We start from the raw sequence: 144,179 nt of genomic DNA, 5'->3' as shown, positions 1-144,179 counted from the left end.
ATCTCTGAGTATACAACACATCAAACATTGGAGTGGATGGGCTACAGCAGAAGACCACAGACATATACTCAGTGTCCACATTATTCGGTACATATATATTGTGACGCTTTGGAGGGCATTGTCAACGGCCCGTCCCTGCATTTCTAATAACCTGTACTGTTTATTGTTTTTTGTTAAAATGCTTTTGTGGATAATGGTGGGCAGTTTGTTTTTCTATTGTGACATTTTAATTTGGGCTATACAGTTATTTGCTTGTGTATTTGTGGGCCACCCTAACTGTAACTGGGATGTGTGATGGTCACCTCCCCCCCGTCTGTATCAGACTGGTTGGGTTCACTCTCCGGGTCCTGGTACCCAGTCTGTTTTGTGTCTATCACAATAAAATGGTTGTTAGTTAAAGAGCTTCCTCGTCTGTCGTTATGGACCAAGTGCTCACCACGTTGGTGTCAGGAATGGAATGCGAGATTGACGACAAAAAAAAGAGGTTCAATGTCATATAGAGTGTTTTAAGACCCGGGGAATAAGACAAAGGATGAAGCAGTATGCCTCCCCCACACCTACGTGCAGGGGTCATGAAGATGAGACCTGGAGGGAGGACCAGGCAACCAAGCATTGTGTCTTCCCTGGGAGCCCCAAAGGAGTGAGCATACCCAGGCTCCCCATCCCGGGGATCAGAGCAGAACGCATCACCCGCCTCCGTCACAACCTACACCAGAGAACCCAAGACACTATAGCCATGGGAGGATGGGCACTGTGGTAGATGCCTCTGGAGCAACAGAAAAATTAAAGGGCCTTGATGATTTGCACCTCAAGGTCGACCCTGAAGCTACCCAGGTACAACAGTACCAGCTGCCCAGAGCCTTACCTGGCACATCACAATGGGTGGAGCCCCACCAAGTCAGCGGTACACCTTGGCACTGGAAGGAGATTCCCTGTGAACCCTCCACGACCTAATGCCGGCAGAGCAGCGTGACTATAGGGCCCTCATAGTGGTCTTTCGAACAGAGGTCGTTGGTGGAAGCACTGAGGGAAGAACTGTGCAGTGGACGCGCCTTATGGGAGAAAGCCTGGGGGCATTTGCAGCTTATCTCTGCCACTGCTCGTTGTGGCTACCCCCCCAGTCCCCTCCCGTGGCCCAGGAAGAGCTTGCCCTCCACACTTTCATAAAGGCGCCGACGCCGGAGTGCCTTCGGCAGCATGTTCGCCTGACATCACCATCATCACTGGACGAGTCACTGGCAAAGGAGGAGAGGGCAGAAGCAATTCAACGCCCCCCAAAATGTTCCAGCATCGCCCCACACACAGCAAACCCAGGTTTGTGTCTCCGAGGCTGAGGAGGAAACTGATGAGGAGGAGCCCGTGAGACAGGTTCAACCAGCACTGCGTCGGTGGCCACAAAACGATCTCTGCTACCAGTCCGGTGTGGCAAGTCATTTGGCCCAGGACTGCCCCACACCGCCACTACGCCGCAGCTGAGAGCAGCCATCGGAAAATGCCAAGCTGGCAGAGTCCTCCAGCAGAATCCTTCCTTTGTCACCCCTCCGGGTGGGCCATTTGGGTGAAGATCCAGCCTTATATGTGGACTGCATGACGGACGGCATCAGGTTCTGTGCATTGGCGGACACGGAGTCAACAATCAGCATCATCCGTCCCGGTGTTCTTCCAAACACGGACCAGCCATCCCCTCCTGGGTGGACAATGACGGCAGTCCACCTGTCTGTGGTCACCAGCGATGTGAGGGAAGAAGAGGCTGCACATCGCAGTTGGGAGAAACACGGTGGAGCTGACATCTCAGAGTCCTGCATCCTTGGCCTGGGCCTGCTGTCTCACTGGAGGGCCCGTGGGGATGTGCAGGGGGCAACGCTCCACCTTGGTGTTGAAGCTGTGGCTCTCCGGCAGGGCGGCTCCAGGAAGCGGTCCCAGCAACCACCACAGGTTTCACAGCGACCTGGAGCATTGCAGCACACCCGGCAGTGGCCCAACGCAACATGGCGGAACCACGGGCAAGCAATGGCGATGGCCCTTCAGGTGACCACCAGCGACGACCTCCCCACCATGGACCAGCAGCTGGCCTGAGAGAGGGAATGGCTGATTGTGGGACAACAGCTGGAGTGGGCGGAGGTCTCTGCCCTGGACCTAGAGACAAAGGCCCTATACTCGCAGTGGGGAACGCTGGAGGTCCACAACAGGTTGCTGTTCAGGCGGTGGCAGTTGTCCGATGGTGACAGACTCTTGCTGCTGGTGGTCCCCAGGGTCTCCGCGCCACAGTTCTGCGGTCGGAGCACGGTCTGGTGGGAGCCAGCCATCTCAGATTTGCAAAGACGTTGGGCGGGGTGTGCGAGCGCTTCTACTGGCCTGGGTACGGGCAGGACGTGGAGCTGTTTGTGCACTGCTGCGATGCTTGCACGTCCCAGAAGGGACCGGGCCGCCAGTCTCGGGTGCCAATGCAGTAGTACGTGGTGAGGGCTCCAAAAACACAAAATGCTGGCAGAACTCAGCAGGCCAGACAGCATCTATGGGGGGAGGTAGTGGCGACGTTTCGGGCCGAAACCCTTCATCAGGAGTGATGAGGGCTCTAATAGGGGTCTACTGCCCCTCCCGGAAGAAGGGACTATTCCCCAGGCCAGGAGAGGTGCTCAACCACACCTCCGATGTGGTATATCATGTGTGGTTACCTGAGCAGCGAAGGCAGTCGTGCTGCATGGGGACCAGCCAGCACTGTGTCAACCCTTAGCCACCACTAATCCAGCGAGGCTGGAGGAAGGAAGTGACTCTCCGGGTTCCCTGCCTCTTGCCTCACAAGTGTCGATGCCCACGGGAACTGTTGGACTTTGCTATGGACTCTGGAGTTTCCCGGGATGGCTGATCCCTCGGGTGGGGGCAGCATGATGCTCAGGCGGGGGGTGGGGGTGGGCTTTGTTGACAGCCCGCCCCTGCATTTCTAATGACCGGTAATGTTTATCGTTCTTGTGTTAAAATGCTTTTGTGTGATTATGGTGGGAAGTGCCAGTTCATTTTAGCTTGGGTTAAACAGTTATTTGCTTGTGTATTTGTGGTTCACCCTAACTGTAACTGGAGTGAGTGATGGTCACCTCCCCCGTCGGTGTGAGACTGGTTGGGTTCACTCTCCGGGTCATGGTGCCCAGTCTGTTTTGTGTTTATCACAATAAAATGGTTGTTGACCAACATCCGGTGCTGCTGGCAGATCATCAACTCGGTGAAAGACGCTCTTTGGTCAGCCCGAAACTTGATGGTCTACCAGCACACGGAGATGTCCGTGGGGGAATGCTGCCAACTGGCACATTCTCGGCTACAGGAGTACGTGCTGAGGGACACACTCAAACTCAGTGCAGCCACCGCAAGGGCCCGGTGGGGAAGAACCACAGTCTAGATTTCTTCTCCCGTGGGAGTTGAGGGGTAGGGGGTTGGGGGTATACCCCCTGAATATAAATACGAAAGAACAGAGTGCCACGTGGATGGCAAAAAATTTGAATTTTGAAAATGTAAAGACAGTAATGGTACCAACTGTAAAGAATTGAAAGGCATTGAATGGTTATTGTATATAATTTTATTTTTGAATAAAGTATATTTTGTTTAATAAAAAAAAGGTTATTGAGTTAATGAGCTTCCTCTTCTGTAATTATGGACAAAATGCTCGCCACAATATATATCCAGTGCATTCCTATTAATTGGGCCATCAGGTAATCAGACGAGCTGCTTATTTGGGACAGTTCTTAATGAACCAAAATTAAGCAAGAAAATAGCTGTGATTCCTTTCATTTATCTGGGACATGATGCCTCATAATTGGGACAGGACACTGTTGCTGAACAGTTTCTAACTAACATCAGTCATCTGCACTTGTGCAGCCGTTCAACACTACACCATACTTGGAGAGAACAGTTTTTAAATAGCACCAGTTAGGTATGTTTGTGCTCACAAAGTCTATTTTTGTCACTGATAGTTGGTGAGAAATAAGCTGTAAGACAAGTGAATAAATGATAAATGCACTCTTCTCCAAAGAACCAGGAAAAACATTCACACAGGTTCCAGAGCTACAACATATATATATATATTTTTAACCAACCTGAAAGACTCTTATTTTGCCTTGGACTGTATCTCTTTCAACCTGCACTAATGTTATAATGGTTTTGGTGGTTGTGTCGTTTAAGGTATGAAAAATTTACCGAGGTTAATTTAAGCTCATGTAATTTAATTGATCATGTAATCTACTGTGCTGCTGCCATAAAGACCAGATGTTCACAGCATTTATATCCTGAACTTATGTTTGACTTGAATTTCACCTGAGAACTTATATCAGTAAATTCTCTTACAATTTTTTAATACCGCTCATACCATAATGCATTCAGGCTCTCACTGGTCAGTGGCACAGGGCTCGAAACAGTGTTCCTTCTCTACCAGACCTTTGTGGTGGCTGCACTTGAGCTTCAGTGTCTAATAATTTATTTCAAAATATATTTTATTCATAATAATAAGGAAATGAATTACAATCAATATACTTTTTACTTCCATTTACATTCTCTTAAAATCTGTATTTTCTGCTTAAGTAATACATCATAAGGCATTTGAGGGGTGTTGCACTTAACATATGCATTCAGATTCCAGTAGTCGCAGGACCAGAGACTGTGGTCCTTCTCTGGAATGGTTGCACTGAATTTCAGTGGGTATTGTGTAACACACATGCACTGTTCGATGTCATTGCTATTGGGTTCAGACACAGTGAATTCAGAAGAAACATTGCAGAGGTTGTGAAGAACGCGCTAAGATTTCGATTTTCCTCCACATGTTATACATAATTTTAGATGGTTCATGTCATGCACAGAAGAACATCAAAGTACCATTTAGTATGATAAACAATAGGAACACATTATCGAGATGCACTGATGAGGATAACTGATAACAATAGCGGGAGGTCTTGAATGAATTATGAGTTAAGGCACCATGGTAGTTCAGCTGCAAAACAGCTCCAGGGATCCTCTTTAGGTGGTTGAGGAAGTTTGGTATGAGCCCCCATTGAGAGCATCCTGCCTGGCTGCATCACTGCCTGGTATGGGAACTGTACTTCCCTCAACCGCAGGACTCTGCAGAGAGTGGTGCGGACAGCCCAGCGCATCTGTAGATATGAACTTCCCACTACTCAGGATATTTACAGAGCCAGGTGCGTAAAAAGGGCTCGAAGGGTCATTGGGGACCCAAGTCACCCCAACCACAAACTGTTCCAGCTGCTACCATCCGGGAAGCAGTACTGTAGCATAAAAGCCAGGACCAACAGGCTCCAGGATGGCTTCTTCCAGCAGGCCATCAAACTGCTTAATTGATGCTGACATAACTGACATATTGACTGTCCTGTTGTATATACTATTTATTATAAATGACTATAAATTGCACATTGCACATTTAGACAGAGACATAATGTAAAGATGTATGTATCCTCATGCATGTGAAAGATGTAAGTAATAAAGTCAATTGAAATCAATTCCATCCTGACTTGAGAGCTAGCTAGGCAGAATTTGTAGTTATAGAACAATGTAGTACAGACAAGCATTTTGACCCAACTCACCCATGTCAACCAAGATGCCCATCAAAGCTAATCCCAGTTGCCTGGATCTGAATAGTCTTTCCTATCCACACACTTAGCCAATTATTCGATCATTTTCTCTGGCTGTTTATACCAAATGCACACCTTCCTCTGCACGAAGTGATTTCTCCTCGGGTACCTTTCATTTTTTCCTCTCTCATCTTAAACATATGCCCTCTAGTTTTTGATTCCTGTTCCCTGTGAAGACCATACGTTCACCACAAAAATGCCCCTCGTAATTTTGTACACCTTTGTAAAGTCACCCTTTAATTCATACTCTCACATCCTGCCAGCATTCTCATAAATCTTCTTCATACTCTTTTCTGTTTAACAGCATTTTTCCTATAACAGGGTAACCAAAACTATATGTAATATTCCAGTAGTGGCCCTACCAGCGTCTGTACAACTGCAACATAACATCACCATCAGACATCTAATTGGTCTATGAACCCGTGAACACCAACTCACTATTTTGCTTTTTTTTCACTATTTATATATTTGTTAATTTTTTTATTGTAACTTAGAGTATTTTTATGTAATGCACTGTACCGCTGACACAAAGCAACAAATTTCATGACACAAGAGATCTTGCAGTTGCTGGAAATCCAAAGCAACTTACACAACATTCTAGAGAAATTCAGCAAGTCAGGCAGAACATAAGAAATAGGAGCAGGAAAAGGCCATCTGGCCTGTCGATTCAATAAGATCATGGCTGATCTGGCCACGGACTCACCTCTAGCTACCTGCCTTTTCCCTATGTCCCTTACTTCCCCTACTATGCAAAAATCTATCCCACCCTGTCTTAAATATACTTACTGAGGTAGCCTCCACTGTTTCATTGGGCAGAGACTTCCACAGATTCACCACTCTCTGGGAAAAGCAGTTCTTCCTCATCTCCGTCCTAAATCTACTCCACCATATCTTGAGACAGTATCCATGGAAATGAATAAACAGTTGATGTTTCAATCCAAAACTCCTTTCGAGACTGGAACGGAAGGGAAAAGATGCTAGTATGAAAAGGTGGGAACCTAGTAAAGCCGGATGGTGGGAGAAGTAAAGCGCTGGAGAGGAAGGAATCTGATAGAAGAGGAGAGTGGACCATAGGAGAAAGGGAAGAAGGAGGAGACCTTGGGGGAGGCAATAGGCAGGTGAGAGGTCTGAGTAGGGAATAGAAGAAGGGGGGAGAAGGAGGGAATGCTCCTCCACCTTGAGGTTGGCCTTGTATCGGCACAAGCAAAGGCCACGGACCAACATGTCGGAACGGGAACGGGAACTGGAATTAAAATGTTGGGCCTCTGGGAGATACCACTTTTAGAGGATGGAGCAGAGGTGCTCAATGAAGCAGTCCCCCAATTTATGGTGGATCTCACCAATATACGGAGGAGGTTACACTGGGGGTACCGGATACAATAGACTCACAGGTGATGTATTGCCTTTATCTCTACAGTTCTTTCATGCTTATCCCCTCCGCCTCCCCCCTTTATCTTTCCTCGGATTGCTTTTCCACCTGGCGCCTCTAGGCCCTTACCCCCTCCCCTTTCCCTTTCCCCTCTCTTCCCCCCCCCCCCATTCCTGATGAAGGGTCTCAGCCCAAAACATTGGCTACTCTTTTCTCACAGATGCTGCCTGACCTGCTGAGTTCTTCCAGCGTTGTGTATGTATTCTTTGATCCATGGCATCTGCAATTGTATTTTTGTGATGTATTGCCTTACCTGGAAGGACTGTTTGGGCACTGAATGGAGATGAGGGAGGAAGTGAATGGACAGGTGTAGCTTGCTGGGATAAGTTCCAGGAGGGACGAATAGACAAATAAATCACAGAGGAAGCAATCCACATGGAAAGCGGAGAATGGGGGGAAGTTAAAATGATAGGATCCCTTTGGAGGTAGCAGAAGTTGCAGAGAATAATGGTGTGTTAGATGCGGAGGCTCATTGGGTGATAGGTAAAGACAAGAGGAACTCTATCACTATTATGGCAGCAGGAAGATGGAGTGAGAACGGATGTCTGGGAAATGTAGGAGATGCAGGTGAGGGCAGCATCAATGGTGGATGAAGTTCATGACATATGTCAGTGATAATAAACCTGATTCCGATTCCGCTTTAACACCTATACTCAATACCCTTTATTTTACCACCCTGACTGATGTACATCCAAATTCTAGATCCTTTTCATGACTACATGGACTTTTACTGAGTGTTCTGATTTTTATCGCTAATCCCAAAAACATGTTGAGAGATCCATTGGCTTCAGTATTTTACCCCTTTACCCCTTAGCGTAGGTAAGTGATAAAAAAGACCACAAATTTGAAGGGCAATGTGAGAGAATAATGTGCATAGTTAGAGGGGCAGAAGGTGGAGGGGAATGGGATTGATGGGATAGCACTGCTGGAGCTTGCATGGACCCAATGCATTCAGCGGCTTCCTAAAAATAATACCACCTGTAGCCTCATTAATGGATTCAAGAAACACTGTGAAAATTGAGAAACTTATTAATAATGCCCAAGTCCAAAGATTGGAAAATTGATTTGAAATACTCTTGAAACAATCTAAAGATATATAAACTGTTCACTCTAATTCCTGGATCAGAGCAATATATCTATCAGTGATGTCTAAACCAAACTGCTGCGAATGACTGAGATTCACTTGAATACACCAAGCCTGCATTCACTGTCTGCTCATGGGAGGATGGCCAACAGTTCCATGCTAACAATTTCTCCTGCATCTTTCTGCATTTATCAGGATGAACAGCTCATATCTACTGGGATGAGTTTTCAAGTGGTGTGCAGAAGGTTGGCTTTTTTGATTCCATCACTTCCACCTATATTTTGTCAACAGGATCCCACACACTATGACCATCCTGAAATGAGCTTGATTCTGGACACCAGGCCTGACAGATGAAGCCAGGCAAGTGGATAAAGCATCCACAGGTACTAAAAGGAATGTGGAGGAGATCCAATCATCTATCTAGGGGATCGCTCGTCTCCAATACAAGGAGAGCTTCAATCCCAAGAGGATTCAGATCAATGGGCCCATATTGGGGTGAGTAAGAGACTTTGATGTGGGAGTAACCAATGGCAGGGGACAAAATTTGAGAACAGTGTCTGATCCCTAGTCACAGATATGAGTAAGACTAGATCCCAGGCTAGGGCCTTTGTCTGGGAGTTGTTAGTGATTGGAAAGCATGTATTTTGAGAGCTCATAAGAACCATCCCTGCTCCTGCTGCCCCACATGAGCGATTTAGGAGATACCTCCTGTATCTCCGAGGCAGGTCTGGCTTTCCTTGTGTTACTCCTGGGCTGGAACATGAGAATATCCGTTGATAATGCTGGTTATGAGTCTTATGGACATTCTGTAAGTGCCTTTTCTCTCCAATACTCACTTCCTAGCTCAGCTAAACCAAACAGCTGAAAGGCAAGTTAGCATTATTGCGGGATTTCTGAAACTTTTAAGTCTCACCCAACACATCTATGAGAATTAAGTTACAACTTTGCTACAGTTTGGGTCAAGGGCTGCATTTGTTGTAGTTAGAGTACATGATCTTAGACTCTGTAGACTTTAGTGCACAATTCAAATGGACCCTATTTAGTCACATAATTATGTTTTGTCTCATGAGTCCTATCATGAATCTGTCTACCTTCTACTCATTAGCCCAGAACTCTTGGTTCTTCTCAGTCCTCCTTATCTAATCCAGTACCTCCAACAATTCCTTAAATCAATGCATATATTCTATTTGCAATTATGTCTCTATTTGTGCAAGTAAATTTAAACTTAAACACACACACACTATTTCTTCAACAAACTTGCACATTGTAGTTTTCTTAATTTTTAATTTCTCTTACAATTTTTAAGAGTAAATGATTCCTCATTATCCATTTGCTTCATATTGTAGTCTTCTTCCTGCCTTCCATATTTTAACCCCTTCCTGCCCCTTTGATGCTTTACTTCCACCTTCTCCAGATCTCGAGCAAACACAAATTAAATGAAAATGATTTCACCTAACGGGATTATTTTAGTTTTTTTTTTGAGGGCTCCTTTCCTGGAACAGAACCAGACCTTTCATGGCATTGGCGAGATCTTTGAAATGGGATCCGGACTAAATATCCACTTCAGATAATGTATTCTCACCTCCATAGTTACTCCACAGCTCACTCTTGGACTTTTTGTGGGATGTGCTGATCGATGACCTGATAGAGGAGAAAAGAAATGGAAAAGTTCAGATGGAAAAGGGGGGGAAATAATTATTATGGGAAAGGAAATAAATATCGTGCCAAAGAAGTAATTGAAGGAAATCCAGTACTGATATGTATATGTCTAGCAGACTTGCCAATTCTGTGGGTACTAATCAAGCTAACTGTCAGATTTTAGAGAATCAGCCACAAGATGAAACCTTTTCACAGAAAACCAAAACACCTCAACTTTTGGAGCAGGGCAGATGTCACTGGCAATGAGTGCATTTATATTTTTGAAAAAACACAAAGAGGAGAAATAATCTCTCATTGTTCAGTAACAGTACAATGGGGAATCCTATTATATCAAACAAAAGTTCCCCTCAGAGAGCTGTTTCACCACAAAACCTCTGCTATAGTTCAAAGTTTAAAATAAATTTATTATCAAAGTACATAAATGTCACCATATACAACCCTGAGATTCATTTTCTTGTAGGCATACTCAATGAATCAATGGAATAATAAACATAACAGAATCAATGAATGACTGCATCAACTGGAGCATTCAACCAGAGTGCAGAAGACAACAAACTGTGCAAGTACAAAATGAAAGAAAGAATAATAATAAATAAATAAGCAACAAATATCAGGAACATGAGACAAAGGGTCCTTGAAAGAGAGTCCATTGTTTGTGGGAACATTTCAATGATGGGGCAGATGACGTTGAGTGAAGTTCAAGATCTTGATGGTTGAACTGTTTCTAAACCTGGTGGTGTGAGTCTCTTGTACCTTCTTCCTGATGGCAGTAGCGAGAAGCGAGCATGTCCTGGGTGGAGGTGTCCCTAATGAAGGATGTTGATTTTCTGCAACAGGGTTTCATGTGGATGTGCTCGATGGTGGGGAACCTGTGATGGACCAGGCTTTATACCAAGCATTTGCCATGGTTTTTTTGGCAGGTGATTTTTTTTTTAAATATTTATTTCCCTTCATGCAAGCTTTTTAAATGTATGTCATCCATCTGTATGTGTCCTATTGCAAAACAGAATGAATACTGTCGTGGTTGTAAAGGGAATCTCAACAAGTGTGCAGTTTTAATCTAGATGCACTTTTTGGAAAATTTCTTAACACATTCAGCACCCCTTGGCATGCCAGTTCAATAATTCTGCAAGATATATGGTGAAGATATCCTGTGAATTAAAATTACTATCCTGATTTCAGGGGTGTACATGTATTGATTTCTCTGACTTGTTAGATGAAAGGATCATCTTGACTTTGCTTATTATACAATATAGAGGATAGCATTGTTGAATTGGGTTTTAGCAGGCACATTTTAGATGAGATTTTTGAAATAAATTGGGGCACATGCAATAAATAAACCAGAATTCAAATGTACATATAGTATGTCATTATTTTGATTTACCGGTGCTAATAAAGATCAAGAACTGATATACTTTATTGGCAGTTGTTTCTTAATAGTAGAAGTTAACTGGGTTTTCTCAAATATTATTAAAATCAAAAATAAGACTCAAAAACTTCAAGCCTGAAGAGTTTGTTACTGAGTTTGTACCAGAGAGTGGTGAGTGCGTGGAATGGGCTGCCGGCGGCAGTGGTGGAGGCCGAAACAATAGGGTCTTTTAAGAGACTCCTGGATGGATACATGGAGCTTAGAAAAATAGAGAGTTATGGGTAAAGCCTAGGTAGCTCTAAAGTAGGGACATGTTCAGCACAGCTTTGTGGGCCGAAGGGCCTGTATTGTGCTGTATGTTTTCTATGTTTCTATGGAGCGTACTAAGTTTGAAAATATAGGAACCCAGACATTCCATAAAACATATGCTGCTCAGGAAGCACTGGACTGTAATACTTCTGCCGAAAATGAACTACAATCAGAAGTACCATTGCAGTTAGTGAATTCTGACACCAATCGCTGTTCAGTTGATGTTATAACATCATTCCACATTATAGATATAATGTTTGTATGCAGTCCACAAATCAACAGAGTACTTCAAAACAATCTAAATACTTGGGCATGGCATGACTGTGAAAAGCTTCTGTTGAAATATAACAACAGTTCAAACAGTGCCTCATAAGGTTTTTCAAACAGGAAAGATAGCATTTTGTCAAATAATTTCCCAGATCACTTACAAAGCACACATTGAGCTGTTCAGCCAATGTCTACAGGTTGTTGAATGATAGAAGTTTTGTTTTAGTGCAAGAGTATTAATTTTAGGTAACCAGTCTATCAATCACATTAAAGCTTAAGAGTCAGTGTCAGAATCAGGTTTGATGTCACTATCATATGTCGTGAAATTTGTTGTTTTTATATATAGAAATTAAATAAGTATTGCATAAAAGTAGTGAGGAAGTGTTCATGGGTCCAATGTCCAATGGCTGGCAGCCCATTCCACACACTCACCACTCTCTGGTACAAACTCAGTAACAAACTTTTTAGGCTTGAAGTTTTTGAGTCTAATTTTTGGTTTTAATAATATTTGAGAAAATCTGGTTAACTTCTACTATGAAGAAACAACTGTCAATAAAGTATATCAGTTCTTGATCTCTATTAGCACCAGAAAATCAAAATAATGACATACTATATGTACATTTAAATCTGATGGCAGAGGGGAAGGAGCTGTTCCTGAAGTGCCTTCAAGCTCCTGTACCTCCTTCCTCCCTGATGGAAGCAATGAGAAAAGAGCATGTTCTGTGTGAAGAGACTTTCTTTCATTCCACGAAAATCATTTTCCATTTGTCAAGGTGCTAGAATTCAGGTTGTTAAATGCTCATTCGGTAATTTTGCTGTGTGGAAGATGTAAATTGATTATGCTGAAACTGTACAATTATCAGGATATTGGCACTTGTGTAATAGTTGGCACTGGGTGGCTGGAACAGGAGATGCTACAGTGTTGCCTGTTACAGTCACCCAGGGGAGGAGACGTTGGAGGCCGTGTGGGAGAGAACAGAAGCAGTTGGATGAATTGGAATCTGTGCTGGGTTAAGGGCTGGCTCTCCCATTTGTGTTGTAAGGTTAATCATCTGTAACATAGTTTTTCTTTCTCTACTGACGCTGCCTGATTTGCTGGGCATTTCCTGCCCTCTGAAATGCTTTTCTCAGCTCTTACATATCCCTTATGAGTTCCTTCATTCTGGCCACACTCACTAGTGTGCCAGCTTTATCAATAGTTTATCAATAGCAAAGCTAGCCTCACCATATTGGAGATATTCCAATCATCCTGACCAAACCTCCAATACCGTTTCGACAAATTAAAAGCAACTTGCTTTTTCTCCTTGCCAGTCTCGCACCTGAAATATCAACTTTGACCTGTTTTGGGTGTACAGTGTTTTCTGTCAGCATCTGGAGTAGACAGACTTTATTGATCCCAGAGGAAATTGGGTTTCGTTACAGTCGCATCAACCAAGAATAGGTAGAAATATAACAATATAAAAACCATAAATAATTAAATAGTAATAAGTAAATTAAACAATTAAGTAAAGTAAGCAATGGAAGGTGATGATACAAAGTGAGCCAAAGATTCAGACATGATAAAACCCCTTGTCTGCACACATTGCATCCTCCCTTTCAAAGGATCAAAGATAGGAAAGCCATAACCACAAGAGACATTTGAGAAAGGTATAGTACCAAAGGACTGGCAGACTGATAACTTCTAAGAAGAGTTTCAAACATGATCACTCAGTTTAACACTGTTGGCAGATAAAGGAGAGAATATTGAAATAGAAATGGAAAAATTACTCTATTTTCTACTAAGAATTATTATCATAAGAATTATCTTTGAAGGTTTTTAACTAACATTACTGATTTTTAAGAGTTAATAATAGTAATGCAGTAATTTATGACCAAATAGTTGGTATTTGTGCTGTTGTTTGTGAGATAGAAGTGCAGGGTACTGGAGAGAAGTTGTCTGTTCAACTTCAAAATGGTGCCCCATGAAGATCACATCCAAAGGACAGCAAAATCCTAGTACTACTTGCAAAGTCAGCCAGACATCATATTGTTTTATCTTTCCTTCCTTGTTGCAACATAGAAGAGGCAATCTGGCTCATTTGGAGCACTCAAAACTCCAGTCAGAGTCATCCCATCAGTCCCAGTCTTTTCAGTCTTTCCCAGTCCCAATATTCTTTCTCCCCTTTTTTCTGCTTCATATCAATGACTATTTCATCATTTAAAATAACTATGAATAGGTACATGGATTGGAAGGGTATGGAGGACTATGGTCCAGGTGCATTTTGATGAGATTAGGCAGAATAATAGTTCAGCATGGACAAGATGGGCCAAGAGGCCTGTTTCTGTGCTATAGTGTTCTACGAGTCAATGACTCTATCTTCACAAAGGGGCAACTTACAATGGCTAATAATCCTACCAGCATACTGTTGGAAACTGGGAGGAAACATGGGCATCCTTGCAGTCACAGTGAGAACATATAAACTCCATGTGCAGTCAGCACTGGAAGTCAGGAGTGAACTCAGGGTTTTTGTCATATCCCAGTGCTTGCAACCTTGAGGCAGTAGATCTACTGCTAAGCTATAACGTTGACTTGTGCTATAGAGAGGAAAGCATTAATGGACGGATTTAGTCTTGCTTGGGGAAACATCTTGGAAGGGAGGGCACAAGTTTACTTGTGTTAAACTAAAATATGAAAGATCCCTGTGGGGAAAGTGGTGGTGAGATTATTTCACTGAATGGGCTGACAGATGAAAGGATGGCGGAGGCAGAAACTTTTAAAAGGTGGTAGAAGAATTAGATATGAGGCTTTTCAAACTCTTATTGCAACAAGATGCAAGGTGTGTTAAACAACATTGCAAGTGTTTTGTGATTTGCTCCATTAAAAATATCGAGACTAATTTGTGAAGGAATTGCTTAGATATTGAACTTTTAGTCAGATTTGATGCTTTGAATTGGTGACGCATATAGAGATCATATCAGGCAGAAGTTACAAGGGATTATGACATTGGATGGCATTGCTTTAGAAGATTGTTTTCAAAGTTTTGAAGGTTCATTTTTATTATCTAAGTGTGTATCCAGAATACAACTTATAGATTCATCTTTTCCAGATAGCCATAAAATATAGAAAAACCATAGAAGTAGTTGAAAAAAAGTCACAACCCCCCACCTCTTAAAAAGAAAACAAAAGCTTGCAAACCCCAAACCTCCCAACCCCTCCTCATATATACACCAACTCTTATAGTGGTCTGCTTGCATAGATTTCCCTTTAAATAAATATTAATCAAGATTTTTGTCCAGCTTAAATACTCCCAATGACTTGGCCTGCACCGCCTTCAGTGGCAATGAATCGAAATCCCTCCTTGCAGTTTAAAAAAGATTTCCCTTTATTCTGAACCTGTGCCCATGGATTCTAGACTCATCTACTAATGGAAACATTCTCTCCAAATCCACTCTATTCAGGCATTTTATTATCCAGTAGATTTTAATAAGACCTTCCCTCATTCTTTTGAACTCTAATGAGGACACATCAAGAGACATAACATGGCTCCCGTACATTAAGCTTTTGATTGCTGGGATTATTCTTGTGAGTCTTCAGAGCCAACAGATCCATTCTTAAATACAGAACCCAAAATTTCTTGCAATATTTCAAAGCAGACTGACCAACATTGCATAAAATCTTACACATCCAACATGACGTATAAGTTATTCTATTGGGAGCTCTTTATGAAGGTCGTAAGTCATGACCTCTCATTCCAATTTGGACGACAAAGATGCTGTGCTCACTCACGTTAAGTATGAGGAGGAAAAAAAATTCCGGTGTTAGGGTACATTGCAAAGGGATGTACCCAGTCCAATATTCTGACAGTGGAGTATGAATATGTCATGAAAAAATGCTCTTTATGTGCTTCTTACACATTCAAAAGAAACACGTAGGTTCAATTTTAAAGACAAATGTCTAAGAAAAGCATCACAATAGTACGAACTGTGGGATGGATGTTAACAATGGCTTGATGAAACCTGAATATATGCATTCTCCACGGCCATGTGCTTAACTTAGCTGCAAGCTACTTATATCTCCCCAGAGCTGTTGCTTACATCCTCCTCATTAGCATGTTTCTCAGAGATGGCTCAGTTTAGAATCAGGTATCATGGTATCCTTAGTGATTAAACTGGTGATGCTAACATCCTCATAAACCTCTGCTGCACACCATGTATAGTAATACTGGAGTGGGTGCAGAGAAGAACGCTAGACCTGAAAAATTATGGGAGGTTCTTGAGTCAGCTGTCTCTGGAACAAAGTGGACTAAAGGGAGGTTTAACTGAGGTATGTGAAATCATCAGAGACTAAGCAAGGTTATCTGGAAGGGTTTATTTCTTTGAGGAGAGAGGACAATGGTGGGGGGGGGCAAAGATTTAAGTTAATTATTAGGATTAGAGAATTAAGGTGAGATTATTTCACTGAATGAGCTGACATATGAAAGGATGGCGGAGGCAGAAACTCTCAAAAGAATTACCTAGATGAACATTTGAGGAGCCATTATCCACAATGCTATAAACCAAGCACTGGGCGTAGGATTAACGGATAGCCAATAATGAACAACATGTGTTCAGTGGGCAGAACACGCTCCTTCCATCTTTAACTATATAATTCCATAAACACTTTATGGTGTATTGCTGCTTAGGGCATTCCATGAGATGCACATGATTGTGGAAAACAAGTGGGCCATGCCTCCCAGCAATCCCTCAATTTAATCCAAGTGTAATCATAGGACAATTTGCAATGACTAATTATCCTGCCAAGCAGTACATCTTTCAACTGTTGGAGGAAACCAGAGCACCCAGAGGAAACTCACATGGTCACAGGGAGAGCTTACAAACTCCTTACAGGCAGCAGTGGGAATTGAACCCTTTACTACAAAGGGTATACACTTTACTATAAAGTGTTGTACCAACCACTATGCTGGTAAGGTGACACAGCAGTTAGTGCAGCTGCCTCACACCTCCAAGGATCGAGGTTCTATCCTGATTTTGAGGCAGGGTCTGTGTGGAGTTTCCACGATTTTACCATGAATGCATGTGCTTTTTCTGCTGGGTAGTGCTAAGGATGCCCTAGTACATTAATTAGTGATTGTAAATTATCCTTTTGGGGTAAGTTAATAGAAAAGTAATAATATATATGGAGGAAGTGAATAACTTGCAAAGATGCAAGGAAATGAGGACAGGAGTGGGGATGAAATTGATGGGATTGCTCGTCTTGGTGTTAGTATGGGCAGGATTAGCATAATGGCATCATTCAGGATCATATTAGTAACCATGAAGTCCAGTGATCATTGATGGAGTTTGATTGTCATGGAAGACTTAATGGGGACATGGAAGACTGCAGGTGGTGGAATCAGGAGTAATACATAATACACTGGGTGATCTCAGCAGGTCAGGCAGCATCCAGGAAGAGAAATGGACCATCAGTGTTTTGTGTCGAGATGTTTCATCTGGACCGAAGGATCCAGACTCCCAAACGTAAACTGCCCAAGATTTAGTGCAGACTGGATTGAGTTTGTGATCAAACGCCCTGCCCCTTCACAAAGTAAAATAAACTGCTGATACTCACTCCACAGGATTATTAAAGGACAATAGGGTTTAGGGTCCTATTAGGGTTTTGGGAACTGCTGAAACTTGTGAAAGTAACATTAATGTTCAATTGCATCTAACTGACAAGAGGAGACAAAGGCACTGTTATATTTAGATAAATTGTGAGTGTGATTTCTATGACCTCAGTCAGGAATGAAAAGAAGTAACTTTGCGTCGACCCAGAGCATACAATCATCCCTGGCATACCCCAAAATTGCGTTACATTTCCTGGCATAAAATCCAGGAAAGGAGTCATTTCGGGGGAAAACTTCATTTGTCAAAAAACTAACTACAGTACTTTTGTACTTAATATCAATCATAACTGCCAATAAAAGTACCTCACTATACTGAGCAATATTATTAGCTTCATACAAATCAGCACAGAATCCTTCAATATCTTGAAGTCTGACAATAACCAATTGCATAATTATCTGAGTCTCAGTGTATACTTTACTATTCATCTAAATGACAGCCTGTTGTTGCCAAAAGGAGACTCCAACGGAAAAGTTTACTTTGACTGTTGAATGTATTTGATTACCATAGGTTTCACAGAGAATGTTTTTGTTGTTAGTGTTTTGTTAGGAAGACGCTTTTCTATGTGTGCGTGTGTGTTTTTTTTTGGTATGATGATAACTGTGGGACGGAAAGGAGCAAAGATGAGCAACGGATCACCAAGGACAAACAGACAGGTGCTTGTCTTCTCTGGAGACACGCGAGGTCAATTCTTAAGGCTACACTTTAGACAATGTGAATCCTTTGGCTTTTCACACTCAGTCTTTGACCACCCAGCAGCAAAGGGGATACTGAAGGTTTCTTTTAAAAGGTCCGGCCAGCTGAAGGGAATTGGCTTGATATTCCTGACTGCTTGCAGGTTACTTTTTCTTTATTATTTTATCCTCAATAAGATTTAATTGAAGTGCAAATAACGCTTGACTTTTTATCTTCTAATGTTTCTAGCACTGGGTCTGTGTGGAAAGTAATTACTGGATTCCTACCACCATTTCTGGCACGTGTTGTTTCAGATGCAGTGAAAAAAGGATTGATGAAATTAATGACTTTTTTCTCAGCATTTAATTAATTCAAGTTCTTGGCTCTTCCTTTGTATTAATTAAATGTGTCTGGCCTGCATCTCTGTTAGCTGAAAACTGTACAATTAATGTGCTATTTTCCTTTTGAGGATAAATTATTCCCCAAACACCAACTTCCTCAATGAAACGCCTCCATCGTTAATGCGGTTTTTAAGCATGTGACGGAAAATTTTGGTGTAAATCTTAACAGGAACTCATAGAGAGCTGTGGAACAGAAAGAGTTAGTAACCAATAAGTCTGACATAATTTTAAAGTACAACATATATCAAGTTAACATCTGAAACATCAGGATGAGTGGAAATTTCTGGTGCTACATTGACCATTATTAATTGAATCACGTTATTTCAGATGTCTTATTGCATTTCCTCTAGCTGTGATTTTTATAAGTATTCAAGAGAAACAACAAAATATTTTGAGCAAAATTAGTTTTCAAAGTCAACCATTCCCCGTATTGTTCCCTTTTTTGATATGCTTATAAAGTTTTGATATTGAGCTACTCATTTACACTATCATAGTCGGAGTGAATGATAGTGAATGCATTGCTCTGATCTTTCTTCGAGCTCGTATTCCCCATCTCTGTTCTGTGTCTGGCTGATGCATGAGTTGAGGTATGTAAATCTGACACACTACCCAAGGGGGAGAAAATCAAAATCAAATCATAGAGTTGACTTGGCTGATAACTTCTCATGCCAAATGCCTTCTTCCCCAAAGGGTGCAGTCTTTGCAAATTTCTGCTCCTAAGTAACCCAAAATAGAATTAAATTTTGGACCCATACAAGTGTCATTTTCTAATTTATAATAATCTTCATCCATGCCTGATTATGTCTTTAGAATAGGTATAAAATAGTTTCTACTTGATAAACAAGTGGAGTCAGGAATAATTATGTTTGGTCTTAAAGACATGATACAAAAGTGTCACTATAGGTTTTAACATGATCTGTATCACCCCTTCTCAGGTTTTCAGGCAAACTAGAGAGATTGCTGCATGTTCCTTTATTAATCTGGACATTGCTGTTGCTTTAAAAGGCCGATACATGCTGGTTTTACTTTAGGGTGGAAAAGTGCTTTACCAAACCTTAAAGTGTTAATGCTTTCCTAACAAAGAGCTAAACAGGGGCAGAGGTGAAGATGAATGCTGCAAGAGCACATGCAGTTTGGATCATTGTGACCTGAAGTGATTGCAATCTCTGATAGGGCTGCAGTGTCAACAAAAGTAAAGATAGTCTCATCAATGTAAGGGTCTGCCTTGCATACCATGATGTGCTAAGGATAGCTTGGTTACCTAACTTGCAGGATAATATGCTCCTTTACCACATATAAAAGACCACATTCTTATTCATTTATATTAAAAAAACAAATAAATTAATCCCCATTCAGATTTTAGGGCAATATTGAATTGAACACTTATCCCTGCAGACTAATAGTTTAGTTGTATCCATGGAAATGCTTTCAATTGGTAAAGAGTAGAAAATGTCTTCCCATAAGTAAAGCCAATGCAATGAACAGCTAAGAGTGTTGAATAAAATGCCATACAGTAAATGTATTAAGGGAATTAAAGAGAGAAGTATGAGGCCTTGCTCACCACAGCTTGGCAGCTGTGCTGTTATCTGGCCAGAGGAGGGTGCTTGGCAACAAGAGGGCCTAAAAAGCCCTGTTGATGCATGGGAAAGCCATTGGTCGAGCATTGTGACTGCCCTTCTGCTGAGCAAATAGTTCAAACTGTTCATTCCCATCTTCTATTCTCTCCCTGGTACATTGTTTGTGTCCTTGCATTTCATTCCGCGAGGAAGATTGCTCCCTGGGCCTGTGAGCAAACAGTCCAGAAAAGAACCAACTATCTTCCCCCCGTTCCCTGGAGAACTAGCATTTTTATTTCAGCCTCAAGCTGTCAGAGAGCTGAAGAGTTTATGTCAGTATCCTGAATTAATTGCTTTAAGTAGGGACAGACCTCGTTTGTCACCAAATGTCCAACAAAGTCTTTTCCAATATTTTTTTCCGCTGTTCTTTTCTCAGCAATGCACTTACTTTACCTATTACCTCTCAGGCCACTATTGATGGTAATGAGGTCTGATGTATGCATTTATGCCTTGCAATAGCCAATTTTCTTTTGTTTGCAATGTTGTGCTTCCTATCTAGTGCAAATGAAAAGATGGGGGTGGGTTTATTGAGTGGGGTGGGGAGGGAGATGCAGAGAGGGGGGAGGATGGTAGAGGTGGTTCAAAGTTTGCTTCAGTTTAACTGTTTGAAGAAGTTCATAATGAAGACAAAAATCTGAGGAATAGCTGGCACATCAAAAACACGAATGTAAAACTAAAGTGCACTGTGATTCTGGCAAGAAGAGTTCCAACGACTAAACCCGTCTTTGAAATAAAATACAGCACAATATTGCAATTTATGAATGTAATTGTCACATCTCCTCCTATATTTTTTTCAAGGTATAATCACTATACAAACAAAAACTTAATTGGAAAAACAGATTAGAATTAAAATAACATTCCAGAAATATCCTGCTGCAGGTTAACAACATCATGACAGGTTACTTTCAAAATATTGGCATTTAGCTTCTTTTTCTGTGTGTAAGTAGCTTCATCTAAATCCATCTCTTTTAATGTCCTATAATCAAATGCTGAATTATTGGAGACAATTCAAGATAACACCCTTTAACTTGTGGAGTTGCATAAGACACCTTTATTAGTTAGAGCTCGTGTTCAACTGTCTCGCTCTGCGCTTAAAATCAATCTCACCAGCACCATCCACACCACCTCCCCCCCCCCCGCCCCAATCCGGCCTGCAACTCCCTTGACTCAGCAGCTGTTCATCTGGTTCCAGCCTCAGTGTGTGGCTGACCCACATTAAAATGCACCACACAAACAGTGCAGATTTGTTTGCTGTGCTGTTAGCGTAGGGTAAAGATGCCAACCTCACGCTTGCCCATTCTAAACCAGCTGTGATTCAAAGTAATTCAGCTTCATCTTGAGTAAACAGTCCAGATTAAAAACCTACTGGTTTTTCTCCTTCTAACACTGCACATTAACCACCACCCACCCCTTCCTGACATCCGCACCCTAGTGCGTCACCCCTGTGTAACAGAAGAGGGCAGATTAAAGTCACCTGTAAACACGGGACAAAAGTTTGATTGGCACATCAATGCAATCATTACAGATATCCAAAGAGCTTGATTGGGTAACAACTCCCAAATGCAGCCAAGGTAAAAGTGCTCCTGAAACTCCCTATCAGGATGGAGACATTCTATTTATTCTGTGGGTGGGAAGCATAGCCACATTTATTTAGAGATACAGTGCGGTAATAAGCCCTTCCGGCCCAATGCGCCCGCGCTGCCAATTTACACCCACGAGTCCAAATAACCTTGTATCCTGTACGTCTTTGGAATGTGGAAGGAAACCCACGCGGTCATGAGGAGATTGTACAAAATCCTTACGGACAGTGATGAATTGAGCCCGGGTCACTGGTGCTGTAATAGCATTACCTGAACTGCTATGCTACCATGCCAACCACTTCCCTTCCCATGGTCCTTAACTGAAGTTAAAATACCGTCTGTGGATTCCAACTCTTAAGTTATTATCTCCAGTTATTTGTTACTCAAGAATTTTTCAAATTCCTCACCTGACAAGGTATTAACAGAATACCCACAGGTCATGGAGCACTCTGCCAGCTGAGGAACACTATCTTCTGTGGATTTTGGACCAATCCTTGAAAAGGAACTCCTGATTTCAGCCTTCCTCCTCGTTTAGTGTCCACTTGTTGAAACTGACTGGTTGCTAAAGTTAAGGCATTAACTCTTGATCCTCCTGCAAGGGTATGCAGTGGCAATATGGTCTTTCATCTATGAGTACAGAGACCAGAGCAGCACTCTGGAGAATCATATTACTTCTTTATGTTAATCTTCAATGATTCGCTTCAGAAGTGAAGTTGTACATTGCCAGTTGCTGGAAGAGATAACACTGGTTTGAATTCTGATTTAATTAAGCTCAAGATCCTCAAGTATGAGAGATCAAAGTGAGAAATAATCAGCCAAGACCGTATTAATATCTTCAAGAGGACCTCATTTGCTATTGAATGGTATCAGAGCATAGAATTGATCAGTTCAGGGAGATCAGATATACCAATCACAGTCTGCATAGAAAAGCCACCCATTAGCCTAAATTCCAATTTGCTATTGTGTAAGGTTTCCTCTTGATTTTGCATTGTTCACCTGAATAAAGCCAAATCTCCCATATAACCTGGATTATCATACAATAGCGGGAGATAAATGCAGAGCTTTAAAGTGTTGTAAACAACCACCAGATAAGAGAGTCCTGCCTCATTCTGTGCTTCAGTGACATTTCTGAAATTAATTACCTCATGAAGGGGGAAAATGAGGCAACCAAGCGGGTGGCTCCAAGCGACAGAAGTGATTATCCTTAGCTGGAAATATTGATTCTGTCAAACAAATAGTGGTTAATCAGTAACTATTGAGGGGTATCGGTGATGTTGCCAGAGTCAGATTAGCCAGTTTCAATGTAACTCTTGCATGCAGTCTTTTACTGAGCACTGAGCCAAGCAACAGCCATGCTCTCTGATGTCACATTTGCTGCAGCAACACGTAATGCCCATTGCACAGAAAATACATCCAGGACCATTTTTAAGACATGGGAAGATGTTGTTTCAGAAAGGAAGTGGAGAACAGGAACTTGGTCAAAGATGGCAAGTAATGTAACTTAAGTGCCTAGAGCATAAGCAGCAATAACTTCCCGTATTCCTGCTTCTCTTCAGAACATATCTTATGCTATCACCCACATACAAAAAGACTCCCATTTAATCTTAAGAAGCATCCTCTTTGCTCTTTTATCAATCTTTTCAGGTTATTATTAAAGTCCACACATGAATGAAAAATTTTAATTTCACTTGTGTGTAATGAGTTAGAGCAACGTCTTTTCATATCTGGATTTTAGTCTAAGGAATTGGAATCCCTTCAGTCTTTAGTGAAATCCAAATCAAATCTCAAAGTTTTGTTTGTTAATGGTTTTATACATTGGTTTCCCTGACATGGAAGTAAACTGTAAAAAGACAAAGAATGTAAGAACAAAGATAGCAGGAGAATAGGTCAATAACCCCTTGAGCTATTCAATAAAACCATGGCTAATTCAACATTGACTTCAACATCACTTTCCCAGGCTCCCTTAACTCACTCATTGGACTCACCAAGACAGGTGGTGCCTAGGTACGGTCTATCTGGCCACTGGTCTTAGCAAATTTGGTGAATTGGCTTGGTGTTTCCTTTGACTGCCTGAGACTTCAGAATTGGACCAAAATAATAATATAGAAACACCCATAGATGGATGTTTATGGTAATTTTGTTTACTACACACCCTCTCACATTCAGTTCATGGATTCACTTGGGCAGTTCTGCAGGGAATCTGCTGAATATTCCATGTTTAGCATTCAGCAAAACTCACAGGTGATTTATAGCAGCACTTCCGAATTCATGGTGACCTCATTTGTATTACACCTTTTAACACCTCTGAATCTGTAATCTGATCTAGGACTGTAGTAAGTAAATCCATGCTATTTACACTGGGGGATATTCAATAAATTGGCTACAGTGTAAATTCACAACAAATGCTAATATCCAGCTGTAGCATAAACGGTGCTTTGGAGAGCTGTTAAGAGTTGTAAGGAAAATGAGTTTGGACAGTCCCATACACACTCCCACTGGAAATATTTATAGATGAAAATTACTCTCAGCTTTGGCACAATTGGCACTAATTTGGCAGTCTTCATGTGAGCTGGCATAGGGAGCGACTATAGAAATCATTCTTGTAATTAGATAGTCTTGATTTGATTACACTAAAGGCAATAGTCAACGTTCATCAGGATGTCAGCTGATATAGACACATTTGGTTCAATGATGAACGTGTACCAGTATGCTTTTATACTTAAGCAGCAGTTGTTGTTGTGTTCATTCCGGTTTGGACATCCCATCCCACATTTTGTGAATTTAAAGTGAGCTATTCATCTGCGGAGAGCATATACAGTAGTCAGATTTATCCTTCCCCTAGAATAGTGTTCTCAGTGTACTTTTTCATTCAGGATTCACTTGATCGAGGGCATAATACCTGTGTTACTGGATAGATGAAGTGAAATCAATTATTGTACCCCAAATATTTCCACTCTATGAACTGCCAACATAAAGCAGAATTTGTATCCATGAATTTCCAATCCACACAGGTTGGTCATAGATAATAGCTTGTATTTGTAGACATCCTAAGACATGTAAGGTGATATTGTGGCCCAAGATGTACACGAGATAGGGGAGCAACCATTGGCACTATCCCTTCTGAAAATCTGAGGAGAGGATGGGCACGTACACCCACTCACTCACATTAATTTGTACTTGGAATCCCTGCAATAGCAGGCAAACATACAGTCCTGAGCAACCCTCAGATTTGGAGAAATCTACGTTCAGAGAAGTTGTTCTGCTGAGCAACTGCGGGCATGCTATATTAGCACCAGAATATGTGGCTGTCCACAGAACGTCCCTAGTTAACAAAAACTGTGTATTTCACTGACACAAGAAAATCCTAAAGAAGAGGTCTCAGCTCAAAACATCGACTACTTACTTTTTCCAGAGACCCTGCCTGACCTGTTGAGTTGCTCTGGCATATTGTGTGTCATTTGATATTCTGATATACATGTGATAAATAAATATGAATCTGAAAGAATGGAGGAGATTTAGAGTAGTTTGGAACAACGCTTGAAGGCATGGTGGCCAATCGTGAAACAATGATGGCTGATGATGATCCAATCAACAGTATTGGTGTGGTGTGCAAATATAGAGACATGGAGTTGGAAGGGATTGCAGAGAAAAAGATGTGAAAGTATAGTGGTTGAAATCTTAACGTTATATTCTTAGGTTACATTAATGATTAAGGAATAAAGCTAAAATGTTAAATCATGTCTTAACAATGGGAGTGAGATAACTGTCCTCAATTTTATTGACTAAGCTGGAAATTTCAGTGAGCCAAAATATACTCACTCTTTGCTGATGGTACACAGGAAAAATGCCTGTGAGGTCCTCTTCATGGGTTAGCACGTTCCTCATCACTTTGACTGCATTAGGATGCCAGGGGTTGTGCTGGAAGTCAAATTCCAGCCTATCTGATCTTCTGCTCCATAAGTGAACTCAGCCGCAAGTCCGGAATCAGAGATCCATCAAGCTGAACTATGTCACCTCACCAACGTAAGCAGCACAGCCGCTTTCATTAAGACAGGTCATCAACCTGGGAGGAAAAAATAAAAGTAAACAAAACATAGAAACATGGAAAACCTACAGCACAATACAGGCCCTTCGGCCCACAATGCTGTGCCGAACATGTACTTACCTTAGAGATCACCTACGGTCACCCATAGCCATTTATTTTTCTAAGCTCCGTGAACTTATCCAGGAGTCTCTTAAAAGACCTTATCGTATCTGCCTCCACCACTATGGCTGGTAGCCCATTCCATGCACTCACCACTCTCTGTGTAAAAAACTTATCGCTGATGTCTCCTCTGTACCTACTTCCAAGCACTTTAAAACTGTGCCCTCCGTGCTAGCCATTTCAGCCCTGGGAAAAAGCCTCTGACTACCTACACGATCAATGCCTCTCTTCATCTTATACACCTCTATCAGGTCACCTCTCATCCTCCGTTGCTGCACAGGGACAAGGCCGAGTTCACTCAACCTATTCTCATAAGGCATGCTCCCCAATCCAGGCAAAGTCCTTGTAAATCTTCTTTGCACCCTTTCTGTGGTTTCCACATCCTTCCTGTAGAGAGGTGACCAGAACTGAGCACAATGCTCCAAGTGGGGTCTGACCAGGGTCCTATATAGCTGTAATATTGCCTCTCGGCTCCTAAAATTAAACCCATGATTAATGAAGGCCAATGTTCCGTATGCCTCTTAAACACAAAGTCAACCTGAGCAGCAGCTTTGAGTCCCCTATGGACTCGGACCTCAAGATCCCTTTGATCCTCCATCTGGCAAGAATCTTAACATTAATACTATATTCTGCCATTGCATTTGACCTACCAAAATGAACCACTTCACGTTTATCTGGGTTGAACTCTATCTACCACTCCTCAGCCCATTTTTGCATCCTATCGCTGTAAGCTCTGACAGCCCTCCACACTATCCACAACACCCCCAAACTTAGTATCATCATGAAATTTACTAACCATCCTTCCACTTCCTTGTCCAGTTCATTTATAAAAATCACAAAGAGAAGGGGTCCCAGACAGATCCCTGAGGCACTCCACTGGTCACCGACCTCCATGCAGAATATGACCCATCTACAACCACACTTTGTCTTCTGTGGGCAAGCCAATTCTGGATCCATAAAGCAAGGTCCCCTTGGATCCCATGCCTCCTTACTTTCTCAATAAGCCTTGCATGGGGTACCTTATCAAATGCCTTGCTGAAATCCATATGCACTACATCTACTGCTCTTCTTTCATCAATGTGTTTAGTCACATCCTCAAAAAATTCAATCAGGCTCATAAGGCAGGACCTGCCTTTGACAAAACCACGCTGACTATTCCTAATCATATTAGGCCTCTCCAAATGTTCATAAATCCTGCCTCTCAGGATCTTTTCCATCAACTTACCAACCACTGAATTAAGACTCACTTTTCTTGGGCTATCTCTACTCCCTTTCTTGAATAAGGGAACAACATCTGCAACCCTCCAATCGTCCGGAACCTCTCCTGTCCCCATTGATGCAAAGATCATTGCTGGAGTCTCAGCAATCTCCTCCCTCACCTCCCACAGTAGCCTGGGGTACATCTCATCTGGTCCCAGAGATGTATCCAACTTGATGCTTTCCAAAAGCTCCAGCGTATCCTCTTTCCTAATGTTTATATGCTCAAGTTTTTCAATCCACTGTAAGTCATCCCTACAATCACCAAGATCCTTTTCCATAGTGAATACTGAAGCAAAGTATTCATTAAGTATCTTTGCTATCTCCTCCAGTTCCAGACACACTTTCCCACTGTCACACTTGATTGGTCCTATTCTCTCACATCTTATCCTTTTGTTCTTCACATACTTGTAGAATGCCTTGGGGTTTTCCTTAAACCTGCTCACCAAGGCCTTCTCATGGCCCCTTCTGGCTCTCCTAATTTCTTTCTTAAGATCCTTCCTGCTAGTCTTATAATCTTCTGGATCTCTAACATTACCTAGTTTTTGAACCTTTCATAAGCTCTTTCTTCTTGACTAGATTTACAACAGTCTTTGTACACCATGGTTCCTATATCCTACCATCCTTTGCCTTTCTCATTGGACCAATATCCCCTGAACATTTGCCACATCTCTGCCATACATTTCCTTGAGAACATCGGGATGAGGAAGAGGAGGGATGGTTTAGCAAATTTCCTGATGACACTAAGTTTGGGGGTGTTGTGGATAGTGTGGAGGGCTGTCAGAGGTTACAGCAATAGGATGCAAAAATGGGCTGAGGAATGGCAGATGGATTTCAACCCAGATAAGTGTGAAGTGGTTCATTTTGGTAGGTCAAATGCAATGGCAGAATATAGTATTAATGTTAAGATTCTTGGCAGATGGCAGATCAGGGGGATCTTGGGGCCCTGTAGGACACTCAAAGCTGCTGTGCAGGTTGACTTTGTGGTTAAAAGGAATACGGAACATTGGCCTTTGTCAATCGTGGGTTTAATTTTAGGGGCTAAGAGGTAATGTTACAGCTATATAGCTCCCTGGTTGGACCACACTCATCCACTTTGTTCATGCTGCTTCTTGCATTAAAATAGACACATCTCAAACCACTTGTCAGAGCACATCCCTTCTCTATCACCTGCCTATCCTCCCTCTTGCACTGTATCCAAGCTTCCTCTATTTGTGAGCCAACAGCCCCTTCCACTATCTCTTCAATTCAGTTCGCACCAATTCAATTCTAGTTTAAACTGCCTCCAATAGCCTTAGCAAACCTACCTGTCACGATATTGGTCCCCTTCATATTCAAGTACAACCCATCCTTTTTGTACAGATCATGACTGCCCCAAAGGAGGACACAATGATTCAGAAATCTGAATCCCTGTCTCCTGCTCCATTCCCTCAGCCACACATTTATCCTCCACCTCACTCTATTCCTATTCTCACTGTCGTGTGGCACAAGCAGTAATCCCGAGATTACTACCTCGTAGGTCCTGCTTCTCAATTTCCTTCCTAACTCCCTGTAGTCTGTTTTCAGTTTGAGAATTATTTCTATTTTAGTTATTATTTGATATTTTAATCAAATTATTTCCTTCTTTATTTATCTTCAAATATTATTAATCTTTTCAGTATTTAAACCTGTTTCCTTTCTGAAGGAATATCTCCATTTACAAAGAACAGAGAGAAAAAAGCTTTTGATAGTACTGCCATCAAAAAGGTTTCAGGATATTCCAAAGGCACATCTTAGGATCTTCCAGTGATCTTCCATTGACTTTTTCCCTTAGAGAACAAACTTGAAGCTCCATTTGGACTCTAGGACTGCAAAAGCTTAGTGCAGCTACTGGAAGGACAAGGCAAAGCTAGAACAAGCCTAAGGCTACAGCATGAAACTCTTATCTCGCACCAGCTTTCAGGTCTTAGTTATGCTAGTGGTTTTACTGAAATTAGTGGATATGGGAAATTAAATGCCATGATCTATAACTGATGCTCAGGCAAGCCCTTAGACAACTGAACAAAATCAAGTGTTACACAATGGCATTTAAAGTAATCTAAATCTTACCCTGAGTAATAAATAACTATCAAAAGAATAATTTTGTCACTTGATATTAAATGAGAATGTTTTGCTCCTCGGGAATGCAACAGCATTGAATCTTATCCTGGGCTTAAAGTCCTCCCAGGAATGACCTCCACTGCATTTTCATCATTATGCTGTGTATCTCTTATCCTATTAGAAACCTCTGCTAACAGGCACCATGATGAGCATTTCATTGCTCCTGCTTTAAATTCCATAATTACTTGATATTCCCATGGTTGTTTCATTTCAGATGGCAATTTGAATTTTCCACATTTCTCCTTTCTGATAGCCCTACTTTTAAATCTGCCTGAGTACACAAATTAATAATTGCCCGATTTTGAATTTATTAAACTGACAAGTTTTTGAAACCGTTTTGCAGTTTAATATGTAAACGCCATAATATTCACACCCTGGAGAGATACAGTACTGTGGGTTCTTCAATTGGCAAAAACTGATAAATACTGTTTGATAATTCAGTGTCTCGATTTTTTGTGATAAACCATGTGACATAAATATTTATGACCTTACTAGTTGGCTCACAAAGTGAACAAAGGGTCCATATGTATATCTGGCCACATCCTGGCTACCGTGGTAACCAGGCTTCAGCACAATTGGATAATTGCTATCCAGACTTTGGTGCCAAGTTTCCACTTTAGTTCTTTATCTGAATGCTCATTTTTATCTTCGATCCGGATTGGGATTCACATTTCAATTATCCTACTGAAATCACCCGCCATTCATTTCATATTAAACATTGAGTTTAGCACGATGGTGCTCATCAATGTGATATAGGCAGGGCTACACCATTCTGAGGAAGAAAAGAAATATTCCTTCTGGTGCGGCAATGAATGTACTGAGTTCATAGCCTCAGTAATACAATCATTTCATCACACTGCTCTATCTCTGAAATTACAGAATGAATTTCAGAGAGAGAAGACAATGTGCTAAAGGACATTGGATGAGTTCAGTCAAGGATAAATTGCTAGGCAATGATTCAAACATTGCTCAGAAATTCTCTCCAGGCAGCAGTAGAAATCAGATGGACTGCAATAATGTGTTCCTCCATTTTAGTGATGAAATGGATTAATCAGCCACATTTATTTCCCAATTTGCCTGATCAGAACAAGACCACACTGAGCCATTTCAACCGCACACCCAATGAGATGGCAAATAATCAATGCTTTGTGTGTTGCATATGAAGATTGCAACCAGGTCTTAGAGTGCAGCCAATTGCCAATGGCTCAGCTACCTCAGTTTTAGGCATAAGTCTTGACATTTTGCAATAATGTAAATTTAGTTGTCTACCAATTCATAGTCACCAGTTCTAAACACTTTGCTTCAATGCCCTCAGGAGATGAATGGAGGGATGAATGGCTGGAGACAGGCCAAAATAATGTTTCTTCTTTCTGTTCTATTTTCTATGGAAGTTCTTGAGATTTCTGTGCATACATCAGTTCTATCCAAAAACAGCCTTTGCACTTCAAGTTTGCCAAGGAGCTGAATGTATTTCACTTTATTAACCATCTTTTGAAAATCCATATAAACAACATCCGCTGCATAACCCATGTCCACTTTTTCTACTATGTCATCAAAAACTTCAGTTTACTCAAACATGATTTGTCTTTAATAAATATATTTCATTTAACACTCATTGCTCCAAACAATTTCTTATCCAAATCAATGCTAATTGCCTCTCTGGTTCCTCTATCTAACAACTTCCCTGCCACCAGGGTAAACTGGCTGACTTGTGTTTACCAAACTGCTCTTCTCACTTCTTGAACAAAATAGTAATATATGTAGTCAGTGTTTGCCACGACACCTGCATCAAAAGATGAAAGGAGCCATCGACTAGCTGTGCTACGCCCTGACTTTCTTCAACGACCTAAGGCAATTCTTCATTGGTCTGGCTAACTCATGCAGTTGAAGTACCGTCATTTTATTATTTAGATCAGGATTTGTTTATCCTACTAATTTATTGTAGCCTTAGCCATGTCTTGGTTCAATATGTTTATTATAGCCAGGGGTAGTAGAAGAGATAAGCTCCAACTACCTGCTAAATGCCCTCAATAGCATGAATTTTAAATAGCCTCTGACATCTAAATCCAGCTCCTGGCATTTACCTGTGGCTCAGATATTAAGCCTGGAGGCACCATTTCTACTGACAGGAGAAGGGGCAAAGATGGGTTTCTGGCATCTTAAAACCAGTTGCTTTGGGCAGATGGGGCACATCAACTGTGGTTGGCAGCTCATCTAGGAGAAGGAAATCTCTAATCTCAAACCTCTGCTGCCTTGTGGCTATACCCACTCATGGGGAATGCTTTGGGAGTAAACCCCAAGGAAAAATCTGGAGCTGGAGTCCCTAATGCAGTCCTACATTCTGTTCAAAGCTGAGTGGCAACTCCTGCAACACCGCTGGGGCCGAACAGTATTAGTCTCCACTGTTCCTTTGGTGAGGGGCAGCCTGGTCCATGGGCCAGAGCTTGCTCTTCCAATCATACTGCCCTGGCTTGGGTACCAGCTTGCATATCACATAGGACACAACAGCTAGGACACAATATCGATGGTTGACCCCAACCAGCAGAGGATCTCATAGTAAGGTCTTCTTCCTTGATCCAAAATATACATTTAAATCCTCTGCATTGCTTTCTGCTACCTCCCAAAGGTCTCCGTTGGGTTCCTATTCAGCAAAAACACTTTCATTATCTGCACAGCCGTAGCTTAATTTTTCTATCAGCTGGCAATGTAGTCCTGTGTCCTTTCTGTTCCTCTTACTTCCTTTTGTAAAACCATGAGATATAGAAGAAGAATTCAAAGTTCAAAATATGTTCGTTATTTTGGATTTGGCCATTCAGCCCATCAAGTCAATCTAGCATTCAATCAAGGCTGATCTTTTTCAACCCCATTCTCCTGCTTCTCCCTGTAACTCTTAGTTCATTTACCAAACAGGAATTTATCAACCACTGCCTTAAAATACTCAGTGAACCCTCTGTGGCAAAAAATTTTGCAGATTCTCACTCTGGCTGAAGAAATCACTTGTCATGTCAGTTCTAAAGAGATAAACCTTCATTCTGAGGCTGTGCCCTCAGATCTAGACTCTCCTACTACTGGAAGCAAACCTCACCACATCCAACCTATCTAGGTCCTTCAGTATTCGGTTTGATTTCAATAAAGTACTCTCTCATCCTTCTGAGTTCCATCAGTCCAGAATCATGAAATGCTCCTCTTACTGTACATTAACCCTTTCATTCCTGGGATCGTTCTTGTAAACCTCTTTTGGGCCATCTCCAGGTCCAGCACACCTTTTCTCAGGTAGGGGACCCAAAGTTAACATTTCACAATATATTTCTGCTTTGTAATCCATATCCATTTCATAATAAAGGAGATTATTTGGGCTCACACAGAGGAGAAATATCTTCAATCAGGGAGTGAAGAGCCTTTGAACCTTTTGTTCCAGAGGGAATGGAGCTCAGTCATAAAGTTCATTTAAACCAGGGATCAATAGATTCCCAGATATTAAATGAATCAAAGAACATGGGGTGGTTGTGGGAAAATTATGCTGAAGTGTAAGATCAGTAAAATCTTATTGAAGGATGGAAGTAGACTCAAAAGGCCATATGGGTTACTCCTGCCTAAGATTCTTATGTTTCTATTATCAAGTTGACCACTGCACAAGATATACCAAGTAAATGGTACAGCAGCTTTGGAAGAGGAAGCATTCACTCATAAATCTTTGAAGGGTACATGCCAGCCTTACAATGATGTTGATAAACCAAAACAGAAATCAGCAAAATTGAAAATGTTGGAACTATGTAAGTCAGCCAGCATTTGTGTAATGAGAAGCAATTAGATAGAGAGACAGACAGATAGGTACTTCATTGATCCCAGAGAAAATTATAGTGTCTCAGTAACATTATAAGTGCACAAACATACAAATATTAGAAAAGAAGTAAGAAGGAATAAAAATTGTTTCTTGAAACAGTCTAACAGGAGAGGGTCATCACTTCCCTGGCTATAGTTTGACCCATTATAGAGCCTAATGGCCGAGGGTAAGAATGACCTCATACAATGCTCTTTGGAGCAGCACAATTGTCTTAGTCTGTTACTCAAAGTGCTCCCCTGTTCAGCCAAGATCACATGCAGAGGGAGAGAAACATTGTCCAGAATTTCCAGGATTTTCTGTAGGGTCCTTTGTTCTACCACAGCCTCCAGAGTGTCCAGCTTGACTCCTATAACAGAGCCAGCCTTTCTAATCAGTTTATTGAGCCTGTTGGCATCACACATGTTAAATCCATTGCCCCAGCACACCCCCTCATAGAAAACTGTACTGGTGACAATAGACTGGTAAAACATGTGATAGAGAAGCCTGCATTCTCTGAAGGACCTCAGTCTCCTCATGAAGTACAGGCAACCCTGGCCCTTCTTGTCCACAGTCTCTGTCACCCAGGTGCACCCTAACTTGCAGGATTTGGTGAAGCCCTCCACCAGGGCCCTGTATTCATCCTCCTCTCCTCCCTTTATACACCCAATTATTGCTGAGTTGTCAGAGAATTTCTGCAGATGACATGGCTCAGTGTTGTACCTGAAGTCTGAGGTATATGGGGTAAACAGGAGGGTAATCAATACAGTCCCCTGTGGAACCCCAATGCTGCTTATAGCCATGTCTAACACACAGCTCTGAAGCCGCACAAACTGTGGTCTGCTAGTCAGGTAGTTCATTGTCCAGGATACAATGGAAGTGTCCGCCTGCATTGAACGGAGCTTTTCCCAGAGCAATGAGGGCTGTATGGTATTGAAGGCACTTGAGAAATCAAAAATCATGATCCTCACAGTGCAGCCCTGCTTATCCAAAAGAGAATACGTTCAGCAGGTAGATGACAGCACCGTTGACACTAATGAGCTCCTGCTAGGCAAACTGCAGAAAGAGAAAAAAACTAACTTTTGTCAAGCATTTATATTTTACTGCTAGTTGATAAAATATACTAGATAATGGACTTTAAAAAAAAGGAGAATAAGAACACTATAGTTAAAATTACAAAAGCTGCTAGTTCATATGGAGCTGGAATATCATGTTGAATTCAGGGCCAACATTGGAAGACATTGTGTGTTTGGAAAGCCATAATAAAATTAGAATTAAATGAGGGATTATTATGTTGAAATCAATTTGTGGATAGACTGTCGAAGATCGAATTGTTTTCCACAGAACTGAAAAGTCTACAGGGAAATTGATTTGAAAAAGGTGCCTAAAATTATGAAAGTTTTAGACAACACTGAAGAGAAATTATATCCATTAACTGAAGGAAGGATAACCAGATGACATGAACTTAGGAAAATTAAGGAAAAACAAAGCAGCAAAATAATGATTTTTTGTGTACTGCGGGATCTTGCATGTACCTCCTGAGGGGCTAATCAATGCTGGATCTACATTATTCTTCAAAATCTAATTGGATATACCCTTGAAAGGGAATTCCTCTCATGGCTATTCGAAAATAATCTGATTGTTTTTGGAAAGAGATAGCATAGTTTAAGGGCAGAATGGACACAGACTTTGCTGCAATAAGTTTGCGATGCCTGAGCATTAAGGAAAAATTACCAAGCTCATGTGATCATACACATCTTAGGCACCCACCATAGGACACTAGTCACTACATATGGATGGTGATTACTTCATCCAAAGGAGAAGTGAACAGAGAATGCTTTACATCCTGCGATGGCTAAACCTTTGATTTTTCCAATTGGATAACCCAACACAGCTAAAATGTTTTAATCTATGACTGGTACGGAGGGACTACTGCACAGGATCAAAAGAAGTTGCAGAAAGTTGTATGCCCAGCCTGTTCCATCACGGGCACCTGCCTCCCCAATGCCTCAATAAAGGCAGCATCCATCATTAAGGATCCCCATCACCCAGGACATGCCGTCTTCTCATTACTACCATCAAGGAGGAGGTACAGGAGTTTGAAGACACACAGTCAATGTTTCAAGAACAGCTTCTTCCCCTCTGCCATCAGATTTCTGAATGAACAATGAATATGCCCTCAGTATTTTACCCTCCCTTTTTGCACTCCTTATTTACTATATCTTTTATATATACTTCTTTCTGTAATTGATAGTTTTTAATTACCATGCATTCCAAAGTACTGCTTCTGAAAAAGGGCAAATTTTATGACATACTCCAGTGATACTAAATGTGATTCTGTTCCTCTAGATCAGGGGTGGGCAAACTTTTTGACTTGAGGGCCACAAAGGGTTCTAAAATTTGACAGGGGGGGCCGGACCAGGAGCAGATGGACGGAGTGTTTTGGTAATACACCTCATAAGAGAAAATAAAATATCATAGGATATGTAGAAAACATTTGCTTTAATTTCAATTGAAAATGAACAAATGCATTACAACAAAATATCTGTCTTTGAAGTCCCATGGTATTTAGCTATTTATTGAAATGAGTTTTAAAACACTGAAAATTAAGTGAATAAAATACAGCTTTTTTTAATAGTAACAGTTATTATTTTAAAGCACTGAAAATTCTGTTAACCTTCAAGATATTATCATCATCACTCTCCTCCTGACTGTCTTTATTTCAAAAACGGTAGGAGATGCAGGTCTACTTGTCCTGCTCCTTCTTATTCAATTGTCCCTTGTGCCAAAACTCAACAACGACCAGCCAGTATGTGGAGCGCGTTATTTGATCTGGAGCGCATTTTTTATTTTGAGAACGTACGTGCACCTGCGCACTACTCATGTCCATCACTTAACAGAAATGACATGTAACATGTAAGGCTTATTGAAAAAAATATTTTCAAATGCATTTTTTACATAACACAACGAAGAAACTTATTTTTAATTTCAGTGGGAACAGTGTTGTTGGTCTCCGTTTTTAGCCAGCGCATCAAAGTCTGGATTTAGTTTTGTTGTGGTGATTCTCAGGATGGATCTGAGGTGTTGGTCAGTTAACTTGGATCTGTGGCTGGCTTTGTTGATGTTCATGACGCTGAACGCCTGTTCACACAAATAGGTCGAGCCGAACAAAGAGTAAAGCGCAAATGTGGAGTAATACGCTGCACCTCAACAAAGGTCAATGTGTAACGGTGTGCTACATGCAGCGCTAAAATTACGACACGGAGTCGGTAACTGCAGTCGAAGAAAAAAACTTTATTCAAAATCCCCAGCCTAACTTTTAAGCCTCCCTCTACCTGCACCACCTCCCCCCCCCCCCCCCCCGCGCAGGGGCTCCAAAGCTCTGTGCTCGCAAATCCCCGCAGGCTATCTCCCGTAGCCGGAACGTTGGCTAATTGTGAGCCGGTTCGGATGTGCCAGGAAATGGGTCGCCACAAATGTATATAGAGTGCGTCATCTATTGGGAAAACGCCAGAATTGTGGGGGGGAAACGTTAACAAGGTTTATTAATATAATTTCATCAAGTTCTGCGGGCCGGATTAAAAAGTTTAACGGGCCGCATATGGCCCGCGGGCCGTAGTTTGTCCATGCCTGCTCTAGAAGCTCTATACAGCTTTACTTGAGTAGGGGACAGCAGGAATGACAGATACTTTCAAATACAAAAGAGACTTTTTCCTGGGCACATTAAGGGCTACTTCCATTGACAATTTGTATACACATTGGTGGGACTGCAAGTCCTCCACATAATTATGGCTGAAAACCGCTTATTCCTGGAGACTCCATTTCAAACTAATTAAAAAACGCTGCTGAATGCTGGCTGTGGTGAAGGTTTGAAGAAATGTCAACATCTCACTTCCTACAAACACTGAAGTTGATTCAAATTGCAAACATGGAAGTGATTTTTCTCTAAGGTTGCTGAAAGAGATACTTCCACCAGCTGCCTGAGGATGTGAAGAAGCCTACCCAAATAGAAATTAGTGATGAGCTTGTTAACCTGCTTTTAGCAGTCTCAATTTCTGCATATTGTTACAGCTACAGAAGGTTTTACATATACATGTTCTACATGAGTAGGAGGCAGCAAGATCGATAGATACTTTCAAATACAAGAGACTTTTTCTTGGACATGTTAATGGGCTATTTCTAAGGGGAATTTGTGTGCAGATTGTTGGGACTGCGAGATCAAGGAGCTGATTATTGACTTCAGGAGGGGGAAACCAGAGGTCCATGAGCCAGTGCTGACAGGAGGGTCAGTGTTGGAAAGGATCAGCAACTTTAAATTTGTCGGTGTTATCATTTCGGAGGACCTGTCCTGGGTCCAGCAGATAAATACAATTTACAAAGAAAACACGGCAGCACCTCTACTTTCTTAGAGGTTTGTGAAGATTCGGCATGTCATATAAAATTTTGACAAACATCTATAGATGTGCAATGGCGAGTATATTGATGGGCAGCATCACCATCTGGTATGGAAAACCAATGTCCTTGAACAGAAAATCTTACAAAAAGCAGTGGATATGGCCCAGCCAATCAGGGGTAAAGCCCTCCCCACCACTCCAAACACTAATCATCAGGGACCCTGAACATCCAGGCCATGCTTTCTTCTTGCTGTTGCCATCAAGAAGGACAGGAGCCTTGAGACTCAGGGCACCAGATTCAGGAACAGCTATTACCCCTCAACCATGAAGCTCTTGAAACAAAGGGGAGAACTTCACTCAGTTGCACATGCCCCACCACTGAAATGTCCCCACAACCTATGCACTCACTTTCAAGGATTCTTCATCTCATGTTCTCAAGATTTGTTGTTATTATTATTATTATTATTATTATTATTATTATTGTTGTTGTTGTTATTATTATTATTTCTTTCTTTTTGTATTTGCAGGTTATTTTCTTTTGCACAGTGTTGTACGTCCAGTTGGTGCAGTCTTTCATTAATTCTATTATGGTTATTGGATTAATTGAGTATGTCCACAAGAAAATGAATTTCACAGTTGTATATGGCTACATTTATGTACTTTGATAATAAGTTTACTTTGAACTTTAAAGCTTTGAGTGTGCCATGGCCTTCACCAATTACATATGATGTATCACAAACTGCTACCAGAATTTTATTGTTTTATTGTCCTCAATAGTGAGTTTATAAATGGGGAATTCATTATGATTAAAGTGAATATCATTTTCTGCAGATCCCTACGTGACATAATTAAGTTCTTGAAAGTGCTTCCCCTTGTTTGTTGAGGCCAGTTGTTATTTTCACTTTTCAGCAAACAATTAAATGTCCAAACAGGTTAAAGCAGATGCTCCCATGCACAAGGAGATGCTCCCTATTGCAAGGCGAGAATCATTAAGTGGCAGAATTATGCAGAATTGAATTCAACAGTGCAGCTTCCCTTTGGGAGTCTTTATGGTGCAAATTGCAAAACAAAGAAATCAGTCTTCCTGCTGACTATCTGTCACTTTAACAATGTGGCCCTCTTTAGTGTCTTGGGAAAATTAAATTAAACCAAACTGGACAGTCATTTATTTCTTTTTCCTGAGCAATAAACTCAAGAAAATTGTAGCTATTAGGGGAGTAGAAAAGAAAGGCAAATGATTGTATATAAAACAAAGGGCAGACTATTTGCTACCAGATATGGATGTCCTTTTAAATTTGTTGACAGCATGTGTGAATGTTCAGGTCTGACACTGTTAAATGCTGCTGACACCTTCCCTGTGGTGGTCTCACCATGTAGCATGAGCGATGTCACAAGATAATTCTCCTCGTTAGCAACAACGCGGTGGTTCTGCTGCACTATGTAAGAGGAAGAGATAATCCATTGATAAAATGAGACAGGAAGCGTCGTCAGTGTTACTTTATCATGTTGTTTCAGTAGTGTGTGGCTCTTTGCTTTATGATCTTTTTGATGTCTTCATGCAGGACGCATCACAACAGCACATTTACACAAGGAGGACGGCTTCATGATGTTCTAGCTCCCAAAGCAGTAAAAAAAATCGACACTTAGCACTGTAAGCAGCTATTGTGGTGCAGGATATGTTTAACTAATTAAAGGAAAATGGTACTACGTTATACATAAATGCTTGGAAATAGTTTTAATTCTTTCCTCTTTTCAGACAGCTCTTAAAGTCATTTTTATCCGAACTTTGCCATGGCACATTACTTAGTGTTGTTTAAATCCTTCTTGTAGATACATATATAGCCAAACTGTAGATGCCAGACAAGTTGTTGTGAAACTTAGGGTCCACATTTATACACGTGGCTTCTAATGAGGAATTAAAATGATGGAATAACACAAAACTTTTCACAGTGTAAGAACATCCCAATGTATTTCCTTTATTCATTCATAATAAGTGAGCATTGCTGGCAATACTTACATCCTTTGCTCCTCCCCAATTATCTTCAATCGACTGATAGTGAGCTGCATTCTTGAACTACAGTGTGGTCCTCCTGCTAAAAGTTACACAGCAGTGTTATTGGCTCATTCCAGCATTTTGGCCCAGAAACCACTGGAGATAGTGGTGAACCCACAAGTCAAGAGAAAGTGTGACCTGGAGAGGGTTTTTCAGTGGTGACATTAGAGTTTATTGCTGTTCTGTCCTTCTAGGGAGAAAAGATTTTGTTTTTGAGAGGTGCTGCCAAAAGAAATCCTAATGAGACACCATTGTACATCAAGATCTCACTCTCATCTTAGACACCGTCAGAAGTAAAAGAGAGTGGTGGGTGGGGTGACTATCCAGAGCATCACACACAAAATGCTGGAGGAACTCAGCAGGCCAGGCAGCATCAATGGAAGTGAGTACAGTCGATGGTTCAGGCTGAGACCCTTCAGTAGGACATGAGAAAAAAATAGCTGAAATGCAGATTTAAATGGTCGGGGGGTGGAGGGGAGAGAGAAGCACAAAGTGATAGGTGAAACCTGAAGGGGAAGGGATGAAGTAAAGAGCTGGGAAGTTGATTGGTGAAAGAGATGCAGGCCTGGAGAAGGGGGAGTCTGATAGAAGAGGACAGAAGGTCATGGAAGAAAGAAAAGTGGGATGGAGCAACAGAGGGAGATGATGGGTGGGCAAGGAGATAAGGTGAGAGAGGGAGAGGCAGATGCGGAGTGGTGAAGGGGGTGAATGGTGAAGTTCAAGAAATCGATGTCCATGCTCTCAGTTTGGAGGCTACCAAGACAGAATATAAGGTGTTGTTCTCCTACCTCTGTGGTCTCGTCACGACAATGGAGGAGGCCATGGATGTACATATAGGAATGGGAAGTGGAATTAAAACGGGTGGCCACTGGGAGATGCTGCTTGTTCTGGCGGACAGAGCATAGGTGCTCAGTGAAGCAGTCTCACAATCTATGTCGGGTCTCATCACTATACTAGAGGCCACCAGACACAGTATATGACCCCATCAGATTCACAGGTGAAGTGTCACCTCACCCGGAAGGACTGTTTGGTGCCCTGAGTGGTTGTGAGGGAGGAGGTGTAGGGGCAGGTGAAGCACTTGGTCCACTTGCAAGGGTAAGTGCCAGGAGAGAGATCAGTGGGGAGGGACGAATGAACAAGGCCGTTGCATAGGGTGTGGTCACTGCTGGAGGTAGAATGTCAGGGGAGGGAAATATGTACATGATGGTGGGAGCCTCTTGGAGATGGCAGAAGTTACAGAGGATCATATGCTGGACACAGAGGCTGTTTGGGTGGAAGGTGAGGACAAGAGGAACCTTATTCCTGGTAGAGTGGTGGAAGGATGGGGTGAGAGCAGACATGAATGAAATGGAAGAGATGCAGTTGAGGACAGTGTTGATGGTGGAGGAAGGGAATCCCCTTTCTTTGAAGAAGGAGGACATCTCATCCTGAGAGCAGATGCAGTGAAGGCAGAGGAATTGAGAGAAGGGGATGGCATTTTTACAAGTAACAGGGTGGGACGAGGTATAGTTCAGGTATCTGTGAGTCCATGGGTTAGTAATAGACATCAGTAGATAAGCTGTGTCTAGAGATACAAACATACAAACAGAGAGATTGAGAAAAAGGAGGGATTGAAAATGGACCAGGAAAATTTAAGGGCAGGATGGATGTTGGAGGCAAAGTGGATGAAGTTGACAAGTTTTTTTTGTTTGGATAACTGTGAACTTAGTGTCATAGCACTTTCATTGAGCTTACTAGATGGATAGTATTTCATCACAATCTGACACGATAGAAGGTCATGAGGCTCAAAAGCTGAGTCACTGATGTTAAAATACCAAGCTTGTGAAACATCTATGGACTGGTGCAATCAGTCCAGTGAAGTTGCTCGCACATCTTGGGAAGTTGGTAGCAAACGACTTAGTGATAGCATTGCCCTTGAGCATCAAGGCTTATATTTCCTTCTTGAAGAAGGCACTGCGAGCTACTTATCAGCCTTTCTCTTCAGGTTGTTCATGTTATGCTATTTGTGAGCACAGACTGCTTCATTATCCCAGTTGTTCCAAATGATGAAGAGGAGACTATTCATAAAGCAGTTGAAGTGAGTTACCAACACTACATGAACATCCCTTTGTAATACATACTTCAGAGGGGAATTTTCCTTTGATTCCCATTGACCGAGTTTAGTGCAGCTCTTTGATGAGATACATGTTTAAATATTGCTTTGCAGTCAAGGGCAATCAATTTCAGCTCACTTCCTAAACTCAGTTTCTTGTTCCTATTTGGGCCTAATGAATGGTCCCATCATGAACAAGTAATCATTGAGTGATTTCTACTTGATCACACCACTGAGAGCACTTTCTGCCACATTTGTGGTGATTTGCTAACTTGCCAAAATCCTGCTTTTTATGTAAGAGGCAATTATCAATTCAGGTCAAGTTAAGTTCATCGTCATTTACCTATATACATACATACCACCAAACGAGGCAACATTTCTCTGGACCAGGGTGTAAAGCACAGTAGTGTATAACATACAACTTAAGAAAGTAAGAATTAAACCTACAAATGAATTTCATATGCTAAACAAAGTAATGTGCAGAAATTAAATATTGCAGTACAAATTATCCGGTGACAGATCAAATGTGATGCGGCAGTGAATTCGTAAGCCTGTTGGCCTGAGGGAAGAAGCTGTTGCCTACTCTTGGAGAGAAGCTGTCTTGTAGCTACACTGAAACAGTTTGGTTCACCGTGTATCTAGTTCTGAGACAGACAGATTCATACCGTATCCGGGATGCTGTGCTGGCTGCATCAAATATTCATAGCCACTACTTGGTATCACTTGGAGTAATTTGAAATGGCTGGGTCTCCTTTCTGTAATGCGAATGACTTTAGGAGAAGCCTGAAGTGGATCATTCAACAGTTTTGGCTGGAGATATTTGCAACTCCTTCAGTCTTTCTCTTTGATATCATGTACCAGGCTGTGCCATCACTGATGATGGGGATCATCATCATGTGTTGGTTAAGAACCAAGATTCAAGATTCATTTATTATCAAAGGATGCATAAATTATACAACCTTGAAAATTATGTAAGCTATTGAAGGAAAGGACAACAGCATTCCGAACTAAAACAGAGTTCTCAGATCTGAATCCTGGAGCAGCCCAGAGCAGGCCTAAAGCCTCGTTTATCTGTTCATTATTTATGACTGGATATAGTAGGCAGGTATGGAAAAATATAGACCCTACGACAGTTTTTATTAGTAGAGGCTTCGAAGGTTATGGAGAAATGGCAAGAGAATGTGCTTGAGAGGGGAAAAGAACCATGAGGAAATGAAGGAGCAGACTCAATGGGGCTGAGTGGTCTAATTCTGCTCCTGTGTCTTACGCATTGTGAAATGTGCATCCAATCCATTACTTATGTGACCTCTTAGCTCTATTTATAGCTAAGTACCTAGGTAGGAGTTGTTTAGAGTGCTATGGGCCAAGTGCGGGCAGGTGTGACAAACTCTCTGGGCCAAATCATTTAGCATAGGCGTGTTGAGCTGAAAGGCCTGTTTCCATGCTACGCACCTCCATGACTCTACAGCATGTGTGTTTCATGGTAGCTATTTGGATAGAGATTGTGGTGGAATGCTATCCGGATGCCATCTGTCTCTGTCGTCCTCTAGATAGATAGAATAGATTCAGAAGACATTAGGCTGTTTCAACTAAATTAATGAGGCACTAAAGCTCTTGGGACAGATTCTGACTCTTATTTCTCTGCAATCTGTAGCCTCAAGGCTGGCATTTTCCTCTCTCTCTGCAATTATTATCAAGTTCAGTCAGATGCATAGGAGTAAATCCTGAGAGGAGCATCAGGCATATTCAGAAGTGCAGTGCTTACATTTAATGCAACAACAAACTATGATAACTGGCCCATTTCTATACCACAAACATTTATTATTGTATCTTAACTGAATAAGATAATTGCTCATCCATCAATAAATATGATGAATGATCATATTCATAAATGAAAGTAGTCATCATGGCAGAGGAGACCATCAGACTATCAGGACTCTCCTCGCAGAATAATCCCATCAATCCCACTCATTGTCTATCCCCATAGACATATCAATTATTCTCATTCAAGTGTCAATCCAGCAGACTTTTGAAAGTACTGATTGACTTCTGTTTCCACTGCCTTCACAAGAAAATGAATTACATTCAACTTTTTTTAAAAATCTACCCCTCCACCACCGAACATTTGGCCCAAATTTTAACTCAGTGTCTCCTAATCCTTTGAGCCATTTGCAAATGGGAACAGTTTCTTCACTCTGTGTATCCTATCTAATTCTTTTGTGATGCAGCTGCTCAGGATGCTCTCAATACAACCCCTGTAGAATGTGATGAGGATGGTGGGGGTGGGGGGGGGGTGGGAGATGGACTTTCCTCAGCCTTCACAGAAAGTAGAGGCGCTGCTGGGCTTTCTTTGCTATGGAGCTGGTGTTGAGGGACCCGATGAGATTCTCCGTCAGGTGAACACCAAGTAATTTGGTGCTCTTTACGATCTCTACCAAGGAGCCGTCGATGTTCAGCAGGGAGTGGTTGCTCCTTCCCCTCCTGCAGTCAACAACCATCTCTTTTGTTTTGTTCACTTTCAGAGACAGGTTGTTGGCTCTGCACAAGTCCGTTAGCTGCCACACCTCCTCTCTGTAAGCTGACTCGTCATTCTTGCTGATGAGACCCACCACGGTCGAGTCATCGGCGAACTTGATGACATGGTTCAAGCTGTGTGTTGCAGTACAGTCGTGGGTCAGCAGAGTGAACAGCAGTGGACTGAGCATGTGGGAAAAGGCTCTGAAGCATTCGGGCTCTCATCACCAGACTATGTAACAGTTTCTTCCCCCAAGCTATCAGACTCCTCAATACCCGAAGCCTGGACTGACACCTTGCCCTATTGTCCTGTTTATTATTTATTGTAATGCCTGCACTATTTTTGTGCACTTTATACATTCCTGTGTAGGTCTGTAGTCTAGTGTAGCTTTCTCCGTGTTGTTTTTTTTTTACGTAGTTCAGTCTAGTTTTTGTAATGTGTCATGTAACACCATGGTCCTGAAAAACGTTGTCTCATTTTTACTATGTACTGTACCAGCAGTTATGGTCGAAATGACAATAAAAGTGACTTGACTTGACTTGACTATATGTGTCTCTCCCATTTATTCTCAACTATTTTTATCTTAAGAACAACCCGTGCATCAAACAGCTGAAATCTCTCATCCCTAGAATCTCTGTATTACATCTTCTCTGCACACTTTCTAGAGCTTCCAGGGCTTCCTAATTACAGTGGGGTAGTTGGTGACTTAGCAGGGTTTTATAATTCTGATGACCTTACTTTAACTTCCCTACTTTCATATTGTATGCTTCTGTTTGGTAATCCTAGAATGCCAAATGCTTTCATCACCATCCTCTCAACATACCTTGCTACATTCAAAATGCACATTTACACCCATGTCCTTTTACTCTTGTATATCCTTTAGGTTTGGTCCATGTCGCCACATTGTCCCTCTTTATTCCTTCTACTAGAGCAGGACTTCCCAATCTTTTTCATGCCATGGAGCAATACGATCAAACAAGGGGTCTATGAACTACTGGTTGGGAATCCCTGTTCTAGATTGATTCATTTCACATTTCTCTGCATTAAGTTCCATTTGTCAATGTTCGACCTAACGTGCAATGATTCAATCATTGTACAATACTTAATATGGCCCCGACAACTTGTATATGTCAGCTTCTAATATGTGGTGTTTCCAGAGCAAGGATTCAACATTATTTCCTACATTTTTTTTCTTTCACGGATCTCTAAAACCAGCCTTTAAACACAACGTGGACAATTTTTAGTTGATACCGAATTATCTCCTTTCATTGCTCTTTATCCAATCCTTTCTCTTATACTTCCGTGACATTCTTTGGCACAGTTTGCTACATTAAGTGTGCAATGTTATTACTGTTTCTGTTGACGCAAGTGCCTGAGGAAAGTCATGTTGTTAGGTGCTAAGTGAGTAACATGTCATATACACAGTAGGTTTGTTATAGAGGTGGAGAAGGGAAGGGTGGAGCACTGAGTAATTCAGGGATCAGAAATTATATTATTGCTGCAGTTAGAATGCTGTGCAGTTAAGTGCCAGTCTGGAGGTATGAAGGCAAAATTTCAGGCTGACACCTCAGCAAAGTAACGTACTAACATACTGGAGGTGTCTTTCGGACGGAGTACTGAATGAAGCTTCATCAACTTTCCCAAGTAGATGTAATGATCTTAGGCAGTCTCTAGAAAATGAGCAGGGCAGATTATTCACCTTTCCCATTCAGTCAATAGTTGCCACTTTGATGATTTCTTCATCTGCTGATGCTTTTGACTTTGAAAGGAGCTTTCACTACTTCTCCCATCATTAAATCTACATCCAAGTGATCTCTTTTTACATTTGCCAAGAGTGTCTACTTGCTCCTCAATAAGCTTCCTGTTAAAGTCCAAACTTGCTGGAGAATAAATGCATTGTTGATAATTTCTTGATTAGAAATGAAACAAGAAAAAAAGGTACACCCAACATCCTGATTTATCAAAACTTTCTTTGCTATGAACTTGACTGAACATAGACCCGCAGTGCAATAATTGCACATAAAAAAGGACCTGGCAATGGAACCACCTGGCAGAGATACATTATTGACGGTTGGGAGGCTGTTTCTGGGCACTGTTAATCATCAACTACTTAACTTCTTACAAAGGCGCACTTCTTACATTCAGTCATTTAAAAAGAGAATCTGTTTTGAGATTCCTTGCCTTCATGTGTAAACAAATATTCAGTGGAAGTTGTTAAGGTATTTGAATGTCAGCAATAGTAGTACAGATAAGTAAAAGGTTACATGGCCAGACTATTTCCTAATAATTGGATAAGTAGTTCACTGCAAATCAACAGAATTCTTTGCAAGTGAGTATAATTTGTATTAGTTACGGAGCACAGAAGTATCAACTACTTTGAAAGCAACATTTTAGTGCAATAGCAATTAATTACTTGTAAGTTGCAAATAAATGTATATAGTTTTCATTTTATTTTTCATGTGCTCCAGCAGCAGCTTGTGTAATTCAATATCTTGAATTTATTGCTCTAGATTTCCAGCATCTCCTGAAGCTCTTGTGTTTCTTTTATTCTTGCAAGTTTAATCAAAAGCTGTCTTTGGAGCCGGAGTTGGATCCAGACATATCAGTGGTAATTTGCTGCAGTAAAGACACGACAGTTAAAACGTAACAGCTGCCACTTTTTTTTTTATCAGTCATTTGAATATTGGATGCTTTACAGAACAGTTAAATCTTTAATTCACCAACAGCTCAGTCAGGACAAACATTGTACTGAGGAGGAATGACAGTCCAGAATGCACCAGCCTTTGGCTCATTACCTGCGCCGAGCTGTTGAATCATAAGGTGGGGAAGAGCAAGGGAAGCTCTGTGTTCTGACTGAGCTGAGCAAGAGATGTATGGCCATTATCTGCTGTCCAATCATACCCATTGGAAATTTCTGAATGTGGGTGCTGAACTGAGGCAGGATTAGGTTCAGCTGTGGTGTCATCACAGCTGTGCAAGCCACTGGATTTTGTGGTCTTAGTTCGTCTTTAGTGAGTTAGCAGTGAGCTGTTGGAGATGACAAAACTGTTCTTAAGTGAACCGTTTCAGGAATGAGAGGATATCAACAGAGGGACCAGTGAACGGTTGCCTGAATGTCTGTTAAAAAAATTAAAAGTAAAAGGTTTGTGGCATATTTCAATTGGTTGGATTAATTTCTTATCTACAGTACTGTAATTATTTCTGCAGTTGAGAATGACCTGGATATTATATAAACCTCAACAGCAACAACAAACATTAGTAGCAAAAATGCATGTTTCAATCATACCATCTCTCATTTTTCTAAACCCTGCAGAAAATAGATGTAGACTGCTTAAACTCCCCTCTTAGGTCAACCATCCCATCCAAAAACTTTTCCCAAAGAACTATGTTATTCCATCCCTAATGAAATCTGATCCACTTCCTGTACAGAATTTCCTCTGCAGAATTGTCAATAAAACTGGCTATTGCCCATTGCAAATGGGTCTGAGTGAAAACCCAGAGCAACTTGGCTCCTGTTGTTTTCAAGATGAATGGAGTAATCAGATCACAATGAACCTGAGTAGTTCACAGGGAAGAAATCACGCTCCATTGTTTGATCCAAAGGCATGCCATCGCTGAATATATATCTGACCCTGTTATAATTTATTTCCGTGGAAGGATTCCTTAACTGTTGCTAGCAATTTTTAATTATTTTAATAATTTAAAATTAAATCCTTATTACATTTCATGTTTTGACATTCTGCAAGGCTATTTACTTTCATTAACAGTCATTCAATTGTATCATGGGAACATTTTCCACTTTTGCCACTGGACCAAAAGCATCAATTTGCCTAATATCCATAACCTTCCACTTCCTTTATGTGGAAAAATGCTTCCTGATTTCACTCCTGAGTAATCAAAAATCCTAAAGTTCGATTTTTCATGTTTTTGCCATGTTCTGGTCACCTCAGTATAGGAAGGTCGTGGAAGCATTGGAAAGGGTACAGAGGAGATTTACCAGGATGCTGCCTGGTTTAGAGAGTATGCATTATGATCAGAGATTAAGGGAGCTAGGGCTTTACTCTTTGGAGAGAAGGAGGATGAGAGGAGACATGATAGAGGTGTACAAGATATTAAGAGGAATAGACAGCATGGACAGCTAACACCTCTTCCCCAGGGCACCACTGCTCAGTACAAGAGGACATGGCTTTAAGGTAAGGGGAGGGAAGTTCAAGGGGGATATTAGAGGAAGGTTTTTCACTCAGAGAGTGCTTGGTGCGTGGAAAGCACTGCCTGAGTCAGTGGTGGAGGCAGATACACTAGTGAAGTTTAAGAGACTACTAGACAGGTATATGGAGGAATTTAAAGTGGGGGTTATATTGGAGGCAGGGGTTGAGGGTCGGCACAACATTGTGGCCCAAAGGGCCTGTAATGTGCTGTACTATTCTAGGTTCTATGTTCTATAAGTGTTTATGAATAATAATTTCATTAAAGTAACATTCTCTGGAATGTCAATTGTCTCTGTCTTCCTGCTAATCACTTTCCGCAATAGCAAGTCTCTTTGGGAGTCTGATGTCAAGTTTCTAATCTGTATGACATGCACATTGGAGTCAATGGAGTATCATTAGGTGCTAGGGGTATCAGACTGAAAGCAGCTGCCAATGTTCATTCACTTATTCTGTCAGTGGATTTGGAGGACTTTGTAAACACGGAATTCTATGATTTTCCTTCAGTGTTTATTGCAGGTAGTCTATATTTAAGAAGCGTGCATGGGCAACAAGGATCAATACCTCCCATTGAAATGTAAGTGCTACTTTGGTTTGAGGTCTCAATTTTCAGCCTTTGCTCAGAAGGCCAGTGGTTGTGTTGACATACAGGAGGCGGTGGTGAACATTGACACTAATCTAAGTCTTATCTCGGCTGACAGTTGGCTCCTGAGATATGGAATGTGATCCATGTGGTCCAAAGTCTTGCCATGAACCTTTGTTGCTAGGGTTGATGTTGTACGGTCTGGACAGATTGAAGAACTTTACCTTAATGAGGATTAGTACGAGGTCCATTCTTTTCATGCTTCTGTGAATGGAATTCGAAAAGAAGCTCAACGTCTGAACATGGGCATTCACAAGCATTATCCACGTACTGCAGCTTCACAATGGAGGATAAACAATTTTCCATTTATCCTGTAGATTTGTTCCACTCCACTAAGAATCATGTAGGATGTGAGGTGCAATATTACAGTAAGAGAGATTGAGGAAACCATTAGGTCTGTGTTGGACCGATTGGTTAAGATGCTAGAGACATTAGAACACAATGAACTTCTGGGGAAAACCATATCTGAGACAGAGCCCTCTTGACTGATGGAGCAAAATGTCTTTTGTGGGCATATTGTAGTTGATGCAGCCTCCCCCACCTTCCATTCCGGATTTCACTTGGAGTTGTCACATGACGAAAATAATCTCCTCTGTGCCCCACATTGGATAGGTTCCACACTGTGATTCAGAAAACAACTCTTTGGTCCCTTGGAGGAGGTCATTATGAAGGATCCCAGTGATAAATTTATCAGCCCGCCTTTTGTCCCATCTTTCAATCACTTTGTCTTATCTCGGAATATTGACCCCACAACAAATTGTGCAAACACATTTGGTTGAACAACTCCCATTTACGGATTATTCCATTGGTGTGCTATGGTATTGAGATAAGCCACCCTAGGTTACTATGAATCACCACCTGCACAAAGGATAACAGCTACAGTACAGGTACTGCCTACATCCAACTAACAGATTAGTAATTGCAATACAATTAAAGCTGGCTTCCTGTCACAGGAAGATCTCCACCATTTTTAAATGCACCCCTCCCCATAAGAAACAGTTCACTGAGCAGACCAAATATTTCAGGTAGAGTACTAGCACCCACCCTGTTGGGAAGGACCTCTCACAAACATTTTGATATAACCAAGAGTAAAAGCTATCATCAAGGAGTGGCTATTGCTCCTTAACTCTTTCCTTGCCAATAAGCAGAAATAAACTATTGTGATCAAATGTAATATAAGAATAAGCAGCCATTTTTTCAGGAATGGCTTCAACATATTCACAATTGCCTTTGTTTTGTTCTCATTTGATCTCCTCAACAACAATAATAACATCTTCATAACGCAAACACGAGGAAATCTGCAGATGCTGGAATTCAAGCAAAACACACAAAGCGCTGGTGGAACGCAGCAGGCCTGGCAGCATCTATAGGAAGAAATACAGTCGACGCTTCGGGCCGAGACAAAGTCCTGATGAAGGGTCTCGGCCTGAAATGTTGACTGTACTTCTTCCTATAGATGCCGCCTGGCCTGCTGCGTTCCACCAGCATTTTCTGTGTGTTGCTAACTGTTTCATAAGATTTCTTTAGAGTAGTATTGGAGCATTATCAACTTAAATTTAACATGGATTTTAATATTGGGGAGGCTCTGTTAAAACCTTGACTTGGGCCTTACAGCAGAGACAGAGTTTAACCAACATCAAGACAGCCAGTCACCAAGCCACAGAAGTGCTGATTCACTGTATCACTCGTCCCAGTCACCAAGCCACAGAAGTGCTGATTCACTGTATCACTCGTCCCAGTCACCCAGGTCTTGTTGGAGTTTTGGGATCTGGAAAAGCATATATCTCCATAGCTCATCCACCTTGACTTACCCTCTCATTCAATGCACCTTCAATCACATCTACAATCATCCCGAATTTATTTCTTTATTTTTATTTGGTGACACAGCACAGAGTAGGCCCTTCTGAGTCTTCAAGCAACACTGCCCTAGCAACCATGGGGAAGACATACAGTGACTCCATACAGAACAGCACCTCATTCGAACTCCAAATTTCGGAATGCCTTGAGCTGTAATAGCATCACACTAACCACTGGCACCTCATGTCAAAGCTTAACCCTGGTATTGCAATAAATTCTACTTTGGCTTGTTAGTTAACTTGCCTCAAGTAATACTTAGCCAATCTGTGCAGTCACAGTGTGGCATTTCAGCCCATCTAGTCCATGTGGACCATCAAGGATTATCAATTCAAAAACACAAGAACATCTGCACACGCTGGAAATCCAAGCAAGGCACACAAAACACTGGAGGAACTCAGCAAGCCAGGCAGCAACTATGGAAAAGTGTCAATGTTTCGGGCCGAGACCCTTCATCAGCACTGGAAAAAGATGCTTATCCCATTTTTCAAGTCACTGTCAATTCCCATTACCTTCTCCTGATTCAAACAACCTCCTACAATTGAGGGACTATTTACAGTGGCTGATGAACCTACCAACACACTCATCTTTAGAATGTGGGCAGATATCACAGAACACGAGAATAAAAAAAAACAGGTCGCAAGGAGATTGTGCAAACTCGCAAAAAAAGCACCAGGGGTCGGAAAAGAACTCAGATCATTGGAGCATTGGAGGTATGAGGTAGCTGTTCTACCGTCTATGACGTTGTACTGACCATAATGAAGAACCTGCCCAAAATTAAGATTATTGCAATCAATCTTCCAACAAGATCCAATGTATATCTGATGATGGATATGGCCATATCTGGGCAACTCCTGAAAGAAGCTACAGTACAACCTACCATTCAAAAGAGTGCTGTGCACAACACCTTAATGTTGCCTGCTTGGATTCTTTGGATTCCAGCAGGATTTCACAAGTATGCATGGATTTTCCAGCTGACTGGCTGCCCTGTGCTTGTTTCACCAGTGAAGAGAGAACTAATATCCTTGGAGACAGAGCCACACTGGAAGGTACAGCACAGTTCACAGCCATACAGCAGAGCAGCAGAATATCTGTCACAGTGTCAATCTCCTCCAAAGTCTCAAAAAGCTTCAACTGCGTGATCCTTTCAAATAGTACAAGCCTGACATTCCTTCTCTGTGGAGCCAGATCTGACAATCACTCACCACTGGTTTAAGCAAGGAATTAAAAGAAAAGGGTGGGGAAAATAGCTGTTAAGATGTTGCTGGGTTTGATGAATTTAAAAACCATTAACAATTAGAATCCTACCGCAAAACCTGCTCATACCATCAATGGAAATTAAGGTGTAGGTAATATGGTTTTGGCAATGTACTACAATGGATCTTATGCTGAGATCATCTGACTGGACACAGCAGCAGATTCACCGTGGAAGATCACACCGTAAAATAACAGCACAGACATGCTGCTGACCTGCATAATCATGAATCCATGTCAGCTTACATAATGGTTTGGTGATATTTACAGGTGCACAATTAAGTCTATCATCTTTAATTTTTGAATCTAGCTGCTTATGAACGTTTACTGGATCAAAAATGAAAATTGGAAAGGCATGAAGAAACACTACTCAGTATTATAATTTTTTCCATTACTAGTTATGTGGCTTTTTTGAGCATCTACGTCATAGACAAGCACCTCTTTCAGCAGTGCTGAGATGACTGAGCACTCAGACAGTAGAAGGTCAGTTTACCATGGAGATTATTTACAGAAAAATCTTCAATTATTAATACAGTTACTGCAGTTATAAGCACGAATCAGTACCTTGACAGTTTCAATTTGCCTCAACTAATGATGAAGTCGCTATAGTACATTGGTTGCACATCTAACAGTCTGCTTTCAGAAGGAGACAAGTATACTCTTTGTTTTGGTCTGCACTGATGTAGCCAATAAGAGAGTCATCTGTTTCCAAGACGGAAGCTTGTGTATCATGAAAAAGTTGACACCAGCTTGTGAGAAAAGGAGGTCTCCATGATGAGATGATGCAAAAAGAGGCTTGTTTTGCTTTCATGCAGTCAGGTTTTGGAGGCCACATGTTGTTTGCTAGCACAGCCTTGCTAGGGCTGTGAAGGTTATGCAGACTTAAGGGGATTGAGAGAATTGTTCAGGCCAAGGACAAACTATAGAGCTGTGTTGTTATTATGAGTTTACACTGTGGTAAAGCCCATCTCATTCTCTGTTGAATTTCTTTTTGCCGAAATTAGCTCTCTGATTTCCCTCATGTTCCGGTGGATTAAAAGCCTAGAAATAAAACTGCTCTGAAAGTTCCCAGGACAGAGTATGACTCCAACTACAAGAAGAAAACGGAGGAAATTCACAATATAAAGCACAGATGATGAGAAATACATCTCTTCAGGCAAAACACAAATAGGAAGGAGAACTTAAAAATGTGTACCTGTTTTTACTGATAATTGATAGAGTTGCTGAATATCACAAAGGGATGGGATAGAAACAGATTCCATCCTGCGATAGCTGAGTCTGGAGCAGGCAGAATTAGGTTTAAGGTTGAGCATGTGACATTTAAGAGACAAATCAGTGATAGTTTTTTTACATATCGGTGTCTCCTCCCACCCCCTTTATAAAGGTAGAGCATTCCTACGAAACATTTCTTAAGCTGAAATGGCGTAAAGCAAAGAATCATTAATTTATATGGGAAAAATTTTCGTATAAGCAAAAATCCTCTTTGTAATGCAAAAACGGGTTACTAATGTAGGTCTTTTGTAAAAGCGAAGTGGCGTAAAGTGAACATTCGTAAATCGGGGACACCTGTATACAGAAGTAATGCATCAGCAGAGATAGTGAATGAGGAAAATATTATGCAAAGATTTCTGAATGAATTTGTTTAGCTGAAAGAAAGGAGAGAACAGAAATATTGTTGAAATAGGGCTATTGCTTATTGAATCATATAGCACAGAAACAGCCCTTCAACATTTCCCCCACCGAGTCCACATGTGATTATCAAGCACCTACCTATCCTATCCAAATCCACTCCCACTTTATCCTCCCCACAATCGCATTAATGCCTTCCACTCACCTCCACATTGGGGCAAGTTACAGTGGCCAGTTAACCTATGAATCTGCACATGCTTAGGATGCGGTGGAAACTGGATGTCCTGGAAGAAATCTGCACATATTGATACCCCACACAGATAACACCAGTTGTCAGGGCTGAACTCTGGTCACTGGAACAGTGAGGCTAAGCTGTTGACTATGTGAAGGCTAAATACCAATGTGGACAGATTTGTTGGCTCTTTTCATTGTATTTCCAGCCCTGTGAAAATTAAAATCTAAAACATGGGAACGATGCTGAATATTTTACCATGTCTTTTGGCCATGAACTTTATCTTGGAAGACTAATTTTCCACGCTTCAGGTGAAAAGAATCAGTGGATAGCTGTCAATCAAAACTTAAGGACATGCAGCTGTTAAATTAAGGAAGAAACATCCAAGAATCAGCACTACTCTACACAGCACTTTATTAAAAAAAATAAAACTTCAGCAAATTTCACAGCATATGCCGGTGATATTAAACCTGATTCTGATTCTGGTTCTGAAAATGCATTGATATTTTTTTCTACCTCATTTTGCAGACAACAGTAGACATTCATGAGGAAAAAAATATTTGCCATATATAAAAATAATTTGCACCTATGTATCTTCTCAATGGCATTCAAAATCATAACTTATTAATTCCTTTAGATATTCAATAGCCAGGGCAACATTGAGTGTGACTCTGTATTGGTTATGGCACTGAGTCATATTAAGAATGAACAATCCAAAAAAATATGATTTTAAACTCATAAGGCTGTTTGAGACAAAAAATCAGTTCATTATTCCTCTTTAATAAAAGGTCCCTGCTTACTTTAGTCCACACCAATGTAGTTGATGTTTAATTGTATTTAAAGTGGCCAAGCAAACTATACTCAGTTGTCCGGGAGTGGTGGGTTGGGGGTGGGGGGTGGGGGGGGAAGAAACACAAAGAATATTTTATTAGACACCTACTGATCGTCAGACAACAATATTCTACAATAGAAGCAACTGGCTTTATTTTATTTTGTTGTTATTAGCTGAGGAACAAACAATACTCAAGATGACAGAACAGGACAAACGGGTTTATCTTAATTAATAGGAAAGTTAGAATGAAGTTAAGAAAAAATATTTCAATATATGTCTAATGTAGTGTGGAAGTGAGAACTTGAAAGTGTAATGCAGGCAGATAACTTGACATAGATGCAAGTCAGATCAATGGACTCTTGAGGAGCCAACACTAGCTGGACTGAAGTAAATTAACCAGATTTCCTTTTTGAATAGCATGGAACTGATGGGTTGAATGATTTCCTTCTGTGGATAAGTTCTGTGATTCTGCAAGATTGCAGAATGTGTAACCTTATCTCACCATCTACAAATTTATTGACATTTCCAATAAGCTTTATTTTCTGCAAATAAAGAAACAGAATATGAAACAAAAAACCTTTCATGGACCAATGAACTCACACTTGTCAACAGGCAGGGCTCGAGTTTGCCATTTGATCTAAGAAACAGCAACTCCAATAGTACATCACTCCCTCAATAGAGCACTGAGCTATTCGCAAAGTTTATAAACTTCTGTTGAGGAGTAAGGCTTTTCCTTGTAATTGTATTAATATGTGAGAATACAGTTAGGGGGCAACATGATACTCAGTAACTGAGCTTTTAAGAATGTATTCTTCTTCACAAAAAAGTCAAAGGAAAAGAAAATTACAGTACCTTTACATATAGTACTTTTTATCACTTTACGAAATGCCAAAGTGCACATGGGGATTAGGTGCAGTCAGATCTGTAACATAGGAAATGCAGCAGCAAATTTCTGCACACCAACTCACTAACACAGAATTTGTGTTAGTTTTGATCTGAAAGACAGCATGATTTTACATTTCAGTGCTCCTTTCACATTACAACAGATTGTCGGTCCTTGTTATAATATCGACACCTCTGAAGTCAGATTTGAATCAAAACTCTTGACAAGGGAGCAAGTGTTTGCCACTAACTACCGGTAATCGCTAACTGCAAATAGCAATATTGAATTGAATTGAATTGACTTTATTACTTACATCTTTCATATAATGAGTAAAGATCTTTATATTATGTCTCTGTCTAAATGTGCAATGTGCAGTTTAGTAATTTATAATAAATAGAACGTACAACAGGATAGGCAAAGTAACATAGAAATACAATTGTGTCAGCGTGACTTAATCAGTCTGATGGCCTGGTGGAAGAAGCTGTCCCGGATCCTTTTGGTCCTGACTTTTATGCTGTGGTACTGTTTCCTGGATGGTAGCAGCTGGAACAGATTGTGGTTGGGGTGACTGGGGTCCCTAATAATCCTTTGGGCCCCTTTTACACACCTGTCTTTGTAAATGTCCTGAATAGTAGGAAGTTCAAATCTACAGATGCGTTGGGCTGTCTGCACCACTCTCTGCAGAGTCCTGTGACTGAGGGAAGCACAGTTCCCATACCAAGCAGTGATACAGCCAGTTAGGATGCTCTCAATTGTGCCCCTGTAGAAGGTTCTTATGATTTGAGGGCCCATACCAAACTTCTTCAACCGTCTGAGGTGCCTTTTTTACCACACAGCTGGTGTATGCAGACCAAGTGAGATCCACAGTGATGTTTCTGCCAAGGAACTTAAAGCTGTTCACCCTCTTAATCCCAGATCCATTGATGTCAATAGGGGTTAGCCTGTCTTCATTCCTCCTGTAATCCAAAATCAGCTCCTTTGTTTTTGCGGCTTTGAGGGAGAGGTTGTTTTCTTGATACCCGCATGTGGCATGAAATTTGTTAACAGTAGCAGTTCATTGCAATACATAATACTGAAGAAGAAAAAGATAATAATAAATAAATAAATCTTATTAAGTATGCATTATACAGTATGCATTATTAAAAATTGTGCAAAAAAACTATATATTAAAAAAGTGAAGTAGTGTCCAAGGATTCAATGTCCATTTAGGAATCAGATGGCAGAGGGGAAGAAGCTGTTCCTGAATCGCTGAGTGTGTGCCTTCAGGCTTCTGTATCTCCTACCTGATGGTAACAGTGAGAAAAGGGCATGCCCTGGATGCTGGAAGTCCTTAATAATGGACTTTGCCTTTCTGAGACACCATTCCTTGAAGATGTCCTGGGTACTTTGTAGGCTAGTACCCAAGATGGAGCCAACTAAATTTACAACCCTCTGCAGCTTCTTTCGATCCTGTGCAGTAGCCCCCACCCCCCCAATACCAGACAGTCATGCAGCCTGTCGGAATGCTCTCCACGGTAATCTATAGAAGTTTTTGAGTGCATTTGTTGACATACAAAATCTCTTCAAACTCCTATTAATTATAGCCGCTATCTTGCCTTCTTTATAATTGCATCGATATGTTGGGATCAGGTTAGATCCTCAGAGATTTTAACACCCAGGAACTTGAAACTGCTCACTCTCTCCACTTCTGATCCCTCTATGAGGATTGGTATGTGTTTCTTCATCTTACCCTTCCTGTAGTCATGTCGTGTGCCAGGTTGCTGCTGTGGCACTATTCTACTAGTTGGCACATCTCACTCCTGTATGCCCTCTCGTCACCATCTGAGATTCTACCAACAACAGTTGTACTGTCAGGAAACGTATAGAGGGAATTTGAGCTATGCTTAGCCACATAGTCATGGGTTTAGAGAGATTAGAGCGGTGGGCTAAGCACACACCCCTGATGTGCACCAGTGTTGATCATCAGCAAGGAAGAGATGCTATCACCAATCTACACAGATTGTGGACTTCCGGTTAGGAAGTTGAGGATCCAATTGCAGAACGAGGTACAGAGGTTATTTGAGATTAGGCCTATCAATGTGGTGTCATCAGCAAATTTAATTAGTAGATTGGAGCTGTGGGTGGTGACACAGTCATGGGTATACACAGATTAAAGGAGGGTGCTTAGGACACAGTCCTGAGGGGCACCTGTATTGAGAGTCAGGGGGCAGAGGTGAGGGAGCCCACTCCTACCACCTGCTGACGATCTGACAGGAAATCCAAGATTCAGCTGCACAAGGCAGGGTGAAGGCTAAGGTCTATTTGTAAATTAAAACCATAATGTGGTGCCAATTTAGATACAAACGACCAGCCACTGAATTACCAGGCACAGAATCTGGAGGTCAAGTCACTGTTTAAAACATAAGTGGTCACTCTTTAAGACAGAGATCAGATAAAAATTTAAAGAGCTGGAAATACTCAGCAGATGAGACAACACCTGTGGAAGGAAAAATAGATTTAATGTTTTAAGCTGAAGACCCTTCATCAGAATTCTATTTCTCTTTACACAGATGCTGCCTCCCCTGCTGCGCATGTCCAGCAGCTTCAACTTTATTTCAGATTTCCAGCACCTGCAGTTTTTTTTTATTTTCATTGGTCAATTTTATGTTCTCTCTGAAGGCAACATGTCTTTGGCGTTCTTTTCTTCAAAGGATGGTAAAAGCAGAATCTTAGAATACTTTCCAGACAGGCTTACGACAAGCATGGAGGTTAAAGGTTATTCTGGGTTGATAAGAAAAGCAGATCTAATGTTACATTCACGTCACTCATGATCTTTCTAAATGATGGTGTAGACTTCAGGAGTTCAGAGGCCTACTATACTCGAATGCTCATTTGTGCAAATGAGTAACTAGAAGAGTCTTTCACACCATATCTCAAGAGTTTATCCCACTCTTCTAAAATATTTGACCTTTCGTTATGAAAACCTTCATTAGAAATCAATTTCCATCTACTGAATCCTGCTGTGGGTTGGAATCCATATTCTGAATGGTTTGACTCAGTCAAGTAGTCATTAACTGAAATCCCCACTGTGTATTCATTTAAAAGAACTGTTCATTAATGAAATCCAGAAAAGATGCTGACAGGGTACCATTCTTCAAGATGGTGGAAAACACCCAAGGGATCACGGATGCAATTGAGAAGGATCTGGACCAGCGATTTCAAGATGGAATCAGGAAACAATGACACAAGAGATTGTACCAACACTGGAAATCTTGAGAAACACACACAAATACTGGCAAACTCACCAAGTCAAACAGCATCAATTCAGTCAGTCCTGATGAAGGGTCCAAGGGTAATCACAGCTGAAGGGTGGTAGTGGGGACGAGCTCCCACTGCTAAACAAATGCTCTTCATGGCGTGTGTCTCAAACAGCCTCTGACAACCAAGTCCAGCTCCTGGCCATGTGTGGCATAGTCCTTATGCCCGGCAGAGCTGTTCTTACTGACAGGAGAAGGGGCAAAGGCGGACCACTGGCACCTTAAAACCAGTTGGTCCAGGCAGATGGGGCTCGTTAACCATGGATAATATCTCATCTAGGAAATGGAAAGCTCCGATTTCAAACCTCTGCTGCCTTGCGGATATACCCACTTATGGGAAAAGTTTTGGGAGTAAACCCCAAGGAAAAATCCGGGGTCAGAGTCCCGAAGGTGGCTGACTGCTGTACCCAGCACTGGCACGACAACTCCTGCGACGCTGCTGGCACCAAACCGTATCGACTCTCGTCGTTCCTTTGGACCCGTCATCGGCATGGAGAGGGGGAGTCGCACTGCATGGGCAACAGACGGATCTCCAATATAACTCTGCCCTGGCTTGCGCCCGGGGAGGCCACTCCCAGTGACTACCAGAGGCGCAGTACCCATGGTCGACCACGACCGACGGAGGCCACAGATGAAGGGTCCTGGCCCAAAATATTGATTGTTTATTTCCCTCCATAGAAGCTGCTTGACTTGCTGTGTTCCTCCAGCATTTTTGTGTCTTGCTCAAGAAACAACGCGATAAGTTTGGTAGGGCAGGAGTGGGTATAAATAATTTGCCTGCAAGGGCAGTTTTGCTTGTAAATCTTGGGTAAGATTTAGAAGTGGGCAATGTGGGGTTCAGGAAACTGTAATATTAGAGACAGTTGAGGGGAGATCTCTTAATGAAGTTGGTGATGGTTTGGGAAATAGTGGTCTAATAATCAGGTCTAGTAATAGAGGTCTAGTAATCCTGGTCAAAGGGTAGATAAGAGAAGGATACTGAGGCAGTGGTCAGTCTACCACACTACCCTCTCTGTGGGTTTGATGCAGGGTACATTTCCATCTATAGATGCTGCTCAAACCATTGAATTCCTCCAGCATTTTGTGTGTTGATCCAGATTAGATGCTGCAGATCTGGTTAATCAAACCTCTATTTAATTATTACATCTTTGTCACACAAAGATGTGAAATTATCACACAATATTATCACATAATATTGGCCATTGGAACAATACAATGAAAAGAAAGATGCTTGCAATGTCACAGATCTGAAATAAGATAAACAAATTATGAATGTGAAGAGTGGTATTTGAAAGGTTTGATAGCATATTGGTCCCGTAAATGGACAAGTAATTCAGAATCCTCAGTGCCATATTGATTCTGTCATTAGTCATCATGAATGTATATTGTTAACTGGATAAACTAAACAAAACACCAGTTTTGATCATGTACTGAGTTATCTTAAAGCACCTTCTTGTTTAATAATAGCCAAAAAGAAAATTCTAACTGATCAGCTCGAAATGTGGCTCCATGTGCACTGAAACATGGTTATTACTTAATTGCCTAAAGAAAAGTTCCAGCAAACCACTTTGGGCAATTAAGGGGAAGTCATACTTGTCGACCGTCTCGTGATGGCCGGATGGTGTTGAATATAATAATGAAATAAGCATTGGTTGGTATCGCAAAAAAGTAATCTTTCACCAGTCCATTGTTATTTATGATGAAGAGGAAAAAAATCAGTATGGTCCCTTCTCTGTCAATATGGCTCACCTCTGAATTTCATCCTCAGTTCTGTAGCCTGACCGTGCTGCTGCTCAGCAATGCCAATGACAAGATGGTAATGATAGTCAACAGCCAAAGCTTTCACAGCATAAAAGAATTCACATTATCCCAGCCATCTCCCAGAATAGTGGATATCTACCGTGAATCTGATGCCAAACATGCAATCAAGGTGGCCTATACAATAAAATTGGATGAGATTAACCAGAACCTTGGTGGTGGTGTTAGCCTGGGAGAGGATATTGACTTTGGTTCAATTATGCTACCAAATGACTGAAAGTCTTTTTTCACAGATACGGTGTTGGTGTCATCCTTTCAGTGCCTGTTACACATAGTCAATTAAGCACAAAACGGCATCGCTGCTGCCTGGTAGACCATGGATTTTGTACGAAGATCTCCTGCAGTTCCAACAGTCATTTCTGCAGATGAGTGGGGCTATGCTGCTGCACAGGACTGGACGGTGAATATCAGCAGTTAGTGTAATAATGATTCAACTACATAGCACAGGATGCAGGAGGAACTCAGTGGCATTCAGAATTGCGCCAGAGCTGAAGTGTTTATCTTCAGGGAACGGTGCCTCAGAAAGGCAGCGTCCATTATGAAGGACCTCCAGCACCCAGAGCATGCCAGAGAAGGCACACACTCAGCAATTCAGGAAAAGTTTCTTCCTCTCTGCCATCCAATTCCTAAATGAACATTGAACCCATGAACACCACCACACTTTTTCAATATATATTATTTCTGTTTTTTGCATATTTATATATATATACATACTGTAATTGATTTACTTATTTCATTTATTATTTTTTTCTATACTTCTTCTATATTATGTATTGCATTGAACTCTGCTGCCAAGCTAACAAATTTCACAACACATGTCTGTGATAATGCACTCGATTCTGGTTCTGAAACAATTCCCCAGCCCGTACACATTCCCTAATGGGAACACATGCTCTAGTAATGAAGGAGTCATGAAAGCTTAATCATATATTTTCTTCTGTGCTTCTGTTAAGTTTCTAAATGGTAAACCTATGTATTTCCCTATGTTTACTCCTGCTAACTCCTCATCAAAGTTTAGTGCAGTGAAACAGCTACAGTTGAGAAAACACCAGCAAAGCAATATCAACAAGTAAGTGCTTCCCCAACATGAAATTTCTCTCTCCACCCACCTAAGACAGTCCCCCTGCTCTCACAACTGGGGTATTGTTTTTCAAGACCAAGGCTCTTTTTCAGGATATGCAATTCGGCTGAAATTAGCAATTGAATTTGGCCTGAAGATTGGATGACTAGTTTCTCCAACCAGTAGACTGGTGGCATCTGGCATCCTCCTGGCCTGAGCCTGCTCAGGTGTTTCTTCAGGGCAGCTGTGAGCTAACATGCTGGCTGCACTCTAAAAGGGCATGACTGGAATGTTAACCCTTTGCTCCCTGGGAAAGAGCTGCATGCTATGTCAATGAATTCATTTAGGATACCGTTTGTCAAAAAAAGATACATAAAGCTACACAAAACAGTTGTGTAACTTTGTGCAAGATTGCAACATCAATGAATCTTTAGATCCCTGGAGTGGGAGGTCATTGCTCAAAGACAATGTGGAACATCACTTTAAATTGGGACTTAATGCATTCTTACTTGGGGGAATGGGGGCAATTTTGTCATTGGAAGATGTCCAGTCCATTAGTCAAATCTCCTGATTTCTGCATAGGGTAGACTGAACCCCTCCCCCCTTCTCACTGTCCATTGCCACAATTTGAACTTCGGTGTGAAGTCAAAACCACTTTGCACCCATGTTGGGCTTGTGGTGTCAATGTATTCTTCAGGACATCACAGCTGTGACTTCTCCTTTCAACCCCCCTCCCCAGCGCACATGCAGTATGATGAGGAGGGGATTATTTTGACCAGCACAAATAGTCAGAAAAGCTGTTAAGAAGACTAGCTGCTCATTATACAACATTTTAAAGTCAAGGTTTACAGGTTTCCATTCCCCAAATGTTGCCATGGGTACCAGCTGAAATCTCCATATCAAAGGACAGTAGTTCTGCTACATAACTGTTATGCTACCATACCAGCAAAGTATGCATCAAGCAATGTTTATTTTACCATACAATCAGAGGCCACTTCATTAGGCACTTCCTGGGCCTTTTTAAGTGGCCACTGCGTGAAGTTCATGGTCTTCTGCTATGGTAATCCATCCACTTCAAGGTTTGATGTGTTGTATTCACAGTTGCTCTTCTGCACATCGCTTTTGTGATGTGTACTTCTTTGAGTTACTCTCAGCATGAACCATTCTGGCCACTCTGCTCTGCCTCTCTCATTAACAAGGCATATTCATCCACAGAACTGCCACTCACTAGATGTTAATTTTTTGTTTTTCACACCATTCTCTCTAAACTCTAGAGAATTTTATGCGTGAAGATCCCAGCAGATCAGCAGTTTCTGAGATACTCAAACCATACCATCTGGCACCAACAATCATTCTGCAGTTAAAAATCACTTATATTACATTTTTCCCCATTCTGATGTTTGGTGTGAACAAGAACTGAACTTCTTGACCATGTCTGCATAACTTTGTGCATTGATTTGCTGCCACATGATTGGTTTTACATTAGCAAACAGATGTACAGGTATATCTAATAAAGTGGCAACTAAGTGTATTTCTATGCAACACGAGTGAATCTGCAGATGCTGGAAATAAATAAAAAACACAAAATGCTGTCTGGCCTGCTGAGTTCTGCCAGCATTTTGTGGTTTGTATTTCTATGCAATTTCAGTTTCATTTGGCATTTCAATTATTTTTCCCTCTTTCAGTCTCCGACTACCTCTTTTTTATTCCCTGTACAGCACATCTCTCAGCAAGGCATTACTCTCCCCCTTCTCATCACTGCCATCATATTTATTATTCTGCATTTGCACTATTTATTTATTATTGTAATTTAATAGTATTTTAATGTATTGCACTGTACTGCTGTAATGAAACAACAGATTTCATCACATATATCAGTGATATAATCCTTATTCAGACTTCGTGGAAACTTACAATACAACAATCAATATTTTATTATTCCATCAGATAACGAATAGAAGATCTGCTAAATATTTAGATAAAATAGCTCTAACAAGTCCTCACCCAACATGCATTCCTTAACTGTAACATCTATTCCAACAATGAGGGAGTCTGAAGTGTGCTTCTGTTAAATTATGCATTTGTCCTATTTTTCCTTCCAATAACATCTCACAAACGTTTAGAGAGTGAAGTTTGGTGTAGTGCTTATAGTAGTATTCAGCTAAGGACAGGACAGTCTGCATTGTGACCCTAAAGTCAACAAACAAGAGCTTTCCCTCTAAAGAGGAAGGGGAAAAAATGTATCCAATCCAAGTAAGATCCAGGCCATAGCCTCAGAATAAAAAGACTCGCCTGTAGAAGATGGTGATTTCATGGAATTTGTTGCCAGGGAGGGCCATGGAGGGTAAATCACTGTATGTAATTGAGGCAGAAATTGACAAATTCTTGATTGGTAAGGATGAGTAAGTGGGAGAAGGAGGGTGAGAAAGAAAACATACTCATGAATGAATAGTGGAGCAGAGTTGATGGGCCAAATGGCTTAATTCTGCTCGTATGTTGTTATGCTCTTCTTACTCCCTCACACAGAAAAGACAAAACTGATTTTACTGTCCATCATCACATCATACATAGCAGCCAGCATATCTTGAGCTTGTTTAATTCAGTTTCATAAAAAAACAAATCAGTTGTATACATTAGCAATCCCCAAGCAACCTTATCAATCATCTGCCTTCAAGGCAAACACCAATTGTCTCATTCATTTCAAAAATCCACATTTCATCTTGTCTAGTTCTATGCTCACTTTGAGTCAATTAAGAAGGGTTGATAAGGAATCTTCCAGTAACACTTGATTCTGAGATTTGTTTTATCCTTCCAATGTTTTGATGCTTTGATCACAGAAGCAAGCCGACATGCAGGAATGTGCACAGATATTTAAACCACAGGCTCTCTTGGAAGAGTATACATTGAAATCCTTAACAAATTTGTTCATAATCCAGGAAAATCTCTCGCCAGCATTCAGCATATGTACAAGGAGTGGTACAACAAGAATGCAGCATTCATCATCAAGGAACCCCACTATCCAGATCATGCTCTCTTCTCACTGCTGCCAGCAGGAAGGAGGTGCAGAACCCTTAGGTCCCACACTACCAAGTTCAAGGACAGTTATTTCCCTTCCACGTGATCACTGAACACAGTCTACGGACTCACATCCTAAGGACTTTACATGTTCTCGGTATTATTTACGTATTTATATATATTGTTATTTGTTCTTTTTCATTTGCATTTTGCCTTCTTTTGCACATTGGATGGTTGTCAGACTTCGTGTGCAGTCCTTTTACTGATTTCACTGTATTCTCTGGTTCCACTGTGAATACCTCCAAGAAAATGAAGTTCAGGGTACTATATGGTGACATATATGTACTTTGATAACAAATTTACTTTGAACCTTTGCACGTTTGATAATCTCATGCTTTTTCACCGTGACTCTGATTGCCAGCACCGTGCACAGACTGTATCTAACTGCTCATCAACTCTACTGCTCTTCATCACATGCAAATAGATTTTAATGATGCAGAGAAACCGGCTGGGAATTGCTCCCTTGTTTGTAGATTGCCTATAAACAAATTGTGTGGCTTGCAAAACCAGGAGACTTTGGGCAGCAAGATAAGCACCTGTATGCAATATCTCCAAACTTTTATCCATGGCCATCAATCTTTTCTTCTATGCGAAAGCCCAGATATGAAGATCCGCCACTTATATTTGTATATGAGATACTGTTGAATCAGTCAGCTTTTAAACTACAATATCGTAAGAAGTATTTTCTCTCATCATCTCTCTAGTTCATCCTCTCCTCACAGCACGTGCCCTCTAGTCCAGCCTGCTTTTACAGACTGTACCTACTATGCCTAATAATAGTAAAATGGGCTGACGCTAAATGTTTTAAGTCTCATTTAAGTGGTTAAGGTATTGGTTCCTTTGGAACCTTGATTAATATATCACCAGCATTTATGGCCAATTTGCATTCAAGTGTATTCCAATGAAAGAGAGTCAAAGAGGGTTTAGGTATAACCTGGTATCTTTTGACAAAATTTGACTTTATCTTTCAGGATATGCTAAGAAGAAAATTCCAGTTTGCCCAAACATTTCACTCTTCCCAGCTTCAAAGACATATTTATGACTTTTGACATTGCTTTCCACCCATACAGGGATTACTGTGCTCTGCCTATTCTCAGCTAATGAGTGTGATAGTCCAGGCCATGTGCCGGAGAAAAGATGTGCCTGAGCACACATCATCAGGGTCATCCATTATTGGACCTGCCAGATTTTTGCAGCACTGGGTGAAAGGTAATTATCAAGTTTGTGCTCGCACCAAGATGTGACTGCCCAGAATATGACCAAGGGCATAAAAAGCAAGGCACCAAAACTGAAGCCTCGTTTTCTTTTCTTTTTAGCAAAGTGCTGAGAAGGAGGAATGCAGTTCAAAGAAAATGGTCTCCCATTTGCAAAAACCTCAACGGGTCAGCCTTTTTTCCATCAGTCATCTCCACACAGCTGCTGAAAGGATTTTCCTGGGGAAGGACGGATTGGAAAATTGAAGCAAGAATTTTACACCTGTTTGCAAGACAGCCACACGGGAGACAGAAACTGAGCCATGAGAAGCTGACCAATCACTCAGAAAGATTCAATAAGCAACACATTTTAGTTCCCTTTCCTTTTTTTAAAAAATATTCTTTATATGTTGCTTTTCTTTCAGAGTCATTTGATAATGTGTGTCATTACTCTCACTTGATCTGAACATTCAGAACCAGCTCTGTTCTCAGGACGATACATGAAATAGCTAAGCCGGGCCACAGGTCTGTGCCTGGAAAAGGGAGAAAAATCAGAATTGGGGAGGTAAAGCAGAAATTAGTTAATCTGCTTGTCATTACCAACCAGGGAGAGCAGGTTACAATCACCTGGTCCTTTTAAACTATCAGAAGCAAATCAGATTGGATCAGGTTACAGAGCTAAACTTTTCCAATAAACCTGACAGTCTGTAAACAGCAATCCTTGGCCTGTATTTGCTAAACGTGTGTGCTTTGTTCTTCCCTCCCCCACAGTCTGACTTGTGGCTAAAGAGTGGGTAAGTTCATTCAGATCTTCACAATAATTTAATTTCATCATTCTACTTTTTTTCTCTCTCTTCTCTCCTAAAGGAACTGGTCTTTGTAAGAATGGAGTATCACAGCAATGTTAAAAGTAAAAGATTTTTTAAAGTAGGAACTTTAATTCAGCAAACTATTGTAACCTTTGACCTAAGGTTTATCAGCTGTCTTTCATTTGAGTTAAATTTTTATTTCAATAACAGCAGATTGTGTATTGGAGGGAAAAAGGCTTCTATCAAATTGATATTTTTTTTAACTTTTATTCTAAAAACCACATAGTTATAAATAAAAACACAATTTTGGCCTCTGACCAATTTGTAGTTTAAGAATTTGTTTCAAGATATAATATTTTTGTCCGCTACACTAGCAGATGTTTCTTCAGAATTCATGCCACAGGACTAACAACAGATTTTGCAACAAGGGAACTAAGCTATTTTATAGGCTACCTTTTACATTTGTCTGTGGTCCACTGCATTCACGTACTAATTCTGGACACACAAAGGCTCGCATGGGTGATTTGGAAAATGGCATTTCCAACACAAACAACAATATTTGCTGGATGAATGGTGATCCACTTAGTGGTGCCTTATGTGCCACAGCAGTATTATGAGAATGTAGTTTTATCATCAGGATGGCAGTAATGGTACTGGTCTGAACTAACAGATTTTTCTGATGACACATACCTAACATCTAGTATTTATATTAAGCATCTGGAACAATATCAAAATTATCTGAAGTGGAAACATTTAGTATAGGAAGTAATTAATCGGCCTTTCATCTTATAGTTCAGACCAGAATTTTCCTCACTTTTGTTCTGGTAAATGATAGGTACAGGAACAGGCCATTTAATGAACAATTCGGTTGGACTTACTCTATTTACATCCCTTGTTTCATATCTCACCCTATAATAAACTATTTATCTTAGTTTTGTAAGTTTCAACTGAAACAACTTTCACTACCTTTTGGGAGAAAAGCTTATATTGCCAGTGTTCTGGATTCCTCCAAAATAGAAAATACATGCACTGCATCTGCCCTATAAAAATGTCCTAGTGTTTTAAACACTGCTTGATCTTCTTTAGTCACTCAAACACAAACAAAACATATTCAACCTATCCTATGTATGAACTCTTCAAAAGCCATGTGGATGAGTCAGTTTTGTTCCTTCCCAAGCATTCAGGGCCAATTTCACTGAGTGGATAAAAAAGGGAAATGGAATGGTTGTTGAAGTTAATACTCAATTCTACAAGAACATGTTCCATGCTTTGGAAAAACACATGTAGTTAGCTCTTATTTTTTGCCACAGTAGGAATAGCTATTAGAAGTTACATACAATTCTTTAATTTTCACTTCTTCCTCCTTATGAGAAAAAGCTATTTGGCCTGCATTTAGAACCTTCTATGACTCTACATCTAAAACAATGAGTTTATACATGGGGAAAAAAACAAACTTGTATTGGCACAGTGTCAGCCATAAATCACTTCTAGCACCAGGTACAGTTTCGAAAATATTATAGTGTTGTGATGACTTCACCTCTTGAAATCTGTAAGTCTTTTTAAGAAATCATAAATCATGCCAAAGCAGCAAATAAATATCCGAAGCTAGCTACAAGTTTCTTCAGCAATGTTCTTTTGAAGAATTTGAACCATATCGACTGCTTCTTTTAATGTTTTTTGAATAATTTAGTCTTTTATGTTATGTAGGCACTGTTGCAAAACGTATTGAAAGAAAAGCAGACATATTATTCCTTCAATGTTCTTTGAAGCATCTTCCTTTTGAAGACCCTTTCAGAAAGCAGCCATTGCTGCAACTTTTCTGTTGTTAGTTGCCATGGTAATCTTTCCTTGATTGGATTAATAAAATTGGTGTTAAGCTAAAGAAGGCTACAAATTCTTTGCATGATTCAAACATGAAACTATCCACAGAGTCAGTTATCTAATCACATCTTCCAAAATTAACAGTTTATTCCAAAGTAAAGAGAAAATCAGCTTACAAATATAATGATTTAAGTCAGACTGCAAGGAAGCAATACCTTCCATTAGAAGGGTTCACTGTTTGGGCAGAACATAATGAACACTGCAGGTTCAGTGTTGTAATTATATTTGCCATACTGTTGATGTAAAAGGGGGCTATAGAATGCATAAAATATACATTTTTAACTGTATGAGATAGTTAAATTTGGGTTAACAAATGTTCCTGGAAACTTACGTTGAACAGTAAATTTTCAATGTTAACCTATATCGGAAATCCTTTTCATAAAGTGTTATTGTTCTGTTCCTCATCTTTGTTGATTCAGGAGTGAACTAAAACTGTTTATTTTGAAACAGTGACTAAATGCACTACAGCTCTCTCCATCATTAAACACTCTATTTCTTAGATGATTCTTTGAAAGGTGTTTCAGATACAATATGGCAGCTTCATTCTTATTCCTTTCTGTAAACAGAATGTGGAGATGCAAATAGAAATAATCTGCCTCAAGAATAATGATAATTGAATATTGCACAGACAAATGCATAAATGTATGACAGATATCAGTTGGAATAATCAATCATCTAACTGAAGACAAGTCAGTTGTCTAATTGACAGGCTGAAGACCTAACTTGGGAGCAACCTTTAAGCAGTTACCATTAGAATGCTGGAAAGTGTATATAAAGGAATATTATAAATACTAGAAATCTGAAACAAAAATAGAAAAAAAACTATAAAAGACGTCAGAATCTCAAAGAAACAAAGGTGGATGAAATAACCAGAAGCTAATAGAAAAATTGTTCAATATACTATCCTTAATAAGTTATCAGAAAACAGAACAAATCAGCATCATAATCCTTAACATAATAATTTAGTTATTAGTAAGTTTTAGAGGCATGTATAATTAAAAGTATATTAAAGTATAAAATATATTGAATAGTGCACATACTTGTAGCAAATTAGCTAACTGTGGAACAAAATAGGTAAACAGCAAATACATGGTTAAATAAATTAGAAAGAAGTTATACATTTGTTCATTATCATTGTATATATTCTGATCATTCATTCATCATTAAACATATTGCATCAAGTTATGGAATTTAAACATATAATTGCAATACCTTTAAACATACTAATAATTTATAATGATATAAATTTAAGAAATCTTTCTACTTATTACATAGCATGGCAACAAGGTGCTTTAACAAAAAGCAGAAAGCAAAAACAAAAGTGTTATGTAAATAAAGATGGATTGATATCCAAAGAGAATTATGATTGATTTGGTACAGTTATGTGACAACCTAGGCTTACATAGCATTACAACAAGAAATTCTAATACAAGGCAGAAAGTAAAAGCAAAAATCTTATGTGTCAAGCAATGGATTGAGGTTCAGAGAGAACTCTGATTGGTTTGGTACAGTTTCAATTATGTGACAGCCCAGCTTTATAGAGGTAATAGAGAGTGATCCTGGGGATGTGATGAAAGTTTTTGTCATTTGTTTTACAATGTACAATCTCTCTCTCTCTCTCTCTCTCTCTCTCTCTCTCTCTCTCTCTCTCTCTCTCTCTCTCTCTCTCTCTCTCTCTCTCTCTCTCTCTCTCTCTCTCTCTCTCTCTCTCTCTCTCTCTCTCTCTCTCTCTCTCTCTTTTCAAGTCTGTGCCCAGTAGCGATGTGGGACTGAGATGGAATATACTGGGTGCCGGTGAACCCAGGGAATTTGAAAAATTTACATCCTAAACATCCACAGTAAAATTTCACAGAAATAGGCTCTTTGCTCCACAGCATCTATGGTGGCTATCAGGCAACCATATTCACGAAGTCCACACCAATAAGTCACTGAGCGCCTTGGAAAGTTGGGTTGGGTGAAGGAAAGCTTGTTGCGCTGTGGGGGTGTATTTTTTTTGTGATGGAGGTGATGGAATGAGATGCTAGAGTGGGTGAATTGGAAACTAAACGATCAACTACAACAATAAGACTTCTCCAGCTATATGATTGGGGAGCAATTATTTTAGTTATAGTTGGTGAATGTTATCCTTCGCTTTGACAACTGGAAATTTTCTCGGAGAGAAGTGCTGTTGTTCAATATCATGACGAGAGAACAAAGAAGCCTGCTAGAAAGCACACACAAAAATCACAACGAAAAAATGAAAGTATTCCCAGTATAAACCCTGCGGCATCTGCTAAAGAGGGAGACGGATAGATCGACTGCATAATTCGAGTGGATTAGTTCGGCTGTATTCTAAAACAGGATTTTTAGATTCAGTGAGGGTGACAGTAACAGACCTAACCTTACATGTAACTGAATTTGATATTTTATAATATTCAGAAACAGCACCAATATCAACTCGGTTTGAAACAGGACGATTTAACTGATTTTACATCACGGATTATAAGCAGCTACGTAAAAAAAAATATATATATATATGTTGCTACGTATATATATATATATATATATATGTTGCAATATTTTATGATCCTCTCGTACCGTAATAATTTTCCTAAATTACAAATGAAACGTTTTCAATGATTATCGATTGTGAAGTTTATCACTGAGGAATGCAAAAATATCTGATATAGTTTTATGGTACAAACATGAATGAAGATTGAATTGCCAAACAATTCCCCCCAAATAATTGACTGGGTCGGTTCTGGTACCAATAGTTAGCGCTCTCTAGTATATTCCTTCGTATGTTTTTGTTCAGGGAAGAACTGGTTAATTTAAAAAAATAATTGTTTAATACTATCGCGGAAAGGCAATACATGTGTACCGCAGTATCCGTGCCTGAAATGATTGAATAATTTGAACCTGCCCAGATGTTGCAGCTTGAGACAGGTGCAGAGATATTGTGAGGAGCACGCTGGCCGAGACGGAACGTTTGGTCAGCATTAAACAAGCAAAGGAACACGCCTCAAGGGGTTCGCGTTCCATCGCTCTGTTGACTCTTCCAAAATTCGATTGCAACTGATGGCTGCGCACAGCATCAGAATAACTTGAACCTGCCTGCCCTTCGTTTTCCGAGCGCGGAAGCTGAAATGTCAGTGTAAGATTTCCTCTCTCTGGGAAACGAAGAAAAACATAAGCAGTGCTGAATACCTTCGTCTTGGATCTACCCGGCAGTTATACACAAGAACTAATTTCATCGAATTATACAGTGATGCAGCAGAAAACTAGGCCATTTGACTGGAGACAAATGGGATAGGGCATGATAGTTAGCATGACGCAATGGGCTGAAGGGCCTGTTTCTACCCAATGCGACTCTATAACTATTCTTGTGCGGTAATTGGACAGTGTTGTGCAATTAGTTCCAATGTTAGTCTCCTCGCTCCTCCCCCCCGTGGCTCTGATTTATCCTCCATCAAGTATTTCCTCTTTAAAAACAATAAAAGTGTTCCCACTCTTGTTCCAAGGTATCGGAGCCAGAGAGCGCACACTCAGTGTTTCAGGAACAGCTTCCTCGCCACCATATTTTGAAGAGCCTATGAACCCACGAACACTGCCTCCCTTTTTGCTTGCTCTCTATCTATCTATTATTGTATTGCACTGTACCCCTGCCGTAGAACATGAAAAATTAACGACATATGTCAGTGGTAATAAACCTGATTCTGAATCTGCCTCTGAGAATGTGGTTTTGGCATTTGTAAAGATAGAATTAGAGAAGGGCCTGTTTGTGGATCATCCGTGTAGCCTCATGCACTAAAGGGGATGTTTCGTGTTATTTGACCACCGGGAAGATAGTTCATCTATATTTACAATGATGATTGTCCTACAGTGAGTATTTCAGAAAATATTAAAGTACGGAATAATAATCTATTTTAATACCATAACATTAACGCGTCGTCGTGTAAGGTGCTGGGAGGGCATTTTTCCAAGTTTGATTTCCTTGCCTCCCCATCTCCAAATACTATCACGGGATCTTGTATGGTCTTCACTTTTTTTTTCAGAGATTGCAACGATTTGATTAAGGTGACACTTTTAAATATAATACCGCGCCACAGCGTGAAACCACCTGCATGCATCAGTGATTATTTGTCAAGCTATGATTTTTTTCGTGCGTATATATGAATAAAGGAAATGCAAATGGTAAAGCAGAATTTACGGGTTTTTTTACACAGTTAACGGAGAGCAGCCACTTTAGTCGTTTTCGTAGCTGGAATCAACTATTCAATTAAAACAGCACAAACGATTCTCCCCACCCTTATCATCATCCCGACACGGGCACACCTATGCGGCGGGCAAATACGGTCGTATCAGCACGGGTTTAGATATTATTGTTGGGGGAGACAACAAAGACCAGAAAGACTTGATGGCTAGCTTTGCGTGGAACAACGGCAAGGGATATAAAGTTAATTTGCATCGAGTGCGAGTTTTATTGCAGGGAATGGAAAGACAAGAAATTTTGTACCAACTGAAGAAAAATATTAGTTTTAAGTGTGAAACTTCCAAATTAAACCAGTCCGTCCACTGACTTTACATTAAATATAATGTAATACATACAGAGAGAAAGTCGTACGGGTAGCATTTGACTGAAAATCATAAAATTAACAGTGAAACTACTTGGGATATCATTTCTATACATCACTGTGGACCGACCGGAGTACTTAGCAGATCACTGGATTTTAAGATCAATCCTAAACATTCTTGGGTGGTTTGAGTATTTTGACTTTGTACGTTATTCCTGTCATGTAATAAAAACGAAATGACAAAGGAGATGGCGAGTTGAGGCAAAACGAGGATGATGCTATAAATTGTTAGCGTCGCTGATGGGAGGGAGGCGAGTCAACAGTTTACAAAATCTCAGGTGAGGTCGCTGGAGGGTCAAAGGCAGACTCGTTACATCTCATTTTACTTGAATAAATGCACAGAAATGTTACACCAAAATTATGCAGCCTGAAACTGTTGTTAAGCATAGATTCTGCCACCCCTCACATTGCGCCCATCCTTACGGAGTCCGCAGAATTGTACTGTTATCCGGTTTTCTTTCGTTAACATATAGACCTGTGAAACACAGTATGATACACACTAGCGGGCGCGCGCGCGCGCACACACACACACACACACACACACACACACACACACACACACACACACACTCACACACACACACTCACACACACACACACACACACTCACACACACACACACACACACACACACACACTCACACACACGCACACACACACACACACACACACACACACACACACACTCACACACACACTCACACACACACACACACTCACACACACGCACACACACACACACACACACACACATACACACACACACACTCACACACACACACACACACACACACACACACACACACACACACACACACACACACACACACTGCATGCATCTACCCAAGTATTTTCGCAAAGCGTGGATCTCTCATTCATATATGAACACAAACGTATGTTCAACCAAACGATACAAACTCGCACGTACTCGACAGAATATATCCGCTCAAGCACGCAAGCAAAATACATCAAGTTTAGACTTATACAGTAAACAATACACACATAGTGGTACACACACACAAACGCTCACAAAAAAAACGCAAACACTTCGGCACACGAAATGAAGCACACACATTGGTGCTCAAATAGGGAAGAAAGTGGTAGAGGTATACTTAATTAACATGGACTTTCACGGTACCTGCGTGATAAAACATTCACAAATTCCCACATGGTGCAAAAATTGATGCAAACTCTTAAAAATATTTGTTCATAATCACAAATACATCTGCAGAAGGATATATACACAGAGTGTAGTGTCGCAAAGAGCGTGCGCGCACACATACACACACCTCACATGCACACACACACACACTCACATGCACACACACGCACACACTCATGCGCGCGCACACACACACAGAAAGAGAAAACTGATACTAACACATATATGAAAATTCACGCTTTTATACAATTAAACAGAAGGACAATATTCCCTGACACAATATGCACCCCCACGCAGGACCAGTTCACGCACTCCCACACACACAGTCTACATCAGCGTGTATCTGTATCTAATCGTGACGCTATTTGCATGGTGCAATTTTAATGTGGCAACATCGAAACTGAACGGCGGCCAAGCTTTGCACACCAGAAAAGCAGAAATATCAAAAGGAATTCAGATGCCAAAGACACCACCTGTTCGTTACTAGGCTGTTATCCTCAGCACAGTGTATCAAAACCCGCGCTCAGATTTAGTATCTCATGCAAATTAAATTATTTCTAAGAAGCTTACACAAACCACGTCCAAAACGTGATCAATTGGTTAAGTAAGAGTAATGAATGTGAACCATTCCATCCCTAATTGCAAACGTTTGATAGTACACAAGCTTGGGGTTTATCACCACAACGAAATAAACTATCGAAGGGAAACTCAAAAAAAATAAAAAATCGAAGGGAGACTCAAGAAAGTGAGATTACCAGTGAAGCTTTACGAATTACCCCCAAGTTAAGAATGGAAATAATTACATGTAATACCGTTCTTAAAAAGAGTGCAACTGCACTGTATTTTTGAATTGTTAAACCATCCAGGAGCATCCCTAACACACGCCACTAACCTACTCTTCCCCCCCCCACCCCCAATCCACCACCACCCGTCAAATGTCTTGCAATTTTTTCCGTGGAAATTATGCGGCTGGTCCGGGTTATAGTACAACAGTAAAGCGTCGAGTGAAGCTGATTTCTCTTATCGATTTCTAGCAGAGGAGTCACCGCTACCCTGGGCGACTACAACCGCAACGAATCAAACGCCAGTAACTCAGAAATAAACGGTCAATAATATCGTCTCGAAATAATCCATCATCTCCCTCACGGCAAATGGAAACGAGCACTTTCTAATATCCTTTGGTCTTTAACCAAAAAAAGGGGGGATTTTCGTTGGATGTCGGTGTACCGATGCTCACCTAAAACACATGTGATATGTACTTCCAGTGACTAGATCATCTTTTAAATTGGCGGTGGCAGTGGGGGAGGGGGTAATAATGTCCCATTTAATGTTAATAATACAGCTTATGTAAAGAGTTATTGTTTCGTTCATTTAATTATGGTTTCATCCGTTGAACGATTGCTTAGTTCCCTATGAATTTGCAATATGCAGAATATCACAACAGTCGCTCTTTGTATATCTGGAGCAATAAATATTTAGATAATACTTAGATGTAACTGTTCCTATTTCCACCTTTATCAATTAAAAGTCATAAGTTAAAAAGAAGATAAGATATACAAATTAGCGCTGTGCCATATTCCGTCGCACTTCAAGAAAACTGTAGTTATTACTTGGAAAATACAATGTATTGTAAGAGTGTGTGTGTTGAGTTCAGTGCAGAATCTATATAACAGCTGCCGTATTGACATCTCACTGTAATTTTCAGGGCTAGAAGTACTCTTTAAACAATTCCCATTTCACCCACATTGAGGGTACAGGCTGCATTTTCGCTTGTGGTGCGTTAAAAACAAACAAGAGACATTTCAATATTTTTAATTTAAAGCACTCTCTTTTTCTGTTCCATTCTCTTCCTTCTCGCCTTTGTTATGCGATTCCCTTTAAACTCGTCAGGACGTTAATAGTTCTATTTATCGTTCTGCACGAAAAAATTACTCTTTAATTACCTTATTACCAAAAGGTCAAGTATAGTTAGCGGGGCAGGGTGCGCTGCTGCATTCGAAGCGCATTTGAAGCTCGATATGTTTAAAACAAGGCTATGTTACAAGAGTACAAGTCTATTTTAAAACGGCGTTCAACTGCTACGATTAAACAAAAAAGGATCAAGTAATTGATAATATTATCAACGAGATTTTTTTTCATTTTGAAACACAAAAACGCATTTAAAAAAAACAGTAAAAGGGAAATGGAACTGGTGCCATTTCATGGCAAAAGCGTTTCTCCAAGTTGTAATTGGAAAATTCATTGATATTGATATTAAAAGTGCATAATTTCGCAGCGGCGAATGGAAGTGGCGGACTGATCACCTTCTGGATGGTAAAGAGTGTAAAATAGGAAGAATGCATGTAAAATGCTGGATGTTCTAATGCAGATCCCGCTTCCTCGCCGTGGTTTTAATGTACTGTGTACTAACGACTGCTCCCGCTGCGCAGATAGAGGATTAGCAATATTTCAAAAGAAAGACCAGTTAATGCGGTATAGTGTGAACTGTCCCACCCCTGCAATAGGCTAAAGCGGAATTACAGCTTGTATGATTCGTCTCCCCTCAGTCTCCCGGGAGACTGCACAACTTGGGTGTTCCCGAGCACGGTTAACCAGTTAAAATTCGAGATCATCCATTCGACTTTACAAACTTGGTTCCAACTTCCAAAGCTCGCAGACCAGAAGTGCTTTATTGACGTCGAGTTTAGCATTGTAAATTGTTGTGGAACAAAATTGTTTATAAACATGCAGAAGCAAGCAAAGCCCCCAAAGATCTTGTATTTCCTCGTGTATTTTTAATTAACTATGAGGAGCGGGTTTAAACTAGACGCCTGTAGTAGAAAAAAGGCAGTAAAATGTTGCTTTTAACCTGTATCTCCATTGACCCTTGATTGTTTTGAATTTCACATGGGGCAATTTTAAAATTGATAATAAACTAAGTTTTTGATCTGTAGTTTTTAATGTTTGGAGAGGGCAAGATATGAGGCAGCTCCGGCCATAATTCCGATGCAGACACTTATAGATTGAATCTCAATGTTTGACTGCAGTCGCCGCTTACTGAAGTCGCTGCTATTTCTCGCCTTTGAACCCAGGCGAGAAAGTGAGAGAGACAAAGATGTGCTGCGACATTTGCAAATTATATGCAGATAAAGTAACTAGTGCAAAATGTAATTAAATTGCCCCGCAGAAGTAAACGGATCAAGCAGGCCCTATTATAGGCGGTAGCTGTGTCGGGTTGCCACGACAACAGTAAACCGTCCGAGCTTACCGTCTATAATGTACCATGTCTTAAACGAAGGCATTTTGGAGCCTCTTCTGACATTTCAAATCTTTCTGTGAGAATCTCTGCAGATTTGATGTTGTTGATCGGATGGGGATTCACAATGCGCTCCACCTCCCCGCCCCTTCCAAACTGGATTTGCTCTCCGATACAAATACCGCCACATTATAACCTAATTAAACTCCTCCACCCCTTCTCCGCGAAAGAGAGAGAAAAGCACCCGCTCTTCGTAGAGCCCGATTTCTGTTCCACTTAGCACCATGGTTGCAAGATATGTCTGGACAGAAATTCTCTGTTTAGTACATTGAAGGGTTAAAAAAAGAAATAACTCTGCTTTTGAAGGTATTACTTTGTTCTTTTCGTTGGCCGGGAACCATTCTGTTTCCTTCTTTTGGACTAATCAATGCAATCCTCATCAAAAGGTATTAGAAGTTCTTTGGTCCTAGGCCGAAAAGAAGCTGGCCAATAAAACCGTCATATATATATTCAACGATAAACGTCAATTGTTCATTAGAACCCCAAGTTCACTGCTGCAATTTTACACTATCCGATATGTTCCCACTTCAGAAGATTGGTGTTTGATTCTATCCAGATTTATTTCGAAATTCGATTGACCTTTTGTTCTTTATCCGAGATCGTTTTAAAATTATATCACCCCGTTCTCACAAAATATTACTGTTAAATTTACGACGTTAACGGAGGGGTGGGGGCGTTATTAAATGTGGAAAAACAGGTTGCTTTGAACTTAGATATCAAAAGGCCAGTTGTGTTTAATTCAAAGCTGGAGTGGGCTTGACAAAAGGTTATTCTCCGTCAAAGGATGTGAAATGAAGTACGTGGGCATACACTCATTTAATGACAAGTAATTGACAAATCCGAAGACTCGCATTACTAGAGGAATAGAACTGTATTAATTATTTAACAACGATTACCCTTTCAGCGTGTCCTGCACAGAAGTGGTCATGTATTAAAAATATGACATGTTAAATCACACTTGGGTGCCATAGAGAGCGAAAGGGAAAACGCGGCAAGATTTATATTGTCGTCCGATACCACCGGAGGTTTAGAAACTAATTATACGTTTCATGACGTACATTCACCCTCTGGAAGTTTTAAAATGTCATATAGTTACAAATGGCGATAGATAGACAGATGTTTAGGTAGACAGACAGACATGGAGACATGAACCAGTAGGTGCTGGAATATGGAGATTTTTTTTTAGCGAGACTAAGAGAGAGATAGAAGACGGACAGCCAAGTTTCCTAGAGACCTAGGCTAACACTGGTTCTATGGGTTCTGAACCGACTGATGAAGCCCATGTGGGATTCACAGACTACGAATCAAGCGGGACAGGAGATGACTGGCAGAACGGACGATTTGGCGGTTTGGGAGGTGCCGGGGCTCTTTTCTACGTTTACTGTTAGGTTTCTTTGTGTCCTATCAACGGAACCGAAGTCCTGAATGCCCCATTTCCATTTTGTTCGTGTTTGGGTACCATGGATTCCCTGAAATGTCCGCGGGGAACTCCACACTTCTTAAGGAGTCTCTGAGAACATCAGTGATTTCCCAGTGTCGCTTTAGTAACATTATGTCGTGGCGGAGCTCAGAATGGGGTGGTTGGCTCCCGTAATCTGATGTCGGTCATACAAACTATGCGGCCGTTTTATTGGAAGCGGCTACCGGAGCCAATGGTAGGGTAGGGAGTTCGATCGCGGCACCGATCTGTAAGGAGACTCTATGTCCTCCCCGTGGAACTTGGGTTTTCCCCGGGTGCTCCGGTTTTCTCCCACAGTCTAAAGATGTATCGGTAGGTTAATTGGTCATTGTAAATTGTCCCTGTTTAGGTTAGGATTGATCGGGGTTGTGGGGATGCTGGGGTGGCATGTGTCGAAGGGCCGCAAGGGCCTACTCCGCTCTTTATCACTAAATAACTAAACAAACAAATAAAAGCCAGGTGTAGGCTTTCTAGCGAAAAGGGGAAGGGTACTTGCGAGGCAGTTATTGAGGCATCTCTTCAATGCCTGCGGCAATCGATATCAGAAACGTGCAGGAGGACAGCGGTCACTGCTGCCCAGTAGACCACCAGCCGGCTGCCATGTTCGAAATATAAGTAAATAGCTGTTAGGGAACAGAAGTGGGCCTTTCGTCTTAAATACCAATGAGGCAGTGTTTAAAGGTACCCGAAATCCGCTCGCTTCGATCCCATAACCTGTGATAACTCTAACTCTGCAATCTCAATCGATCCTGTAATTAAGCGAACAAGTAATGTTTTACTTGTGGAAGAGCCCCCCACTCTAACACCCTGATTGGCTGGATCTTGTACTGTTTGTTGTCCCTGTTCCGGATTCCCGTTATAACCTTAGACTAACTGAAATAAAATTTGATTCTAGATTTTTGGGACTGCTCGACCAAAGTTCCAAGACGCCTCGTTAAAATAACTTGTGTGTTTCTCTTTCGAATATACAGTAATACATTACTAAAAGGCAAATTTTCCCATTTGTCCGTCATTTGAGAACCCACTGTCAATATTATTACAAGATGGTTATAACGTAAACGCGCTTGTCGTTATCATTTATTTACTCCCACCCGGACAACGTAACATTATAGAAATTAAAATGCGCCGCAGAGTGATTATATTTTAGGGAAGAGAATGTCAGTGGTTTCATTTGCGCCCGTGTCGCTGCTTTGGTTTGATTAAAACGGTCAGACCTATCGTGTGTGGATTGATTTCCACGGATCTCACTCTGGTGCGATGGCTTTCTGTAGATGCTTAATCCTGCTGTGACAACGCCGCTGTTTACATGCGTTTTCCAGGTGAAGGCATTCGTTTTATATTCTACCGGCTGTATTAATCACTTTAAAAAAATATACTTCAAAGTGATATCTCAGAGAACGGTTAATAATGAGATGGCTGTTCAAGCATCCTGGAGGCTAACTTGTCGAATTTTGTTTAGAAACTACAGACTAACAATATTGCAACGTAGAAATTAAACGCTGCGTACTTTAGCGCTCGCATTGCAATCGCAGCGAAGATATTGTTATTCCAATACAATGGAAACAGTACAAGATAACAACGGATTGAGTAACCAACAATGTTGATAAATCATTGTAATAAAGCTTTTGTAATCACCGTACACCAGCAAACAAATTAATTTCCTTCCTTGAGAAGGAACCATCTTTAACGCCGAATAAGTAACGGAAATACAGTGGGGATTAGAAACATTCAGACATTTCGGATTATGTTTTCGCTGCGAGACACCAGACCCTCGATTCTGTATTTTCAAACTGCGGCCGGAAAACAGACATTCGTCACGGAACGGCATTTTAAGATTTGGGATGTCAGAGTTAGATCTCATGTTTTCTCTGACGATCACATAGTAGACAAATTCGATTTGTCTGTTATTTGAAGTTCCCTCCATATCGCTCACATATCGGCAAACAGGAGCCGTCTTTCCAATCTTTAATATACTCTTCTGAGTTGGTTTCTGCTTCACCATTATCTAACTACAGTTGCCTTATCGGTTTTAAAATGATTCTCGGAGCATTGTTCACAGATAAAGCAATCTTCAATTCCCCGTGCGCCACTTATTGAAACAATGCATTTCGCATCATTGGCCGATCCATCAAAAGATGAATGTCTTGAAAATCTGTTATCTTCAATTATCTATGCATCCATCCTATCTCCATTGTTTCTAATAGTTGTACCCATATATCTCATTCTAGTTGTCTACCCAACGCTATATATATTTATCTGACCTCCATTAACAGTTTTATGTCTGCCTGATATTTTGCGGCTCTATTTTTGGTTCAATTCGATAACATTAACTCTCAGGAGTGAACGTTGTTCAGTTATTAAATCCAATTAAGAGGGGCATCCTTTCGTTATTAAGTTTGTCTATTTATAGATGTCAATGAAGTATTGTATGCTCATTTTTATTTAAAAGCACCAGGGACCCAAATAGCATATTAAAGGAGAATAGCACTTCTTTTGAAAATAAGTAACTTAGTTGATTTACACGACTCACAGACAAATGTAATACTTGGCTGCCATCAAATTGAAAACACCGTGTTGCAAGGGAAGATGCGAACACGTTTATTGAATGCACATTGAATGGTTCGTTGCATTTGATTTCAATTTGATCACAAATCCTATTAAAACAAACAAAAAAAACAGAACAAAGTAGAAAATGTTATTTTTCAGTTACGATCTTAATTTAATAGCTAGACCCACCAAATCGCTTTCCACTCTCAATCTACATAAAATGTAACAATAATAGTTCGTTCGAATAGCTGACAATGGCGAGAGAGATTTAGGATCAGTTTATTCTACATTAGCTGGGATATTTTTAAAACCTTAAATGAACGTGCATTTTGCAGATAACGTACCTGGAACTTGTGGATCCAACCGCGACGGCAGTCCAACTCATGGAGCTGCGTTCTGACTGCAAAGAAGTCGAAGCAAAGCTGGATTATTTGAGCTCAACACAGCCAGTGTTGACTTTAGCACAAAGCAAAGATTTCACTGCCCGGCTAGGACCAAAATGATTATTTTACTAAGATATTGATCGGTGTCATAAAATTCCTTTAAACACATTGCACGAAAAATTAGAAAATAACGGATACCTGTGGAAACTGATTGAAGTGTGACGTGCAGTAGAAAGTAGGTTTTCGTATTTACTTTAACCAATGTATTTACCGATCACATGTAACATGGTTATTAATATGATTATTAAAATCAGCATATAATGAACAGGATCGAAAACGCTGGAAGTCTTTAATATTGGGACCTATGATAAATGGCAGCGCATGGTTCTTGTAAATGGACATGTCTGTGTATGCGTGTGTGTGTGTGTGTGTGTGTGTGTGTGTGTGTTTGTGTACGCGCGTGTGTTCGCGCGCGCGTACTTTTGGCTTCTGAAGATGTGTGCGTGCAAGGGTTCATAGATGTGTGTGTTGTGTTTTACTAACGTTTCTCCATTTAAGATGGTACGTGGGTATGTATATTTAGCTCCTATAATTATTGAACTTGCCCACTGTGTAATTATATCGTTCAGCGTCAGAGTTCGATGTAATAAGGCAACTTATCTTGCTGGATCATTGAAGTGAGAGACATTTTTAAGTAGTTTAAAAACGACCCCCTGACAATGGTCCTGTGATGTGGAACATGCGGGTTAGAGCATCGCATTCACATGTCTTTGTCGCCGGTGTTGGCTCATTTCTAGCCGTATTCTTTCTCGCTCCGGGAGGCCTTTATGTGATAATGAAACAAATTTCATGGTTGGTTCGCGACGTGTGTGTCCTTGGAGCGAGATACAAGTTGTTCCTAGGCGATTGCAGTTGCAACGGTGTGTTGGAACAATGTGGAATTAGAAGGGGATTTAATGTTGTTATTTTTGGTCGAATAGAACGCCATACACTTCATTGGCGCGTAGGAAACTATATCCGGAATTGGAAAATGACAGCAATCTAACCCAGTACCTTTTTTCAAAAAAAAACATTGCATTTTCACTGTTTAGTCTTGAGATTCGCCACTGTTAATTCCACTTCTTAAGTTTACGCGAGGTGCTGAAACCTAATCCTAATACACTGAAAAGTAGGAATTTTACGTGCTTTCTCTTGATGGTCTTTCGAGGGCAAATGCTGTAGGATGTGCCTTTTACATTCATCGCAGTGTCTGCTAAGGAAGTGTGCAGCTAGTCAACGATTATCACAGGTCTAATATCCTTAAAATGCTTGCGACGTCTCATTTTCTGTGACGTGGGGAAATTAAGGTCGGTTGAGACAACTGTAAGGCGTATTGTGGCATGAATTCTACTTTTTTGCATAAAACGTAGTCGTCACCGTTCTTTGGGATGAGGTGCATTTATTTGGTGAACACTATGAACATGTAGAAGTAACCGGGAGGTTGAGGCGACTTCCTGAAATTTGTTGTGGACCTGGACCTTGTATCGTTGCATTGAAATTTGAGTTAAATTGCAAGACCACAATCCAGTTAGATGCGTTCGTTAAAATCTTTGCTCTGAAATTTGTGTTGTGTTGGAAGGCCGCAACCAAATCAGATGAGTTTGTTAACAGGTTCATGTTCCAACTTCTTTAATTGATATTACACTTTGCCCCCTGTTTTCAGCAGGCACGACGGATAAGCTCGTGCAAAACTGTTATTTGTAAAATTAAAAAAAACAGCAGACACAAAATGCTGGAGCAACTCAGCAGGTCACGTAGCATCTATGGAAAGAATAAATCGACGTTTCGGGCTGAGACCCTTCATCAGGGGCAAAAAAAAACACTTTTATAATGCCACCTAATCACCTAATTGTTTGATGCTTTGCAAACTGACATCAATTTTGTTCAAAACACTGATATACTAATATACAATTGTATTTTGTGCGGTGCCTAGAATGACGTAAATTGGATATCCGCTTCCAGCACTGGATTCGCGGATGATGTAATTCAAATCTTTATTTTCATTTTTTTTAATGAATTGAGCCTTTGGTGTTTTCATTTCTATGATATTTACACGTCAGCCTAAATAAGCGCAGATCAAGACGCGAGCAAATAAACGTATTATCTTACTCAACCGTGATGCCAGCCGGGAGATTGAATGAAACAGATAAGAGAGGACTGTCCCTCAGTTACAATTTCATACCATCTCCAGAATTCTACCTATTAGAAGTACAACTATACTAATTAAACGCTGCCCAAGTTAAGTTAATGTAGCTGAACTTCATAAGGTCAAAATTGATAACCATTGCCCATTTAGCAGCTTTATTTTAAGCTGTTTGATATGTCGGGGAAGGTCGTCTTAATTTTAACAATTGAAATTACTTGACGCCTCCCACTCTCGTAAGATACCTGACCAAAATACGGAAAAAGTAAGTTTAAATAAAGAAAGTCGCCAGATTAGTTGAACATTTCGTAAATAAATTAATAAGGACTACAAAAGCAATAGTATAATAGGATTTCGAGATCCAGCATATTGTGTTAACATTTTCAATTGCGGCAATGTTTTTTGAACGTCCATTGTGGTTAAGTGGCCCTATTTAATGAAGCAATTAGATCTGATCTCATTCAGCTGATGTAGGGAATTCAATCAGGCCCATAGAAACTAACCCGATTATCACCTGAATCTCAAAGGTTCTGATACTGTGCGTGTACTAAAATATAAAGATTTTCACGCCAACATAACCATCTTTTCTAAATACGGTGGAAAAGCATTAATATGCTTTTCATATTTCCACTTATGCAAGCATGAAAATATTAGCAGATGTAGCGTATTAATTGCGTAGCTTCTTGGGAGAGCAAATGTTAAACCGTGCTAATATAAATTTAGCCGTGAATTAATACGGAGCATAACTGTCAGTCAACACTAACTGGCTGTCTATATTTATGCAAGTTAAACATTCCCTTTAAATGCCCTTTTCAATGAATGAGCGGTAACGCTTTCTCTGATTGGGAAACCTACGCCGTTAAAAAAAGCAGAACCAAAGACAAGAAAGCAGACTGACCAAGCCTTTACCTGGCGCCAAACTGCTTAGTTGCAACAGCACCGCGACAGGAAAAATAAGGATCGACACAGAAAACCCTTGTAACACTAATTCCAAAAAAGACCCACACAGAACCTCTTACCTATGGAACAACACAAGGTTATTCAACCAAAAATTCTCGGTATCAGACTATTGAGGTGACCCCGTCCATTTTTAGTTCAAGACACGCGGTTCCGTCAGTCACCTCGAAAATTGGGATTATTTGGTCTGGTATCAACTAGTTAGCACCGCCTGACAGTATGATTTACAAGGAAAATATAAAGTTAGGAAACATCGAACGTACTTTTACATCCGATTTGAATGCTGGAAGTAACTTTTGAGAGCCGAATTCTTTGGTATCTAGCGTTGGAGCATCGAAAGCACGTTTTGTTGATAGTGGAAATCCCTTTTTTAATTTTGTTTTCATCGCATGATGAGATGGGATTGAATAGTATGAACAATGTGCGAACAAGTCTTTAAAAAAGCATCACAGATGGTTAAATCGGAGGAAAATATGTTCGTTTATTTGTGTGTCTTTATTACACTTGTCTTTATAAAATGTTAACATTTCAACGCGAAAGAGAAAAGTTTTTTTAAAATTTCTTACAAGGGAAAACAAGAAAAAAAATCCTCCGTACTAAAATCTACAGTTTTAACAATAAATTAAGTCACTTTCAGGTCGTGTAGCAAAAATGGGAATTATGAAATCGCCGGCTCCCAGGATCACGGGAAATTACCAAAAGTGCAACAATTTGTGAACAATTAAAACTTTTCGCTTAAGGGAGCTAACGGGTCAGCGAGAAGTCTCATCACTGCAGTTGACAGAATTAGTTGTGTACATCTAACACTTAACACTTCTTTCGAATATATATTCTGAAACTTCGGTAGTCTACTACCAAAACAGACGTTTACAAGCCATAAATAAAGCATACACAAACCATAAATTACTTGCAGATTCTTTTTTTTTTGTTAAAACGGCAGCTACCTTCCTTCGAAGGTTTTTTTTTGTTGAAAAGGAAACGGTTGCTCGTTTTTGTCGTCAATGGAAAGTTGCACGGTGCATTTAAAACTGTACACAGAAATATCATGGATACGTTGCCTTTATTCCGAACCCCTCTGCATTTAAAACAAAACATTTAAACCGGTGCTCCCCGCACAATACAATCCAATTCGTCCCCTCCCTTCGCAAAAGAAAAAAATATCGCTAAACAACTTGACATCTAACAGGTTGAAAACATAAAAAATATTTTTGAATGCTTGGCCACAAACGATGTTTTTTTTTAATTATTATTACAAATATACACAGTTGGCAAAGTCCTTATGTGCGTGGAAATATTTTTAAGAGGAGTTCATAATAGGTCTTGAATACACACCTTGGTAGTAGGACGTGTCGCTCGCTATAGCCGAGGAGTCTAAGACCGATTTGGAGGTCATTGGTAGATTGGCGGACATTGGGGAGTTATAATTCGAATAATGCATCACCTGTTCGTAAGCCTTCAAGTCCATTTTGTGGTGCTGTTGCTCGGAAGACATTAAGTTGTTGATTGAGAACGGGTGGTTGAACGAGTAGTGGTGATCCGCCTTAAGATGGCCCTGGGCTTCCGAAGGGATGTGAGACAGGACCGAGTGGTGCTGGTGGTGCATCAAGTGTTGCTGTGCTTGCGACACCGCGTTGCTGGCATGAGTGTGCTCCGGGCTGAGAGCCGAGCTTGGCTTCAGATCCATCATGGACCTCTTCTGCTCACTGCCCGGAGAGCCGCTTGAGTGCGGGGATTCATTGCCGGTGCTGCTCTCGGAGCTGCTGCTGCCACCACCAGTGGAGCCCGCCTCCGATGTTTTCCTGTTGGGATCCTGGGAGTTTTTCAGCGCTTGCTTCTTCTCGCACTTGAAGCGCTTCTGCCTCCGTAGGTAGCAACCATTCTCGAACATATTGCCAGAGTCGGGGTGCAGGGTCCAGAATGAGCCCTTGCCCGGCTTGTCCGGGGACCTAGGCACCTTAAGGAAGCAATCGTTGAAAGACAGAGAGTGACGGATGGAGTTCTGCCAGCGTTGCTGGTTCTGACGGTAGAAAGGAAAAAGATCCATTATCCACTGATAGATTTCACTCAGGGTCAACATCTTGCTGGGAGATTGCTGTATGGCCATGGTAATGAGGGAGATGTAAGAGTAAGGCGGTTTTGCGTGGGTATAACTACGGCGGTAGGTCTTGGGGTCCCTCGATCTGTTAAGGTTGGATTGACCATATATCGGGCTCATGCTCATATTGGTGTAAGAAGTCAGGGCGTTCATAGATCCGGCCTGAGCGCTTATCGGACTCATGCTTGGGCTAAGGGCCGCCATCCCGGCTCCCATGCCGTTCATTGCCCCTGCTCCAGGAGACATGCCAGTCATTGCCGGGCTCATGCCGGTGCCCACATAAGACATATTCATGGATCCCGCTGTCATGTTGGCTGTGGTACCCATTGCAGACATACTCATGTAAGTGTTCATGCTGTTCATTCCAATTCCCGCATTCATGTTGCTCACTGAGGTATACCCCTTGATAGAAATAAAATAAAACAGGATTAATAATATGAAACAAGGCGTTAAACTCATCACTAATCGTAGTTTACTTGGGTATCCGATGTAAAATATCCATTGCTCTATTAACAGTATTCATAATTATCAAAGGGCCACCTTTGTTGAATTGATTCTCTTGGAAATAACAATTCATCCATCGTACTAATAATTCTACTAATGAGGCACTCAACTGCTGGCTAACTAATAACAATCCTGTTTTCTAATGAATTATATTGATTTATTTTTACAATTTTTATCTTAACCTCTCGAATAATCAGAAGGGTTTGTTTTAAAACAAAATAAACGATTACTATATTATGGTGTCAATTTATCATAAACGATTTCAGCAAAAAGTATACACCGTAAAGCCCAGAGGAAGATAAAGAAAAAAAATTAAAAACTCAAAATCCGCCGCGTAGATAATAAACTTCGATTAATATATCGAAGTGAGGACGAACCCAACATCTGGATTTCCGTAAATAATACGGAATATAATCTCCAAGCACAGAAAAGTGGAATCAGTTATGTCTCCTGCGCTTTATAAGTATTTAAATGCACAACTGAAACTTTATTTTAGCCAAATAGAACTTTGTTTAAAGACTATTGCGTGCAAATCGAGGAGGAATTGGAGGCGCCGCAAGTCAATATTTGATCACAAAGTTAATATTATCTTAAGGCTAATATTATCTTGTACATAAAGAGGATTGCTTTTTGTGCCGAAACCTACCTCGGGCTCTCCATAGTAGGAGCTCCAGTCTGTGTGTTCATGTCCTTCCATTTTCACTGCACCCAGCATGTTGGAGGTAGAATGCATTAGGGATCGGGAGCAGATAGAGAGAGTGAGAGAGAGAGAGAGAGACAGAGAGAGAGAGAGAGAGAGAGAGAGAGAGGGGAAGAGAGAGTGACAGAGACACAGAGAGAGAGAGAGAGGGGGGAGAGAGGGAAAGGAGGGAGAGGGGGAAAGAGGGATAGAGTGAGAGGGAGAGAGAAGCGTCTGCGCTTCTGCTAAAAGAAGATTTTGGGCGACGGATCACCCCCTGTGTCGGATTGCGGAATAGGTTATTTGAAAAGTGCTGGCTCCCGGTTTACTGCCGCCCAAAGCGATCCAGAGGCAGCTCTTGATGACAGTGGCTTGAAGTGACGTGGGTGGCTGGCGGTGAACTGTGATATAGCTGTGTGCGCGCCACACCAACCTCCAATCCCAATTTCTTTGCAGCCTATTTGAATAATCATCTCACACCTAGGCGTGAGTGCATTCGATTCTGCCCCTCCATTGTACACCTGCCAACAGCATCAAAAGGCAACGTTTGAATAGATTCATTAAACCTTAATCCGATTTGTTCCATTAATAGCAGAATTTAAAAAAAACTATTTCGAAGTTACTTCTTTTACAAGACTGTTTTTGTTTGATTGGCCGCACTATCCAACACGTAGTGGGTTATTATTGACTAAGTGTTAATTTATGGATCGAGAGGACGTTTTATTTTTGAGCTGAGTTCAATCGCTGTCATCTGTAGTTGTGTCTAGTCATATGGGAACGAACACTTAATTGTTGGTTAACAAAATAGCTCTAAGCAGACTTATTTTACCTCACTGGCCGACAAAATTCAGAGTGCCTGTTATAACCAGTCCTGGCGATAGGCCAGTGTTCAGCTTGGTCTCTTACAAGCTAACATAAGGAGAAAACGTTAGATTTCGAGGAAAGGAGAGCAAACAAACATTGTACGGGGGTGGGGGTGGGGGGAGGAGGTAGAAAAGGTAAAGAAACTCGATAGAAGATTAAAGTTCACACATGTAGTCCTGGGTCAAGGATTGGTTTAGTTTCTCTGCGGGATGGTTTTGCAATATAAAACTTAATACAAGAATACACAATGTTATAATACGGGCCAACATTCCTCGCTAAGTTCAGACATGGTCTAAACTGCCGAAGAAATGCTGGTAAAACGGTGACTTACTAAGTAAAGCTTGCAGTATTAAGCCTTCAGTAACTCAACTACCTTGCGCACGCGCACACACGCATACTATATATTCAATTATTATATGACATATATAGTCATTACGCTGTTCAAATTATTGTATTATTTGGTTAGTTGTAGTATAATCAGGTAATGTTTGTACATTGAATAAATTCCACGTGCGTATGTTTATCAACAGAAGTTTAATGGATCTACTAACTTAAACACAAAAGAGTCTCGCAAAACATGACTTTATTGGAGGCCGGATTAGCTGATTTTTTTCTCTGTATATGCACCACCTGCGGGCTCTGTGGCGATCCTGCATCACCGCGTGGTTTTAGCAGACAACAATAAACAAAAATAGCGCTCAGTTTATTGACCGTTTCGATCGCAGTTCAGTCAATTTTGATTGGGGTGGGAGCTTCCTTTCGCCATCACAGGCCTATGTTGCATTTTGCTTCTGTTTGAAGCATTACTTGGGAAAGAAAAACTCTTGATCTCAAAACTCCGCTGCCTGGCGTTTATACCCACTCATGCGGAAGGCTGCGGGAGTAAATCCGGAGCTGGAGCCCCGACTTTCAGTTCAGCGCGAACTAGCAACACCTGCGAAGCCCGCACTGTAACAGTCACTGCCGTCCCTTTGGATTCATCGGCTGCGTGGAGAGGGGCAACAGCTTGCTCCCCATATCGCAAGGCTCCGGCTTGCGCATCGACTTCGACGCAGAACAGCTAAAACGCAACATCTGTGACCGACCCCAACCAACGGAGAGGGCTTTAGCAGCATTATTTGTAGAATGTGCAACTCCTGCGAACAATGGGAGTTATACTGCAGGCTGCCGCTTCTGCTGTATCTGAGGAGTTCTGTATAAGAGTGGCCCTGTCTGTAGTAGAGCCAAGCGGTGAAAGGTCAGCGACCTGAAACACTGACTTTTTCTCTCTCCGCAGATGCCGTCTTAAATACTTCCGGCATTTCTATTTCAAAATTTCCTGCACCTGCGGATCTCTCTTTACTTTTTGGCGGAATATGAAATATTAGGAGAGCTCGGGGTACGCATTCGAAAACAAGTAAAATCAATGTTTAGGATCTTGAATGCAACTTGTCAGCCAAGCTTCATCACATAACTAAAAATGACACCCTACCCATCCAAAGGGTGTGAGACAGTCTCCGGAGGACGCTTCCCAGGAAATAGCTCCAAAATGCCGCCGAGCGCAGAATGAATATGAGCCTAGATCATATCGAATGGCGGGGCAAACTGAGGGCCCAGGTGATACATTCATGTTCATATTATGTTCTTGTAAATCCGACACTACGACCACAGCTCCCACAAAAATAAACGTTAATTTACCGCGGTCAGTCATAACTCTCGCAATCCTCAATATAATCTAATGACCTTTGGAAATATTCAATAATCTGAGTTTTCCAGTGCTTTGCCTGCAAAGTCGCTTCCAAGCTCAATGGAAGTGGGGTCGGAAGATGGGGCAAAGATGGGATATTAACTCCTGAGCGTTAAATGGTTAAAATTTTAAATGGTTAAAATTTACCTTCTTTTGTGATCTAGTACTGGTTTTTCCAGTCCTGCTTTACAAATGGCTCTTTGTTCCTTGTAAACGGCCAGTAACTTTGGTACACGGTGCGTATACAAATCTAAAAGGTCAGTTCTACCAGTCCTGCCGTGTGTCAACGCGGTCAGCCCGTCGGGATGAACAAGCGTGACCAGCAGGTGAGGAGTTTTACTTTGCAAGGTGAATGTTTACTGTGAACTACCTCGTCTAGCCGAGCAGTCCCAAAGCTGCACGACCCTCACAGTGTGGCTGTACAGGGTAAAGGGTGTAAAGTTGTTCCTTTATTTCTGTCGACCCAGCTTTTACTTGCTGAAGTCGTGTTCTTTTTTAACAAAAGTTTTATGCAAAAACTACTTCGGTTGTTTGCTGATTCTCACTTAGTCCCAGATGTTGGAGGTTTGCTTTAACTTCATATTCCACACATATGGATTGAAAAGAAAGAGCCTCAGACTACACCGCAGAAATGACCCCTGGTGCGAAATGCGTTGATACGGATTGTGTGCGCTTACTGTAAATTACTGTATTAACCGTAATCACAAATAAACATAAATAAAGTTGGCCGACGGCTCCCCCCGATGGTTGGCAGCTGCTAATTCGGACGCTCGAGTCTTGGCTGAGCTCAGCTGACTACGCCACGCCAGTTCAGAGCTGTAACATAATATATATGCGGTTCTCAGTTGGAACTTCGCGTTTCGCAATCTAGACACATTAGGGAAGAACCGGGGCTAATTTTGCAGTATAATGGCTTCCAACAACTAAAAGAAACAATTAAATAGTCAGTGCAGCTTAAGTGAACAAAATAAGAGGGAAAATGTGTCTTATGGCCCCCAAAATAAATCCGAACAAATTCCTAACGAATGTGATAGTCTTTATTGGTTGAACAACTGGAGGCTTTTAAGAAAGCATTTTTGGAATATTTAGCGAAAAGAGCAACTAGAAAGCACATACAGAAAGACCATTACGTTAGTAGTGAAACCTTTCCCATTCCCAGGGTGTTACACCTGTTTGTTGATATTTCCAGCATTAACCAACTTCCTGATGTACTTTAACTATGTACTTTAGTGAGACAACTACAGTATTTTCTTGTCATTTCAATGAACAACCAGCCTAACTGATCGATGTGCTAGGTACTGGAGAGAGTTATTGGAAACCCTTTTTGCTTTCAAATACATAGCAGAGGCAAAACTTTTTATTAAAGTTACTTTTGATACTTTTAAGAACATAGAACATAGAATAGTACAGCACTTTACAGGCCCTTCGGCCCACAATGTTGTGCTGACCCTCAAACCCTGCCTTCCATGTAGCCCCCCCCACCTTAAATTCCTCCATATACCTGTCTAGTAGTCTCTTAAATTTCACTAGTGTATCTGCCTCCACCACTGACTCAGGCAGTGCATTCCACGCACCACCAACTCTCTGAGTGAAATACCTTCCTCTAATATCCCCCTTGAACTTCCCTCCCCTTACTTTAAAGCCATGAATTCTTGTACTGAGCAGTGGTGACCTGGGGAAGAGGCGCTGGCTGTTCACTCTGTCTATTCCTCTTAATATCTTGTATAACTCTATCATGTCTCCTCTCATCCTCCTTCTCTACTAACAGTAAAGCCCTAGCTCCCTTAATCGCTGATCATAATCTATACTCTGTAAACCAGGCAGCATCCTGGTAAATATCCTCTGTACCCTCTCCAATGCTTCCACATCCTTCCTATAGTGATGTGACCAGAACTGGACACAGTACTCCAAGTGTGGCCTAACTAGAGTTTTATAGAGCTGCATCATTACATCGCGACTCTTAAACTCTATCCCTGGACTTATGAAAGCTAACACCCCATAAGCTTTCTTAACTACCCTATCTACCTGTGAGGCAACTTTCAGGGATCTGTGGACATGTACCCCAGATCTTTCTGCTCCTCCACACTACCAAGTATCCTGCCATTTACTTTGTACTCTGCCTTGGAGTTTGTCCTTTCAAAGTGTACCACCTCACACTTTTCCTGGTTGAACTCCATCTGCCACTTCTCAGCCCACTTCTGCATCCTATCAATGTCTTTCTGTAATCTTTGACAATCCTCTACACTATTTACAACACCACCAACCTTTGTGTTGTCTACAAACTTGCCAACCCACCCTTCTACCCCCACATCCAGGTCATTAATAAAAAAGTAGAGGTCCCAGAACAGATCCTTGTGGGACACCACTAGTCATAACCTCCAATCTGAATGTACACCCTCCAATCTGAATGTACTCCCTCCACCACGACCCTCTGCCTTCTGCAGGCAAGCTAATTCTGAATCCACCTGGCCAAACTACCCTGGATCCCATGCCTTCTGACGTTCTGAATAAGCCTACTGTGTGGAACCTGGTCAAATTCCTTACTAAAATCCATGTAGATCACATCCACTGCACTACTCTCATCTATATGCCTGGTCACCTCCTCAAAGATCATGTTAGGCATGATCGGTCCTTCATAAAGCCATGCTGACTGTCCCTGATCAGACCATGATTCTCTAAATGCCCATAGATCCTATCTCTAAGAATTTTTTCCAATAGCTTTCCCACCACAGATGTAAGGCTCGCTGGTCTATAATTACCTGGACTATCCTTACTACCTTTTTTGAACAAGGGGACAACATTCGCCTCCCTCCAATCCTCCGGTACCATTCCTGTGGACAACGAGGGCATAAAGATCCTAGCCAGAGGTTCAGCAATCTCTTCCCTTTCCTCGTGGAGCAGATTGGGGAATATTCCATCAGGCCCCGGGAACTTATCCGTCCTAATGTATTTTAACAACTCCAACACCTCCTCTCCCTTAATATCAACATGTTCCAAAACATCAACCTCACTCATATTGTCCTCACCGTCATCAAGTTCCTTCTCAGTGGTGAATACTGAAGAAAAGTATTCATTGAGGACCTCACTCACTTCCACAGCCTCCAGGCACATCTTTCCACTTTTATCTCTAATCAGTCCTACTGTCACTCCTGTGATCCTTTTGTTCTTCACATAATTGAAGAATGCCTTGAGGTTTTCTTTTACCCTACTCGCCAAAGCCTTCTCATGCCCCCTTCTTGCTCTTCTCAGCCCCTTCTTAAGCTCTTTTCTTGCTACCCTATATTACTCAATAGACCCTTCTGATCCTTACTTCCTAAACCTCATGTATGCTGCCTTCTTTCACCTGACTAGATTTTCCACTTCACTTGTCACCCATGGTTCCTTCACCCTACCATTCTTTATCATCCTGCAAAAGATCCTTAAACATCACCTACATGTCCATAGTACATTTCCCTGCAAAAACATCATCCCAATTCACACCCGCAAGTTCTAGCCTTATAATTTGCCCTTTCCCAATTAAAAATTTTCCTGTCCTCTTTGATTCTATCCTTTTCCATGATAATGCTAAAGATCAGGGAGTGGTGATCACTGCCCCCAGATGCTCACCCACTGACAGATCTGTGACCTGACTCAGTTCTTTACCTAATACTAGATCTAGTATGGCAATCACCCTAGTTGGCCTGTCAACATACTGTGACAGGAATCCATCCTGGACACACTTAACAAACTCTGCCCCATCTAAACTCTTGGAACTAATCAAATGCCAATCAATATTAGGGAAGTTAAAGTCACCCATGATAACAACCCTGTTATTATTGCACCTTTCCAAAATCTGCCTCCCAATCTGCTCCTCGGTATCTCTGTTGCTACCAGGGGACCTATAGAATACCCCCAGTAGAGTAACTGCTCCCTTCCTGTTCCTGACTTCCACCTATACTGACTCGAAAGAGGATCCTGCTACATTACCCACCCTTTCTGCAGCTGTAATAGTATCCCTGACCAGTAATGCCACCACTCCTCCCCTTTTCCCCCCTCTCTATCCCTTTTAAAGCACTGACATCCAGGAATATTGAGAATCCATTCCTGCCCTGGTGCCATCCAAGTCTCCATAATAGCCACTACATCATAATTCCATGTATGTATCCAAGCTCTCGGTTCATCACCTTTGTTCCTGATGCTTCTTGCATTGAAGTACACATAATTTATCCCTTCTGCCTTACTACCTTTATATCCTTTATTCTGCTGCTTTTTCCTCAAAGCCTCTCTATATGTTAGATCTGACTTTACTCCATGCGCTTCTTTCACTGCTCTATCGCTTCAGGTCCCATCCCCTTTGCAAATTAGATTAAACCCTCCCGAACCATGCTAGCAAACCTACCAGCAAGGATATTGCTCTCCCCCAAGTTCAGGTGCAACCCATCCAATCTGTACAGGTCCCACCTTCCCCAGAAGAGATCCCAATGGTCCAAAAATCTAAAACTCTGCTCCCTGCACCAAATCCTCAGCCATGCATTCAACTGCCATCTCCTCCAATTCTTACCATCACTATCACGTAGTACTGGCAGCAATCCTGAGAACGCCAGCCTTGAGGTCTGGTTCTTCAGCCTTCTGCCTAGTTCCCAAAACTCACACTTCAGGACCTCATCCCTCTTCCCGCCTATGTCATTGGTCCCAACATGTATCACAACTTCTGGTTGCTTTCCCTCTCATACCATGATGTCATACACCCTGTCAGAGACATCCCGGACCCTGGTACCCGGGAGGCAACAAACCATGCGGGTTTCCTTCTCACGTCTACAAAATCTCCTGTCTGCTCCCTTGACTATAGAGTCTCCAATGACGACAGCTCTCCTCTTCTCCATCCCATCCTTCTGTACCACAGGGTCAGACTCAATGCCAGAGGCCCTGCCACCGTGGCTCACACCTGGTCGGTCATCCTCACCAACAGCATCCAGGACAATTTTCTATCAACCTTTCAGACAATGAGTTCTACCGTCACTGTAAGTTGTTCTGGGAGAAAACTGCCAGCTTCTATTGTTGCCGAGTTTCCTTATTTCCCATTTCATTTCCTTTCTAGGGGCTAGGAGATCGTTCATGAAGTGTGGTGGATACTAAACTGAGGGAAATCTGATTTGAATATATTTCAAAATTCTACCACCTTCCCAAGTGTCAGCATTACATATTGGTATTGTTTTATTATTGTCACATGTACTAAGATACAATGAATTGCATGTCTTGCATTCTGTTCATGTAGATCAAATCACAGTGCATTGAGGTGGAACAATAACAAAGCAGAATAAAGTGTAACAGCTCTAGAGAAAGTGCAGTGCAGGTAAACAATGAAGTTCAAGTTTGTAACAAGATATTTGTGAGGTTTAGAGTCCAACTTATCATACAAGAGGTCCATTCACGAGGCTGATACCAGTAGGATAGAAACTGATCTTGAGCATGATGATACATTCTTCCAGACTTCTGTAACTTCTTTCTGATGGGACTGTGGAGATGAGGGAATACCAGGTGTTCCAGGTGTGGTGTCTTTGATTATGGAGGCTGCTTTACTGAGGCAGCGAGGTATAGGCAGGGTCCATAGAGGGGAGGCTGTTTCCCCTGATGTGCTGAGCAGTGTTCACAACTTTCTGCAGATTTTTGCAATCATAGGCAGAGCACAGTTGCCATTCCAAGCAGTTATGCATATCACATTTTATATGTCAATTTAAATGAACTTAAGGTATCTAAAGTATTGATATGCCATCATAATTATAACTATAATTTTCTAAATGTACAGCCAGTTTGCACCTAACAAGCTTTTACAAAGAATATTGATTTTACTGGATAGATTTTAGCTATTTTGAATGCAGATTGACATCAGCCAGGGTATCATTCATACTTCTGATGACGTTCTTTGGAATAATTTCAATGGAACTTCTACATCCATCTGAGGAGAAAATGGTTTAAGGTCGGTTTAATGACTGATTCAAAAGATGTCAGCTTTATCAGTGTGGCACTCCTTTGTATTGTCCTTGAGAGCCTGGTATGGAAACACCAATGCCCAGCAGTGGAAAAGTAGTAGATACAGCCCTGTCTATCACAGGAAAAACCCTCCCCATAACTGAGCACACTTACAAGGAGTGCTGCCACAAGAAAGCAAAATCCATCATCAAGGACCACCCTCATCCCAGGACATGCATTGTTCTCACTACTACCTTTGGTCAGGAAGTACAAGAGCCTTCGGTCCATGCACTCAGGAACAGTTATTACCATAAAAGTATAAGATTCCTGAACCAGCATGGATAACTTCACTTAACCTGAACACTGAACTGACTCCAGACTCATTTTCAATGACTCTATACATTTACTCAAGTAAATATTATTTAATTATTTTTATTTTATTTATTATTTGCACAATTTGTCTTCTCCTGTACACTGGTTGTTTGAAAGTCTTTGTTATGTATGGTTTTTCATAAATCCTATTGTATTTATTTATTTTCTGCAAATTCCTTCAAGAAAATGAATCTCATACATAGTGACATACATTTGTATATGTACTTAAACAAAAACTTTACTTTGAACTTTATGCTAGCCTCTTGTTTAGTTCTCAAAACTGATTAAGGTCTTGAATGATAGTCAGGCCAAAGTGCTACATTATTTTCTCAACATCTCCTGCTACAATTTCTGCTTCCGTGAAGCTATTAATTTAATTGATCTTAAGGTGGGAGTGACTCGACTCCAGCTAAGGTGAGTGAAAGACTTCAGCTATGGATAGCAGTACGGCGATACTCTTCATTCTTGAAGAGGATGACAGTGTTCACCTGTATTTCAAACAATAATGTTGCAGCTGGAGATGTAGTGTTCTTTATCCATTGGTCTTAATCATAAAAAAATGTTTTTAAAGTCTGGGGTTGTGATAATGCCAAAAGTCTTCATCAGAAGAATGGCTTTAAGCAAATATATAGGGAGAGGAAATATTTAGTGGGATGTGGGCAAAACACAGACAAATGAAACTAGATTAGGTAGAAAGATTGTTCAGCATGAATAATTTGCACTGTCAAGTCTGCTTCCACGCTGTATAAATCTATGACTCTGGTGCTTCTGCTGTCAATGACATAGGTTCCCTCTATCCTCTCATTAATGCGACCAGCTCAACTAGCGTACAGAAACTGAATTGCTGTATGCAAGGAACAAGGAGCAAACCCCATGACAGGATGAGAAACACTAGTGTTGAATCCCCAAAATATGGCAGCTGTTATTTTTGTTTAATCATGAATATTAGTCATTTAAACTAGGCATGGACATGGATTTATTAACTTCCTTGCCTGGAACATTGAAATTGTAGAACATAGAAATCAACAGCACATTACCGCCCTTCGGCCCACAACGTTGTGCCGACTATGTAACCTACTCTAGAAACTGCCTAGAGTTACCCTACTGTATAGCTCTCTATTTTTCTAAGCTCCATGTACCTATCTAAGAGTCTCTTAAAAGACCCTATTGTATCTGCCTCTACCACCGTTGCCGGCAGTGCATTCCACATGCCCACCACTCTCTGTGTGAAAATTTTACTCCTGACCTCCCCTCTGTACCTGCCTCCAAGCACCTTAAAACTATGTCTCCTCACTTTAGCCATTTCAGCCCTTGAAAAAGCCTCTGACTAGTCACACGATCAATCCCTCTCATCATCTTAAACACTCTATCAGGACACATTGCATCCTCTGTCGCACCAACGAGAAAAGGCCAAGTACACTCAACTTATTCTCATAAGGTACGCCCTCCAATCCAGGCAACATCCTTGTAAATCTCCTCTGAGTTTTCTATAGTATCCATGTCCTTCTTGTAGTGACGTGACCAGAACTGAACACAGTCCTACAAGTGGAGTCTGGCCAAGGTCTTATATAGCTGTAATATTACCTCATGGTTCTTGAATTCAGTCCCACAGTTGATGAATGCCAACACACCATATGCCTTCTTAACAACACTGTCAACCTGTGCAGCAGCTTTGAGTGTCCTTTCGACACGGATCCCAAGATCTCTCTAATCCTTCACGCTGTCAAGGATCTTACCATTCTGCCTTTATTCTACCTTCAAATTTTACCCACCAAAATGAGCCACTTCACACTTCTCTGGGCTGGTCCGTCTGCCACTTCTCAGCCCAGTTCTACATCCTACTGATGTTGCGCTGTAAACTCTGACAAGCCTCCAGACTATCCATAACACCCCCAACCTTTGTGTCATCAGCAAACTCCACTCTGCCGGAGTGCTGGAGTGCTGGACGGGAAGGGCAGCCTGGTCACATGAAGTGCTGGATGTTCCCACCTTTGACATCCCGAGCAGAAAACTGACCTTGCAGTCATACCCACTATTGTTAAGTTAGAGGAAAAAAAGAGATATGAAAGTAACTAGCCTGTTGAGGAAAAGCCCTACTACACTGACTCTTGCACTTCTGATGACCGCTCCGCTAGGCAGTGTATCACTTTTAACCCAGAACTTTCTCAGTGGCCTTGTGCAATGATGAGCCACTACATCTGCCCACTTCTCCCAATTGAATCAGGAGGGAATGAATGTAATTCTTACCTCAATATATCAAATTTGACAAATGTTATTAAAATGTGTACTCTACATGACATAGTACTTTAATGTCACACTGACAGTTATCCTAGTTAATTACAGCATTTAAGATTGGATGGTTACTAGATTAGTGGTATAAATTACCCCAAGTATTGGTTGAAATAGGAAAATCAGAGTGGAGTTGAACATTTGAATGACAATACATTGATAGGGATTGAATTAAATGAGATTTCCTTGAGAGCTGGCAAGGACCTGATGGGCCAAATGTCCTCTGTCATTTAGGGAGTATGGAAGAAAGTTTGAAACAATGCATTTTATAGAACTATCCTCAAACTAAATTCAACAGCAAGCTATACAAGCAAAAAGTAGGTCAAACAAACAAAAACTTGGTCATAGGGACAGTGATGTCTGAAGTGAATGAAGGAGGACAGAAAAATATTCCAGGGTTGGGGATCCAAGCATTGTAAACAATGGCAATGAAATTTCAACATGCTGGGATTGAGACAGCTCAGCAAAGAAATAAGCACAGAGAAAATTATAGATCAGGAAAAGGCCATATGGCCCCTCGTGCCTACTCCACCATTTATTTCCAATGCAATTTTGGCCTCAACACCACTTCCCAGCTCTCTCCCCAATCCCTTGACAAACTCATCATTTGAACATCTGTTTGATAATCTCTGCCTTGAATTTATGTAATCACTCCACTGCTACAGCTCTATGAAGAAGAGAATTCCGAAAATTCACAATTCTCTGAAAGAAGCAATTCCTCCTCATCTCAGACTGAAATGGATGGCACCTTTTTCCGAACCTATGCCTAAAGTTCGAGATAGCTTTACTAGGGAAAACACTTTTGTTGGTTGGCATCCATATCACCGCGGGCCACAGACCCGACACACAACTTCATTCATAACCATATAATGCAACATGAGAATTTGGTTTGCACACCAACCGAGGCCAGGCAGCTACCCCGCCATCAGTCTCACCCATAAATGAGTGAACTGAACTTGCAGTATTCCACCTTACTAATGAAAAACATCAAAGATAATAATCTGCGCCATATTTTGGATCGTGCACCGGCTTTGATGCCTTCCTTCTTGGGTGCCGGTAGCCGCCAGTAGCATGGTGCACAACAAATCCAGCTCCACCGCCACTGGGCAACTCTCCAGTAAGAAAGGCCTGCAGCACTGGATGTTCTCAATATCCAGCAGTGTCATGCAATCGTACAAAAGAAGAACAAATGGACATTGGCTTGGACCCAGAAGGGCTGCTGCGACTATTACAGCTCCTCTTTAAAGAAATGGTGTGAAGAACGCCCTTCATCTCATTTGGGTGACCAGCAAAATGGAGACGCACCGGTTGCTACCAAGCAGCGTTAAATGCTCATGAAATTATGCGACAGAACAATAAGGATCGTGGTCTGGTATACAGTTGAAATGCTCAGGAACATAATAAGCTGCAAGAGTAGTGGTCCAATCACAAAGAAGGGAAAATCTGCAGACATTGGAAATACAAGCAACACACACAAAATTCAGGAGGAACTCGGCAGGCCTGGTGACATCTATGGAAAAGAGTACATTCGACGTTTTGGACCAAGACCCTATGACCTGTACTCTTTTTCATAGAGGCTGCCTGGCCTGCTGAGTTCCTCTAGCAACTTGTGTGTGTTGCAGAGTAGTTGTCTCTGCCCAATATATCGTGGGCACGTAGCTCTCCCACCATTAGTAGAATCTGCAGGAGGTGCTGCCACAAGGAAGTTGCATCCAACATCAAAGGTCCCCACTATCTGCAACATGCCATCTTTTTACAGTTACCATCGGGCAGCAGGTACAGAAGCCTGAACTCCCAAACCATTCCCTTCAACCATTTTACTCCTGAATCAGCCATCCTAATTACTACACAAACAAGAGAAAATCTGCAGATGCTGAAAATCCAAGCAACACAGACAAAATGCTGGAGGAGCTCAGCAGGCCAGGCAGCATCTACGGAAATGAGTAAACAGTCAATATTTCGGGCTAAGACCCTTCTGCAGGACTGGAGAAAAAAACATGAAGAGTAGAGTTAAAAGATGGGGAGAGGGGAGGGACAAACAAGACAATAGGTGAAACTGGGAGGGGGAGGGGTGAAGTAAAGAGCTGGGAAGTAGGTTGGTGAAAGAGATACAGGGCTGGAGAAGAGGGAATCTAATAGGAGAGGACAGAAGTGGAAGAAAGAAAAGGGGGGAGGAACACCAGAGAGAGGCGGTGAGCAAGCAAGCAGATAAAGTGTGAGAGGGAAAAGGAGATGGGGAATGGTGAAGGAGAGTGGGGGTTGGAGGCATCACCAAAAGTTTGAGAAAACGCTGTTCATTCCATCAGGTTGGAGGCTACCCAGAGGTAATATAAGGTGTTGTTCCTCCAACTTGATTGTGGCCTCATCACGACAGTAGAGGAGGCCATGGATTGACATATCCGAATGGGAAAGAGAAGTGGAATTAAAAAGGGTGGCCACCAGGAAATCCTGCTTCTTCTGGTGGATGGAGCGTAGGTGCTCCACGAAGTGGTCTCCCAATCCATGTTGGATCACTGATATATGGGAGGCACCAGGAGCACCGGACACAGTAAACTGCTACAGCTTATTAATATTAATTACTACAGTTTCGAGACATTTTGACCAGTTCGCACTAAAATGGGATTTCTAAAATTCTATTTGTGTATAATTTCTTGGAAAATTGTGTATAATGTATGTTTAACTTATGGGTTTCTCATGAATGTGCCTCTACGATGTGCCTGTGCTACTGCCACAAGGAAATTTTTCATTGACCTATTGTATGTGGTTGTGCATGTGACAATAAACTGGACTTTGACTGTGCTGTTATCCATTTTGGAAGCAATTGACATCTGATACACAACAATGTGCCCATATTTTGTGTGTGTGTGTGTGTGTGTGTGTGTGTGTGTGTGTGTGTGTGCACGCGCACAAAGCAACAGGAGAGGTGGAGCGTGTGGTGTGATGAATGTGGGAGTTTCGGGAGGAGAGAAAAGTTTCTCATTGCTTTGAGCAGCAAAACTAAAACAAGAAACATTCCTTTACTGCATTTATTGTTTCCATATGGTTTACTAGAATGCCTTTAATTAAACCACCACTCAAGAACCTGATGAAGCAGAATAAGGCATTTTTACTCCTGGAATATGTATGGACAAATGCACCTTCCCACTTCACTGATGTTGAGGATCTTTATAACAGTATTGATGGAACTGAAGCAAGGACAAACTATCAGTTTAACTCTGGAGCAGGATAACTTTGCTTCTATATGTCTATGAACATACCATCAGTGTAGATCCATTGTCCTATTTGGCTATCTATATGTTTTGCCCCATACTGTATCCAAATCAAAATGACAACAGTACAACTGTACCAGTAGACTCTCTCTCAGACCTTCTATTCCATTGCTATTTTCGCTTAGTTTTCCTATAAATTACTCACCCTTCTCCAGATGCCATTTTTCATTAAACTCCTCAGATCAGAAAACTAACATCCTGCCCATCCACCCCTCCGCCATTTCAGTCCTATCACAAGATTTCCTATCTTCCAGGTCAATAGTCTGTCGCCTGAGCTTTCTGGACCCCCAGCTTCACCCTTGATCAAACCTCAATGCCTCATCTCTGACTGCAGCATTTTGATGATGCAGGCGTGCAAACTCACAGGTAAATACAACACTCATGTGTAACCTCTATTTAGCAACTAAAGGATTTATTAATTATAACTGTGTGTCAACCACAGGCACGTGAAAGTCTTTTGAAGGAAATGAAAACTGCTGTTCAATTCATAAAATATGATTTGAACACTTTAATATGGAAAAGAAAATTTTTTAAATATAAGACTCTAAATAAAGAAGCACATAGTCCTCAATGTGTGGGCAATTCATAAAGATGATGATGATGGGAAGACCATCCAAGACGAAAGCATGAATGGTCAGATATCCTCTCTTTGATTGAAGAAACTGTTGTGCTCATGACATAGTGTGCTGTAATGGCCCTAATGCAGAGGGAGAGACACTGAAGTGAATTGAACAACTCACTGACTTTTAATAAGAATTGTCCAAAACAAATTAATAAATGCTAGCTTGCCAGCGCCATAACTAAAACTCTCAAACTAAAAGGTAACACCAGCACCGCAGCTCAGAAGCAGTGCCTTAAAACTAAATTAACTTCAGTGTCAATCTGAACTGTAGTCTTCTTCCCTGGAACGAGGACTAAGGTAAGCAGGGTCTGTTGCTGTTAATGTGCTTCAATCAGGACTTGACAAGTCTGAAATGAAAGGAGAGGAGTTAAATACAACCGTGAAGAAACCTTAATAGGCTGGAACGAGCATACTCACGAGTAAGATTGCTGATCCCATTCAGCTGCCCATCTGTGGCAGAGTCTGTGGTTGTGACAAGGCACTCCTCCCTGTGCACAGCTCCCGAGGCACCAGAGACCTGTGCACAATGGAAGTCCCGAATGAAAGACTTGTCCTGGGTGTCGAGAGCCGAAACCCAAGAATGTTCTTTTGGACCATTCCCCTCCCAATCCACGAGGTAGTGCATCCTGCCCCACACCTGGTGAGGTGCCAGGAGGCATCACACAGAATATACCAGGGACCCATCCTCCAAGTGGGAAGGAGGGGAATGCAGTGACAGCGTGAGCTGGGGAAGATGGAACACTGGCAGAATCTTCATCAACGATAACAGACAGAGTTTACAGGCGGCTCTGTTGATAGCCTTTTCCACTACGTGTGGTCCCACGTAGCAGAGTGCTAACTTGTGGCTCTCAGCTTTCAAAGGAAGATTTTCAGATGCCAGGCACAATTTAACCCCTGGTTTTGTGAGGCCTAGTGTCTGAGTGCACAGCAGAGAAGCTTGTAGTGTTGCACCGACAGTCTAGCAGCAGGGAGGTGTCCTTTGTCTTGTTGGAGACCTCAAGAAGTTCAATATATTCAGCTGGAACATGACACACAGGTCTGCACTAGCAGCTGACACAGGAGGGGAGATACTGACAGGGCTTTGAGCTGGACCCAAACAGATATTTGACAGCCACGTTTGGAGCGTCTTTAGAGAACAATCAATCCATGGGTAGTGTTGAGATAACTAGGGAAGGCCAAGCACCAGCAGCAGTTCAAGTGAATCAACAAGACAGAAGGAGAGCTGTTCTCTATTGTTATCTTCCAGCACAGGTTGGAGGGGTTCTGTGGAGAAATGGATTTTGCTGGTGCCTAGAGGTTGACCATCAAGAGCCTTGACATTGATATTCTCCTGAAATTGCTGAGTTGGAATTCTCCATCTTTGAGCTCAAGAGATATCCATAAAGTTTCCTTCTGCCCCAGAGTCAATAAGTGCCTGAAATTAATGGGTCTGAGATCCCCACAACAAAGAAGTTGGGAACAGATTGCGATTACTGAAAAGTGCTTTCAGGGAGAACCAACCCATCAGAATTCCTCCTCCTGCTGACAGGAATCCTCTTTTACTGGTCACATGATGCCCAGGAGTGTCCTACATTGCTACAGGATCCTCTTCTCCTTCACCCATTTTGCTTCTCTTGAAATAGGTGCCTGCATCCCACCTGCACAGGGCCTTGTGCAGACTATGTACTGGGTAATGGGAATGGGGTGAAGACAGGTGGTGATCTAAGGAGTAGGAAGCACGGGACATTCTTTCTCTGTGCTCTTCCATTGCCTGCTTGTTGATTCAAATGGCCAGATTTATCATGCTGGAAGGTAGTGATGAGGGATCTCTCATTTTGCCCCATTTCAACCGCAAGTGTGCGGAACTTTACTGCGTAGTTCCTCACTGTCCGTTTTCCTTAGGACAGGTTGAGGAGTCGGTGGGCAGCCTCATATCCCTGTACTGGAAAGTCAAAAACTCTCTGATCTCGACTACAAACTTAGAATGATTGGGCTGTGGTGGAACCTTGTTCCCATAGAGGGTTGAACAGGCTGAGTAGGGGCTGTCTGAGAGATTAGCCATGCAAGCCTATTTATGTGCATCAAAACCAAACTGACCTGCTTGGGCTTGGAAAGTCAGCTCGCACTGGGTAATGAAATTTCTGCAGCTGCAGGGGTCACCAGAGTATCTGACTGGTGGAGGAATACTCAAGTTCTGGCCTGGTCATGGGAGTCAGGGCATTAGTGGCTGAAGCTGATGAGAGTGTAACGGAGGAGGTGCTGGGAGTGGGACTGACCTGGCTGAACTGGAGCAGCAAGAGCAGTAATGGCTGTCACCTGATTCATGAGCTGATGAACCTTGGCTGTGAGGGTAGTAAACACTGCTCCTGATTCCAGTTGTCTGCGACGAGTTGCTGAACTGTCACTGCGAGGGCTGACTCCTCTTCTTCCTGCTTGGACCAGTCTTGCCTCTGTGAAAGCTGCTGTTGCACTGCACAAGGCACTTCAGCCAACCCAGACTTTACTGATCTTAGCTCCTCCTTCACAAGGTGCTCACACTTTCCACTGCTGATCCCTCGATGAGGACTGATACGTCTTCCCTTGACTTTCCCCCTTCCTGAAGTCCATTCCTTGGTCTTACTGATGTCGAGTGCAAGGTTGTTGTTTTGACCTTCAATGATCTGAGTTCATGCTGTCTCTGTGGAGTTTTCATAGCACAAGAGGGGATATGCTGACAGGGACTTGAGCTGGACCCAGACAGGTAGTAGACAGATAGTAGTAGATCTAAAGTGTAGACGGCTTGGGGCATTCTCTCTCGTCACCATTCAGTTACCCGATTTTTCCAATCAAATGGCCCGATTTATCAGGTCATCCGGGCTTCTCTGATTATCCTGCACTGCGATCTCATGCCGGAGTCCTGTGTTCAGCTCACGTTTCTCAACTGCAAGAATGTAGAAATTAATTGCATGATCCCTCACTGTCTATCTCCCTTGGCACAGGTCCAAGAATCAGTAAGCAGCCTCCTGACCCTGTACCCTCTTGAACTCAATTACAAATTGCTGGAAAGACTAGGCTGCAAGGGATTCTTGTTCTCACAGACCATCAAACAGGCTGTGGGATTCTCTCTAAGAGATTCACCATCTAGGGAAGCTTATGTGCATCATCTCCGAAATGACCAGATTGGGTTTGGAAAGTCAGCTCACACTGGGTGATGAAATTTCTGCACCCATCAGGGGTGCCAGGGTATCTGCCCCGTGAAGGAATACTCAGTTCAGGTCTGAAAACTGCCAAGAGTACTGGGACATTGGTGGCTGAGGCTGATGAAACTTCGACAGGGGATGGTGCGGGAGGTGCTGGTGCTGGGTGTGGAACTCTCCTGGTGGAAGGTTGCTGAATAGTGGCAGCGAGAGCAGTAATGGCTGCCACCTGACTCTGACCATCTGCGGTAACTTGCTGAATTGTCACTGCGAGGGCCGAACCTGGTTTTTCATGCTTGGACTGGTCTTGCCTCTCTGAACGTAATTGTTGCACAGCACACGCCACTCCTGTCAGCGCAGCCTCCACTTTACCCCAACCTGACCAACAACTGGCAGGGCCGTGATCAGCTGTCCTCTCCCTGCTCTGTCCATTTTGATGGTCGCCTCTTGCCGACATGATGAGTGGTGATGACCCAAGTGCAGAGGGACAGACACTGAAGCAGGTTGAATAGTTCACTGAATTTTAGTAAGAACTATGCAGAACAAAAGGAAAATAATAAACACTAGGCCAACAGGGCCATAATTTAAACTCTCAAACTAAAAGCCAATGCCAACACTGCGGCTTGGAAACATTAACTTAAAATTAAATTAATTCTGCTCCCTTACAGTACTAATCAAAATTGAAGTCTTCTTTCTTGTAACGAGGACTAAGGTAAGCAGGAAGTGTTGCCGTCACTGTGTTTTGGCCAAGGTCGACAAGAGTGAAATGAAAGGAAGGGAGGTAAATACAACTGAATAAATCCCAATAGGCTGGAACACGCATACTCATGAGCATGTCTGCTGACCCCCTTTCAGCTGCTTGCCTGCGAGGGTGTTAAGACTCCCCAGCAGAGTCTGAGGTTGTAACAGTTCAGTAGTTGGATAATTAGCTGCCCTCTTTCAAATAGGTCAAGGGGTTTTCAATTTTGTTTTAACCAGAGCCAGAACTAAAGGTTTTTGTTGAATGTTATACCAAAAGATGCATTAATTTTTGCCCTTAAAAACTTTTTAATTCATTGCTTTCCTTCTTGTTTTTAATATCTATCTCTATTCTGTCCATCTCTCCTGTGATGTCAAGAAACACCACACCCCATGTTAAAATGCAGAAACCGTATCAATCATGATGCATCCAAACAGTAGGTTTAAATATGTATATCCTGAGAAGCTGTACATCACACACAGATCAGGTTATAATTGTTTCCTCAATCATATCTTTGAGTTGTAGTTATTAAATTCCGATGTCATCTGAAAACAGCTTTACAAGTATTTCGCACAGAATTTCCAAACCATTATTAAAGTGTATACATTTTCCTTTAATTGCTATCAGTTTCATATCCCTTCAATCACTACAGATGGAATAATAGTATATGTTAATATCAAAGTTCAAATTTCAAAGCTATAGTAAATTTATCAAAGTGCATATATGTCATTGTGTATTAATCTGAGATTCATTTTCTTTCAGGCACTCACAGTAAAACAACGAAATATAATGGAATCAATAAAAACTACACACAAAGACTAACAAAAAAAAGGAATGTGCGAAAGAAGACAAGTGGTGCAAATAAAAGCAAATAGAAATGATAATAATATAACAAACCGTAAATAAATAACATTGAGAACGTGAGTTGTGTAATCCTTAAAAGTGGGTCAGTACGTTGTGGAATCAGTTCAGTGTTTCACATATATCGTGCAATACAATACTGTGTCAGAAAATGTCGAGGGGGCTTAACCTAAAAGCAGAACAGCAGGGACAGTCCAGCAATGATTGATAACTTTAATAATGGAATGCAAAATAACAAGCTATGAGGGGGCCACAAAATAAGAGAACAGATACTAAACACCACAGGCAACAAGGTAACTGAAGGCTAGGGGGATGGCTGGTTCAGTGAGGTGAACAAGGGCTGTGAAAGTGAACAGGGTTTAAATGGGCTGCAGGTGATGAGTTGGAAATGAGTGGCGGGTGATTCCTGTTAGTTGGGTGGAGACTGGGAGCTTCTGCCTGTGCAGGCCTGACAGGACCCCCCCACCCCACCTTCTCATAGCTGGCATCCAATAGCCAAGGCCAATATGAGTGGCGGGTGATTCCTGTTAGTTGGGTGGAGACTGGGAGCTTCTGCCTGTGCAGGCCTGACTGGACCCCCCCACCCCACCTTCTCATAGCTGGCATCCAATAGCCCAGGCCAATATGAGTGGTTTTGGTGGAACTCTTGATGAGCGATGGATCCAAGATGAAACCAAATGGCACCCAAGACCACTCCTCCTGTCAATACCCTTCACGTTTGACCAAGAACTGCACACCATGTCCACGATGACATGAATGCATTAACAGGCAAACCATGTGTTGGAGTCCATTGTCCACTATCCTAGGTTCCGGAGGTGTGGGCTCATGTTGGCTGAGTGGTCCGTGGACAATGGGCTTGAAGCAGGACAGGTGGAAGATAGGTGTGATCCTGAGGGATGGTAGCAGCTGGAAATGTTAAGTGACTGGATTGGCATGATGGGTAATTTTGAAGGAACTAAAGAGTCGGGGCTAGAGCTTGTGGGAAGTCAGTGAACGGGGCAAATTTCGGATGGACGGCTAGATATGGTATCCAGGCCGGGCTAGTCTGTCTGTGTGCTGACAGTGATTAGTCAGGTGGTAGAAGGTGCAGTTGGCACTCTGTGTCATCTTCCATGTATTACAGCAGTGGTGAACCAGGACCCTGGCAGAAGGGACCTCCACCATTAGCTCCTCTGTGGGGAACAACAGAGATCAGTAGCCAAACAGCACTTCGAAGGGTGACACACCCATGATAGAGGAGGTGTGTAAATTGTAGGACATCTCGGCCCAAAGCTGATACTTCTTCTGTGTGGAAAGGATAGAGGCAGTAAAGCTTTGCAGAAGCTTCTCCATTTTGACTATTCTTTGGAATGTGGATGCTAACCAGAGGACAAACTTCACCAAGGTGTGGAGAAGGGAATAGAAGGCTCGCCTGAAGCTGGAAATGAATTGTTGGCTCTGGTATGATCCATTGCCCTGAGGGAAGCTGTGGAGATTAACTAAATGAGAACAAGCCCACCCTCTAAGTAGCTGGAGAAAGATTGGGATGGGCATGGAGGTGGGCCACATTGGAGAACTGGTCCACCACTGTCATATCACTGTGGCCCCACTAGAAGATAGCAAACCCATAATTAAATCCAAGGTGATGTGGGACCACAGGCATTGAGGGACTGATAGGGCCACAGGAGCCTAGAGGGCCAATGGTTGGACTGGGCACTTTGAGGCCAGGCATCAATGAACTGACATATATCTGTGATCATGCTGGGCAACCAGAACCAGTGTCACAGAAAACCCAGAGTCCATCGTGTGTCAGGATGGTCAGAAAGGATTGAGGAATGGGCCCACTGGAGTGCATCAGAGCACACAGCTGATGGCACATACACGCGGTTGTTAAGTGTGGTAGTAAGCCTAAGCTGTAGGGCCTGGCGGTTCTGGTTCTCAACGTCCCAGAAGATTGGGTGAGGGTCTGGGAGGATAGCATGATGGGCTGAGGGTCAATCTCCACTTCAGGTGGGTCAAACTGTCATGTCAGGGTGTCTGCCTTAGTGTCCTTGGGCCAGGTTGGTAGGAGAAGGTGAAGGTGAATTGCTCAGAGAAGAGCTCTCAGTGAGCCCGATGTGGGTTGAGTTGTTGGGTCTGTTGTGTGGGTATGAGTTTCTGATGGTCAGTCTAGATCAGGAATGGCTTGGTGTTTCCTATCAGGTAAAGTTTCCATTCCTCCAAGACCCATTTATTGGTGAGTAGCTCCCTGTCTCCAACTCCACAATAGTGCTGTGTAGAATTGAACTCGCGTGAGAAGAAGGCCCAAGGGTGCGTCTTCCTGTCCAGTCCTCACTGGGAGGGGATGGCCCCAGTGCCCATATCAGATACAGTAGTAGACCAGGTTATCTGTGAGATAGGTAACTTGGTGAGTGAGGTGAAAAGTGTAGCAATTTGGCTGTAGTTTCAGATGAAACAGCTGTACAAGATGGGAAAACCCAAGAAGCTGTTTGAGGGAGAGCGCACCTTCTTGTGGTCCATGGTTATGGCTTGGGGTGAAAGGACATAATCCAGGAAGGAAATAGACCATAAGACCATAAGATATTGGAGCAGAAGTAGGCTATTCAGCCCATTGAGTCTGCTCTGCCATTCAATCATGGGCTGATCCAATTCTTCCAGTCATCCCCACTCGCCTGCCTTCTCCCCATATTCTTTGATGCCCTGGCTAATCAAGAACTTATCTATCTCAGTCTTAAATACATCCAATCACTTGACCTCCACAGCTGCTCGTGGCAACAAATTCCATATATTTATCACCCCCTGACTAAAGTAATTTCTCCGCACCTCTGTTCTAAATGGACGTCCTTCAATCCTGAAGACCTGCCCTCTTGTCCTAGACTCTGCTACCACAGGAAATAACTTTGCCATATCTAATCTGCTCAGGCCTTTTAAGTTTTGGAATGTTTCTCTAAGATTACCCCTCATTCTCCTGAACTCCAGAGAATACAGCCCAAGAACTGCCAGACGTTCCTCATACAGTAACCCTTTCATTCCTGGAATCATTCTTGTGAATCTTCTCTGAACCTTCTCCAATGTCAGTATATCTTTTCTAAAATAAAGAGCCCAAAACTGCACACAGTACTCCAAGTGTGATCTCACGAGTGCCTTATAGAGCCTCAACATCACATCCTAACCTCTAGAAATGAATGCCAACATTGCATTTGTCTTCTTCACCACAGACTCAACCTGGAGGTTAACCTTTAGGGTATCATGCATGAGGACTCCCAAGTCCCTTTGCATCTCTGCATTTTGAATTCTCTCCCCATCTAAATAATAGTCTGCCCATTTATTACTTCCACCAAAGTGCGGACCATACACTTTCCAACATTGTATTTCTTTTTCACTTCTTTGCCCAGAAAGGACTGGGGTGTGGATTTGGCATTTCTCTAACTTGCAATATAGTTGATTTTTGAGGAGATGCTAAAGGACTGAACAGACATAACAGACTGTGGTCTTGGGGGTCCTTGGAGAAGATGAGAATATCATCGAGATAGACAAACACATATCTGTGTAGCATGTTTCAAAGGGTTTCATTAATGAGGGCTTGGAAAATAGCTGAACTGTTTCCAAACCCTGGACTGTTAGAAAGTCTGAAAGGCATGACCAAGAATTAGTAGTGGAGTGTGGGTGTTATAAACACCATCTTCCACTCATCCCCCTTGTGAATTCGGATCAGGTTGTGCCCACTCTGTAGATCCAGTTTAGTGAAGATCTGGGCAATGCAAAGTGTTCTTTTTAATCCATCAAGGGGAGAAGGTGGAAGTTCTTAATTTCAATCTTGCTGAGTCCACTGTAGTCATTGCAGGGACAAAGACCCCCATCTTTCTTTTTGAAAAAGAAGAATCCTGCACCAGCTGGAACTGGGATAGTTGAGTGAAGCCATGCTGCAGTAACTTGGTGATGTCCTTATTCATGGCTTGGGTCTGAGGAGGGGAGAGGGTGAACACAGATGACCTCAGGGAGGGGTGGTGCTCAGGAGGAGGTCAATCACGCGGTCACGTTTTCTGCGAGGCTGCATGGTGCTGGCTTCACTTCTATTGAAGGTGGCATCAAGGTTATGCTATTCCTGTGGGAGTCTGGTGAGGCCAAGAGTTTCCTCCATCTCCACAAATTTATGGGGTGAAGTTGGCTGAGGTTGCAGGCAGGTGGGTTCCCAACTTAGCAATGAACTGGATGACCAAGGTTGTAGTGGAGAGCCATGGGTAACCCAAAATGAGAGGAGTCTTGGATAAGTTGATCAGTACAAATCTGATGGACCCACAATACTCTCTGATACTCATGCGCACACTCTGACCATCCCAGAACCCAAAGGGTATCCACCAATGGGTGTGATGCAGAAAGGGTGAGAGATAGGCTCTAAGGAGAAGTCCAAGCTGCACAGAGTCCAGAGCAGAAAGTTGCCTGCTGTGCCAAAATCCACCAGGGCCTCCTGTAGGCATAGAACCATCAGGGTACGGAGGAGGACAGAGAGAGTAAATCAGACTATGCTGCTGGAATGAGGGGCCCGGGCAAGCTTACCAGATAGAAAGCTACTCATCTGTATGCTGGTGATGCTGTTTCCCGGATGCCAGTGGCCTTTTGATGCTTTAGTGCTCAGCTGCTCCACAGTAGGCATACAAGTTGTTTCTCAACCAATGTTCACGCTTGCTGCATTATGGGAACTCTCGATTACTACCTGGGCACTGGAGGTTTCTAGGAAGGGAACCACAGGCTGGAATGGTTTTGGGAATGGAAATAGGGCTCTGACTGATAATCTGGATGGTTGTTTTATAAGGTGCTCATTGAGACAGTGGGCCAGAATGATGAGGAGATTGAGGTTGGTGGGCACTCCCCAGGTAAACAGCCCATCTTTCAAGTGCTTCAAGAGGCCACGATTGTAATGGGCCAGCCGTGCTTCTGCATTCCAGCCACACTCCACAGTTTAATCCAGCACTGAGCATGAGACTTCATCAGGTGAGAGAGAAGATGCTGACTGTAGCAAGGTTGTAGTATTAAGACAGAGTGTTGGAAGAGAGTGGTGAGCAGATTGTCAGTGGTTTCCTGCTGCTTCTGCATTGTGTGCTCATGTCAACAGACTACTTCCTTCAGGTGAACATACGCTGCTGGATTAAATGATGGCTCATTCATCCTGTAGACCCAAAAGCAGAGGAGATGACTTATAATGAACAATAACTTGAATAATTGGTTGAGGCCAGCTGGTTCATGAACAAGGGCTGTAGATGAGGGCTGGGTTTAAATAGGCTGCAGATAATGAGTGGTTGATTATTCCTGTTAGTTGGCTGGAGACAGGGAGGCCTGATGTACTGGTTTGTTGGTGAGTCACTCAGATTGCTTTCTGAACAAAGATGTATCACCGTTTTGCAGTTAGTGAAGAAACATAATGTTTAAAATCAGAATTGAAGCAATATTAAATTTTAAAATATAGACAATTTCCTGATCGAAGTTTGCCATTGCACACATTTGACATGTTCAGAATTAAACCTTACCTTTCCTAAAAGTCTGGATTTGGTCTCCACCTTTGATTGTATCACTGACATGGTCAGCTGGATGTTAAATGTGCAGTGTATTACTTTGCCACATGCTTAATTTTCAAGGAACATTGAAACTACTTGTTTATGAACCACTGAAGAATTCTTTTAAACCGAACAGCTTCTCCTCCGCTAATTCCGGTAAAAACTGGAAGAAGGTTGGACATCAGATTTCAAAGATCTGTGTGCAGCTATAAGCTACAATTGTTGTTTCTTTTTAAGAACACAGATATTCTGAGCATGACGGAGAATACCAAGATTGTACTGATAATATAGCTGCTGTGGATTTTGTTTCGTACATTATCTTCTTCATCTTCTTTTTGTTTGGTAGTTCCTTTGGAATGAAAATGATTTGTTTTGCCCTGGTTCTGTGGATTTGATGAGGCCAATGTAAAAAAATTATTTCAGTTTGCTTTTCATTGCAGTGAATTTGGAGGATCTGCGATATTTCTCCTGTGCTTGTGGTGCTTACTGTGGGTGACCCGAGTTTTAGATGCATATCAGAGAGGAAGGATCAGTGTTGTGCCAGAGAGTGAACTCCTTGCCCAGCAATTCCATGATCTTCAGACAAGACCTTTTCTCAGTCAGCTAAAGGCTCATGAAAGATGATGGTATATTTCATGATCAACGTCTCCCAAGATGTAGGAAGGACGCTGTAAAGTTTAAAAAATATATTGGGCAAAACTGTGATTGATATTAGTCCTAACCAGTGGTTTGTACATCAGCATTCCTTGGACTTCTGTATGAAAGCAGTGAGAGGTACAAATCTGAAATGAGGAGGATGTCAGATACCAATACAACTGAAATTCTACTCCCCAGCTGGACCCAGTATTGATCTGGAGACAGAATAATGAAGCACTAAAGAGAGGGCATGAGTGCACAGGGTATTTGATCCCTCATAGACACATTAAAGTTGCCACACAAGTTGACAGGTTGGATTTAGAAGGAATGTTGTGTGCTGACCTTCTTAGTAGGGTGATTGAGTTCAAGAGCTGTGACATAACTTTGCAGTTCTATAGAACCCTGGTTAGACCACACTTGAAATATTGAGTTCAGTTCTGGTCGCCCCATTATAGGAAGGATGTAGAAACTTAAGAGAGGGTGTAAAGGAAATTTACCTGGAGTGAAGAGCATGTCTTAAGTGAAATATTGAGCGAGCTACGACATTGTACTTTGGAGTGAAAATACATGAGAGGTGGATGAGCTAATAAGATGCACTCATGGAGTGGACAGTCAGAATCTTTTTTCCAGGACAGAAAGGGATAATAAAAGAGGCCGTTACTGTACAGTGATCAGAGGAAACCATAACAGGATGTCAGAGGTAAGTTTTTTACACAGAGAGTGATGGATGCAAGGAACAATACCAGGTGTAGTGGCAGAGGCAAATAAATTAGAGGTACTTAAGAGCATCTTAGGCTTATGGATAAAAGAGAAATGGAACAAGATATGGGAGGGAAGTGTTAGATTGATCTTGGAGTAGATTAAAATTTTGGCACAACATTGTGTACTGTTCAATGTTCTACGCATGTTTTACTTGCCACTTCAACTTTGATGGTACAACAAACTATTTGCCCTGTGGAAAAAGGTAACAAGTTAATTTATTTGGTTTTAATGCTTTCAATTTTTGTTAGTGCTTTCAAGTATTTTTCATCAACTTTTATTTCCAATTGTAATGACTTTTTCGAAGTAATTTGAATCTCTCTGTCTATTAGAATCATTGAGCTGTCAAAGAGCATCAGTTCCTTTCGAGGGAGGTGTCTGCTTACACTTCAAAGCCCAATTATCCACAAGTAACCCTTGTGAACAACACCTCTGGTTTTGGAAAAAGGTAGGTAAACGTAATGCAGAGACTGTGGCAATGTGTCACAGCAAAGTATTGGGAACAGGACTGCTATGATGAGGAAGTAGATTATTGTGCTGAAATCTGGAGCACACAGAATCCGGCAGGGAGCAGTAGTGTAGACAATGATGACTCTTTGCAATCAGCTGGCTGACTGATGAGAGCTATAGGGGTGGATCCTGATGCTGATTGGGAAACCAATCTAATGCCTCTTTCCTGCACATTTCTTACAAAAACCAACAAGCTCCATCAGTGACCTTCAACAATGACCTTGAGAGGAGGCCAAGAGAGTTGAAATACTGTTAAGTGAAGGGAACCCTTTTACCAGGGATATCCTCATCAAGGAGTTCCTGCCAGAGTGTTGCAACTTTGAGCTGAAGGATATCTATTGCCTCCAGGGCTTCCCATGGTTGTGGATATATTGAACATCAAGCAACTGGTAGGATGACAGAAAGTTTTATAGGAGTTTTGGGAAGAAGGACAACAAAACGCCAATGTCACTGTTGAAGGTAAAACTATTCTTCACCCTCCCCCCTCAGAAAGTGCCTAATTCACATGTGCCTGTTGTGGACATCCTCACCTTCCTGGCTTATTATGTCAAATGAGCAGGAAGCTAGCTGGACCTGAAGGACCCATTTGGGTTTTGGAACAGCCAGCACTGGGTGAATGACAGACTAAGGATGGATGCAAGTGAAGTCATTATCCACACTCGCTCAGTGTTTGCTGTCGAAGGGAATGTGGGTACATGGAATATACAGGGCAATATACAGGGAAGAGCTGGCTCGAACAACCCCCTGAGGATTGCAGACACATCCCCTGCCAGTCCAGAGGCTCCAGCAGAGACTGAGACAAGGACTAAGGAAAGGTCAACCTTCTCAATAGCCCAAACCACAGTCATAAGGCCCCGGACCCCTCCTGAAGAGCAGGTGTCAATGAAAGAAGAGATGACAGAGGGTCAAGAGAGGGAGTGATAGGTGGGGGAAAAGAGGAAGCCTCAGAAGAAACCGAGGTAATCTGCCCTATGAGTAAAAGTAACTGGAAGAAAAGGGTCATCCACAGAGAGACACCAGAAGCCTCTCCTTGTTGGAGTATAATAAAGTAAATATGGAACACCAATGACACAAGCAAATAAAGTGTCAAAACAGAGGAGCTAAGGAGGAATGGAGCCTGGTGATGGGCAGGGAAATCTAACAGTTCTGTGCCCTCCATATCACAGAAGCACCCTGCCCAGCACACTTAGGTATATGACAACTCTGGTTACTCTTACTTTTGGAAAAGGCAAAGAGGGACAGAAATTTATTTAATTAAATATTGTGTATAGAGAAAATACTTTCAGTATATTAAGGACAAGCAATAGGTACTGTTGATGCAGGTTTCAGGTAAGTAGTAAAGGAACCGGAGGGGGAATTGAGAAATATTTCCTCCGGGTAGGAATTTGGAATGTACCAACAAGCATTAGTTCTACAACAGCCTTCAAAGCCTACTTTAATAATCAATTGAAGGAGAAAATATTCAGGAGTATCGGCTGTGGGGCTAACTAGCTATCTTGCAGAGGAGCTAGCACAGCCTCAGTAATTGAATGGTCTCTTCTATAACGATACTAAAAAGATAGAAAAATGTAATTTTTAAACGGTGAGAGATTGAGAGGTATAGGTATTCAGAGCAGCTGGCTATTCACGAATCATTGTAACTTAGGATGCAAACAATATGTATCTTGCAAGAGGATTTGAGTAGAGGAGAAAGGACGCTCTTTATTGTTTTATTTTTGTTAGGTTTTCCCTAGAAAATGAAGGATATACATAGGATGAAAGGAGTAGACTCATGTTTCACCATATTGATGGTGACATCAAATCACTTTGCCTGGAATGGAAGAGACATTGGGCAGATAGGGCCTATAGTCTCTGCAGTTCAGGAGAAAAGGAGTGATGCAACACAGAGGTGGGGATGAGTTAGAAGGAATTAAAATAAGGAGCTGGCAATTTAGAGCAAAAATCCTTTATCCAGAGGGTTGTAAATCCTGTACCCAGGAAGGACTACATGCTCAGTAAGAGACTATTCAAAGTAGACACCAATAGATTTTTATTATATTAAAAGATGTGTAGCACTTGCATGTTGAACAGAGAAAAAAGTTGTACCAGGACCTTATTGAATGATGGAATGGGTGAGACCTACCCTTCTCTGTATATATTTGTACCATTTTTCTTTGCATGATTACTGTTGTTTTGCACTTGTAGTTGTATTTATTGTTGTTTTTACATTACACATATCCTCTTTACCCTGTGAGCTTCAACTTACTCGCTTACCCATTGCCCGTTATGGCACTTGTGTTTTCAGCATCAATGAATGTCCTCCAACTCTCTCTGTCCTTGTCCATCTCCTCAAGTGCCCCAGTGTCCTCATTCCTGCCCCTACAGTATGACACCAAGATGGCGTTGGTCTCCTGTGTTTCCTCCACTCTTCTGGGCTCTCCCAATGGCTCTCCCTATGGATACTATCAAAAACCTTTTCAAAGACCATGAAATGTACATGCAGTTGTCTCTGCCACTCTGTGTGCACGGCTCTTTGACGTTATGCAGTGTAAAGATCTCGTCGACCCAGCCTCTGTCCTTCCTGATGCCAGCTTGCTCCTTTCTCAAGCACACATTGGTAGCATCTGTAATTCATTGGACAATGACTTTGGCGAGAATCAACAACACCTTTGTACGTATGCTCTGGTCCCAGTGCCTCTCAGCTTAAGTTTCATCACTGCGACAACAAGGAGGTGATCATTTCCTGTATCCTCTCCTTTCTTCACCTTTACATCCTGCAAGTGCCGTCTCCACATATCACTGATCATCAAATTGTCAATGTGGCTCTTCCGCTTCCATTGAGAGAGCAAAATATCAGTTTGTGGATTTCTTGGTGTGGAAAGAGGGTACCTCCTATAATCAGATTGTTCATGGCGTAGAATTCCACCAGCCTTTCATCATTGTTATTCATCATTCTACACTCATGCATGCCCATGACCATAAAACATAAGAGCAGAATTAGGCCATTCAGTCCATTGAGTCTATTCCACCATTCCATCATGGCTGATCCCAGATCCCACTCAACCCCATACACCTGCCTTCTCATCATATCCTTTGATGCCTAGTGAAGTGTGAGTTGTTACCTCCTACTTTGGCGTTTAGACCTCCCATGATGATAATTATGTTGTGGCGTGGTGTTATCTCTACCTCCAAATGCGATTATTCACAGCTGCTTTTCTTCAATGTCACTGTCGTTAGTTGGAGCATATCACTGGATCACAATCATGTTCACTTGCTTCCCTTTCAGTCTGACACTCAGTATCCTACTGTTGATTGGCTTCCACCCCAGCAAGCACTGCTCAATGCCTTTCTTCGAAATGACAGCTACACCATCATGATGCCGACCATCTTCCCTTCCTGAGGACAAAACTGTTTCACCAGTTCCTGCCGTTAGTCTGCCAGACTCTTTCACTGATCAGTATACGTGCTGTAGGCTGAAACACCGCATTTCTGCAGGTACTTTTGCTAACTTTGGCAAAGCAGTACATGGCCTGTACATTCCAGAAACCAATTTTGGTCTCCATCGTGGTGCCAGGGCTTCCTCCATCGTAGCAGTTTTTTTTTAGTTTCCAATACTGTCAGTCATGCAAGTCCCAGCTGGAGACTCAGGAATACCATCGCACACAGAGACAGAAGGATTCTTCATTGCTGTTTCCATAACAGTTTTGTTTTACCAGACAGGGCTATTAGTCCTGTGCTGGCACCCGGAAACTGGAAGACTGGTGGACCACTCTTAGTCTGGCCTCTACCTTTTCACCTGTTTGTCATGGGTGATGCTACTGAGAGCTAAAGAAAAAAGCCCTGACTCCAGCCAACAAAGTTCTCCAGGTTATGAGGCACACAAGCCTCCAAACCACAACAAGGTCTGGTTCTCTTGGAGGTATGAGCTTAAGGGAGCAATTAATTTCATTGCACCTTGGTGTGAATGACAATAATTTAATCTGAATGTAATGAACAATACTTGTTTTATAGACAGTACTTTATGTTATTGTGCTATTTCACCATTACTTTAATCAGCATTGCCTCCCGCTCTTTCTAAAAATAACTTGATTAATGTAGCTACTTTAGTGAAACACTTTGTCTCAAGGCTCTTAATAAGTTTGTAGTTCAGACAAAAATTAAGAATAATTCATAGAAGAAGGTTGAAGAATAGAGACCAAACCTTGATTGTCTTCAGAAGTACTCAGTGAATAAGTAAAAGACTGGTTTGATCCCAAAAGGATAGTATTGGCTCTTGTATCAGCTGTTTAAAGCAGTCAAGTTTCCTGATGAAGGAGACACAAAGACTGTAGGTGCTGGAAATCTGGTGCCACATAAAGGAGCTGAAGGATTTCAGTGGACTGTCAACATTTTGGGTCAAGACACCAATCTAGATGGAAGGTCTCAACCCAAAACGTTTACTGTCTATTTTTCTCCATAGAAGCTGCCAGACCCACTTTGTTCCCCTAGCTCCTTTGTGTATTGATCTCACATGAAGAGGGTACCTTTGCAATAGGTCACCACATTAAAAAATGATAGAGAAAAGCAAGTTATTCAAGGTTGAGGATTTTTTAAAAATCACAGCCACACTTCTTGAATGTTAGAAGTATATTAAAGATACCCTTGTGTAGAATTCTTTCATCAAGAATCATGCTGAAACCTTTTCTGTAGAGCATTTCCACTCCATCTGCCAAAAGTGGAATTCCTATTCGCACTCTATTTCTGGCATGTTGGTCCATGGCCTTCTCTTGTGTCATCATGAGGCCTCTCTCAGAATGGAGGAGCAACACCTTATATTCCATCTGGGAGCCTCCAGCCTGGTGGCATGAACATCGATTTCTCCTTCTAGTAAAAAAAAATTTCCCCCAACTTTTTCTCTTTTTCTATTCCCCACTGTGGCTTCTTACCACTTCTCACCAGCCTATCACCTCCTCCTGGTGCCCCCCTTCTTTCCTTTCTCCCACAGACCACTCCCATCTCTCCTCTCCTATCAGATTCCTCCCTCACTAGCCCTTTGCCTCCAACACTCCCTCCACTGCCCCCCCCCCCAGCTTCACCTATCACCTTTAAGCTGTCCTTCTTTCCCTCCCGCTACCTTTTTATTCTGGCATCTTCTCCATTTCTTTCCAGTCCTGAAGAAGGGTCGCGGCATGAAATGTTGACAGTTTATTCACTTCTATAGATGCTGCCTGACCTGCTGAGTTTCTCCAGCACTGTGTAGGTGTTGCTTTGTATTTTGAGCATCTGCAGCATTTCTTATATTTAAGACTTTTCTGTACATGCTTTGTCTGAGATTTTGTTTCTTCCCTTATGTGATGAGTCTTTGCCAAAATGGCAACTTTATTTGTCTGAGAACATAATAACTCAACCGTAGGGATCAGGGACATTTTGTGTTCCATTGTATATGTAAATAAATTTACGTACCATATGTATACATAAATGATGAAGTCAAAGCCACTGTTTAATTAGTAATCGGGAGCAGGAATTGGGGGGCAATTCGCACAGAGGTCATTAACTGATCTCCTGTCTGAGGTGAACTAAAGAGGATGAAATGGAAGTTTCTTTGGCTAGAATTGACAACTCTCTTGGACTGAAGACCTTGATCATTAAGGCAAATCCACAGGCTTCTGAGCCAATGTCACATCCACCTGTTTGAAACCTAAACTCTGTGGTCTACAAAGACTCAGGGTTGGCCAGCTGCAAAGCTTCCCAAACAGGAAGAGTTGACTAACCCACTAAATTGCCAGAGACTCTTCATAAACCTTTCATCATGTTTATGCAATTTTGTAATCTTTGAGCAAATCACTAGAGTTTTTTTCTTTTTCTTCTTTTCCATATTTCACTCTCTTTCTCCTGTTTTCTCTTTCCCTCTCTTCCCCTTTCCACCACACTGTCTCTCTCCCTCCACAAACCAGAGAAAATCTTCAGATGCTGTAAATCCAAGCAGTACACACAAAATGCTGGATAAACTCAGCAGACCAGGCAGCATCGATGGAAAAGAGTACTGTCAACATTAGGGGCTGAGACCTTTCTCCAGTCCTGCTGAGTTCCTCAAGTATTTTCTGTGTGTTTCCCTCTGTCTCTTATTTGCTCTTACTCCTTGCTTCTCTATCCTCCCTCTCTTTTTCCTTCCATCTTTTCCTCTGCACCCTCTGCACTCTCCTTCCCCTCTCTCCCTCCTTTCCTCCCCCCCTCTCTCTCTCTCTCTCTCTCTCTCTCTCTCTCTCTCTCTCTCTCTCTCTCTCTCTCTCAGCCTGTCTTTGGCTGTCCCTGTTTCTTTCTCTGTCTACCTGTTTATCTGTCTGTCTCTTTCCCTTCCTCCCTCCCTCCACCCCACTACTCTCTCCTATATAATACATCTATAGCAATAGTGCAGCATGTGTGAGGAATTCACAGACTTCACTCAATTAAATTCAGCCTGTGAGGGGAAAGTGGACAGCTGTGCTATTCCAAAACCATGAAGCTTCGTGTGCCCCCTCCAGGGGCTCTGTCACAAGCAGTCTGCCATTTCCTAGCTGAAGAAAGTCAAACTTAGAGTTGTCAGCAGAAAGCCAATGAGGTGTTAATCTGTTTACTATCAGAGTCTTTCTGTTACAGTGCAGTAACATGCACCTAAGGAAGGTGCAATCCACACCCAGGGTGATTGAAGAGGCTTTTATGTTGTAACAGCGAATGCATATTCTAAAATGGGCAGAGAGCCTTGGACATTTTAGCCTTTACGTTCCTTGCATACTGTTAATGAGACCTGCGTTCATTTACTCCAATTCCACTGTTGAACACGAAGAGCAAAGATGAATAATCCACATGTCCATGCAATCAGACCCTCAGCAGGAAGGAAGTAGCTTCTTAAAGCAATCAGCTCCAGAAATGAACCATTTTAAATCCCTTCAGACCAGATGGAATTGGATTATTCAATACACGTCTTGGAAAGATTGTAAGTGGTGTAACCTATTAACAAACTGGGAAGATTAGCATCCTTTAGATCTCTCTGACTGGATTAATTTGGCTTGATAGCCTGTCTAAAATAGCATTGAATGGCTAATTTCTACCTCAAAACCATCCCAAAGAAGAATCTGAGAGCAGCTAACCAATTTAAACTTTAATTTGAAAGTGACCTGCATTTGGTTTAAAGAAATAAATTTAACCTAGAAGCAACTACTGATACTTAGCACATTTCATTGACGTGGTCTGTTATTTTAAGGCTTTAACTGACATTGGTTAATATCAGAATTAACAGGAGATGAATTTTATATGAAAGCAATTTACATTTAGCCAGCTGCTGATGTAGTGACATCTCCACCAGACGTCCAGGTGAGAGATCCAGGTTTTGAACCCAGCCGTCTCCTTGAACATTTTCCATTTGTGCTGGGTTGAGCATCAAGCTAGCAACTCAGCCGCATAAAATTCAGACAAATGGTACAAGGCATGAAGCCAAACAACAATATACATTTAGCTGCTTTACCTTCCGCGTGGAGGTGTTGTCATCCTTTCCTTTACGTTTAGCAATGGGCTAAATGACTTACTTTTCAGTATGTAGGCATTTGAACTCCATCCAGTTGTCTGTACGGTTACTGTGGAAAGCGGTCCATAAATAGTGGTCACGGTGGTCAGAGCCAATCTTCCTGTTAAAAGCGAAAGAGACTGTAAGAGGATCTGAGCAGGTCGAGCAGCATCTGTGAGGGTAAGGAAAAGTCAACATTTCAGGTCACGTATGGGGTCACAGTCCCATTCAGGTCATGGGTCCTGCCAATGGAACTTCCGGCACCAGTATAGCTTGCCCACAATTTACTAACCCTAACCCATTCACCTTTGGAGTACGGGAAGAACCCAGAACGCCCAGAGGAAACCTATGTACTCACAGCAGAACGTACAAACTCCTTGCAGACAGCAGCAGGAATTGAACTGCGATCACTGGCGCGGTAGAGCACAACACCACTGTGCCACCCAGAATAACCAGCGCTTACTTAGTTGGGTTTTTGATGTGTATCAAAGGTTTATGACACCAATTAATGTTGTAGAGGCATAAGCTAGTCCAATCTGGCTAGGATTTTTATGTCCTCGTTGTCCATGAGAATGGTACCGGAGGATTGGAGGGAGGCGAATGTTGTCCCCTTGTTCAAAAAAGGTAGTAGGGATAGTCCAGGAAATTATAGACCAGTAAGCCTTACGTCTGTGGTGGGAAAGCTGTTGGAAAAGATTCTTAGAGATAGGATCTATGGTCATTTCAAGAATCATGGTCTGATCAGGGACAGTCAGCATAGCTTTGTGAAGAGCAGATTGTGCCTAACAAGACTGATAGAGTTCTTTGAGGAGGTGACCAGGCATATAGATGAGGGTAGTGCAGTGGATGTGATCTACATGGATTTTAGTAAGGCATTTGACTGAGTTCCACATGGTAGGCTTATTCAGAAAGTTAGAAGGCATGGGATCCAGGGAAGTTTGGCCAGGTGGATTCAGAATTGGCTTGCCTGCAGAAGGCAGAGGGTCATGGTGGAGGGAGTACATTCAGATTGGAGGGTGTACATTCAGAATGGAGGTTATGACTAGTGGTGTCCCACAAGGATCTGTTCTGGGACCTCTACTTTTTGTGATTTTTATTAATGACCTGGATATGGGGGTAGAAGGGTGGGTTGGCAAGTTTACAGACGACACAAAGGTTGGTGGTGTTGTAGATAGTGTAGAGGATTGTCAAAGATTACAGAGAGACATTGATAGGATGCAGAAGTGGGCTGAGAAGTGGCAGATGGAGTTCAATCAGGAGAAGTGTGAGGTGGTACACTTTGAAAGGACAAACTCCAAGGCAGAGTACAAAGTAAATGGTAGGATACTTGGTAGTGTGGAGGAGCAGAAAGATCTGGGGGTACATGTCCACGGATCCCTGAAAGTTGCCTCACAGGTAGATAGGGTAGTTAAGAAAGCTTATGGGGTGTTAGCTTTCATAAATCGAGGGATAGAGTTTAAGTGATGCGATGTAATGATGCAGCTCTATGAAAGTCAAGTTAGGCCACACTTGGAGTACTGTGTCCAGTTCTGGTCGCCTCTCTATAGGAAGAATGTGGAAGCATTGGAGAGGGTACAGGGGATGTTTACCGGATGCTGCCTGGTTTAGAGAGTATGCATTATGATCAGAGATTAAGGGAGCTAGGGCTTTACTGTTTGTAGAGAAGGAGGATGAGAGGAGACATGATAGAGGTATACAAGATATTAAGTGGAATGGACAGAGTGACAGCCAGTGCCTCTTCCCCAGGGCACCACTGCTCAGTACATGAAGACATGGCTTTAAGGTAAGGGGAGGGAAGTTCAAGGGGGATATTAGAGGAAGGTATTTCACTCAGAGAGTGCTTGGTGTGTGGAATGCACTGCCTGAGTCAGTGGTGGAGGCAGATACACTAGTGAAATTTAAGAGAGTACTAGACAGGTATATGGAGGTATTTAAGGTGGGGGGTTATATGGGAGGCAGGGTTTGAGGGTCGGCACAACATTGTGGGCTGAAGGGCCTGTAATGTGCTGTACTATTCTATGTTCTAATCTAGCCTGGTATTAATTTAGAACAAATACAGGGAAATTCTCCCATTAAATATTTAGGGGCTTTTCTGATTTATGACGCAGTGACTTCAAAGTACTTCACTGGTGCAGCGGACAGTGACAGTGCAGTCCATTAGGAGATGGCATTTTCTCACTATGATTGCATGGGTTTCCCCCAGGAGCTTTCCTCCCACCTTAATTGCCCTGGTGTGTTGGTGGTTGGTGGGACATTCAGTGGGCAATAATGGGTGAGTGTGAAGGAATAGGTTGCAGGGAAGTAATGGGTGGAGGGCACTAGGATTGGTGAGTTTGCTCTGAGAGCTGAAAAAGACAATGCAGGCTGAATGGGGTCTTTTATATACCCTGCGGTTATAAAATGCACTGTAAAATTTTCCTGAAATGTTCTGCCTTCTACCATAGGAAGAGTTTGCAAGGCAGAAAGAAGGAGAGGTGTAAGGACATCCTCCTTGGAAAAATCCAGGGAATTCTTGGCCCATGACCACTCAATGTGGAACAGAAGATTTCGGGATGGCATTGAGAACCTCAGGAGCATGGAACAGCTCGGTGCAGACAGTGAAAGGTGTGAATCCCCTCCCAAACTCTCCAATCACCTCCTGTCTAGTCTGTGGCTCCACAATTGCTTAATCTGCCAACCTACTTATTCACTTATTGGGATGCAGCACAGAATAGGCCCTTTCAGCCCTTCGAGCCACGTCCCCCCCGAATTAACCCCAGCCTAATCACAGGACAGTTTACAGCGACCAATTAACCTACAAGCTGGTAATCCTTTTGAATGTGGGAGGAAACCAGAGCAGCCAAAGGAAATCCACATGGTCACAGGGAGAACATACAAACTCCTTACAGGCAGCAATGGGAAATGAACCTGAGATTTTGCAACTTCTTTCTGACTGAAGGAAGAAGAGAGGATGTCCAGGATGGGTCACTGCTACTGTTAAGTGTTGTGCTAACCACTGCATTGGCCTTCCACCTCTTTTTATATCAGAAATGAATATATAATATAAAATAAGTAATAAAAATCCCTGGCACTGGATTAACATGCATCCTCTTTGCTGCATCCTCTCCACCAAGTCTAATTTAGAAGCCATAGAAGTGGAAGAAATTCATTCGCAATGCTAAGGCATAACCCTTAAGACTAGTAAAAAGATAACAAGAAATTATCTGAGCAACACACAGAAAATGCAGGAGGAACTCAGCAGGCCAGGCAGCATCAATTGAAAAAAGTATAATTGACGTTTCTGTACTTTTTTTCATCGATGCTGCCTGGCCTGCTGAGTTCTTCCAGCATTTTGTGCATGTTGCTCAGAGTTCTAGCATCTGCAGAGTTTCTCTTGTTTGTAGTAAGAAATTATCCTTTTTTTTACTGGCGACTAACAGATGCCTAAGTCAGGCAAACCCCATATTAGTTCAGCCATCTACCCCAAACATAGAGACTGGACGATAATATTTGCTCACAGGCTGAAAACTGGCTAAAAGGAGGAAATATTAATTACTGAGTAATTATGTTTGGATATTTTTTTTGGCCACAGAGTCTGGCCTTCTGAATTGGGGTAACTGTCAGAAACTGATGTTTGTATGTTCAATTATAGCTGCAAGGTGCAGTACTGTAAGGTATCCAGTGAGACTCATTGCTGGGTGGGTTATCACTAATAAGCCTTGTTGCTCTATAAAAAAGCCCTCAATAAAAATTCCAGTGGATTTGACAGAGAGATTTAGACTCAAGATTAATCTTTGGAGCCAAAATATTTTCTTCTGTGTCCATTGCAATGAAGATCTGTTATTGTTTTAAAACACAATAAATTGTCAAAGCATTTCAATACAGTGCAGCATTTGTACTATAACGCTTTCTATAAATGTAAAAGTCCACTTGATCAGCGAATGACAGATTTTTTTTGTGCCCTTTTGCCAGTGTTGACATGGTGATGAACTGGAGCAGAGGGCTGATACAAGTGAAGCTTCTTGTCCTTAAGGAAAACAATGGAAAGTATTTGAAGTGTGAGGATGGCAAACATTTAACTAGACTCAGAGAACCCTTTCTTACCTCTAAACAATGGTAACTGTTACTGGTTTTATCCACTGATACCAGGAGGCTAAATTCAATATCCAATCTGTTGCAATAAAGCATATCTGGTGTCCAAATGGATAATATTATTTGTTGTTATTTTAATCCATTTAAAATCATTTAATTATATCTCATTATTAAAATTGCCTTCAGATGAGTTTCCCGCAAATACATTCACAGGCTAATCCTTGCGATGCAATGACCTGAAGCGATGATGAAACACAGATAAGTCGCATGAACAATTCCAGAGTTGGCTTTCCTGGTGCGTAGAGATTAGTTGACTAGAATTGACCTCGGTTAGGAAGAAGAAAATAATTTTCATCTTGCACTTCTGAAGTTTTCTGGAAATTCTATATCTGGTGAACTCCACAGTCAGTCGGTGTGCCATCTAGGTTTACACAAGAACAAAAGGCCATAGGAGCAGGAGTAGGCCACCTGGCCCCTTGAGCCTGCACTCCATTCAGTACAATCAAAGCTCACTTAGGCGGGCCCCAACTTCTCTTTTTTTGTGAATTCCCTATAACTCTCAAATCCTCAATCTTTCAAATATTTATCTTACTCCATTTTGAATATATCCAGTGATCCATCCTCTACTGCTTTTGGGGGCAGAGAATTTCAGAGGTTCGCTGTCGTCTGGGAGAAGAAATTCCTATGTATTGCAATTTTATATCACCAGCTCATTATTTTGTTGCTGTGCCCCCTGGATGGTAACTCTCATGAATGAAAACATTGCAACATCTGCACTGTTAAGCTCTCTTAGGATCATAGTACCGGTAGTTTGAATCATGTCCCCCACATTCTTCTAAACTCCAAGGGATACAGAATCAAACTGCCTAGCCTCCTTTGAAAGATTTACATGAAGGGGTTGCTAGAAACTTCTGGAAAACTGAAGAAATACTTGGGAGAAAATGTTGATAACCTTCCAGCACAGACTTATGGATTTCAGTGCCTCAAAAAAGTTCTGAATAAAAGTTATATTCCAGTAGTGATGAATTCTGACAAGTGGAAAAGTATTACAGAGGTGTTTTTTGGAGAGGAAAGCAAATGTGACTGCGCAGGTCATTTGTTGATTTCTTCTTCATTCCCCTGATTATGCTAATATCATTAAGTTATGGTATTAAACTCATAGCATTAAACAGAATTCTAAAACTATATAGAAATGTCCTAACATGTGCTAACCATTGCCTTCATGTAATAGCAAACAATCAATTTGATAACTATTGGCTTTGATTTTTTTAAAAAAAACTGACTTGTAACAGGCTGATAACTTTCGGGAATGTTCTACCAGTTGAACTGAGACAAGAAACCTTTGCTCGATATCCATTGTCCCCTCATCTGCAGGCTTCAAAGTGCCTTGAGTGTTAGGCCAAGCTGCGCTATCTTGATCACATGAGCCTAAAGTGCACCTGGGTCAACGTAAAGCAGGAATAAAGATTTCAAGTTTCTTTAATGGTTAAGTACTGGGACACAGCTGTTTGTCTCGATGAGAATGGGATGGCTTTGCTTAAAGGGCAGGTTCCAAATCAAATGCATTCAAAGGTCAATGAATATTTATAAATGTTGCTGGGTGCAAATACACTGTTTACAACAGTTGTAAGCAAAGGTTTTACATTTCAAGTACAAATAAAAAAATCCACCATGCTATTTCATTTTCAGAACCTCTTCATTTATGCTGCAAAAACGAATATTATTACTTATGTTTAATTTACCATTTAAAATCCTTTTCCGTTTGCTCCAATCTAGTCCACACACACAAACAAAAAAAACATACCTATTCAACTAATTAGATTTTCTTTCCTTCACTAAAACAGTTTATCTATAGCAGGTTCTCAGCCTGGGGTCCACAAACCCCTTGGTTAATGGCAGGGGTCCATCATAAAAAAGGTTGGTAACCCCTGATCTATAGTGACTTCTGACTACTGATACACAGCTGAAGATGTTTGTAATGTCATCTCACCTCCAAAAGGCTCTGCTTCATCTCCTGTTTTCAGGAAAATTATTTCTACTGTGCAGATGTGTATTTAATAAATCTTTATATTGTAGACATTGCCCAAGGTCTAAATATCTGCCTTTCCACAGACACTCAGGTTCATGTTTATGATCACTGGACTAAATTTTGTCTTTCTATTCCAAGGAATCCACAAATGGATATATCATGAGATGGCTGCTCAGGGATGTTTTCCAGTGAAGTTGTACAATGGAAATTGATTAAAAAGAAGATACAATGTCAGCGCTGAGATCCTCCACACAAATGTAAGAGAATATGCATACTCTCATAAAGAATCCCTGTTTTAGAGGGATATGGACCAAATACAGGTAATAAATCTAGTTTGGATAGATATCTTGGTTTGCCTGGATGGGTTTGACTGGAGGGCCTGTTTCCATGCTGTACAACTTCTTGACTCTAATACGTGGTGTCCTTTACAGTAGATGGTTAAATTTATTTACTGTAAACAGAAGTCACAGGTTTAGGATTATTGGCCAGAAGTCCACTAGGGCAATGATGAAATATTTTTGTAAACCGACTAACTGTTATGATCTGGAATACACTGCCTGAAAGATTGGACGAAACAGATTCAGCCACAACTTTCGGAAAACAGTTGGATATATCATCTCAAAGAGAAATTTGTATGTCAGTGGGATATAGTTGTAAGTTGGAAGAACAGGGACAGGCATGACAGGACCATAGATTTCTTTCTATTGTATATAACTCCACTGTTCAGATCAGAATTTAACAGCTGAGACTGTATCTGATTTAGATTTCACTACTGGAACCCCTTTAGTAGATTTTCATGAGAGGCTTTTGTATTAATGGAATGGGTGCACATTTCTGCTACAGTAGCTGTGCACATCTGTAAAAGTTGCCTGGTATTCTAAAAAGTGATGATATTACAACAAGCAAACTCCACAGATGTGGTTCTCCCAGTGACAGGAGGTTGGAAACACAGTTGCTAAGCATTCTTGGCATTATAGAGATTGATTACAATGGTTTGTCAACAACTCTGATATTGTTTTATCATGAATCTGGCAGGATAGCAAAAGGCAGACTCAGTGGACCCCTGTCCTTCATTGTCTAGCAATGACATTTGCATCTCATTAACGCCCATAGCCCCAGAACCTGAGGAATATAAATCGAGATTTTCTCAGCCAGGATGCTTCAACAACTGGAAATTGTAAGCGACCATATTACTTCTCTTTTCTGTGAAACTTCACTTCCATCTGCAATGCTGACACTTTAATTTAAAAATTAATGTTGCTCTCTCTCACATTAAAAGTTTAAATAAAGCATTTTAAGTCATTTAAATGTCATTGCCCTATGCCTTCTGTGCACAGTATATACTGTATGGTAGCGTGAAAATACCAAATGCTTGCCTATTGCGACTGAGAATGTTTTAAAAAAAAGTTGTGATGTCTATAGTAATTTCTAAAAAAAATATTTAAACTTAGTTGCTCTATAAACTTGTTGGTGAATTGCATTGTAAAACTTTTCTTGATTAAGGTTAACATACAAGTGTGATTCTTATTGATGAACTGTGATGGTATCATTTATGCAGAATGAGGTAAGCCCAGAATTCCTAGAGTATACAAACTGCTCACGGTATTACAATAATTAATTGAGCTTTCCATACTGATTTTATGGTGAGTTCATCTGAGTTTAATGTTTTTATATCTTTAATTGTGATCTACTAATCCTAGGAGTGCTTAATTCTGTCTTCCTCGTTTCTTTCTGTTTGCACACATTGTGTGTGTGTGTGTGTGTGTGTGTGTGTGTGTGTGTGTGTGTGTGTGTGTGTGTGTGTGTGTGTGTGTGTATGTGTGTTTAGTTTTATCTAAGCAAATTGTTGTGTGCATTTGTGTATCTTTGTGTGTGAATATGTGTTTGATGAATTAATAGGAAATAAGACACTAGGGAGAAAGAAATAGAATATGTTAGTCAGATGAGATTAGGTATCTTAGGCAGAAACTCATGAGGAGCATAAACCTATTAGTCAAGAGTAGAATTTTCGATTTATAAGTTCTATGCAATGATCAGCAATGTGGGTGTGGTATCTTGGAAGTCAATCAACTACTGGTATCAAAAGCAAGAAAATTGCACCCGACCTATCAAAGCAATTTTATTGTTACTGTTGGTTATTGCTAAAGCAGTTTTTTTTTGTCATTTTTGAGTCAAGTTCTCCCTTTTCCTTTTTATTACAGGGGCACCCCTATGACTTGCAGCACCTTTCTACTGTCTGTGAAAACTAGACCTTTGATGCAAAATGCCTTGAACTGCAATGAATCACCACAGCTAAAAGTGGACGTAATGTTTAAAATATGGATGAAAGATAAAGGGAGCTTTTGCCAAAATTGGCACAGACTTACAGTTCGGCTCAAATGATTAGCATCATAAGACATACTGCAAAACATCTTAAAGTTACTTTTGCACAGAAAATGGCAAAGGCAGTGAAAATACTGGATTCAGAATCGGTGATATCCAAGCTGTTTTCCCTGGTAAAGTCACTTCATCAGAGTGGAATTGAATATATTAATGGGTGGTAATATTGACCTAATACATAGAGTTTAAACCTATTCATGTATAGTGATTTGAGCCTTTTGTATAACTGTACAAGTAAATCACAGTAGTATCATTCACAATGTCATTGACTTTTGAAATATCATAATTTTGGAAACAGAAAACGTCCTTTAATCTGTTATGTGAACATAGTTTATGTCAATTGGTCTCAAATCAACAAAAAGGTTCTTGGTAACTATAACATGGATAACTCAGGAATTCCCCATCCTTCTAGACTAATATAACTGCAATTACTATAAAGTACAGAGATTGATTATCTTTGTGTCCGTGTCATTGCATTTAACCAGCCTTTTGGAACATTCATCTACTGACTGAGAAAGAGCAAACATACTCCAGGAGGAGTTAGGAGACTATTGTTTACAAAATTGCAAGTTAACAGCTCCTCCTTTTACATGGAGAATCTCGACTGATGGCGTAGTCAAGTGGGAACTATTGACATAATCTTCAGCTATAAATTAAAACACAATTGTAAGAAGTAAGATGAAAATTAATTTTAAATAGATTTACTTAGATTGAACAATTAATTTAACTTTCTTTAAAAGCAAATGACTTTCACGAGGCACTTGATCCTTATTAAACTGATTTAACTCTGAAAGCTGAGAAGAAAATCATGTGTGTGTGTGTGTGTGTGTGTTGGTAGGAGGTGTGGGTAGCATTTCAGACAGATATGTTAGAAGTGTCATCACCAAAATGTGAGTTTTTTTGTCCAACAAATTCTTCACTCAGGAAAAACCTGACTGACTGACTGGAATGGCATTAAATCACTGGGAGCACTCTGGGCCCAGCGACCCAGAGTGTACAATTGTTCCATTGTTTACATGTAAACTGGCTATCCACCAATCTGCAGAATAGAACCAAATAAAATCCTAGATTAATGTAGTAGCCATACTTTACAACAAGGTTGCAGAATTTTGGGCTTTTGAGACCTGTTGAGGGTTTAATGCACTTTCTGTCCTATTTTACATTCATTTTACCACATGCCTAAACCAAATTTACTTGCATATTGGTTTCTGTGCCAATTGACAGTACACACTACTTCCCACCTCCTTAGAACTTAGCAGGTCCACATGACTACAAGACCATAAGAAATAGGAGCAGAATTAAGCCATTCAACCCATCAAGTCTGCTCTGCTGTTCCATCATGGTGGATCCTGGATTCCACGCAACTCCATTCACTTAGGCAGGTGGAGGGGCTACTGTGGGAAGGAAAGTATTGCCTTATATTTTGGAATGAACACCTGCTGACCCAAGTCCCACTACATGATCATCACCTTAATTCACCATGCATTTTCTAATTGCTTAACAATAAATATACAATCTATTCTTATTCATTAAACACATAAACATATACAGAAAGGAAATTAACTTTGATATGCGATTTGCAGTGATTTATTAAGTGATTAAGACTGGAGCTTGGGTTTATCTATGAGCATCTGCATTGTCTAAAAAAGATGTCTTCAGAAGGAGTTTGTATCTTTCACATTCACCAAGGGCTGAAAAATGATTCAAGAACAATTAATTACTTTTGCAATAAATAAATATGCAACAGCTTTTAGTTAGCCCAGAATTTCAGCCTCTTATCTTCGGGCAGATGAGCCTGCCACTCCTATCCTTTTAGCTATATTAGGAATCTTTCCTATGTTCAGATGAAGGTCTTGACACAAAATATTGACTATTCATCTCCCTTTATAGATGCTGCCTGGCCTGCTGAGTTCTTGAGCATCCTGTGTGTTGCTGAAGCCTCCTGTGTCTCTGTCTTCTCTCTGCACTGTGTGAAGAAGCATGAGAGGGGCACACTGTTTACCAGCTTAAGCTCAGTCAAAGAAACATTGGTAATAGGAATAGGGGAGAACATTTGGCCCTTTGAATTGCTTTACCATTCAATGTAATCATAACTGATTATCTAAATCGCATATCCTATTGCTTTCGCCTCATTTCTTTTAATTCCTTTAGTCATAAGAATTCTACTAACTCTCTCCTGAATATGTCTGACAATATGTTCTCAGATGATGGATTTCTTGTCATCTCAGCCTTGACTGGCCCACCCTCTATTGTTAGACTGTGATATCTAGTTCTAGATGTCCTGTCCATCAGGAACATCTTTCCTGCATCCTCCTGCCTAGTGTAATTGGGATTATATGACCTGCTGTTGTTGCAAAGAAAAGCAAATTTCATGACATAGGTGAGTGAAGATGAACCTGATTCTGATATGGGTCTCTTTTGTGGACTGAGAGTGAGAAGGGGGCAGGGGGAGGGGAATCATGACTGGAAAAGGAGGGGAAGGGAGAGGGGAGGGAGCACAAAGCACCACAAAGACATTCTGTAATGGCCAATATACCAATTGTATGCAACCAAATGAGTTTGCCTGGTGTCTCAGGGCTGGGTGTGTCTCCACCCGTGCCACACCCCACCCCTGGCCCTCCTTCTCTGTCACCTTCCCCACACCCCTCTCACAATGCTCCACCCTCTCCATTTCTAACATCCCTTGCTCCCGCCAGATTTACAAACTTGCTCTCTTCTCCACATTGACAAATACAGTACTTTGCACCCTAGCTATATGTTATACTTGTACATCATCATACTAGTGCATATGACAATAAACTTGATTTGACTAGAGTTGACATCAGTGCTCTTGTATACAAATCACTGAAATCGAGCAATTAGAACAGAGGATCTGAGTACATAAAAAGGGAAGCCTGTTTTCAGTTCTGTAGAGGCCTGGTATGGTTACATTGGGAATATTATTTCCCTCTTCACATTATTACCAAAGCAGAGGAGGTAGAGGAACCTGATAATGTACACTCAGTGTGTTAAGAACAGCTAGTTCCCACTGACCATCAAATTCCTGAAGGGTCCATGAACACTATTTCATTTTTTTGTATTTTGCACTATTTATTTAATTTTCTAACTGACAGTGATTATTATGTTTTGCATTGTGCTGCTGCTACTGCTGCTGCAAAACAATAAATTTCATGACAATGTCAATGATAAAAACCTGAATCTGATGTACAGATTTAGTCTCCTTTCCCAAGGAATTATGCACTTGAGCAGAGCAAAAGTTCACATGTTAATTCTTTGGGTGGTAGCTTTGTCAAGGGATGAGAAATTAATCAGATTAACACAAACCCTCTTCATTTAAAAGAATCATATATAACTTCATTAAGCTGTACAGAATTCATACCACGAGCTTGCTCCACCATTCCATCTTGGCTGATCTATTATCCCTCTCTACCCTATTCTCCTGCCTTCTCCCTGTAACCATTGACACCTTTACTAATCAAGACACCATTAAACTTCACTTCCAATATACCCAAAGTCACTGTATTACTACAGTAATGAATTTTACAGATTCATCACCATCTGGTTAAAGAAATTCCTTCTCATCTCTGTTCTAAAGGGATATCCTTGTACTCTGAGACTCTGCCCCTGCTGCCATACTCCCCCACTGTAGAAAACATCCTCTCCACATTCACTCTATTTCAGCTTTCCAATATTCAATAGGTTTCATTGCGACTTCCCCCACCATGCCCAAATTCTTCTAAACTCCAGCAACTACAGGCTCAGAGCCATCAAATATATCACCAAGAAACTCGGAAATTTCTACATGGAGAGCATCCGAATTGGTTGCATCATCATCTGGTATGGAGAGGCCACGGCACAGAATTGGAAATAGCCGTAGAAAGTTGTAAAGTCAGCCGGCTCCAACATGGGAACTAGCCTCCCCAACATCCAGGATATCTTCAAAAGGCAATGCCTCAGAAAGGCAGCATCCATCATTAAGGACACTCATCACCCAGGACATACCTTCTTCTCATTGCTACCATCAAGGAGAGGTACAGGAGACTGAAAACAGGCACTCAATGTTTCAGGAAAGACTTCTTCTCCTCCACCATTAAATTTCTAAATGGATAATGAACCCATGAACACCACCTCAATATTTTTCCTACTCTTATTGCATTATGTATTTAATTTATTTTTAATGTATTTTACCTATAATTTATAGTTTTTATCACCTCGTATTATAATGTCCTGCTGCCACAAAGCAACAAATTTCACAACATATGCCAGTGATAGTAAACCTGATTCTGATTCTGAATGCTCCTTATGTATCCCTTCTTTACTGGTATTATTCTTGTGAACCTCTTTTGAATACTCTCCAATGCCAGCACATCCTTTCTCAAATAAGAGGCCCTGCTCACAGTGCTGTCTTACAAATGCCTTATAAAGCCTCAGCATTAAATCTTTGTTTTTATATTCTAGTCCACATGAAATTGATGCTGACATTGCATTTGCCTTTCTCACCACTGATTCACCTTGCAGGTTAACCTTTCAGGAACCCTGCACGGGGACACTCTAGTCTGATTCCACTTCTGATTTCTCAGTGGGTTCCCTTTTTAGCAAGTGGTCCATGCCTTTATTCTTTCTGCCAAAGGTCATGACCATATGCTTCCCTGCACTATATTCCATCTGCCATTTCATTGTCCATTCTCCTAATCTGTCCAAGTCCTTTTGCAGACTGCCTGCTTTCTCAACATTTCATGCTCCTCCACCTATTTTTGTATAACCTGTAAACATAGCCTCAAAGCCGTCAATTCTATCATCCAAATCATTGACATATATAGTGGAAAAAACATTGTGCTAAACCTCCCAAAACTGACCCCTGTGGAACACCACAAGTCACCAGCAGCCAACCAGAAGAGCCCCCCTTTATTCCTACTACTTGCCTGCTGCCAGTCAATCAATCTGCTATCCATAATGGTATTGTTCCTGTAATAATATAGGCTCCTATCCTGTTTAGCAGCCTCATGTGCAGCATCCAGTCGAAGACTTTCTGAAAATCCAAGTAGTCTACATCCACTGACTCTCCTTTCTTTACCCTGCCAGTTATTTCCTAAAACAATTCTGACAGATTTGTCAAGTAAGTTTTCCCTTAAGGAAACCATGCTGACTTTGGCCTACTTTATCAAACGCCTCCAAGTACTCTGAAACCTCATCCTTAATAATGGACTCCAGCATTTTACCAACTACTTAAGTCAGGCTAAGGTGCCTATCATTTCCTGTCTTTTGCCTCTTTTCTTTTTTAATGTGTGGAATGACAAGTGCAATTTTCCAGTCCTCTAGAACCATTCCAGTGATTCTTTTAGTGATTTAATGAATCCATTTAATGATTCTTGGAAGATCACTACTGATGCCTCCACAATCCCTTCAGCAACCTCTTTCAAAATCCTTGGGTGTAGTTGATCTTGCCCAGGTGATTGACCTACCTTCAGACCTTTCAGCTTCTCAAACACCTTCTCATTAGTAATAGCAACTACACTCACTTCTGCTCCCTGACATTCTTGGATTTCTGGCTTACTGCTAATGTCTTCCACAGTAAAGGCTGATGCAAAATACTTATTGAGATCATCAGTCATTTCTTTGTACCCAATTACTACCTCTCAAGCATCATTTTCCAGTGGTCTGATATCTATTCTCCCATCTCTTTTACTCCACACATCTGAAGAAAAAATTTCTGGAATTCTCTTTTGGCTAGCTTACCTTCATATTTTATCTTTTCTCTCCTTATTGATTTTTAGTTGCTTTCTGTTGCTTTTTAAAAGGTTCTCAAATCTCTAGCTTCCCACCAGTTTTGCTATATTTTATGCCCTCTCTTTTGCTTTTATACTCTTTGCTTTCCTTTGTCAGACACAGTTGCTTCATCCTCCTCTTATAATGTTTCTTCTTTGAGATGCATCTATCCTGTGCCTTGCAAATTGCTCCCAGAAACTCTAGTCATTGCTGTTCTGCCATCATCCCTGCTGGAGTCCCCTTGCAATTAACTTTTGTCAGCTCCTCTCTCATGCCTCTATAATTCCCTTTACTTCACTGATGATTCCCTATAATACTATAATTCCCTTTACTGATGATTCTGATTTTAGCTTCTCCATTTCAAACTGCAAGGTAAATTCTATCATATTATGATCACTATCTCCTAAGGGTTCATTTACCTTAAGTTCTATTAAGTTACATTACACCAATGCAGAATAGACTTTTCACTATAGGGCTCAACCACCAGCTGCTCCATAAAGCTCCACTAATTCTTAATTATAACTGTGGTGATTTTTAAAAATCATTTTATGCAGTACATGATTGTGCTGAAATTCAGAATCACTCTGTTCCCACACACCTTTCCCATACTTCCCCTTTTAGATGTTTTCCCCTCTGCTACTTGAAATGTTGATTCTTTCTCTTTCTACGTATTCTTCCTGAGTTGCTGTGAGTTTTCAGCTCTCCCTGATTTTATTTTAAACCCATTTTACCACAATCCTAAACCAAGTTTATTTGCTGACTGAAAGATTGGCTCTTATGCCACCAGGCAAGTCACACAATTTGTTACCTCTAGTTGCTGGCTCACTAATTAATTGAAATGCCTTTCATTTACTTATCTTAACAAAATCACTTCCATTGGTTTGATACAGGTACTTGTTTGCTGACCAGTTTAGATGCAGAAAGGCACATTTACCGGAATCTCCTCCTGCAAATTGAAAAGTAAGAGGGATTAGTGTGTTTGATAAAGGGAAAAATGCACTGCATCCTCCCCATGGATACCTTCAGTCTCTTTTTGCACGTACAGACAAAAACTTTAGCTTCACCTCCTTCAGAAAGAAAACCAAATCTTTCATTTAAATTGTACCTTTTAGGATATCTCTAAAATATTTTGCAAATGATTAATTATTTTTAAGTCTGGTTGTTGTCATTCAGTAAGCAAGCATGAAAGCTTGATGTATTTCCATGCAATATTATAGAGTTTTTTAATACTTGGTTGGTCCTGCTTTCTAGTTCCCTTGAGAGAGAATATCTCAGTCAATGCAACACACCTCCCCGCATTTTGTAAAAAGTTGGAATGAGATTCCATTTGTTTGGAAGTTGGTAGAATGAAAATAGAGAAACAGGTAAGTAGCTATGTACAGTCAATTTCACGTGCGTGGTAGGAGCAGTTCAGCTTTTGTCATCTACATCTACTTTTTTCTGGATCTATCTAATGATCCATTAACATCTCCTCTTGCACCAGCATGCATTTTTGAAAATTAAGATTTTCCTGCCTTCCACCCTTCAACAGATTCTGTCCTGTTCCGTGGGGTGGCGTGGTATTGCAGCAGTTGGTGACAGCGGTTCAATTCCTGACCCTGCCGGTAGGGAGCTTGTATGTACTCATTGTGACCACGTGGGTTTCCTCCAGACGCTTTGGTTTTCTCCAACGTTCCAAGGACCCTCAGGCTGAGGTTAGTAAGTCTGATCATGCTATATTGGTGCCTGAAGCGTGACAACACCTCCCAGCTGGTTCTAGCATGTCCTTAGACTGTGTTAGTCACCTTGCAAATGATGCATCTCACTGTATGGTTCAAAGTTTATGTGACAAATAAAGGTTTTCTTCCTTTCTTCCTTCCCTTTCCTTCTTACATTCATAAAAACAGGCCCTTTGGCCCACCCTGTCCATGCTGGCCATAAATTACCCATCCTCACTAATACCACTTTCCTGAAATAGGTCCATGATCTTCCTTGGCCTTAGCAATTCAGTTGTACGTATATATTGTGAGAGTACTTGCTTTCACTACAAACTCAAGCAGTGACGTCCAGATTCTAACCAGTCTCTGGGTGAAAAAAAATCTTCAGATCCCTTGAAAAGTTCTTCCCTCTTCCTCTAACTCTTTCCCTTTAAGTTTTTGCCACCTTTATTATGGAGAAATATTTCCTAATATCCACTCTCTCCACATTCTTCATAGTATCGCCCATCTCTATTAAGTTTCCACTCAGCCTTCTCCGCTCTGCCTCTGTACTTGTACCCAGTGAACCCCTATCCCTTTCCAGTTTAACATTATATTAATAAATTGAAGTAATACCTCTGTGTCTCCCTTCATGAATGCTGTCTGACCTCTCAGATATTTCCCGCGTACACTCCATTTTACTTATCTCCATAAAAACTCAGTCAGTGAACAAACTATCCTACCCACAGTAAAACAGATTTGCCTTTCCCTGCATTTTGTAATAAGAACTTAAATTTATGTTTCATCTTTCAGGACTCCAAGATGTCCCAAAATTAACAGACAAAGTGGTTTGTTAAGATGTCACTACAGCAAAGAGCTAAGAAATTAATTAATTGCCACTTTTATATGCTCTAGTTCCAGTAATGTAATGAAGAAGCAGGCTGAAGTTATTGTGGCTCGAATGCAATTGAAGCCAATGAATGAAATAAGAGTGTAAGTCAATCAATGGATAGAATTCCCATATCTACAGGTAAAATTATAAACAATATAAGAAAATATAAATGTCAGATTTCTGATAGTTATGACACTGCATGTTATGGTTCAAAGTAATTCTAATGCCTTCCATCAATTCTCTCATAAAATGATCTGTTGCTTCTGCCTTGCATTGTAAACACAGCAGTTTGCAGAGGGCTCCTATCTGCTTTGTACTCATGCATGACACCCTCTCTGTTTAGTGAAGGGCTTCTCCTCTGACCACATGGATTGTATTCATCGCAGAGTTTACACTGACCTGAATGACCTTTCCAGTAGAGTGTGGCTTCTTAATCATTGCTGCCTCTGTCCTCATCTTATTTCCAAAACGCACAGTAACAGTATTTTTCATCTTATAGCCCCTTCATAGCAACAAATCTCCTCGGTCTTTCACAGGAGCATAAGTAAATAAAATTTCACCCCGAATCAGAACATTTTAATAAAGGAGCTTTGTCAAAGAGCAAGTCTTTGAGGAACAGCAGCAAAGTTTGGGGAGGGAATCCACGAGCTTAGTGCCCTAGCGGCTAAAAGCTCAGTGCCTCGCAAGGGAATGATTAAAATCGGGGGTGGGCAAGAGCTGGGATCACAGAAATGTAGGGGGCTACAGAGAAGCATAGTACTGAGGAGATGGCAAAGGAGAGGAGGGTTTAAAGAAAAGTTAATTTTGAAATTGTCATGTTGTTGCAGAATTGGCACACCTATTGCTGCCTGATTTCCACTTGCTTTATGCTCTCTATAAGTCAAAATTATTCAAAAAAGGGTTAACTTTATTGTCAAAGTATGCATGTGCAATAACAGGATTGTATTGTACATACATACTTTAACAATAAGATTAACCTTTGAATCTTTTTTGAATAATTTTGACTTTATAGAGAGCATAAAACAAGTGGAAATGAGGCAGCAGCCTATCTCAGTTTGGTTCTAAGTTTTATTTCTAAATGTCAATGGCTGACAATTCTGAACCAGCAAAATCCTCTCCCTCAATCTCGCCCATTCCCTAAATGGCAGTGAGATTACTGATTTTGCTGGCTTTGCACGAGGGAGGGTAAACGCTCACCTCATGGAGACAAGTCCCTGTGCCCCACCGCAAATAGTCCCAGTTGCTCTTATGAAACAACGGGAAAATCTGCAGATGCTGGAAATTCAAACAACAACACACACAAAATGCTGGTGGAACACAGCAGGCCAGGCAGCATCTATAGGGAGAAGTGCTGTCGACGTTTCGGGCCGAGACCCTTCGAAATTTTGGTTTCACATCAATAGCAAGCTAGACCACTGGAAACGTAAATTGACCTGGAGGAAATAAATAATAGTGCTGTTAATTAGATTTCATAATTTAGTCCTCGAATAACTGTTGAATGTCAAGGAATAAGTATATCACTGGAACATCATTTTGACTAATTCATTCCAGCTTGTATCTAACATTAAGAATTGCTCCTACAGCAACAAGGGTATGGTCTTTGTTTCCAGTGAAACTGTTGCCTTGTAATCACTCCTCGCAGCCTGCAGTGAGAACAAACATGGACATAAAGCGCGGGACCTTGAGGGTAATATCACTCGCCACAGCTGTGACAACTGAAGTGAAGAATGGAGGCTTGTTGCTTGTTGCTGTTTGTTTGCCCGTAGATGAATCTGAAAGACGTCAAGACTGGGAACAGTTACAATAAGGGCTCAATAAAATGTATCCAAGTGTGGGTTCTGTGAGGACATCTCCATGCTTCAGTCACATTGATATGTGTAAATCACGTCTGTACGGAGTAAGAATGCCCTCAAATAAATTCCTTTGATATTGAAGGATTCACCCCAAAGATACTTCATGCAGTGTGTACAAAGAGCAAACAGGACTAGCATCCAGGGTGTTGCTCTTGAGATTTCCATCTGGCTGTTTTGTGCATTTGGAATTTCTGGCCTACTATTTTTTCTTCAGAGACTTTCTCATGCTAATAGCACTGCCTTTGCTTCCAGCACCTGCTTTACTGTGAGAGGGCATTTGAAGGAGAGTCTTAGCCCTCTGCCACACATAGCCAGCAAGAATGGGCTCAGCAGCCAGGATATAACTTCAAACTTAATCCTTATTTCTTTTCCTGTTCCTCCTCCCCCTCACCATTTCAGAAGCAGAAGAAATTAATAGAACTGAATGTTAGATATTTTGGGAAATTTAATTTCCTAAAGAAAACAATTCCATATACCTCATCTCATTAATGATGTAATGACTTTGGTGGAATAAAACCTCTAAAATTTTAATATAAATCTATTAAATGAATGGCCTGGGAAAACTGATAGTTATTCTAACTTTAAAAACGTTAAATTATTATTACATCCCTGAATAGAACACTGATTTGATTACATGCTGCATAGTGTAATTTTAGGATAAGCAATTTTACTTTAGGTGCTTAGTCTGCTTCAGATGTCTGTCTGTTTTCAAATAGTACATTTTATGTTGCTCTTACTTCTCTGACATGCATTGCATAGCTCACTAAAACGATAAATTACAAACTAAATTCCTGCATGTGATTGCAGCATGATGCTTTTTTAACATCAATATATAATGGGATATTTTCATATGTCACATGTCATCATGTTCCCATGGAGACACAAAAGATTTTGCAGATGCTGGAAATCTTGAGCAACACACAAAAAATGCTGGAGGAACTCAACAGGTCAGGCAGCATCTCTAGAAGGAGATGAACAAGTTGACATTTTGGGTTGAAACCCTTCTTGGAAAGGAAGAAGGCAGTAGCCTGAAGAAAAAGGTAGAGAGAGGGGGAGGATCACAAGCTAGCAGGTAAAATGTGAATTGAGGTATGAGGCAGAAAGAAGGCGGGTGAAGGAGGGGAATGAAAGGGAATGATATGAGAAGCTAGGAGGTGATATTAGAAGCAAAAGGCTGAAGAAGAGTGAGTCTGTTAGAAGAGGAGCGCAGACCACGGAATAAAGGGAAGGAAGTGGGAACAAGACAGGGATAATGCCAGCAAAGGGGTGAGCGGGCATAAGAATGAGGAAGAACAAAGGGGAGGGAGGAAGAAAAACAGGGGGGTGGCTACCAGAAGTTAGAAAAATTGATATTGATGTCATCAGGTTCCTCCAGCATTCTGTCTGTGTTGTTCTCAGGAAGGACAAGTTGGAGAATTAGAAATCTTCCATTGCCCCAGTAATTTGAAACTCTATCTCATTAGCCTTTTGATTTCCCTTACTTTGCAAGGATTAATGATATATTTTCTTTCAGCATGTGGAAGTCTGGTATTAATCAATATATGATTTCCTGCAAATTGGATGAACGTAGCCATTAACTTAGTACTAATTATTTCTTGATTTAATAGTTAATAATCCACCCTCATTTTCATCAAAATTCAACAGAAGGTGAAAAGGAATATATATACATGTGCCCATAGTCAATGTAACACACACAGAATGCTGGAGGAACTCAGCAGGTCAGGCGGCATCCATGGAGAGGAATAAAGCATTGACATTTCTAGCTAAGACTCTTCATCAGAACTTCAAAGGAAGGGGAAGAATCCGAAACTTAGCATTTGGGTAAATCCACGTCAGCATTTCACTCATGGGAGAATGGGAAGATTCAGAATCATAATTTTTTTTTTGTTTTTGCAGCAACAATACAGTGCAAAACATAAAAAATTACAATAAGTTACAAATACAATAAATTAAATCGAATAAGAGAGAAATTCATGAGTTCAATAGTGAGGTAGTGCTCATGGCTTCAATAAGAAAGTACACTGAAAAACTGATATGAAGTTGGTGGAATGGAAACAGACTCA

At 41.3% G+C, this 144,179-nt stretch overlaps 1 protein-coding gene across 1 annotated transcript; it reads right to left on the bottom strand.

Annotated features, from left to right (window-relative positions):
• Positions 1-85,919: 85,919 nt before the first annotated feature.
• On the bottom strand, positions 85,920-125,153 carry foxa2 (forkhead box A2). Its single transcript, XM_059985368.1, has 3 exons — positions 123,473-125,153; positions 88,638-89,191; positions 85,920-87,889 (listed from the first exon to the last, which is right to left on the bottom strand). The coding sequence occupies exons 2-3, from the start codon at positions 88,722-88,724 to the stop codon at positions 86,690-86,692; spliced, it is 1,287 nt and encodes a 428-aa protein (XP_059841351.1). The 5' UTR covers positions 88,725-89,191; positions 123,473-125,153; the 3' UTR covers positions 85,920-86,689.
• Between the last annotated feature and the right edge of the window lie 19,026 nt (positions 125,154-144,179).

Source organism: Hypanus sabinus, chromosome 12 (assembly GCF_030144855.1).
Source record: "Hypanus sabinus isolate sHypSab1 chromosome 12, sHypSab1.hap1, whole genome shotgun sequence".
Classification (NCBI taxonomy): domain Eukaryota; kingdom Metazoa; phylum Chordata; class Chondrichthyes; order Myliobatiformes; family Dasyatidae; genus Hypanus; species Hypanus sabinus.
Note: the sequence above shows the minus strand (reverse complement) of the source record. Positions and strands in the feature narration are given on the sequence as shown.

Bases quoted from the DNA above. Each gene is read 5' to 3' on its own strand.
- foxa2 (XM_059985368.1), bottom strand. From the start codon at position 88,724: ATGCATTCTACCTCCAACATGCTGGGTGCAGTGAAAATGGAAGGACAT. The intron at 87,890-88,637 runs GTAGGTTTCGGC...ATTTCTATCAAG, and splicing joins CCTACTATGGAGAGCCCGAG to GGGTATACCTCAGTGAGCAA.